The following is a 144,179-nucleotide window of genomic DNA, read 5'->3' as shown; positions in this document are numbered from 1 at the left end:
TACCTAACTTGTCCAAAGTCCCATTTTTAGTGGGTAGGAGCTGGGATTTGAACCCAGGCAGTCTCAGGCTTGAGGTGCCTCACTTCTCGGGCCCCTACAAAATTTGAGAGAGGAATCTGGGAGAGACTTGGAAGATTTTTTTTTTTTTCTTTTTCTGGTTTTGTTTTGTTTTAATTGCCTGGCTTGTTTCCTCTGAAATGTACAATTATTATATGACATAATTACATGCAAACACGATAGATATGACATATGATCATAGAGTAATCAGAGAACTGATCATGCCTCTGAAAATTGGAAGGGAATGTTCGGGGGGAAAAAGCCCAAACTGAGAAATGACACTAACAGCTGTTCTTTTTAGGAAATTAAATTGATTTGTTTTCTTCTCAAAGAGTTTCCACTTCCTGAAAAAATGTATCCTGTTTGCTGTGTGCCCAAAGGCAAAGTTTGTGCATGTGATGACACCCCCAGATAGGCCCGATGTCCTCAAAACAAAAGGCTAGGCCGTCAGGCGTCAGCAGGTTTTTTCTACCCACTGCACTCCTCCCCCCACCGCCACTTTGCCGTCCAGGATATCCAGATTTGTAACCCAAACCTGACATTTCCACTTACCCCTAAGTCATCCACCCTTCCCCGGTTCCCCCCACCAACATACCTTTCACCTCTTCTCCAGGAGCCCCTCCCCACTGTGCCCCTGGAGTGTTGTTGCAACAGCTTCCTCTAGGGGGTGCTCTCGCCCTGCTCTGGAGTCACACGGCCCAGGGTCGGCTTCATGGGTGTGCAACCTGTGTGGTCACACAGGGACCTGCGCTCAGGAGGGCCCCAGGCTTGGTTTAATGTCCTGCTGCTGCCATGGGGAAATGTAACCAGTTCTGAAGGAGGGCTCACAAACTATGTACCCGGTCCCAATTCTGACACTGAGAAACTATAGGACTGTAAGATACGGGTCATGGCCAAGGGCTTGGAACGGGTGGGATGCGTGGAAGTAATCAATAAATGGAAGCTATCAGGCTCCCCAGGTCATGTGTGAGGAAACAGGGGCCCAGTGACTTGATCAGCAGCACACAGCCGTCACATGACAGAAAGTGAGGCAACTCACTTTCACTTCCCGTGAGAATGTGAACTTTCCTACGTAGCCCCGGCTCTCAGCACGTGGTCACATCTGCTCCTAGCGTATTAACCCTGTGACACTCAGTACTCAAGGCTCGCCCATACCTCTCTCCATTCCTTTTTCACAAGCCTTGAAAAGTGAGCAGAGCACCGAGCTGGGACTTTTCACATTGGATCAATGAGGACAGAGTAAGCCAGTGCCTAGCCCGAAGGCCCAAATCCAACACGAGCGTTGCTGAGACAAAGACGGCGACATCAGAGACGGGCGCGCCATGAGCCCGTTCGTCACGCCTGTTTCTCTCCGGTCTTGAGCCACAACCCTCCTTCCTCTGCAAAAGAGGCTGACCCACGCCAGCTGGAGGAAAGGCTGCTTCTGTGGGGCCATGGGGAGAGGGGCGTTCTTGACCTTTCCTGTGGCTCCCGGATTGCACTACAGGGAGCGGGGGAGGTAGGTCCCGACGCTACCAAGAGCAGCTTTTCATGGTCCCGCAACAGTGAGAGTTCAGCGCCCCGATTTCTGGTGGCGGCAACGGGGCAGCGCTACTGCTGAGGTCAGAGTGGAGCACTCAGTCCCTTAAGCACACACTCACGCGTGTTGCACCGGCGCTGATGCCCTGCTCTTGGGGAAGAAGCTGGTGGAGGGCAAGCAGGAGGGGGAGAGAATGGTATCTTGCCCTTGGGGATTAGGCTGACTGATACAGAGCATTACCGCCGCAGGAAGTGCTAAAAGCCACGGATCATGACAACTCGGGGGAGAAAGAAAGCCCGGGCCTAGAAAGATCGAGGAAAAAAGAGGCCTCCCGCGCCCCCTCTCACCCCCCACCGGAGCTGGAATGTGCCCTGAGACTTGAAGGAGGAGGAGGCCTAATTGCCTGCTCAGCTCCTCGGCCACCGTCACAGTTGCCATACGTTTCTCAACTTAAGCAACACAAGTGTATTCTCTTACGGTTCCGGAGGTCACAAGTCCCACGCGGGTCTCACCGGGCCAAAGTCAAGGCACTGGAAGGCTGTGTCCCTCTCTGGAGGCTCCAGGGGGCATCTCCTTTCTTGCCTTTAGGCTTACAGAGCCTTCCTTTGTCCTCAAAGCCAGCAATGTTGCCTCTCTCCTGCCCTGTTACGTTTCCCTCCCGTCCTCCTGTTCTGCCTCCCTCTCGCCCGGCTCAGGACCCTTGTGAGAACACTGGCCCCACCTGGGTAATGGAGGCCGCTCCCTACTTCCAGGCCCGCTGACTAGCAGCCTTCGTTCCAGCTGCAACCTGAATTTCCGGTTGCCTGGTCGCCCAGACATTCACGCGTTCCGGGGACTAGGATGTGGACTTCTCTAGGGGGGGGGGGGACCGTTATTCTGCCCACTGTACCCATTTTATAGATTACTTACCCTGTGGCCTTCAGCAATTTGTTCCCGTCCCTCTGAGCCCGCGCCTTCTCGTCTGTACAACCAGTAAGGGCCACCCTGCCATTTCACAATGTTGCCCCGAGAATTTAATGAGAGGACCCGTAAAAATGTTTGAAAAATGGTAAAACCCTATGTCAGCACAGGGGCCCCTGTTGGGTGAAGACAGCGGGGATGTGATGGGTTGCGAGTGCCTGGTGCACCCTGGAAGGCTCCCTAAGATGGCCCGTCTCCGGTGGTGCACGTCTGTCCCAAGGCCGTATTCGCTGGTGTCAGGCTGGTAGCCTGAAATCAGCCATTGTGGGATGATTTACACCGCAGACACCTGCAAACCCCACACATCGCCCCTCCCCAAGAACCAGTCACCAGCGCGTCTGGGTCTATCCCTTTTAAGAAAAACGACCCGGGGCGGTGCCGGCCCCTGGGTGGTTCAGTCGCTTAAATGTCCCCGACTTCTGATTTCGGCTCAGGTCGTGATTTCAAGGGTGTGAGATTGAGCCCGAAGTCGGGCTCCACACTGTCAGTGCAGAGCCTACTTGGGCTTCCCTCCCTCACCCTCTCCCTCTGCCACTCCCCTGCTCACGCCCTCGTTCTCTCTCTCAAGACAAATAAGTAAACTTTAAAAGAAAAACTACCTGACATGGTTATTATTCCCTTAGAGTAGAGACGAGCAAAGTGAAGTTCGGGGACAGCGAAAAACCTGCCTGGTGTCACGCTGTCGGCGAGAGAGTGGCGAAGCCAGCTTGCCACATACTCCAGGCTTTAGTTCCTCCCGCCACACCCACCCCGCCACGCTACCCCTCCGACCCTGCCTGCCCTGGAGAGCACCGTTAGTCTGACTTCCCGAAGAGAATTATGGGACTTAACAGCATGTTCAAAAACGTAACTGGCACCCCATCCCCCCGAGATGACAGATGGCCATTTTGTGGATGGAGCTCACCCACTCACAGTCGTGGCCTCCGTGTAGTAACCTTTAAATGGACTTGACCTAAATTGTGTTTGGAGCCTCGTACTCCAGAGAATACAACAGCCTACAACGGTAATTCTCAGTTGGGGGGGTTTAAAGGGATTTGATACAAACTGCCAGGTAACTCAAAAGTCAAAGTGCCACATGGCTTCCTTTTAGACAACCCGGAAGTGTTTGAAGGTCAGCTAATACAAACGCTTCATTCAAAAATGAATAAAGTAAATAGCAGGCCGGTATTCTTTGGGAGCAGTTAATGGTGGCAATTTGGGAAAGAGAGAGACAGAGAACCTGACTCTGTTTTATGCTCAATTTTAATCAGGTTCCTATTCCTCTATCCTGTGTTTTTTCTTTTTCAAAAAAATTTCTTTTAATGTTTCTGTTTGAGAGAGAGAGAGAGACAAAGCGAGAGCCGGGGAGGGGCAGAGAGAGAGGGAGACAGAATCCCAAGCAGGCTCCAAGCTCCGAGCTGTCAGCGCAGATCCCGACGCGGAGCTTGAACCCACAAACCGTGAGTTCATGACCTGAACCGAAGTCCTTCACTCAACCGAGTAAGCCACCCAGGCGCCCCGAGTGCTAACTTTTTTCTTACCAAGTCTTGGGTGTTATTTTAAATGTGCTCGAGGCATAAGGAACCTAATCTAGTTAGTGGGTGTGAGGATCCCATTAACACGGGAGCAAACGTTGCACATCGAACAATGGCTCTCGGGCCTAGCTGTTCACTGGGAGCACCCGGGGATCTTTCCAAACTCCAGCCGCCCATGTGGTATCCAGACCAGTTGATCAGAACCTGGGGCGGGGCCCTGGCAACGGCACGAGCCCATTAAACTCCCAAGTGGCTTCCAGGCAGCAAAGGTAAGAGCCTCCTCCCCAGAGTTTACTTTCCTCACTCTCGCTTCGCATTGCCGCATTGCCGTTTCTTGGCTTTTCTGTTGTTTATTAGGAGCACTTGGGAAAAGCTTAGTATCTACTTACCACCAGAGGCCCTGGCTCCGAAGGAGGTGAAAGGCCTTAGGGCTTTTTTTTTTTTTTTTTTTCTAGACGGTTCAGGGATTAAGTTAAAGCCCCACACCTAGAAAACCTGTTCTCCCAGCCTCGTGTGACATCACCAGGAGCCAATAAAGAACTTCCACTTGAGTTGACCAATGTCTAAATGGATGAGACTTAGACACAGCTGGACAAACCTTGCAGGATTAGGACCCCCCCCCCCAAAAAAACTTGTGTGTTTTTTAATGAGACAGAGTCCACTGTCCGCTTTGCACTAGATGCAGCCTTTCATGAGCTTGGTTCCAACACGTTGGCCCCGAGGCTGTCGTCGTCGTGCCACTTGGAGGAAAATTGGAGTCCACAGGCAGGTGAGAAGCCGGGTTTCAGAGCAAACAATGAGCGCTCCACACCCTGAGCTCTCTGTGAAGGGAAACCCAAAGCTTTAGGCAGAGTGTTGCTGTCCCCTACCGGCCGTGAGTGGTGTTGACTCGCCAGAGAGAGTCGCATGCCCCCTGGTGGCGGTAAACCCCCCCCCCCCCCCAGGCTGGACCATCTCCTGCACTAGCCTGGCCTTAGCAGAAAGGGCTTTGCCCTCAAATGTATCAGATGGGGTAATGAGACCAGGGAGATGCGCTCCCCTGGTAGTTTATGGGATCTCTGGACCGTGTTCGTGTGAATCCTAAATGAGCCTTCCTTTAAAAAAAAATATTTATTTTTGAGAGAAAGAGAGAGGAAGAGAGAGCCCATGCGCACAGGCCGGGGAGGGGCAGAGAGGGAGGCAGACCCAGAATCCGGAGCACGCTCCAGGCTCCGAATTCTCAGCACAGAGCCCGACGCGGGGCTCGACCCCATGAACCCCGAGACCATGACCTGAGCCGAAGCCGGACGCTTCATCGACTGAGCAGCCCAGGCACCCCGCGAGCCTTCCCTTTGTACTGTTTTCCCTTCAACTTTGCTCGGAGGGACATCGTTAGAAACGCGCTCATTCGGTTTCAAGATGCTGCCCTCAGTTATCTCTGAAATCGCTGAAAAGGTTAATGTGCGCATCATTTATACAATAATGGTGTTATTGGGGATAATTCGTCATAGCGATGTTTACCAGATCACCTTCCAGAATTTTAGCCCCCATTTTTTTTTTTTTTTTTTTTTTAAACAACTGCGAGCTAAGATTTACCCTGTGCGACACTCTGGGTGACACTGTGGGTATGAATAAACTGTGGTCCGGGCCCTCAAGGGATTCACAGTCTTGTCGGGGAGGGAGGCGGAACGACCGTGACCCGGACAGAACGAGCAAGTGCCGCCATGCAAAGTGCTGTCGAATGTGGACATGGAGATCCTTGACTGTGGCTGTGGGACTTGGGCGATGTTTAGACCAGCGGTTCTCAGCGCCGGTCCCCGGCGGGCAGCCGCAACACCACCTGGGCACTAGTTAGAAATGCGGATTCTCGGGCTCGCCCCGGACGGTTTTAATCAGCCCTCCGGGCGGCGCCCAGGCCCAAGTTGAAGATTCAGTGCCTCAAAGAGAAGATGCTACGAGAGAGAAAGAGGGCCCCCAAACACGTAGTACTTTGATAATTAAGGGATGGCGGGAGGGCATTTATACTACTGATCCCTTACATTTGCGTTGTGATTTACCCCCCAGTATCTCATTTGGCCTTAACACCAATGGGACACGAGACAGAGAAGGGAGTGCAAGAAGGTTAGGTTTGGGGGCAAGAAGCGTTGGGTACGAATCCTCACTATTGGGGGGTTTAGACAGGAGACATCTAATTTGGTGGGTTGTTCCTCACCAAATGGCTATTATTTCTATATGTTATTTCTATGATCCCCTGTTGCCCATGAGAAAACCCACGCTTGACTGTGGATGGGAGGTTGCCGCTTGGGTTTCAGGAGACTCTCAGTCCTGGGCTGGTGTCCTCACCCCACATTTTTTTTTTTTAAGTTTTTAAATTTGTCTTTGAGAGAGACAGAGAGAGAGCACAAGCAGGGGAGGGGCAGAGAGATAGGGACAGAGGATCGAAAGCGGGCTCCGTGCTGTCAGCACAGAGCCGGATGTGGGGCTCCAACTCACAAACCATGAGGTCATGACTTGAGCCGAAGTTGGACGCTTAACTGACTGAGCCACAGTCACTTAAGGCGCCCCTTCACCCTACAGTTTCCACAACAGATGCCTTCTCGCTGTTTATAGATTGGTTAGCATTTCTGGGTTTTACCATATGTGGGACTGTGGGGGCCTCCATTGGTTTGGTATGAAAATGGCAGCCACTGAGGCAGAGCCGGAACAGATGGAACTGAAAATCAAGAAATATCAAGGGGCGCCTGGGTGGCTCAGTCGGTTGAGCATTCGACTCTTGAATCGGCTCAAGTCATGATCCCAGGGTCGTGGGATGGAGCCCCTCATTGGGTTTCATGCTGAGCGTGGAGCCTGCTTAAGATTCTTTCTCTCCCTCTGCCCCTCTCCCCTGCTGGTGCTCTCTCTCTCTCGAATTAAAAATAAAAATAAAAAATAAAATAGGTTCTCTCTCCACCCCTTCCCCCACTCACATGTTCTCTGTCTCCCTACAGCTAAATAAATAAATAAATAAACAAATAAAAGAGTTATTGAGAAAGCTAAGTCGCACGTAAACACTGGTGAACATCTTACTTTCTCCTCCAAACAAGTCACTTTTGGGGAACAGATGTACATAAACCCTCCCCTCTTTTTCCCAAGTTTAAGGACAAAAATGGGCAACTTTTGATAACCTATGGCTATTGGATAGAGACTTGGACTCTTTTAAGAATTTACTAGGGGCACCTGGGTGGCTCAGTTGGTTGAGTGTCCGACTTTGGCTCAGGTCATGATCTCACGGTTCAGGGGTTTGAGCCCCACGTCAGGCTCTGTGCTGACAGCTTGAAGCCCGGAGCCTGCTTCTGATTCTATGTCTCTTTCCTCCTCTCTCTCTCCCCCTCCCTCGCTCATGCTCTCTCTCAAAAATAAATAAGTGTTAAAAACAATTACAAAGCAAAAAAAGAATTTAGTATATTTTTTTCCTTATACGTGTAGCAAAAAAACTGGGAAAGGGGTCCCGGCATGGGGTGGGCAGACACCAGGGACCTGCTAAACCTCCTACAGTGGACAGGACACCCTCCCCCCCCCCAAAGAATTACCTAGTCCAAAATCCCTGGAGGGGCAAGGTTGGGAAACCCCACCCTACGGTATCTCACTGTCACCCCAAAGTCAACGTGTTGGAACACAAGACTGCTTCTCCCCAAGCTTGCCTGTTTCTACAATTGATTCCTCCCTGTCACCCCAACTTTGTCAGGCCAAAGGCTTTAGTGTTGCCTCGAAGCCTGCCTGAGTGTTGCTCCATAAATCCATTCAGTCTGCACAGTGTGCAGATTGTTGCCTTACAACGTGCGTCTGATTCACGCCTTCCCGTCCTCACCAGCCCTAGCCAGGCATCACTCCCCATTGCGATTTGTCCAGGGTCATCTCTGCTGGGTCTGTGCTTCCGGAATTCAGGAAGCCTCGTGTCCAGATGGTGCCCCATGGGTGGAATACTACGGAGAAAGAACTCTGGCTCAACACAAACACAAATTTCTAATTATTAAATGAAAACATATACATAAAATTTAAATGCATTGTTGGGGGCGCCTGGGTGGCTCGGTTGGTTAAGCATCAGGTTCTTGACTTTGGCTCAGGTCATGATCTCACAGTTCATGGGTTCAAACCCCACATCCGGCTCTGTACTGACAGGGCGGAGCCTGCTTTGGATTCTCTCTCTCCCACTCTCTCTGCCCTTCCCCCACTCACGCACATGCGGGCACGCACACAGACACACACACACACACACACACACACACACACACATTCTATCTCTTTCTCAAAATAAACCTAAAAATGTATTTTTGAACATGTATGTTACTATGGCAAATTTTATCTGAATTAAACGTGCTTCATGAAGGAAGGATCAATATACTGACATAAATTTTAAACTTTCTTTGGAAGTTCCACTCAAACATCTTTGTTATGTACTTCTTATCCCTTAATTCGTTCATATATCTGTCAAACAGTAAGTCCTATAAAGATCACAGGTGGTTTGTGGGTTATCACAGCCTGTGAGGTGGAGCTATTTTCTGCTCCTTCCCTCTACTGGTTTTTCCCTCTCACCCCAGCCTTGCTTCTTCTCTGACCTGCACACTCACCCCGTCCTCCCAGTTCTTTCTTCTCTTGTTCACCAGCTTACACAGCAGATACCTGTTCACCTTTAGCCACTTTTTAGTGTATGCGCTGAACCAGAAGAAGAAATACCTCTGAGGGCATCTTCAGGATTTTGTCTTTCTTTTTTGTTTTCATTTATTTATTTTATTTATTTATTTTTTGTGTGAGAGAGAGCGCACATGCACGCTCACAGGGTGGAGAGGGGTAGAGGGAGAGAATCCCAAGAAGGCTCCCTGCTCAGTGCAGAGCCCGACTCGGGGCTCCGTCCCAGGAACTGTGAGATCATGACCTGAGCTGAAACCAAGAGTCAGACGCTTAAATGACTGAACCGCCCAGGTGCTCCTGGGATTTTTGTCTTTTTTGTGTTTTCTTTTTGATGAGATGAGGCTTTTCAGTGACTCTGCTGTTATAAAATGGAGGGTAGAAAAAAACATTTAAAGGGAAATAGAGAAATTGCTGTGGCATGCCATTTCCTCAGAATTTCTTTATTTAAAATAAGTAAATGATTGTAAATAAACAAATTCTTCATTAAATAAAAATGAGATGTTGTGGCATCTCGTGTTCCTAATTTCTTTATTTTAAATTTCATTCAATTAGTATGTTCTTTTTAAGTTTATTTATTTTGTGTATGTGAGAGAGAGAGAGAGCTCAAGCACAAGCAGGGGAGGGGCAGAGAGAGAATCCCAAGAAGGCTCCTCACTGTCAGCAACGGGCCTGACTTAGGGCTTGAACTCACAAACCATGAGCTGAGATCAAGAGTTGGATGTTTAACAATATTAATTCTTCCAATCCATGGGCATGGAATGTTTTTCCATGTCCTTGTATCTTCTTCAATATCCTTCATAAGCTTTCTATAGTGATCAGCATACAGATCTTTGACATCTTTGGTTAGGTTTATTCCTAGGTATTTTATGATTCTTGGTGCAGTTGTGAATGGGATCACTTTCTTTATTTGTCTTTCTGTTGCTTCATTGTTAGTGTATAAGAATGCAACTGATTTCTGCACACTGATTTTGTATCCTGAGACTTTGCTGAATTCATGTATCAGTTCTAGCAGACTTTTGGTGGAGTCTATTGGGTTTTCCATGTATATTATCATGTCATCTGCAAAAAGTGAAAGCTTGACTTCTTCTTTGCCAATTTTGATGCCTTTGATTTCCTTTTGTTGTCTGATTGCTGGTGCTAAGACTTCCAATACTATGTTAAACAACAGCGGTGAGAGTGAACATCCCTGCCGTGTTCCTGATCTCAGGAGGAAAGCTCTCAGTTTTTCCCCATTGAGGATGATATTAGCTGTGGGCTTTTCATAAATGGCTTTTATGATGTTTAAGTATGTTCCTTCTATCCCAACTTTCAACAAAACTAAAAGGCAACTGATGGAATGGGAAAAGATATTTGCAGATGACATATCGAACAAAGGGTTATATCCAAAATCTATAAAGAACTCACCAGGGGCACCTGGGTGGCTCAGTCTGTTAAGCGTCTGACTTTGGCTCAGGTCATGATCTCACAGTTCGTGGGTTCGAGCCCCGCATTGGGCTCTGTGCTGACAGCTCGGAGCCTGGAGGCTGCTTTGGATTCTGTGTCTCCCTCTCTCTCTCTGCCCCTCCCCTGCTCACACTGTCTCTCTCTGTCTCTCAAAAATAAATAAATGTAAAAAAAATAACTAAAAAAAAAACCTCACCAAACTCCACACGAAAAGGCAAATAATCCAGTGAAGAAATGGGCAGAACACATGAATAGACACTTCTCTAAAGAAGACATCCAGATGGCCAACAGGCACATGAAAAAATGCTCAACGTCACTCCTCATCAGGGAAATAAAAATCAAAACCACACTGAGATATCACCTCATGCTGGTCAGAGTGGCTAAAATGAACAAATCAGGAGACTATAGATGTTGGCGAGGATGTGGAGAAACGGGAACCCTCTTGCACTGTCGGTGGGAATACAAACTGGTGCACTGGTGCAGCCGCTCTGGAAAACAGTGTGGAGGTTCCTCAAAAAAAATTAAAAATAGACCTACCCTATGACCCAGAAATAGCACTGCTAGGAATTTACCCAAGGGATACAGGAGTGCTGAGGCATAGGGGCACTTTACCCCAATGTTTATAGCAGCACTTTCAACAATAGCCAAATTATGGAAAGAGCCTAAATGTCCATCAACTGATGAATGGATAAAGAAGTTGTGGTTTATATATACAATAGAATACTACTTGGCATTGAGAAAGAATGAAATATGGCCCTTTGTAGTAACATGGATGGAACTGGAGAGTGTTATGCTAAGTGAAATAAGTCATACAGAGAAAGACAGATACCATATGTTTTCATTCTTATGTGGATCCTGAGAAACTTAACAGAAGACCATGGGGGAGGGGAAGGGGAAAAAAAAGTTACAGAGAGGGAAGGAGGCTCTTAAAAACTGAGAATAAACTCAACTGAGGGTTGATAGGGGGTGGGGGAGAGGGGAAAGTGGGTGATGGGCATTGAGGAGGGCACCTGTTGGGATGAGCACTGGGTGTTATATGGAAACCAATTTGACAATAAATTTCATATTAAAAAAAAAGAGTTGGATGTTTAACTGACTGAGCCACCCAGATGCCCCCTTAGTATCGTAATATCTACTGACCAGTCATTAATGACCATCTTTATCTATATATAGATACTTCTCCGCATGTATCTGTATGTATATATTTTACATACATGTACGCATATCATAGTGTTTCCAATGCAAGCAGTATCCCTAGAGTATCCAGTCTTGGTTGGATCTGGTTTGCTGATTTAATGGTGGAAATTCTTTCAAGATTAGAGACTAACCGCTTTAGTCATTCCCACTAGATTTAACATCTTCAAAACTACAATATTCCTTAAGTCACTAGAGAGCACGTTCAGCCACAGCAAAGATTAGTATCATGTCTCTTTTCAGTTCGAGTACTAAAATTATCCTTTATATGGCTAATAATGTTTTAGAAATGAATATTAACCACTTCATCCTATACTAGAGAATTTGGTGTGTTCTCATTTTTACAGTTTCATTATTTACTGCTTCTGAATTATAATCTGCTTTATTGTCACTTCTCTCTTTAGAAGCAATAATGTTCCTTCTGGAGACCTAGTGCGCCCAGTTCAAGGAGCTAATCAGGGGGCAATAAAGGCCTCAAGGCATGTGGCCTAAATTATTTTTTTTTCTGCTTTTAAAACACAAAAATCCAGGACACCCGAGTGGCTCAGTCTGTTAAGCATCCGACTTGATCTTGGCTCAGATCACGATCTCACAGTTGTGAGTTTGAGCCCTGAGTCAGGCTCCTCCCTGATAGCGTGGAGCCTGCTTGGGATTCTGTCTCTCCCTCTCTCTGCCCCTCCCCTGCTCTCTCTAAATAATAAATAAATAAACTTAAAAAAACACACACAATTCATATCAGAATAGTAACTGTCAACATATATCTGGAAACACTTCCATGGGCTCACTAGCGTGGCTGACTCTCTATCAGGCCTTCACATCAGCAGTTCCAAAGAGGAAGAGAGAACAGTAAATTCAACAGTTGCCTTGCAAAAAAAAAAAAAAAAAAAAAAAAAGGAATCCATGGTCTAATAAGTTGGGACACAGTGTAATATCGCTCCCTCTTGGAGATCACAATGCCTATTAGAAATACTATAATGGGGTCCCTGGGTGGCTCAGTTGGTTGAGCGTCCAGCTCTTGATTTTGGCTCAGGTCAAGATCCCAGGGTAGTATGATCAAACCCTGTGTCAGGCTCCACACTGAGGGTGGAACTTGCTTAAGATTCTCTCTCTCTCTCTCTCTCTCTCTCTCTCTCTCTCTCTCTCTCTCTCTCCTCTCTCTCTCTCACTCTGTCCCAGTCCCTTCTCTTTCTCTCTACAACAAAACCAACCAACCAACAAAGAAATAATATAATGACCAAGCAGCTCCCAAACTTATTTGACCTCAGGAACATTTTTGGTGGAGTACTTACTAACGTGGGATGGGGCTAACTTGGGGAGATTTTGCTCAGAATGCTGCCACAGCACCTGCAAACCTGCTGATACAGTCAGGAACCACCTTCTGGGGGCTTGATTTCAGACTTGCTGTATTTGTTTATGGACTATCACATGGTCTCTGTATACAGTTTGTAGTCAACTTACTTCTGTTTCATGATATCTTCCCTTGGTTCCTTCTTTGTCTATGCTTTACCTGCTTTGAACCACAGCCCAACATTCAGATAAGAATGCAAATAATTCTTGCCCAGGCTCAGAGCCTCATGGAGTCAGCATCATGGTCTCCGAGATTGTTGGCGCTGTATGGTACCCAAGACACAACTGGCATGCTTGCTCCTGGGAGTGGGAAGGTGGGAAATGGAGAGGGAAGAAGTCCTTCCCCCCTCCATAGATGCTGCAGTGTGACATTTGACAGTGTGACCTCCTACTCACACCACATCTGTCCTGGCGTGCAGCTCGACAAGTCTCTCTAAATATTCATTCATTCATTCATTCAATCACTTGAAAACTATTTCTTGAGAATGCTTATTGTGTATCAGGCATAGTAATGAATATTAAGGACAGAGTCATGGGCAAAAGGCACCTTCCCTCATCTCTGAAGCCTACAGTCCAAAGGAACACCCATGTGTTAATACCACTCCATCCATTTCACTATTATCTACCCAACAAAACTTGTGATAAATGCTAAGATGATATATAAGGGGGCAGCTAAGTGAAATTTGGAAATTAGGGGAAAGCCTCTCTAAGAGACATTTAACCACTTCCTGTAGGAGGAGCAGGAATTAGCTAAGTGAAGTCTGGAGGAAGTGGTGACTCAGGGCACTAGTGTGTGTATAATTGCTGAGGCAAGAGAATTTGGTGTGTTCTCAGTATGAACCAAAGGCTAGTGATGAGGGTACTTCGAGCAGAGGCTGGAGGGGCAGGCAAACGGGAGGTCACAGAGGCTCTTCTGCATCTTGTTCAGGAGTTAAGATTTCAAACTTAATTCAGAAGTCACACCTTTTACAAGAATCACTCTGGCGGTTGGAACTGAATTGGAGGGACCAGAACGGAGATCCAGAAGCCAATGGGAAATGCTGACTGGGACAAGGGGTGCCGATGATGGAAATGGAAGATGGATGGGAGAGAAATTTAGGAGGTCAAATCAAGAGTACTTGATAAATGGTTACATGTGACGGGTGCCAGGGTGGTCCAGTCGGTTCAGCATCCAGCTCTTGATTTCGGCTCAGGTTATGATCTCACGGTTTGTTGAGTTGGAGCCCTGCATCAGGCTCTGTGCTGACAGCGCAGAGCCTGCTTAGGATTCTCTCTCTCCCTGCCTCTCCCCTGCTCACACACACACTCTCTCACTCAAAATAAATAAGTAAAACTTAAAAAAAATAAACATACAAATGGCTGCCGGTGGGAGGGACATGGTAGAGTCAACGAGCCTCAGATTTTTGGCTTTTGGCAACTGCATTTGGGGCTTTTCCTGCAAAAGCCCAGACATTGCTCTTGATCGTCCGTGATCCTCTGGTGTTATCGTAACTAGGGACTTATCCCCAGAACAGTACAGGTATAATGTCAGAGGAGAAGAACACTGGGACAACATGACAGAGGGGTCTTTTCTCTCGACCCCCGGAAATGTATTTCCCACAGGAAAGAAGCAAAAAAACCTCCAACAGTTTCCCGATGACAATATTCTGCTATCATAATTGGCGTTTTGGTTTTTGTTTTTCTGTTAATATCTTACGTATTTGAAATCTAGTCTCTTCTCTTTGTGCACTGGAGGGACATTTATTTTTTATAATTATTTTTTTAAGTTTATTTATTTATTTTGAGAGAGAGTGTGTGAGTGGGGGAGTGGCAGAGTTGGGGGGAAAGAGAATCCCAAGCAGGTTCTGAGCTGCCAGCTCAGAGCCCCACACAGGGCTCAAAACCACAAAACTGTGAGATCATGACCTGAGTCATAACCAAGAATCAGACGCTTAACCGACCAAGCCACTCAGGCACCCCTGGGGGGACATTTATGAAGACCATTTTCCATTCGGGGTCATTGGCACAGGAAGTCCTGAGATGTCCACTTCAGGTTCAAAACAGTTATCTGTTGCCCTGTATCCTCTAAGACTACGTGATTGTTGAGTAAGACAAGGGGCTTCATCAAGTCCCCCATTCCCTAAAAGCACTCAAGGGCAGAGAGGAAGAGAACACAATTGTGTGACCTTCTTTTGTACTCATTGGAAATAATGGATACTATTATGGCTTTAAGTTCAAGGATAATGACAGTGGAAACCTGGCCATATCACCATAATAGCTTTATTAACAGCTGGAAGGGAAATTGCCTATTCTTTCAACCATCATAAAAGACTTTCCCATTCACAAGGACTTTTTTCAATTTTTATGAAATTCGAAGTCATTGCTAAAGAAGAAAAGCCATGGCTGTTATGGGTTGAGTTGTGTCCCCTGACCTGCCACAAATTTTATGTCTAAGCCCTAACCCTCAGTACCTCTGAATGTGATCTCTTTTGAAAATAGGGCTATTGTAGATGTTATTAGTTAGGATGAAGCCACATTGGAGTAGGGTGGAACCCTTAATCCAATATGACTGATGTCCATATAAGAAGAGGAGAGAGGAGCGCCTGGGTGGCTCAGTTGGCTGAGCATCCGACTTTGGCTCAGGTCATGATCTCACAGTTTGTGGGTTCGAGCCCCACACCTGGCTCTGTGCTGACAGTTCAGAGCCTGGAGCCTGCTTCGGATTCTGTGTCTCCCTCTCTCTCTGCCCCTGCCCTGCTCACACTGTCTCTCTCTCAATAAACATTATACATAAACATTAAAAATAAAAATATAAACATTAAAAAATTTTTTTAAAAAGAAGAGGAGGTGACATGGAAGGAAGAGAGCCATGTGACACTGGAGGCCGAGACTGGAGTGACGCATCTACAAACTAAACCACACCAAGGATTGCCAGCAAACACCAGAAGCTAGGAGAGGCAGGGTGGGACCCTCCCATAGAGGTTTCAGAGGAAGCTGAATTTCCGACTTCTAGCCTCTAGAGCTATGAGACAGTATACTTTTAATGTTTTAAGCCACCTAGTCTGTGGTACTCTGTTATGGTGGCCCTAGGAAACTAATACAGTAGTAATATTTGAAAATACCTTGGGGATCATTTAGGCCACTCTACAAATGAAGAATCATGCTCAGAAAGGTGGAGTGATTTTCCCCAGAGTCACCCAGTTCCTTCACTACGACCAGAACTGGGCATTCCAGTCTCTGTGGTTCAGGGTTCTTTACAGAGGCCAATAATCAGAGATCAGTGCCAAACAGGGATTTGGCAAATCTTTGCCAGCTCCGAGAAAAAAGCAGAGAACCAAAGAGAGCTGATAGGACTTCAAGAGTATAGGGTAGAATTGCTAGCAGCTTCTGACATGATGGGGCCATGCTAGTACTGCCACCCAAAATAAAAGAAGAGAAATAAGGCTGTCAGTAGAGTCAAGGTTGTGCGACCATCACTACACTCAGAACACGTGCATCATTCCAACAACAAATCCTGTGCCCATTAACCCTTTCTATCTTCTCTTAACCCCCAGGCCCAGGCAACCACTTTCCACCTCTATGGATTTGCCGCTTTTGGACATTTTTGTATAGGTGGACTCATAAAACTTGTGGTGTCTTGTGCCTGGCTTCTTTCCACTGTGTGGAGAGATCACATTTCATTCATCCATTGACCAGTTGGTGGATTTGGGCCATGTTTGAACCCACCTTAGGATTCAGTGCATATTAGTTGTTCAAAAGGCATTTGTTTATTAAGTATACATTTTAAATTGAAGAGGAAGATAAGTGCGATGTTATATGACATATTCCAGGCCTGATGATTTTATATTCTTACCAAAGCTGGTCATAGGGGAGGATGAGGCCTTTAAAAAGATAAAAGAAGTTTGGAATGTATGAGACCTATTGTTTCTTAATAGAAGGAGACAGAGGATCTAATTACAGCTGAAGTGTTAATGATTTACCTCTTGTTGTCTTTGTTTTTTAAATGTTTTTATTTTTGAGAGAGAGAGAGACAGAGAGAGGCAGAGTGTGAGCGGGGGAGGGGCAGAGAGAGAGGGAGACACAGAATCTGAAGCAGGTTCCAGACTCCGAGCTGTCAGCACAGAGCCCGATGCAGGGCTTGAACCCATGAACTGTGAGATCAGGACCTGAGCCAAAGTCGGATGCTTAACCAACTGAGCCACCCAGGTGCCCCTAGGTCTTGTTTTCTTTAGCACATAGGGATGAGCAACGTGTGGATGGTTTTAAGTATTATGGCAGGACCAAATGGAGCATGGAGGCCTGGTAGACCTTCCAGAAAGTCCTTCACACACATAGATGTTGACTGCTACAACATGGCTCCCCCTTCCCACAGGAGTTTTCCCTTCTTTTTCACCCCAAGGATACATGTTCACCTGAGGCCTGGTCTTGTAGAGAAGAGGGAAGACTGGTCACCATTGGTTCCATGACTCTCTGCAAGTGCACTTGGACGCAGTGACAACTGGTGTACATTGTAGACGCTCACTCAATTTTAGTTGCACGAACATCGTAAGAATGAGCTATATCAAAAGAGTGGATAGGGGCACCTGGGTGGCTCAGTGGGTTAAGCATCCGACTCTTAATTTTGCCTCAGGTCATAATCTCATGGTTCGTGGGCTTGAGCCCTGTGTGGGACAGTGTGGAGCCTACTTGGAATTCTTTCTCTCTCTCTCTCTCTCAAAATAAATAAATAAACATCTAAGAACCAACAACAAAACGGTAGAGAATTCCTCTGACAGAGTCTCCACTTGGTAGGAAAAGTTTCTGGAAGTGGGAAGGAGGATCTACCTGGGTCTGACTCCCCAGGTTGCTGGCAAAATGCCATCCTGACAGATTTCTCTCCCAGGAAAAGACTCTACCTTTCTTCTCACTCATGTGTCCTATGCTGAGGACAGTGGGAAGCACTTGGTTCGACTGGTAGTTCTAATATCTGGGTCGATTTCAAAGCAAACAAGCCCCAGCATTTCCCTGAGAAGATGTTAGATTTCTAACAGCATCAGGGAAGCCTATTTCTGGAGCTTTATGGAACCAGGTTCTACATCTATTCTTATTCCGAGCCAGAGATCATAAAAGGAAAAGCGAATGCATAAAGAAGCAACAAACTGAGTACCTGTCCTGGGCCACATGTCAGATCTTTGTTGCCTCAGGCTCCTCCTCCACTGTCATCATGTAACACTCCCTGTGTCCTTACTCAGTTGATTAGTCACATTAAACTGAGTAACCTTATCTCCGGGATCCTCAACCAATGTCTCCCCTCAGAGTTCCTCACTCCTCATTCCATGGATCACCATCAGTCAGTAATATGGTATGAAATTTTGCATGGTGTAGTTTCTATTATAAAGGCAAAGCACATGCTAAATAGGCTTTCCTAATGCCCTCTCCTCCTTCCCAATGGATTCCACACCTGCCAGGAAGGCTGTAGACTTTTATATCACACCTATGGTTACAGCATGTTTTAATTAAATCCATTTAAATCCATGCCAGATTTATCACTTCTAATTCCTCAGGAAGGAACCTTAAATTGGAAAAAGACAATCATCAACTTTTATTTGACCCTAATTCTATAACTCTTTCCATCAAAACTCTTGGTGGGGAGCTTGGCGAAGATGCCTACAAGCACCGTGACGGCCACCACCCCACGGATGATGTAAACGATCAGATGAAATCCCAGAGTCTAGGATGACTAATTTAAGAACCTCAAACAGTATGGAAGTTTTTTCGCGTCTCACATCCATGAAATATAGCCAGACCAACACTAAACCATCCTGCACACGTAGAAAACTGATTTGAGGATTAACACAACAATGGGCACAACCTGAACCACAGAACTCAGCAGGTACACAGTGCAGAGAGGTGAATTAGGGGAGAGAGAGAAGCCACATAGGGCATGGAGCTATTTTTGCTTGTGGAGAGAGGACAGAGACGGGGGGAGAATATGGGAAAAGAACCCCCCCCACAAAAGGGGCTGGAGAGAAGGAGGAAAAGTGGAAACAGCCACAGGGACTGAACTAAAAAGGGAGAAAGGAGAAAGGAAAGGGTTTAAATTCCATTAAGACTCTATAAACAGGGGGAGCACAGAGTCTGAAACTCTGCAGCTTGATATCTGGTGGTGCTCTGGTGGGAAGGGTGAATCCTCAGGAGCAGAGTGAAGTCCAGGGGTCTTGGAGCCACACGGGGAGAGACAGTTCCCCTGCTGGAAGGACATCTGGTAGAGGCTGTGTGGCCCCCCAAGAGGCAAAGGCCCCAGCGGACCCGGGTGAACAACCACATTCACTGGAACAGATCATTAAGGGTAAAGCCTGGTGCCAGATGTGTGTTGTGATTTTCCATAATCCCTGAAATGCTGCTGCTACATGATCGCGTGAACTATTTCTGGGGCGGGCTGGCACCCCGCCACAGTCTCTGGGCATTGGAAGCAGCACGGTCCCATGAACGTTCCTGGGTGCAGCTGGCACTCGGCCATTGCTTGGTGAGACCCTCCTGCAGAGGGGCAGAACAGGTCAAAGCCGCAGTCCCTCAGAAGTGAGGGGTCAGGAAAAACAGCTGCATCTGAGATAAAACTCAGGAGGGAGGTGCTGCTTGGGGCTTGGTCACGGACAGTGTAAAAGCAGGGAGTGGATGGAAGACGAAGACAAAGGACGGGTGCGTGATTGCTGATCCAGGAGAACAGAGTTCCCATCCTAGAGACCAGTTAGCTGGGTGATGCCATTTTCACTGCTCCCGCGCATGCGCATACACACCTACAAGCGCCACAACAATCCACCCCAGTAAGCTAAGCAGCGCCATCTAGTGGAGAATGGAGCTGTTACACTAAGCCCCGCCCAACTGGGCCAACCTTGCTCTTCAGGAACAACACAAGTCTCTCTGCCTGCTTAGTTTGTGGACTATAAAGTGCTTCAGTTTGACTTCTAGGGGAAAACAAAGTAATTTCAGTCATATTTCAGTCCGTTCGCTGGTCCATCTATTCGATTTTCTTTTTTTTCTCTTTTTAATTTTTCTTTTTTTTGAATAAAGAGAAAATTTATTTTTATTTTCAACTTTTATTAAAGATATTTTTCTTTAATTTTTCTTCTACTATATTTTTTACTTTTGTGTAAATTTTTTCAAATTCTATTTTACTTCCATCATTTCATTTTATTCTATTTCAGTGTATTCATTTTTTCAAATTTTCAAACGATTTCCTTTTTTTCTTTCCCCTTTTTTTCTCTAATCTATCAAGCCACTTTCAATACCCAGACCAAAACACACCTAGGATATAGCATCATTTATTTGATTTGTGTGTGTGTTGTTTTTAATTTTAACTTTTTTTTACCTCATTCACTCCTTTTCTCCCTTCAAAATGATGAAACGAAGGAATTCACCCCAAAAGAAAGAGCAGGAAGAAACAACAGCCAGGGACTTAACCAACACAGATACAAGCAAAATTTCTGAACCAGAATTTAGAATCATGATAATAAGAATACTAGCCGGAGTCAAAAATAGATTAGAATCCCTTTCTGTGGAGATAAAACACATAAAAGCTAGTCAGGATGAAATAAAAAATGCTATAACTGAGCTGCAATCTTGAATGGATGCCACAGCGGCAAGGATGGATGAGGCAGAACAGAGAACCAGCGATATAGAGGACAAACTTATAGAGAATAATGAAGCAGAAAAAAAGAGGGAGACTAAGGCAAAAGAGCACGATTTAAGAATTAGAGAAATCAGTGACTCATTAAAAAGGAATATCAGAATCATAGGGGTCCCAGAAGATGAAGAGAGAGAAAAAGGGGTAGAAAGGTTATGTGAGCAAATCATAGCGGAAAACTTTCCTAACCTGGGGAAAGACACAGACATCAAAATCCAGGAAGCACAGAGGACTCCCATAAGATTCAACAAAAACCAACCGTCAACAAGGCATATCACAGTCAAATTCACAAAATACTCAGGCAAGGAAAGAATCATGAAAACAACAAGGGAAAAAAGTTCTTAACCTACAAGGGAAGACGGATCAGATTTGCAGCAGACCTATCCACAGAAACTTGGCAGCCCAGAAAGGAGTGGCAGGATATATTCAATGTCCTGAATCATAAAAATATGCAGCCAAGAATTCTTTATCCAGCAAGGCTGTCATTCAAAACAGAAAGAGAGATTAAAAGTTTCCCAGACAGGGGCGCCTGGGTGGCTCAGTTGGTTGAGCGTCCGGCTTCGGTTCAGGTCATGATCTCGCAGTTTATGAGTTCGAGCCCTGCGTCGGGTTCTGTGCTGACAGCTCAGAGTCTGAAGCCTGCTTCAGATTCTGTGTCCCCCTCTGTCTCCGCCCCACCCCTGCTTGTGCTCTGTCTCTCTCTGTCTTTCAAAAATGAATAAACATAAAAAAAGTTTCCCAGGCAAATAAAAATTAAAGGAGTTCATGACCACTAAACCAGCCCTGCAAAACATTTTAAGGGGGACTCTCTGAGGGGAGAAAAGACGAAAATAACTAACTAACTAACTAAATAAATACCAAAAGCAACAAAGACCAGAAAGGACCAGAGAACACCACCAGAAACTCCAGCTCTACAAGCAACATAATGGCAATAAATTCATATCTTTCAGTACTCACTCTAAATGTCAATGGACTAAATGCTCCAATCAAAAGACATAGGGTAACAGAACGGATAAGAAAACAAGATCCATCAATATGCTGTTTACAAGAGACCAACTTTAGACCTAAAGACACTTTCAGATTGAAAGTAAGGGGATGGAGAACCATCTATCATGCTAATTGTTGACAAAAGAAAGCCAGAGTAGCTATACTTATATCAGACAATCTAGACTTTAAAATAAGGAATGTAACAAGAGATGAAGAAGGGCATTATATCATAATTAAGGGGTCTATCCACCAAGAAGACCTAACAATTGTAAACATTTATGTGCCAAATGTGGAAACACCCAAATATATAAATCAATTAATCACAAACATAAAGAAACTCATTGATAATAATACCATAATAGTAGGGGACTTCAACACCCTACTTACAGTAATGGACAGATTATCTAATCAGAAAATCAGCAAGGAAACAATGGCTTTGAATGACACACTGGACCAGACGGACTTAACAGATATATTCAGAACATTTCATCCTAAAGCAGCAGAATATACATTCTTCTCCAGTACACATGGAACATTCTCCAGAATAGACCACATACTGGGACACAAATCAGCCCTCAACAAATACAAAAAGATCGAGATCACACCGTGTATATTTTTAGACCACAATGCTATGAAACTTGAAATCAACCACAAGAAAAAATTTGGAAAGGTAACAAATACTTGGAGACTAAAGAACATCCTACTAAAGAATGAATGGGCTAACCAAGAAGTTAAAGAGGAAATTAAAAAGTGTATGGAAGCCAATGAAAATGATAACAACCACAGCCCAAAACCTCTGGGACACAGCAAAGGCAGTCATAAGAGGGAAGTATATAGCAACCCAGGCCTTCCTAAAGAAGGAAGAAAGATCTCAGATACACAACCTAACCTTACACCTTAAGAAGCTGGGAAAAGAACAGCAATAAAACCCCAAACCAGCAGAAGACAGGAAATAATAAAAATTAGAGCAGAAATTAATGCTATCGAAACAACAACAACAACAAAAAACCCCAGAAAAGATCAATGAAACCAGAAGCTTGTTGTTTGTTTGAAAGAATTAACAAAATTGATAAACCACTAGCCAGTTTGATAAAAAAGAAAAAGCAAAGGACCCAAATAAATAAAATCAAGAATGAAAGAGGAGAGATCACAACCAACACAGCAGAAATAAAAACAATAATAAGAGAATATTATGAGCAATTATACACCAATAAAATGGGCAATCTGGAAGAAATGGAAAAATTCCTAGAACATATAAACTACCAAAACTGAAACGGGAATAAATAGAAAATTTGAACAGACCCATAACCAGTAAAGAAATATAATTAGTAATCAAAAATCTCCCAAAAAACGAGTCCAGGGCCAGATGGCTTTCCAGGGGAATTCTACCAAACATTTAAGGAAGAGTTAACACCTATTCTCTTGAAGCTGTTCCCAAAAAATAAAAATAGAAGGGGAACTTCTAAACTCTTTATATGAAGCCAGTATTACCTTGATTCCAAAACCAAAGACCCCACTAAAAAGGAGAACTATAGACCAATTTCCCTGATGAACATGGATGCAAAATCCTCAACAAGATACTAGCCAATGGTATCCAACAATACATGAAAAGAATTATTCTCCACGACCAAGTGGGATTTACACCTGGGATGCAGGGCTGGTTCGATGTCCGCAGAGCAATCAATGTGATACATCACATTGATAAAAGAAAGGACAAGAGCCACATGATCCTTTCAATAGATGCAGAGAAAGCATTTGGCAAAACACAGCATCCTTTCTTGATAAAAAAAAAAACCCTCAAGAAAGTAGCAATAGAAGGATCATACCTCAAGATCATAAAAGCCATTATGAAAGACCCACTGCTAATATCATCCTCAATGGGGAAAAAACGAGAGCTTTCCCCCTAAGGTCAGGAACATGACAGGGATGTCCACTCTCGCCACTGTTATTCAACATAGTATTGGAAGTCTTAGCCTCAGCAATCAGACAACACAAAGGAATAAAAGGCATCCAAATCGACCAGGAGGAGGTCAAACTTTCATTGTTTGCAGATGACATGATACTCTATATGGAAAACCCAAAAGATTCCACCAACAAACTACTAGAACTGATCCATGAATTCAGCAAAGTCGCAGGATATAAAATCAATGCACAGAAATTGGTTGCATTCCTATACACCAACAATGAAGCAACAGAAAGAGAAATTAAGGAATCGATCCCATTTACAATTGCACCAAAACCCATAAAATACCTAGGAATAAATCTAACCAGAGAGGTAAAAAAATCTATACACTGAAAACTATAGAAAGCTTATGAAAGAAATTGAAGAAGACACACACACACACAAAAGGAAAAATATTCCATGCTCCTGGATAGGAAGAACAAATATTGTTAAAATGTCAATACTACCCAAAACAATCTACATATTCAATGCAATCCCTATCAAAATAACACCAGCATTCTTCACAGATCTAGAACAATCCTAAAATTTGTTTGGAGCCAGAAAAGACCCTCAATAGCCAAAACAATCTTGAAAAAGAAAACCAAAGCAGGAGGCATCACAATCCCAGACTTCAAGCTGTATTCCAAAGCTGTAATCATCAAGACAGTATGGTACTGGCACAAAAATAGACACTCAGATCAATGGAACAGAATATAGAACCCAGAAACGGACCCACAAATATATGTCCAACTAATCTTTGACGAAGCAAGAAAGAATATCCAATGAAATAAAGACAGTTCTCTTCAGCAAGTGGTGCTGGGAAAACTGGACAGCAACATGCAGAAAAATGAACCTGGACCACTTTCTTACCCCATACACAAAAATAAACTCAAAATGGATGAAAGACCTAAATGTAAAACAGGAAGCCATCAAAATCCTTGAGGAGAAAGCAGGCAAAAACCTCTTTGACCTTGGCCACAGCAACTTCTTACTCAACACGTCTCCAGAGGCAAGGGAAACAAAAGCAAAAATGAACTATTGGGACCTCATCAAAATAAAAAGCTTCCGCACAGTGAAGGAAACAATCAGAAAAACTAAAAGGCAGCCAACAGAATGGGAGAAGATATTTGCAAACAACATATCAGATAAAGGGGTAGTATCCAAAATCTATAAAGAATTTATCAAACTCAGCACCCCCCAAAAAAAATAATCCAGTGAAGAAATGGGAAGAAGACAGAACAGACACTTCTCCAAAGAAGACATCCAGATGGCCAACTGACACATGAAAAAATGCTCAACATCACTCATCATCCAGGAAATAAAAATCAAAACCACAATGAGATACCACCTCACACCTGTCAGAATGGGTAACAACAACTTAGGCAACAACAGATGTTGATGAGGATGTGGAGAAAGCGGATCTCTTTTGAACTGCTGGTGGGAATGCAAACTGGTGCAGCCACTCTGGAAAACAGGAGGTTCCTCAAAAAATTAAAAATAGAACGACCCTACGACCCAGCAGTTGCACTAAGTATTTATCCAAGGGATACAGGTGTGCTGTTTCGAAGGGACACATGCACCCCAATGTTTATAGCAGCGCTATCAACAATAGCCAAAGTATGAAAAGACCCCAAATGTCCATCGATGGACAAACAGATAAAGAAGTTGTGGTATATATATACAATGGAGTATTACTCGGCAATCAAAAAGAATGAAATCTTGCCACTTGCAACTACGTGGATGGAACCAGGGGTATTATGCTAAGCGAAATTAGTCAGAGAAAGACAAATACGACTCATATGAGGACTTTAAGACACAGAACAGATGAACATAAGGGAAGGGAAGCAAAAATAATATAAAAACAGGAGGGGGACAAAACACAAGAGACAAATACGGAGAACAAACTGAGGGTTACTGGAGGGGTTATGGGAGGGGGAATGGGCTGAATGGGTAAGGGGCATTAAGGAATCTACTCCTGAATCATTGTTGCACTAGGTGCTAACTACCTTGGATGTAAATTTAAAAAATAAAAGAAGTTGGGGCACCCGGGTGGCTCAGTCGGTTAAGCGTCTGACTTCAGCTCAGGTCATGATCTCACGGCTCATGAGTTCGAGCCCCGTCAGGCTCTGTGCTGATAGCTCGGAGCCTGGAGCCTGCTTCAGATTCTGTCTCTGTCTCTCTCTCCCCCTCCCCTGCTTGCACTCTGTCTCTCTCTCTCTCTCTCAAAAATATAAATAAACAGTAAACAAATTTAAAAAAAAAAATAAAAGAAGAAAAAAAACCCAACTCTTGGTGGGGATTCCACCTGAACAACCACTTTGCAGAACTGGGCTGTATCTATAAGCAAACATTAAAATGCATAAGCCCTTGGTAATTCCACTTCTAGACTAGTAGTCTCCCAACCATCTGTGAGAGAAGACCATGTTTTTAAAATGCCCAAATGTATCGATCTCTAAACATGTATCTCTTACTTATATTAAACTGATAAAACTCTCAATTTCTCTATCTCATCAAAACCAAGCAACATCTAGATCAGAGATCAGTACCAGTCTGCAGACTACTGTTTTAGTGCCACTGTTCTAAAAGAACTTATTTCATAAATACACCTCCATATAAGCATATTGACACAAGGGTTATAGACTCATTTATAATATCCAATGATTGGAAACAACCTACATGTTCAGCAGTAAAGTACTGGGAAAATACCTAACGGTATATTCACACATGGCAGTACTATTCAGCCATCAGAAAGAAAGATGGGACTCTGAGAAATATTAAGTGAAAAGGGTGAAACATAGAGCGGCATTGTACAACCTGCCCCTTCATCGTAAAAGAGCAGTTATGGGCTTAGATGTACAAACTGAAAATTAGAAGTCGTGGCCAAGAGTGCTTGCTAGCTGTCTACCAAATTTCTTCTCCCTTTCTCCCACAGTTGTAGACTTTCTGCCAGGCATATTGCCCAGCATACCGTGCAGTTATGAGGGGCCGGATAGGTCCTCCCTCTTAGAAGGCGAGGAGAAGGTGGGTGCCACTGTTGAGTCTCCGCCTTAAGATGCTGGTCTGAGTATTCTTCCTTCTTATTCCCCCCCTTGCCTCAGTTGGAACCCAACTGCAATGGCGCCCCAGTCTGGACCATGATGCTGATGCCAATTCCCTACAGGACAGCCTAGCAACACAAGAAAAGGAAGACGGGATCTTGGATGGCCATGTTGAGAGAGCTGCCTCGCCAAACTAAACTATTATCATTGAAAGGGCCACGTTTATAACAGCATCAGTCCACTCTTGTGGCCTAGTCACCTCCTGAAGGCCCCACTAGCTGACACCATCATCACCTTGGGGGTTAGATTTCAACATATGGATTTTGGGAGGACACAAACATTCAGGCCATAGCATATAGAATAGAGAAGTAAACTTCCATATTGTTGGGTCTTTTGGTTGAACTTTTACACTGACAATACAAAAGAATACACAAGAGGGACGCCTGGGTGGCTCAGTCGGTTGGGCAGCCGACTTCGGCTCAGGTCACGATCTCGCGGTCCGTGAGTTCGAGCCCCGCATCGGGCTCTGTGCTGACAGCTCGGAGCCTGGAGCCTGTTTCAGATTCTGTGTCTCCCTTTCTCTCTGACCCTCCCCCGCTCATGCTCTGTCTCTCTCTGTCTCAAAAATAAACGTTAAAAAAAATTAAAAAAAAAAAGAATACACAAGAATCTTTACGAGTGATGGTCTCTAGGAGGTAAAGTTGTATTGAGAGAGAGATTTAGGGGCATCTGGCTGATTCAATTGGTGGAGCATGCGACTCTTACTCTCGGGGTTGTGAGTTCGAGCCCACATTGGGTGTAGAGTTTACTTAAAAATTTTTAAGAAGAACTAAAAATTGAAAAAGAGAGGGATAAATTTCATTGTACATCCTTTTGTAAAATTTGAATTTTAAAAAACCTATATGTAGGTATTTGCATATATTCATTGTAAAATAATAACAGAACAATGTTTACCTTCTCTTTAAGAAATTATAGCTCCAGAGGTGCCTGGGTGACTCAGTCGGTTGAGCATCTGACTTCAGCTCAGGTCATGATCTCGTGGTTCACGAGTGCAAGCCCCACATCAGGCTCTGTGCTGACAGCTCAGAGCCTGGAGCCTTCTTGGGATTCTGTGTCTCCCTCTCTCTCAGCCCCTCCCGAGCTCGTGCTCTGTCTCTCTCTCTCTCTCTCAAAAATAAATAAAAACATTTTAAAAAGAAAAGAAATTACAGCTCCAATTTTCCCATACCAGTAGCTTAAATGAGAAAAGGTGAGTTTCAGAAACACGTTTTTATTAAGCACTAATTACACTATCATTTCTTTATGAAGATATTTGCTAAGAGGGGAAAACCGTGGCCTTCATAAGCTTTTGATTCTCAACAGAACACTACCAAAGTGTGTGAGCCTAACATAGATCTGTAATTGCTACTAAAAAAAACCCTACATTTTTATTTTACCAAAACAATCAGACAACAAACAAACGTGGCATTAACAGGAATGAGCTGTAACTGCCCCATACCTTCTTTTTAGAGTATACCTTCCTACAATTATCCTGCTTGTAGATACTTGTCCCCATGCCTCAACAAGCTCAAGCAAAAACATCTTCCTATAAACATCAAGGTCACAGAACAGGGTCCGAAGTGACAAAGATGAAGTTGTCCTTGGCCACCTTGTGCTGATTTCTACTTTGTCCTTATTAAACAACACTGTAACATACCATTTTGTTCAGTTCCTTAGAAACTCATAATTAAAGATAAATCATCCTGCAAGATTAACTAAGAGACTACTTAAGAAAGGATGGATGGTGCATTGGGGATTTTTCTTCTTTTCCTTAAAAAAAAATTTTTTTAATGTTTATTTATTCTTGAGAGTAAGAGAGAAACAGTGTGAGCAGAGGAGGGGCAGAGAGAGAGGGAGACACAGAATCTGATGTAGGTTCCAGGCGCTGAGCTGTCAGCACAGAGCCCGATGCGGGGCTCAAACTCATGAACCGTGAGATCATGACCTGAGCCAAAGTTGGACACTTCACTGACTAAGTCACCCAGGTGCCCCTTTCTTCTTTTCCTTCTGAAGGGGCTTTATTTATTTTTTTATGCTTGGAAAATTTCTAAAAATTTTTTTAACGTTTATTTTATTTTTGAGACAGACACAGAGTGCGAGAGGGGGAGGACAGAGACAGAGGGAGACACAGAATCCCAAGTAGGCTCTCGGCTCCAAGCTGTCAGCACAGAGCCCAACGCAGGGCCCGAACTCATGAACCGTGAGATCAGGACCTGAGCTGAAGTCGGCCGCTCAACTGACTGAGCCACCCAGGTGCCCCTATGTTTGGATAATTTCTAATTATTGTCAGGTAAATTTCATAAGGTACTTCTTCAAGATTCATACCTGTAGTGGAAGGAGGATGCTATGGACTGAAGCAGAGGAAGCACAGGGCTAGTAGGAGGGGTAGAGTGTCAACATTGTTTCATTTGGGAGAATTGAATAAAGGGCATGAATAGGTAGGCATTTCCGACTTTGTCCTCTGAGTAGGAAGTAAAGGTAGAATTAATTTTTCTATTAGTAATTACTTTAATGCATAAACTTCATCAAAACCGTTTCCCCTTTGATTTTTTAAGATGTTTATTTATCTATTTTGAGAGACAGAGAGAGAGAGAGAGAGAGAGAATGAGCACGAGTGGGGGGAAGGGCAGAGAGAGAATTCCAAGCAGGCTCTGCACTATGAGTGTAGAGGCCAACACTGGCCTCAGTCTCACCAACCTTGAGATCATGGCCTGAGCAGAAACCAAGAGTCGGACGCTTAAACCAGCAACCCCCGCCCCCGTCATTTTTACCAAAGATTTTTTTCAAAGTATTCTCAAAAACCTAGTGTAGATGGCAATTTCTTTTACATTACAGGTCCATTCCCCTAGCGTATATTTATCATATGTGCATCATGTGAAATGAAGCATTTTTAATCATTTGTTTCCAGATTTGTAGCAATGGCAATTGACAGATATTCCAAATGTTTCTAATTGGGCTGCAGAATTTTTGAAAAAATGGTGAAGAAATAAAAAACACTTAAAAATATCCATCTTGGGGCGCCTGGGTGGCGCAGTCGGTTAAGCGTCCGACTTCAGCCAGGTCACGATCTCGCGGTCCGTGAGTTCGAGCCCCGCGTCAGGCTCTGGGCTGATGGCTCAGAGCCTGGAGCCTGTTTCCGATTCTGTGTCTCCCTCTCTCTCTGCCCCTCCCCCGTTCATGCTCTGTCTCTCTCTGTCCCAAAAATAAATAAACGTTGAAAAAAAAAATTTTAAAAAAAAATATCCATCTTAGCCTTTAAATGCCATCTAAACTTTAGAGGTCAAGTTTCATAGCCAACATTTATATAAGTAATTGTAAAAGAGACTAATGCAGCCACAGCACAATATAACCATGTAGCCATGGATATAGGGTAAATCTAAATAGCAACCTAACATCAGAACCATGAGTTATAGTTACAAAAGTTCTTAGATATTTGAAAAGAAGGTATAGCAGTCAACTGTTAAGATGGCCCACGATAATTTCTGCCTCCTGGTATTCACAATCTATGACCAAGATGGCAGACCAACGAAGGCCATGACAACAGTCCATTTTGGACACAGACTAGTTTCTCTGAACTGAGGTGATCACTCGCATGGAGCAGGCAGGACCTGTGACTTACTTCTAACTAATAGAATATGGCCCAAATGATGGGCTGTCACTTCTGTGATTGGAGTACTAAACATGGCGACTTCCATCTTGTGAGCAACCTCTGTCTTTTGCTGGCTTTGATGAAGCTGCCGTGTGGGAGAGGTCCACGTGGCCAGAGACGGAGCACAGCCTTTGACTGACAGCACAGGAGGAACTGAATCCTGAAAACAACCACGTAGGCTTGAGCTTGGAAGTGGATCCTAACCCCGGGAGAGGCCTGCTCCCTCACTGACACCTTGCTGACAGCCTTTGAGAGATGCTGAGCAGGGGACCCAGCCAAGCCTCGCCTGGACTCCTGACCAAAGAGACGGTAAGATCACAAATCGTGTTATTTTAAGCCACTGGGTTTTGGGATAATTAATTTGTTACACAGCAATAAATACCTAAGACAGAGGGTAATTGCTTTCCATTTTTATTATGTTGGTGAACCATGACTTAACATCAGTTAGTATTGTTTGATGGAATCAACATACAGATTGTTATACCGTGAATCATTTTCAGTTAAGACCACGTTCTTCAGACTTTGCCAAAACAAGCCTTCCGCCTTGGGGTTGTCAGGCCATTGAAGGATGGAGCTCTTGCAGATCCTTTGGCGCAGCTTCAGATACTGAGAATTCTGTAGCACTGGCTCCAGCAGAATAAATATAATCACATCCATATTCTCATCCATTAGCCTCTGCAAGGCCAAGTAGAATGCCGTTTTAAAGTTCCAGTTTTTGGCATATTTTTTGGTTAAGACAAATATTGTTTTCTTGCTTTGGTTTACGCTCTGGATGAGGTTATCGATGATGGCTAAGCCCGGGTCCCAGTCCCTCTCCTCTAAACAGAGGAGCACATTTTTTTCTTCGCTCTCTTCTAGGTGGAAGCGTAGCTCATTTATCACCCAGTCGGTAACAGAGGCGTCTTTGGTGTCATAAGAAACGTAGGCATCATAGAAAGTTTGGGATGTGGAAAGAGACCTGTAGCCTTTTACCTTAGCTAAACACACATGATAGATAAACCAAACATCCCAGTAAAACCAATGGTGACCCAGGGCAGCCAACATAACCGTGATGGTGATAAAGAACGTGAAGAAACACAATATCGCCGCAATGGTGTCTGAAACACAAGTTGTTAGCTCTAGACTCACGATGCTCTTCCCTCTCTGATCCCCCGGGCTAGAGCAAATGACGTCTGCCAATCTAGGAATGGTGACGTCCAGATTTTCATCCATCCATCTTCGAAAATCTCCAATGTCACAGGTACAGTCAAAAGGGTTCCTACCTAGTTCCAAAATGGTTAGGTTGGTGGCGGTCTTAGTTTGAAGTGTGGATTTGTTGATCATCTTCAGCAGGTTGGAACTTAAATCGAGGTGTATCAGACTGCTGGCTTCAGAAAGAAAGTTGGAGGGCAGGTGGGAAATCCTGTTTCGACGCAGTAGCAGCGTGCGAAGAGAAGGCGTGAATTTAGAGAGGCTGTTGGTCAAAGAGGACAGCCTGTTTCCACTTAAGTCGAGCAACTGGAGATGAGGAAACAGCTGGAGCAGTGTCCAGTTAAAGGAATTTAATACATTATCTCTTATGTATAGTTTGGTGAGGCTCTGGGGCAAGTTAAGGAAAGCTTCATTCGGGATGTGCCTAAGGTTATTTGAGGACAAATCAAGCCATGTCAGATTCCCGAGATTTGTAAAAATTTTCCAGTACTTGTCACCTTCGGCGTTCCACAAAATGTCAAGGCGGTTTCCACTGAAAACTAACTCTTTCAGGGACATGCTTCTCAGGTCTTGCTCCGTTAAAGTATAAATGCTGTTGTGGCTCAAGTTTAAAACTTTTAGTTGTGTTAAATTTTGAATAAATCCTAAGCGGTGCGTTACCCCTGCTATTCGGAAATAGTGTGCGTTGTAGCTGAGATCTAGAACTTCTAACTCCGGCAGGTCACTGAGAGCATTATCATCATCAAAGTCCAGTCTATTGTTTGTCAAATCCAAATATTTGATGTGAGGTACAGCTGAAAATTCAGTCCCGTGTAACACTTGGCCATTGCCATTAGAAGACAGATTTAAGCAGGCAATGTCATGAAAAGCTTTGAATTGCTCTCGTCCAATAAAGAAAATACTGTTCAGGCTTAAATCTAAGGCTTTGCCATAAACTGTACACTGTGGCTTTATTAAAGGGTTGGTGTTATGATAAAAATTTGAATGTGGGTCAAACTCAGTATCTGCTGAGCGTAGCCTACGGATATGACTTTGAAAAGAGGAACCACTCATATCGTTTTGCTTGATATCATTTACCAAGGGTGATATTCTGTTTTCTGACAAGTAAATGATGCTCAGGTTGGAGAAATTTTGGAAAAGGGTAAAATTAATTTGCTTAATAAAGTTAATGCCCAAGTTGATAGTCTTTAAGTTTGAGAGATTCATGAGGGGCTGGAAATCTTCTGCTCTAAGTTCCTGGAAGACGTAACCTCTCAAGTGCAATGTCTGGAGCAACTTCAGATGAGAGAAGTTTTGAGAAATGTTAATATATCTTGGATATTTCGCCTTTACATAGTTGTAAGATAGGTCAAGAATTTCTAAGGAGGGCAGTTTCGTTAAAAATTCCCCAGAGGCTATTTCATCAACTAAATAGTTGAATTCCAGATGTAGCACCTTCAGATTATGCATACTTTGAAACCACATTGCAGGAATCTTCTGGAGGGAAGTGCTAGAGAGGTTTAGGTAGCGAAGTTCCGTCAGGGTTTGGAAAGCAAGAGGATGGATCTGAATTGAAGAGCCTCCTTCACAAGGTGTACAGGGAAATGGCGCGTTGAAACACCTTGGACAGTTCCCGCTTAAGTCTAGCACTGTTAAGTTTGTCAATCCCTTGAAGTCTTCCTGACTGATGACTTTAATCTTGGCATTGCTAAGGTAAAGTTCTGTTAGGGAATTCGGCAGTTTAGGTGGCACATGGACAAGTTTATTAAAAGACAGTGACAGCACCTTCAAATTTGTAAGACTTTCAAACGTCCCATCTTCTATGTCGAAAGTTTTGTTATTACAATTATTGCCAAAATAGCAGTTCCAGCTCAAATAGAGTCTTTCCAGATTCGTAAGTCCAGAAGTATTCTTTTTAGCTACCCAAATTATGTTGTTTTGAATTAGACTAAGTTCCCTCAAAGACCCCGGCAAACCAGCAGGTATTTGGTCTAACTGGTTGTCTTCAAGCAGTAGCTGGTTTAGATTTTGTAGGTTGAGGAATGCCCCATCTGTAATATTCATGCCACTTCTGTTTATATCAGGGTTTTCATTCAGGTGCTGTTGATTGGCATTGTGGTTTAGATTTATGCTAGTAAGATTTTGCAGCCCTTGAAATGATTCGTTTGTTATGTGTGTGATGAAATTATAAGACAGGTCTAGTGCTGTCACATATTTGCTCACTGTTTGGGGAACTTCTCGCAGTCGACGGTCATCGCACTGTGCAATAATAGAGCCATTTTGTCTTTTCTCGTCGCAAGGATAGCTTCTAGAATAATTTGCTTCAGTGAAGAACTCATGGGAATCAGAGATCAGCAGGAAAAGGCAGGTCAGAAGCAAAGACTGAAGGGTCATGTTTTCCTAGGGAAAATCAAAAGTGGAGGCACAATGTTAGAGAAGCAGTAGTTACCAGGCATTTTATGATGAAATTAACAGTGTTTCATCACACTGTGCATGTGTTTTCAAGTGTGAGTTTCCTTAACAACTAAGCAAATTGCATGAAGTCAGGTTCAGAATATTTTTTTTTAAATTGTTTCTTCTTTTGATGTTTATTCACTTTTTGAGAGAGAGAGAGAGAGACAGAGCATGAGCAGGGGAGGGATGGAGAGAAGAAGGAGACACAGAATCCAAAACAGGCTCCAGGCTCGGAGCTGACACAGAGCCTGACGTGGGGCTCGAACCCACGAACCATGAGATCATGACCTAACCTAAGGTCAGTCACTTAACCAACTCAGCCACCCAGGAGCCCCCAAGTTCAGAACAATTTGAATGGCTCACTGCATTCAGCTTCATGGTGCTAAAAGAAGTTGGAGAAGAAGCTATCTGAGATGATGATGATGAGAAAGCCTGGGAACCTTTTGCGGAGGCATTCATCAAGATGCCCCATCAGCGTAAGACGTCTGATGCTGGCCCATAGCTATGGTTCATGCTAGAGCTGTAGCACAGCAAGTTATATATTCATAGCTTCAGCCTATTAGCATAACTCTTGAGGAAAGTTGGCCCATCCCAAGGAGATTTCAGATCCAGGTTTCATTATGGTATCACCTAAGATCTCCAAGCCAGAGTCACCTCTACCTTATCTCCACAGCCATCTCTCTACACAACCATATCTCTTACTGGCATTTCCTGCAATTTTTCCATACCTCTCTGGTGGCACGTATCAAGATCCCTTATGTTCCCGCATGACAAGAAAGTGGACACCTTCTGTTGATAAGCAGAACAAAGTGTCAGGTATTGTGCTAACCATAAACATTTTCTTATCCACATTAATGCTCGTCCCAACACAATGAGATAGGTCCTATATTATCCACGTTTTGTGGATGAAGAAACGAACTCAGAGACTTCTGTGGCTTTCAGAAGGACGACATGTCATAGAGCTGGATTCCAGTCATTCTGATTCCAACATCATGTTTTAACCAGTAGCCATCATGCTACGCAATCTCATTCTGAAGTCTTCGTGCCAGAACAGTACCTCACATGCAGACAGCACTCAAAAAACAAAATGTTGTGGACTGGCTACTAGAACTCATATGCTCCTTATCATATGAACATTGGCATTAATGGCTATTCGTGGGCTAACGTTGTAAACTTCGGTAGGGAAGACATCCTCTGGAACACTTAGTAGACTGCCTCACTTTCTGCGACTCTCTCTTACTAGAGGGCTGGGTATCTTGCTTTTGGTAATTATACAATGCAATAAACAGATTCATGTGATTGGTCTGATGAGGGCTGTGATCAAAAGAACCCTCAAAATCTTATTTCACGGAGTATGGAGACCAACCTTCGCAAAATTACATTTTTCGTTAACGCCCAACTCATGCCCTTATTGTGAGTTAAGCCAGGTAAGAGCTCCCTTTTTGAATTCTTCTAAAATTTAGGGTTAATGAATAGTCACTGCCACACCCTTATTCTGCCATGAAAGATTTTTATGTGGATGGTGATTATTCAGAGGATCAATCATGGTTGCCAGTTTATAGCAGTCGGGGAAGAGCCAGCTCCTTATGAGATGAACAGTAGAGTGAAACAGGACTCCCAGGGCATTTGCAGTTACTTTTGGCTATTTTCCAAACACAGCACTATCTAGATGCTGCTGGCTAGTGTTCTACTTTTACCAGAAGAAATCCCTGCTTTATCTGGTTTCATCAGCAGGATTTCAAGATGGCCCCTCTCACCTTTGCCCCTCGTATTACTGCTGTAATTATGCTATGTCATGTGGCAAAAGGGAGATCATCTAGATGGGCCTAATTTAATTGCATGTGCCTTTAAAAAAATTCTTTTTTAATGTTTTTATTTCCTTTTGAGACAGAGAGAGACAGAGCATGATCAGGGGAGGGGCAGAGAGAGAGGGGGAGACACAGAATCCGAAGCAGACTCCAGGCTCTGAGCTGTTAGCACAGAGCCCCACATGGGGCTCAAACCCACAGACTGTGAGATCATGACCTGAGCTGAAGTCGGACACTCAACCAACTGAGCCACCCAGGCACCCCTCGCATGTGCCTTTTAAAAGCGTAGTTTTCTCTGGCTAGCAGCAGAAAGGAGAATCAGAGAGAGTAGAAGCTGGAGAATATTTGACGCACTATTGCTGACTTAAAAGCAGAGGGGGCCACCGACGAGGAATGCAGGCAGGCTTTAGAAGATGAGAGTGGTTCTCTGCTGACAGTTGGCAAGGAAAGGCCCTCTCCCCCATCCTACAGCCACAGAGAACTAAAACAGACTGACAACCAGAATGAACTTAGAAATGGATCCTTATTTAGAGCCTGGAGATCAGAATCCAGCCACATCTTAACCTACAGAAATTTGAGCTAATAAATGGGTATTGTTGGAAGCCTCTAATAATATTAATTTGACATGTTAAATTTGAGTTTGTGATCTCCCAGTGACGTCCAGGAGGCAGTTACATACATGCCCCTTTGGCTCAGAGGAGAGTTCTCATCGAAGGATGAACTTGGGAGTTGTGGCAAGTATAGCCACGTATGAACTTGTACAAGTACGCATGTATGAATCAGATCATCCAGGGAAGTGAACGCCATAAAGGATATTCTACACTTCAGTTTCTATCAACAATTTTTTCATCTTTTCTTTTAGTAGTTTTATGATTTCATTTTCTCACATGGAGATATCTTATCCTACTGGGATTGTTTTACCATACAACGTGAGGGGCAGACCCACATTATTTTTTTTCTACACGGAGATCTGGTTGCCCCAACATCATTTTTGTATTTACTTATTTATTTACTTTCATTGAATATAGTTGACACACAATGTCACATTAGTTTCAGGCATACAGCATAGTGATTCCACAATTCTATACGGTATGTGCTCGCCACAAGGTAGCCACCATCTGTCACCATGCAGCGCTATGACGCTACCAGTGACTATTCCCCACGTTGTACCTTTCCTTCTCATCAGTTATTAACTGGAAGCCTGTAGCTCCCACTTCCCTTTGCTCCTTTTGTTCATGCCCCAACCTCCACCCTCTCCTCTGGCAACTACTACTTTGTTCTCTGCATTTATGGGTCTGTTTCTTTTATTTGTTGGTTTGTTTTGTTTCTTAGATTCCACATATACGTGAAATTTGTCTTTGACTTATTTCATTTAGCATAATACCCGCTAGGTCCATCCATGTTGTCGCAAATGGCAAGAGGTCATTCTTTTTTTTTTTTTTGCTGTGGGTGTACACGACATCATCTTCTTTATTCACTCATCTATCAATGGACACTTGGGTTGCTTCCACATCTCGGCTATTATAAATAATGCTGTAATGCACATAGAGGTGTATTTTTTTTTTTAAATTAGTGTTTTCATTTTCTTTGGGTTGAGACCCAGTAGTGAAATTCCTGGATCATATAGCATTTCTATTTTTCATTTTCCGAGAAACCTCATTACTATTTTTCACATCGGTTGCACCAATTTACATCCCCACCAACAGTGCATGAGGGTTCCCTGTTTTCCGCATCCCCATCAACGTGTTTTTTTCGTGTGTGTGTGTGTGTGTGTGTGTGTGTTTTATTTTAGCCACTTTGACAGATGTGAGGTGATATCTCATGGCGGCTTTGATTTGCATCGCCCTGATGAGTGATGTCGGCCATCCAGATGTCTTCTTTGGGAAAATGTCTATTCAGGTCCTCTGCCCATTTTTAATCAAATTATTTATTTATTTTTTTTGGTGTTGAGTTGCGTAAGTCCTTTATATATTTTGGATATCATCCCTTTATTGAACATACCCTTTTGCAAATACCTTCTCCCGTTCAGTTGGTTGCTTTTTTGTTTCATTGAGGTGCAACATCGTGTGTTGAATACTGCTGTTCTCACCAACTTGATATGTTCCTTTTATCATATATTAACTTTCCTGCGTATTTGGATCTATTTCTAGACTCTCTGCTTCATCCATCTGGTCATCACTGATGTGCTAGAACCACATGTTTTTAAGAATGACAGTTTGAGGGGATGTTAGTAGCCGATAGGGCAAGTCCTACTCACTATTCTCCTTTTGTGAATGGATCACTTCGTTTTACCTTTGAATAGGTCCTTGCTGGTATCCATTAGCACTACTGATTTCTATAACTTAATTTTATGCCAGATCACTATACTAAGTTCTCTGATTATTTCGAATAGTTGTTTCCCCATGTGACTTTCTTGGGTAAGCAATTAACCTATCTGCAAATAATGATTATATTCCTAACACCCTTTATGCAGTCGAATGTATTTTCATTGTCTAATTGCGCTATCTACTCCAGAACAACAAAAAAGAGAACAGAGGCCAAAAAAGGAAAAAAAAAACTGACCGATCCAACCACACGCAAATTAAGAGTTTCGCCTCACAGAAAACCTGGTAAACGATGCCAAAAGCGAAACAGTAAATTGGGAGGAAATATTTGCAGTTTATATCACAGATAAGGAAGTAAGATATTTGATACGTAGACATTTCATGCATAAGTGAGAAGACAAATAACCCAAGAGAAAAATGGACGAAGATATATTCAAAGACAGCTCACAGAAAAAAGAAACACAAACAGCTCATAAGGATAGGAAGAGATATTCGACTTCACTCAAAAACGTACCCTGACATACCATTTTTTACCAATTCTACTGTGTAGATGAGGATGTGGAGAAACAGGTGCTCTCATATTTTGCTGGTAGGAATCTAAATTAGTGCCACCTCTAAGACAGAAAGAAATTTGTGATAGTTATCAAAAGTGTCAATCAATGTAAACTCAGCAATTCCTAGAAGCCGGTCCTAACGATAGACCCTCACGGCGGTAACTTAAGAGTGCGATAGATGGTGGGAGTTACTATGGAGGCCAATAAAAACAAGCAACGGGACGGTTATGCAGACTGTCCCTCCATTGGAATTTGTTGTTTCTCTCCTGATGCAACTGGGGCGATGGGTCTTGGGGACGAAGACCACACAAGCCACGTGCCACTCTGGTCCCATCACACCAAAGGCACATACGAGCAGCACCTGGCTGAGGCAGTGCCTGTCAGGTTTCTGCTGTCATTTTTCATGATAAATTCACAACAATTTCAAAATTAATGTTTACATGCGGCCCACGAGGAACAGAGGGTAGACTCTTCCCTTAGCACGATGGGAGGAGAGGTGGTTACTTGGGCAGGCCCGGCGGCCAGGGCTGACCCGTGCGGCCTCAAGTTAAGGCCTCCGCGTCTAATTCCAGGTGCTAGGGTCTCCCTCATACAAGGAACAAGTGAGCTGAAAAGCCTCTCGGAGGCACTGAAGATGAGGAGGTGAGCTTTTTGAAATGCATCCTTCTTTTCGGGGTGAAAAAGGCCTCCCAGAAAGCTGGGCCATAGAAGGGATCAGAATATTCGGGGGATTTGTGAGCGAGGAGCTTGAGGTTCCTAACCCCACCCTTCCAAGGGTCCTGAGGGAAGAACAGGGAGTTGATAGGTTCCACATAACCTCAATCGGAAGAGACGCACTTGGGGCGGGAGAGCAGGAAGTGGTGAGCAGCCAACCAGCCCGGGAGCTGAGGACAAATCCCCAACCGGCCAAGCCTCCCCATCCACGGGAGGGGCGAACGGACGGTGAAGGCCCATCATCTCCCCGGGGTGCTGGGCTGAGGCCCGTGGGCAGGCCACTGGGCAAGGGCGGACAGAGTGAACCTGAGCTCACTCGTCCAGCTGGAGCTGAGGAGGCCCTCGAGACCCGCCCCGCCTCCTCTTGGCCACACCCCTGTCTTGGGGTACCCAGAGTCGTGCTTCCGGAAGAACTTCAGAGGGAACCGGATCCCAGGTGGAGTGAGAAGGGCGCCAGGGAGAATTCGCCTCATTAAGGTGTTGCCAACGAGCAAAACACCATCCCGCCAACGAGCAGCAAACCATCCCGCCCAGCAGAAGAGAAACGGCAACTCTGCAGATACGATTGAGGGGAAAGGGGGTAATCGCGCAAGTAAGATAGAAAGTGCAACTATGCAAATAAAAGCGAACCTGAGGCAGAGAGAAGAAAGGACACTTACTTCTGCTGTCCACCCCACCCCCCTCCGGCCCGGTCCTCCCTCCCTGACACTGACTCAAAAGGTTGAATCCGGAGCCCCGGGTTCAAGACTCTGGGCACAAGTGAAGGCAGGGGCGAACCGCCAAGGAGAAAGGACAGCCCGCATCTAGAGCAGGGAGCCCCATCCCCTGCTTCCCCAGCCCTGCGGACTCGGACAGCACCCCGACAGGAGACGGGGGCGTCCCCCTGGGAAAATGGACAAGCACTGCAGCTGGGCTGTGGGTGCGAAATTAAAGGGGGCACCCCAAAACTTAGTCATCAAGACGAACGGGGGTTTCACAGCTTAAAATCCCGGGTGGGCTAAATAGTCAACACTTGACATAAGGGCAGAACGCAAGCCTGCATTCGCAAGGCGCCCTGTGCTCGCCTCACCCTGATCCCAGCCCTGGTGCCGATAAAACTTTATTGATAAAACAGGCAACTGGTCTGCAGGCTGGAGTCGGCCAGTTTGACTTTTTAAATAGAACCTTAAAATATTACGTGTCTTCATTACTGAGCTTTTCGATCTCCTCTCCTCCTTAAATTTTGCACCCAAACGTGTGTCTCACTCTACTCACCCTGGTCTCAGCCCTGCACCACAGAAAACATCTACGATCACATTGGCACGCTCTGACCAAAAGCGACTCGCAGGCGTTCATCTTGGGCTGAGACGCATCTGTTGGGAAGCCCCGTCCTTGAGCCTGGAGCTGCCAGTCAGCTATGTGGTGCCCCAGCCGTGAGTATGAAATAATAGCCGGTACCAATCACCTAAGGGAATCACCTACCATGAGAGCTATCGACACAAGGACAAAGGAAAAAAAAAAATCAGACACAGGGATTGATAGAATCGTGCCTTCTGGCACCCAAGTCAGTGGTTTATGGTTTCTCTCCTTTCCTTTTTTTTTTTTTTTTTTAAGTTTATTTACTTTTGAAGGAGAGAGACACAGAGCACGAGCAGGGGAGGGGCAGAGAGAGAGAGGGAGACGCAGGACCCCAAGCAGGCTCCAGCCTCCGAGCTGTCAGCACAGAGCCCGGTGGGGGCTCGAACCCACGAGCTTTGAGATCATGATCTGAGCCAAAATCAGACGCTCAACTGACGGAACCACCCAGGCGCCCCTGGTTTATTTTCTCAGTGCAGGTCCTCCCTTGCCCAGATCCTCAGTACCCCCCCCCCTCTGCGAGTCTGAAATCCTAAAAAAAAAAATCTGAGCATCGGAAGACTTCGTTTGTTTTTTTGTAACTTATTTGGTAGCAAAACCTGATCGGAACTGACCTAAGGCTCCTGTAATCTCTATCTATCTACTTAGCGGGACCATTCTTGTTTCAGGGCAGAAATAGCCATGCACGTGACCTGGGCCCGTCAGAAGGGTTTTGTAAGGTATCATCTATGCACCGTCTTGCTAAAATACACATTCTGAACTCTGACACCATGCTGGCCCACAGGTTTCAGATCAGGGATTGTGGATCCATACTTAAATCTCCTTCACTGGGGACACACTGGCAATTCCTGAAGTTTCCTTGGCATATCTGGTAAGTCGGAAAGCAGAGTGTGCTTGTCAATGGGGCCAAGTGACGATTTTCATGGGCCCAAAGCACTTTGGCCCTTGGGGGCCCCTTCCTCCAGCCAAAAAAAAATCATTAAAAAATGGTATTTTAGGGGCGCCTGGGTGGCGCAGTCGGTTAAGCGTCCGACTTCAGCCAGGTCACGATCTCGCGCTCAGTGAGTTCGAGCCCCGCGTCGGGCTCTGGGCTGATGGCTCAGAGCCTGGAGCCTGCTTCGGATTCTGTGTCTCCCTCTCTCTCTGCCCCTCCCTGTTCATGCTCTGTCTCTCTCTGTCCCGAAAATAAATAAACGTTGAAAAAAAAAATTAAAAAAAAAAAATGGTATTTTATGGGGCGCCTGGGTGGCGCAGTCGGTTAAGCGTCCGACTTCAGCCAGGTCACGATCTCGCGGTCCATGAGTTCGAGCCCCGCGTCAGGCTCTGGGCTGATGGCTCAGAGCCTGGAGCCTGCTTCCGATTCTGTGTCTCCCTCTCTCTCTGCCCCTCCCCCGTTCACGCTCTGTCTCTCTCTGTCCCAAAAATAAATAAACGTTGAAAAAAAAATGGTATTTTATGACCGCGTTGGTATAAAGACAAACATAAGCTAGGCTGGATTCTGTTATTTTCCCGATTTTAAAGAAAACAAAACCTTTCTTTAAAGTTTCACCGGGCCGAGGCCCCGTGCGTTCTGAAAAGACAAGACAAGGTCTCTAAAAAGAAGTCAGCCCTGGTTGTCTATGATGTTGTCCTGGGGCTCGGACCCAGGGCTGGGGGAGCTGGGGACACACCTGCCTGGGACTTCTCCCTCTGAGCCCCCCAGGAAGGAACCAATCGTGCCGGTAACACCTTGATTTTGGACTTGTGGCCTCCAGAACTGAGAGACGCCCTGCTGAAGGTGACTGGGTCTGCGCGATCTGGGTTGCTAACTGGGTGCTGCCTTGGAACACTTAGAACAAGCCAGGACCTGTTACAGAAAGCACGTGAATCACACACACACACACACACACACACACACACACACACACACACACGCCTGCTTCACTTCCCCTTCCCTGACAAATACAGCTACCGAGGAAGCCACTATTTCACAACCGCTTTCCTCTTTTCCGTGCATAATCAGTTCTTTGGTTGGGTCCACGGGCACACCACAGGCCAGTTCTCTCCTTCGCGCTCTGAAGGAACCGAATCCCACAACGAAAACAAAGCCATCTCAGTGCCCCCCTCAAACCTTCCTTCTCCGCTCGGACCCCAACGGACACCAAAAGCGCAGTTTTAGAAGACCAGTGCGGTGTGCGGGACGGCTCAGAAAAGTCTGCCTTGGCTGAGGAGAGGCAGGCAGAGGTGAGGGGCCACCCCCAGGGACCCAGCCCCCTGGGGTGAGGGCTGTAGGCAGGACAGCAAGAGAACGTGCTGGATGCAAAGGGAGTGTCCCCGCCGGGTGATGCTAAAATCAATCCCGCAGGCTATCCCACACAATTTCACAACCTAGGGCGAAAATAGTGTGCGAGGGTTGGGGAGGGGCGCTAAAGCTGCCGTCCTGGAATCAACAGCCTTTTATTTTTCCACAGCCCCTTCCTAGGCTGCAAAGGGCCATTTTGCAATGATGCCTCCCCCCCCACCCCGTCTCCCTCTTCAGAGGCTTCCTTTGCCTCAGACCATCTCCTGAGCTGTGCCCCTTTCTCAGGATGGGACCTGCTGATATCCCCTAGTGGTCAAGTGTCCAGAGAACCTATTGATTATAAAACATGATCAATCCCCCCCGTTGAATCGCTTAGCTGTGTAGGTACGATGTGGGATTCAACCAGAACTGAATTTGTGCCAAACGGGACAGATTTCTAATTTTTCGTGGGTTCTGATTCATCTGCAGGGGACTCTGTTGCCCACGGAGACATTATGCAAGTAAGTGAATAAAGAAATGGTTGGCAGATAGGGCTTGTCACTTTCGATGAAATTGACAAGCAATCAAAAGATGTTTTGTTTGATCCATCCCTGATCTGATGGGTTCACCAACAGCGTTGGAAGCCAAAAGAAGTCACAGCCACATGAGATGCACATATCAGTGAAGAGACGGGTCCTGATTTCCTGTGCATACAAATATGAAAAATCATACGCTATGTGAATCCCTGGAAATACAGTCGGGAGCGCCTGTGAAGTGCTTTGTCACGAAGCAACCACCGGGACCCGTGTGAGTCACACATTTTTGTATTTCGTCCTCATAAAACTCGGAGCGGCGGGTGCTGTCTGAAGCCTCCATTTTACAGATGGGGAGCCCGAGGCCCAGAGAGGCTAATTTACCCAAGATCACGCCAACGGTAGGTGGCAGAGCTGAAATTGAGCCTAGAGATCCCCGAGTAGTTAGCAAATCGGTAGGGCTGGCAGCAAGCAGCTGGTCGGCAAGGATCTGGTTTCAATTATCACCAGAGACCTCGGAGCCATACCTGGAACCTTCCGGATCCAAACGCCTGGGGCGGATCATCCGCCTTGCCTTTCTGCAAAGTGGCAGTGCCCCTGGGCTCTTCCAGCGTCTCTGTATCCAGAGAACAACTGGAACCCAGTGACGGTAGACGCGTGCACCCACCAGGAGCTACGCGTAACCGTCCGAGAAGTCAACACAGCCTGTACTTGCTAAGGTCGATCCACAACCAACAGGCTGTACGTTCCGATTTACTTTGCGTTTATTGCCCCGAATAGGCATAAACTAGAGATCAGAGTTTAAAACCTAACAAATTCCTCAGCTCCGCTGAGTAACTCAGCTGAACTCCAGACATTCCGTGGGAATGAAGGCCCCCTCAACGGACTCTGGAGGTGACCCTAAGACACTCACAAGTAATAGCCAACTGAGTTTCAAAGACCACCCGTGAGTAGCAACATCCTCCCCCTCGACACTCGCCTCGATCCCCCCTGAGCCTGGGTTTGCCACCTGCCTGCCTCCCCCTCACACACGCCGTGCAGATTTTAGGATTCGTACATGACAGGATGAGAGGGGGCCACCAGGGGAGAACGAGAGGCCTCCCCTGCCCTCCCCCTGAGCCACAGCCTCGGCTTTTCGGGTCAGGCGTACTTGGAGCTTTGTTTTTGCTTTCTGAAATCAAACCTAGGCACTGATGGATAACCTTCAGGTCTTCCTGGGGCCTCCTCGCCCTCTGAAAAAGGACTGTGCTCTTGAAGGAAAGGACCAAAGAGCCATCCAGTGCTGCCGCAAGGCCGTGGCTCTCCTCTTGGGCATCTGCTGAGATACCCTTCACCCACGGGAGGGAGGCAGGGCATTTGAACAAGCTTAGTCTGATTTTATTACTATTCTATTTTCACTCTCTTTGTTGTTGTTGTTGTTAATTTTTTGTATGTTTTTATTTATTTTTGAGAGAGAAAGCACGAGCTGGGGAGGGGCAGAGAGAGAGGGAGACAGGAACCGAAGCAGGCTCCGCGCTGACTGCAGAGAGCCCGACACGGGGCTCCAGCCCACGAGCAGCGAGATCGTGACCTGAGCTGAAGTCAGACGCCTAACCGACTGGGCCACCCAGGCGCCCCTATTTTCACTTTCTTATAATACAATTATATCGGTGGCGGCTCCCACGGCGGCTTACAAGTATCAGGTAGCGGTTGGATAACTTCGTTTGCATTTCCATATCGATCACTGGCTGTGTCGGCCACTGTAGTCATCTTATAAAGCACCATAAAATTTCGGTACAGACTTAATTTACTTTCAAGATCTAAAAGGGGCATTAAATACGGGGCACCTGGGTGGCTCAGTCAATTGCGCGTCCGACTCTTGATTTCGGATCAGGGCATGATCTCATGGTTCGTGAGTTCGAGCCCCCCGTCAGGCTCCGTGCTGACAGTACAGTCTGCTTGGGATTCTCTCTCTCTCCCTCTCTCCCTCTCTCCCTTCCTTTCTCTCTCTCTCTCTCTCTCTCTCTCTCTCTCTCTCTCTCTCTCTCTCTCCTCCCCTGCTCATGCTCGTGCTCTCTCTCTCAAAATAAATAAATAAATAAATAAGCTTAAAATGGGCATTACATGGATTGAAAAATTAACTTCACACGGCCATAAAAAAGAATGAAAGCTTGCCGTTTGTAATGGCACGTATGGATCGAGAGGGCATGATGCTAAGTGAAATAAGTCAGAGAGAAACAAATATATGATTTCACGCGTATGAAGTTTAAGAGAGCAAACATATGAGCAAAGGCGGGGTGGGGGGGAGAGAAACAGAGAGATAAGCCAAGAAACGGGGCGCCTGGGTGGCTCAGTGGGCTAAGCATCGGGCTTCGGCTCAGGTCATGATCTCGCCGTTCGTGGGTTCGAGCCCCGCGTAGGGCTCTGCCGTGACAGCTCAGAGCCCGGAGCCTGCTTCGGATTCTGTGTCTCCCTCTCTCTCTCTCTGCCCCTGCCCAGCTTGTTCTCTCTCTCTCAAAAATAAATAAATAAACTTTAAAAAAGAAGAAAACACATCACTTCTTCAAACTGTAAAGTCTGATTTTCAATCTGACAGTTCTCAACAATAACAAAAACTGAGCACCTGCTAGATCTAAACGCTGTAGAATACAGTAGAACACAATCGTAGAAGTGGTAATGTGTTTGCCTCAACATACTGAACAAGCAAAGTAGCAAGCGATTTTGAACACTAAGCTTCTAGGAGTATATTAATTCCAGGCTTTGCCTAGGCCCTACGAAGTGACTCATGCATGTGAGATCACACAGCTTGCCCTTCTCTGCGGAGGTAGCAAAGGAAAAACACTTCTCCACCCACTTGACTTCCAACCCTTCAGTTCTAGAAGAGGACATCGTTTCTGGCAGGACCAGAGAGTGATCGTCAACTCCGAACTTGGAACATGCTTGTTGTCCTGTGCAAATTAATAAGACCCCTGCATTTGATTTTCGAAACTGACTGCCTATCAGGCCACATTGCCTACCTTTAGAATTGTTTCGATTCTTCACCTTTTTTATACCTCTCGGCCCCATTCATCACTTTTCTCGGTTCACACCATTCGCCACCGAACCACATTCCGGAGTCAGAAACCATGTATTCTGTTGGAAACACTTGCCAAGAGTGGAAGTGGCTTACCGCTGTTCTGTCGTCGTCTTAATTTCTCATTCCGTCACCTGCAGCACGGCGGACGGTACCCTGTGTGCAGTCGGCACACTCTGGGGAAAGAAACTGACCAACTTCCTGAACTTGGCTGCTTTACCATCAGCGGAACCTCTCACGTGGTTTGCAGAAGTTGATGTGGGAAGAAGGGAACTTGCGATTTCTTAACTGTTGCCAAATCATTTATTGACTGTGCTTTAAAATTTCAAAACTGAAATTCAGGGTGGAAAAGTCATTTGTAAAATGATTTACATAACTGGTACAAAGTTTTTAATTGTTAAAATTCCAAATATAATAATTGGGGGCACTTCTTTGTCCTGTAGGTCTAATAATGACAAGAATGGTATTCTTTCAGGGGATGAGAACATTCCGTCTAACTGGAGCGTAAAGTCAGTGGTCTTTATCAGATTGATAAGAGAATTGGATTTGGGGCTCTCAGAAGGCCTCAGAAGGTTTAAGCGCAGGGGTCAGCAACTATAGCATGTGGGCCAAAGCCAGCCTGGGATGTGGGGTGGGGGTAAAGAATAGCTTTTACAAATCAACATTTGCAATCAATCTGATAAAGGCCACTAGCTTTACGCTCCGGTTAGACAGAATGTTCTCATCTCGTGAGAATTGCGAGCTCACGACCTGAGCTGAAGTCGGACGCTCAACCGACTGAGCCACCCACGCGCCCCTTCAACGTGCCTCTTGGCCCGCAAAGCCTGAAATCTTTACCTCACAGAAAACATTTGCTGACTCCTTGGCCAAAAGAACCATTTGGAATGGGGTAGGGTGTTTTATCGTGGCCTGTACTCCTTGAATTGGAAGAAACCACACTGGGAGCAGGGTGGGGAGGGGGTGACATTTACACACACACACACTATTATTCTGTCCCCTCTTTGCTGTCCCTTCCTTGTCTAACCTCTCCATCTGGCGGTTCAAGGCCTTCCCAGAAGCCTTCATCATAGTGAGCCCAGAGATCAGGAACCATTTGCTCAGAAATCAAGTTTTAAAAAGTAAGGGCACGTGACTACTCGTAGTGGGCTGAACTTCAGGCTGAAGAGCGGGTCCGCCTTTCTAGAAAAGCCAGACACACACGTGCCCTGGCTTCCGGGCCACGAAATGCCAGCGAATGACAGACCAGCTGGGATCTCGCAAAGCGGGGCGCCTGGTTGGGTCTAGTCCTTACAGGTTTATCCGCACAACCAGTAACCATGAAAGATGAAAACGAAATCGACACCAGGCCAGGACGGTCACCGCGAACCAGAAGTTTAGTCCCACGTGGAAAGTTGCTCTCCCTGCCCTGCCCCGTGAGGGTGCAAAGTCTTGGCCACCACCTTCTTGTTCTTCCCCTTGCCACACATGCTGACACAGGTCTTTATGTCAAAATGGAGACGATCTGCCATTAAGCACTCCAGTGAGGCAACGTACACACCCCAGATGAGCGTCTCTGAGCCTCGGTTTTCCCGTCTCTCAAACGGGGATAAAAATAACGGCAACTTCCTCATACGGTGGCTTTGAAGATTAAGTGACGCTTGTGGAGCCCTGAGAACAGTAGCCGGCCCAGAGTAAACACTCACCGAGTAGGGATAGTATGATCAGGACTCTCTCGTCGTGGACTTCGCTCACCTCTGGGCCGTGACCTTCTCCTCTGTTGTCAGCGAGCACCAGAGCGTTCGCAGGGCAGTGGATGGCTCTGCCATGTCAAGGCCACAGCAAAGTGCCACATACAGAAACACCGTGGAACCCTACAGAAGGCTCAAGACCTAGGACAGCACCGGGTACCTGGCATCCGTTGTTTGTCAAAAACCAACCAACCAACCAAAGAAAATCAACATGAGCTCTAGAAAAGCCTACCGTGGAAGGAGTCACGTAAAAGGAACATGTCTTCAGGAAGGGATTCGGATGAAGAAATGCACAAGAGGATTCCTCTACACAAAGGCCGGATCTGATGTGAGCCCGTCCTGGTTGGGCATCGAGGCGCGGAGACCCTGAGCGCGTGGGTGCCGTGGCCGCGACTGGGAGTCCCGGTGAAGCTTCCCGTGGTGGCCCCAAGCAGGCGGCCCTTCCCGGTCGGCGCAGACACAGGCAGGAAGGGCCACAGGACTCCGTCGCAGGTAGCAGCCACTGCCCATCTCATGGTCCTCCCACACCTGTTCCCAACAGTTCCGTAGCTTTTTCCTGACTCCTCCTTCCTCCCTGACTCCCGACTCCCTTGGCCCACCCTTCCAGAGCACGCGGTATTCGCACTCGTAATTACACCTGCCCAGTCATGCTCATTCCCAACCACCGTTCTCCATTTGTACTATTATTTCTCATTTCAAACAAAAGCTTAAGGTGTAGTCTATACAATATCTCGAGGCGCCTGGGTGGCTCAGTCGGTTCAGTGTCTGACTCTTGATTTTGGCTCAGGTCATGATCTCACAGTTCATGGGTTTGGGCCCAAGCACAGATCCTGCTTGAGATTCTCTCTCTCTCTCTCTCTCTCTCTCTCTCTCTTCCCCTCCCCTGCTCACTCTGTCTCTCCAAGAAATAAATGAGCTTAAAAAAAAAAAAAAAAAGAAAATGACAGCCCTCTGGATGAAAAATTTAGCTAAAGGCACTCTCCCTGTGGCTTATCAGAGCCCCAGATCAGGGCACAGAGCTAGGTAAGAAGAGGGAGGGCTGGATTACCGCCTCGTCTGCCCATATGGCCAACCAGTCTTGAGCAGTGAACAACCTGTGCAACTGTACATGGTGGCTCGGCTAAACCAAATGGAAGCTGGTTTCAGCCTGATGAATAGGACTATCCCCTTTCAACAGAATGTCTGACTGCACAAGCAGGGGCAGGGCAAGGTCTCAGCAGTCCCCTGCAATCTCCCTTCTTGAAACAGTCCCAGGTTATAAACCAATGATCTGAAAACCTGTCTTTCCATCAGCGGGAACCCATTCCTGTGTTTCCTGAAGTCAGTGTCTCAAGTAACGGGCCAACACAGCACAAGAAGCCATAGCACTTTAGAGCTGCGAGGTCACCTTCTTGCAGGGACGTGGGAACTGAAGGCAAAGGTCAAGAGAGCAGTGACAGTAGAGAGGAACATCAGAACTCAGCACTAGGCTTCTGCTCTGCACGCTTTTGACTCGTCCCTTCACGAAGGCCCACAGCGAAAAGCCCAACGGGATCAAGCCTCCCATCACCGTTTTGACAAGAGCAGGAGGGGGAGTTTTCTGGCTCCCACCAACTCCGCGTCCCTCCTCCACACCCCTTCTGTTCACATGTCCTCATCATCCGGTTTCTCTCTTCGGCGACCGGGCGTCACTCACCCAGCCTGAAGAGGACGGGATGGTCAGGGAACAGCACGACAGAGAGGGAGGCCAGTTGGGTCTCAGACAAGGCTTGGCCTGTGGTAAGTTCAGGAGAGGCTCCGGAGCCACAGGTAAGATTTCGGAATCGGGAGTAGGGGCAGCCTCCTCCTCACAGCCCATCTGGAGTCGTAGGAAGAGGCTGTGTCTGGAATTTTCCTCACCACGCTGTAGCCGACAGCGGTGCGGAGTTCTGGGGCAAAGAAGGCCTGACGCAGCTGCCCGGGTTTGCCCCAAACCCCACAGTGGCGCGGAGGGAACTGCTTCCGGGAAGAGAGTGAGGCTGGCGGACACACCGATGGGGGGCGGGGATCAAGGTCGGATCGTGGGGCCAGGGCACTGGGGGGCAGTGTGCACCGATGGCCGCATAGCTGAGTGAGTTGGTTGATGAAACAAGACCATCCTGTGCGACTGTCCCGTTGGGCCTGCAGTGGGACGGAGAGGATATTCTAGCTCGTAAAGCCTTAAGCGTTAGCCATTGGGCAGGGGCGAGTCTTTATAAAGTTCAACTAGAAGGGACCACGCGCCACTGGGTTGGTTGGAGATCTCAGTGTGAACCCGTATGTAGCTTAACACGTACTTGTATTTAATAAATTAAATAAATAACTGTAAAAAAAAAAAAAAAAAGGGAAAGACAAACCCACGTTGAGGGGTAATCTACGAAATACCGGACCGGTAATCCTCAAACCTGGCAAGGTGATCAAAAAGGAGGAAAATCTGAGCGGCTGTCGCAGCTGTCGCAGCTCGTAGGAGCCCAAGGAGACGCCACGACTAAATGTCATGTGGTGTTCCGGACGTCAGGGGAAAACTAGTGAGACCCGAACGCAGTACGGGCTTTAACTGATAATAACGTATCGATATTGGTTCATTGATGGTGACAAACGTACCCAGTAACGGAAGATGCTAACGGCAGCGCAAACGGGGTGTGGGCTGCATAGCAACTGCCTGTACGATCTTGGCGACTCTTTCCTAAATCTAAAGCCAGCCTGCAATAAAAGGTTTGCTTAAATAGTAAAAAGAAACCAAATGACTATCCGAGCTAGGTTAAGATTCTCTGTAGATGCATATGTATGTAAATATATATAAAATAAGGGCGCCTGGCTGGCTCAGTCGGTTAAGCGTCCGACTCTTGGCTTCGGCTCAGGTCACGATCTCGCGGTCCGTGGGTTCGAGCCCCATGTTGGGCTCTGTGCTCACGGCTCGGAGCCTGGAGCCTGTTTTGTATTCTGTGTCTCCCTCTCTCTCTGCCCTTCCTCTGCTCACACTCGGTCTCTCTCTCAAAAATACATAAACATTAAAAAAATTTTTAAATATATATAAAATAAAAGGTGAATGTTCCTGCTTAAAATGATAGAAGGAGAGAGACAAAACAAACCTTTTTCCAAAGAGAAGCACAAGGCAGAAGGTGTGGACATTCATGAGGTGTTGTTTCCCCTCCAAAGGTGTTTGTTGTGACACTACTTGTAATTTAGGTTAAAAATTAGGACAAAGCCAAATGTCAATCAATAGGAGATTTGTTAAGTCAAATGTTACATCCATACAATGTGTACAGCAGAGCCAGGTGGAGGAGGAGGGGGAGGATGAGGGGGAGGGGGAGGATGATGAAGAAGGAAGGAGGGGAGGCAGGGTAGAAGGGGAAGATAAGAAACAGGGGAGGAGGCAAAGGAGGGAGGAGGAAGGGGGAATGCGGTAGGAGGAGGAAGAGGAGGAGGAGGGCGAGGGGGTAAGGGGAGGAGGAGGGGAGGGGGTAAGGGGAGGGGGAGGAGGGGGAGGAGGGGAGGGGGAGGGGGAGAAGGAAGAGGGGTGGGGAGAAGGGGGAGGAGGAGGAGCAAGGGGGAGGAGGAGGGGTAGGACGGAGAGGAGGAGGAGGGGGAGGAGGAACAGGGGGGAGAAGGAGGAGGGGGAGGGGGAGGGGGGAGAGGGAGGGGGAGGAGGGGGAGGGGGAGGAGGGGGAGAAGGCACAGGGGGAGGGGGAGAAGGAGGAGGGGGAGGGGGAGGAGGGGAGGGGGAGAAGGCACAGGGGGAGGGGGAGGAGGAGGGGGAGGAGGAGGAGGAAGGGAAAGGGGGAAGGGAGGAGGGGAAGAGGAGGAGGGCCACGGAAGAAGAGGGGGAAGGAGGAGAAGGGCAGGTCTACAGATCCAAAACAGAGGACTGTTGCCACCAGCTCTGTCCCTTCCAGCTCCCCAAGGGCAAGGCCCCTGCCTCTGACCCACTCTTCCACCTCCCCTCCCCAGTCCCACTCTGCCCCCACGTCACTCCTCCGCCCAAACCTGGCTCCCTTCTGAGACTCCTCCGGGACTCCGCTTGGACTTCACCGGTGGGCCGGCCTGGTCTAGACCGCCTCCCACACAGCCGGCGGCCCGTGCTCCACACTCCGGAAGGGCCGAGCCACCTCTGCTCTCCTTTCATCAAACTCTTAGCATTTGGGCATTGATTCGTGTGTGCCCGCTCGGGACTGGGAGCCCCCAAGGGCAGGGACTTTATCACTGCGTCCCCATGCACCCGACCCAGTGGCTGTGGGATAGTGCCAGTTCCGTAGATGTTTCTGGAATAAAGGGAGGAGGGGATGGAGAGAGAAGCGAGGAGAGTCGGAGAAGAAAGGAAGGGTTCGGGAGCCGTGGCTGAGCCTGGGGGAGAGCTGCCCTCTGTCCTTTCCCGACTCACCTCTGCCAGGAACCCCCCGAGGTGGAGGGGACTGGCTGCTCTCACGTCATAGATGTGGAACTAAAGCCCGCAGAGGTTAAAAAAGTCAGGTGACTCTGGCTGCAGCAACGTGCTTTTGACCGCCCTCAGATATCCCAGCTGCAGAAAAGATCGCGGGGTCTAGAAAAAGTCGCCTCATTTGGCAAACGGAGGATTACCGGTGACGTTCGACCAAGTCGTTTTGAGTGGAAGAATCAAAAGCCAGGTTATGAGGGATTTCACGCTACGGGGGAGGGGATCGCGCGGTCACCGGTCCCGCTCAGCGGCTAGCCGGGCCGCACACCGCGGAACCTTCCAGAATGAGTCAACTCGGCCCCAGCCACCGTAGGAAGCCTGGGCCCGGCAGCCGGTAGACCCTCTCCTTTGCCTTCCAGATCCTGCCTCTTCCCTACTTCCCCTCTCGGCACTCCTGGACCTCGCTCCCACTCCCCAGAGGGAGGCCCCAAGTTAGTCCCGACCCTGAGGCCTTCTCCGCCTGCCCGCCCTTCACCCCACTTTTGAAAGTCACGGGAGCGCCCGGTGATCTGCCGGGGCCTTTCAGTCGGGAGCCCCTGGTGCCCTGCCCGGCTCCACCGGCCCCCTGCTCGCGCGGGCCTCGACCCCGCGTCCTCAGTCCCCAGGCCCCTCCTCTCCTGGCATCCCGGTGGCGATCACAGTACCCATTCTTAGAGGACGAAGCAGGCTCGCAAAAGTTCTGCCACCTTGCCCACCTAAACCGACAGCGTCCCCTTTGAGTCCGAGGGCCGTTTTATTCATCCAGCTCAGCCCTGGGCACGTATCAGTTGATAAATGTGGGTAAAAATGGAAGGGAGACCCAGCGGATTATAGCGGTAAAATTAAGGGAAGTTTTCTTGTATCTAAATCTCTCCCGATTAGAGGATTCCTACGTAGTTCTAAACATTCAAATTCGGGAATGTAGAACACAGAAGATGAAAGTCCTCCAAATCGCACTCCTTAAAGAAAATCATTATTAACACTGTGGTTCATGACCCTCGAGGTCTTTCCTCGGTAGATACGGACATAGAATTACGGACAATTCTTTGGCAAAAACGGGATATGAGGAGCACTGCTCTGTACCGATTTTTCCAGCTATAGCCCCGTTTTGAATTTTTTTCTAAATGTTTCTTTTTGAGAGGGAGAGAGAGAGAATCCCAAGCAGGTTCCACGTTGTCATCGCAGAACCTGCCTCAGGGCTCGAACTCGCGAACCCGTGAGATCACCACCTGAGGCGAAATCAAGGGTCGGACGCTTAACCGCCTGAGCCCCCCCAGGTCCCCCTTATTATTATTATTTTTAGTGGCTAATCTGTACACGTTGTGCGGATGTAACATTTTACTTAATGAACCCCTATTGACTGACATTTGGGTTTGTCCTTATTATTATTATTTTTTTTAATCACAAACAATGCCACAACGAACAACCCTGGAAGAAACGACTTTGAAAGACCCCCCGGTCAGGTGAGGAGAAGCGCCCGCAGGATGGCAAAGCGCGGTTCCACAAGATGGAGTATACCTGATCGGGCACCTGTTCCAAGCCGGCCTAAGGAAGGGAGCCAGGAGCAGGCTGGGTGGGGTTTTCACTTCCCAAGGGGAACGGACCCCAAAGGGAGGGCCCCCTCTCCTTGAGGAATAGGATAGGCATCTCGGTGGACAGGCTCTTTGGGGGAAGAATCTGGTTATTCTGAGATGGTGAAGACGGTGCACGTCAGGGGGCCCCCAGTTTCTCTGTGATGTAGGAGGTGAGGTGCCGAGGGGAAGGGGTCGATATACCACAGCCTGAAAACGTGCAGGCAGGGTTGGGGAACAGGCATTTAATTCAAATACGAGGGCACTCTGAAAGCAGGAGAAGGGTCTGTGTAGGGTGGAGGCCCAGGGCTCCAGTGGAGAGGAAGACTCCAGAAAGTCTTGATTTGATTCCTCACAATGCCAAGTACCTCTTCCCTTTCCCTTCTCCCTCCCCTAATAGGTTTTCTTGTCCCTTGTCTTCTAATTTGCTTTTTCTGATCTCCATCCCTCTCGCGGTGGTGTTTCTAGAGTTGGAGAAAACCATCCTTTCTGCATCTACACCTGCAGAAACACCTTCAAGGGGGCAGAAATTACCTCGAAGATCCAGCCCAGGGCAAAGGCGTTCAGAACCATCCTGCCACCAGGTGGCGCTCCAAGCCCAATATTTTGGCCTTCCTGACCCTGCGGGGGGGGGGGGGAGTCATTTTGGTAGGATAACGTACAAAGGAGTATGAAATGTTAACTATCTGTAAAAGTTAATAAAAATCGGGGGGCATGTGGGAGGTTCAGTCGGTTAAACGTCCGACTCTTGGTTTTGGCTCAGGTCATGATCTCAAGGTCGTGAGATCTAGCCCCGCGTTGGGCTCTGCACTGGAAAAGTGGAGCCTACTGGGGATTCTCTCTCTCTCTCTCTCTCTCTCTGCCTCTCCCCTGTTCGTGCTTACTCTCTCTCTCTCGCTCTCTCAAAATAAATAAATAAACTTAAAAATGAAGTCAGTAAAAATCTGCACACGTATAAAAAAAAGCTTTATTCCTAGTTCCGGGGGCAGTTTCAGGGACAGCAACGCAAATTTCTAAGTAAAAAGAATTTTTATTCGTCATGTGGCCTATGGGTCTCAAAAGGGTTTGTGAGTGAAGAACAAACACCGTGAAACAAGCTTTTGCTTCCCCGTTTGGGAAGAGGTGGAGAATGTCGACTAAGCAATGACCTAGAGAAGGCTATGAAATCCATAAATCCCGAATGATCGGCGACAAAGCTAACACGTCCCAGTATTCATTCTAAATCCACTTACTAAGTGAGATTTTCAGAAAACGAAACCAGGTTATGTAGGAAATGTAGCCAGCTGGCAAATGTTCAAGCAGTTGAACGGATGGCTCATGTGTCTGGAGGGAATCTCCGCCTCCCCACTGCAGCGTGCAGAAAGAGAACTTGATTTTCTAGGACTCTTTTTCTTTGTACGTTTATTTATTTATTTTGAGAGACAGCATGAGCAGGGGAGGGGCAGAGAGAGAAAGAGAGAGAGAGAGAATCCCAAGCAGGTTCCGTGCTCTCAGCACAGAGCCCGACGTGGGGCTAGAACTCACAAACTCTGAGATCATGACCCGAGCCGAAATCAAGGGTCAGACGCCCAACGAGCTAAGCCATCCGGGCGCCCCTCTAGCGCTGTTTTCTTTTCGTCTCTGAGCTTTCGTCCCACTGACTCTCCCAAAACTTAACTCACACTTTCAGAATCCATGGGCCTCCCCGGCCCTCCTACCCCCTTCCCTCCCTTCCCTCTTCAAACCAGGTGAGAAGCAGCCTTCTCCCCTCGCCCTTCCGGGAGACCCAGATGTCCTTCTGTAGCTTTACCTCCACAAACGCCCCTAAGACATTGGGCCTTTAGAAGACAAAATCCAAATAACTTACCCCACACGTGTCCGCAGGGCAACGAGCACAGAGCTGAAGGTCGGCTTGGATGGGAGCAAAGGAAAAGTTGTAATAAACTGTGTCCAGCGCGTGGTTTTGCACAGATTTGCCTTTAGATCACTTGTTTGGGGACCACCTGGCTCCTATTTAACATGCAGCTGTCGGGACTCAAATATACTGACCCAGGGGCTCCAGGGCAGGGCCACCGAAGCCAATGACGTTTGGGAATCACTTAGCAGAGCCCTCATGCTCAAAGCGCGGTTCCCGGCCCAGCAGCAACAGCATCCGTGGGCCCAGCTTGTTCGAGATGCAAATTCCTGGGCTCTAGGTCCAGACCTACTGAATCAGAAACTGGTGCGGGACTGAGCAATCTGAGGTCTCGGCAGTCCCCCAGGTGACTCTGAGGCATGCTGGAGTCTAAGAACCAATTGCAATTGAGCAGTTACTCGAAAGTGGTGGTTCTCGACTTGGCCCGAGCAGTGGAATCACCTGTGTGCTTTCAAACCCCAAAGTCCTGGCTGAACCCCAGACCCATTGAGTCACAGTCTGCATAAGTGAGGCCCAGGCACGGGGATTTTTAAGGTTCCCTAGTTAATTTCAAGGTGCAACCAAGATGAAGAACCTACTACGGCGGGTGGGGGTGGGGAGGCCTAAATCTCTGGGACCATCTCACAATAAACATGTCCTCCCTGCGGAGATATCCTGGTATCCGCAGCCTGAGAATCTCGGGCCCTTGCAACCATTGTTATTCATGGGCCAGAGTCATCTCCCACCTGTGGGCCTGCATGGATTAAAGACTTAAATGGAGGAACCGAGACCCTAAAACTCCTTAAAGAAAACATAGGGGGAAAGCTCCTTGACATTGGTCTTGGCAATGATTTTTTTTTTTTTTTTTAGCGATGATACCAGAATTACAGGCAACAAAGTCAAATGTGAACCAGCAGGGGTCCATCAAACTAAAAACTGCTGCGCAGCGAAGGGAGCAACGAAGCGAAAAGGCAGTCCCTACAGAATGGGAGAAAACATTTGCAAGCTGTATATCTGATCAGGGGTTAATATTTAAAACACACCGGAACTCCTATAGCTCAACAGCAAAACAACAACAAAACCCAACGCAACAAAACAAGCAAACCAAAAAAACAATTTAAAAATGGGCACGGGTACTGAACTGGTATTTTTTCCGCAGAAGCTATAGAAACAGCCAACGTATATATGGAAAGGTGTTCGACAGCACTAATCATCAGGGAAGTGCAAATCAAAATCACAGTGAAGGGTGGGAACTCGTCCTGCTTGTCCTTGACCCCTCCCTCTGCTTGTCACGGCAGACAGAGCGATTTGTCAGGTTGGCCACAGTGGGGGAATGGTCACAGCTCGTGTTTGCTCCAGTCTCCCAGCTCTTGGTCTCGTGGGACGCTGCTGAGACCCTGTCTTTGCTTCTGCTGCCCTCCGGTGAGCTCTGGGTGGCAGGGAGCCCTCACTCTGGACCAAAGGCTCGCACTTCTGTTTTTCCACCTGCGCCTGCGCGGGCCAACTCACCTGAGTCGGGGAATTGGAGCGTCGCAATACAAGTCCAAGCGATGGACTTGACAAATTTGACAAGTTTGACAAATGCTGGATCTTAACCCCACCTGGCACCAGGGCGTGTTGCTCAGCTGCAGAGAAATGCGAGTGGCCTGGTCCCCCAGGCCCCAGCAATTCTGTAACCTGCGGACTTCCTGAGGGGAATTCTACACCTCCAAGGGGAGCTTCACCAAGGTTGCGTGTCGTTCAACTTGGGCGACCAGCGCCTCTTCGGGAGAGATTAAACCCTGCACGTCACATTCTCGGAAGAAAGCACTTTATTTAGACTTTCGGATTTAAGCCTGGATGTGGTCTCTCTCAAGAAGGCTTTGTGAATGAAGTTTCACGAAAACAGATTCTATCAGGAAAAATGTCGAGTCCCGCACGACAATGGAGAAGACCAGTTACACCCAGAGTCTGGGCAAATATCAGAACTCGATTCTGATTCTTAACAGTGAAGAACCATCACAGGGCTTCATGCAAACCAACATGTGGCACCACCCCATACTTTTGGGTTTTCTTTTTTTTCTTCTTGCAGGATCATGGGAAAAAGCAGAACTGGGGAAATATCGGAACTTGGGTCAACAAAAAGGGACTTTCCTCAAATAAATTTCAAGCAGGAAGTGGTCAGCATTCTCGTGGTTAGAAAGAATATTATGGAAAATGAGAAATTACATGTTTTAAAAAGCCTACAGAAATGAGCTCTGGGTGTCTGAGGCATTTCTGGAAAGTTTGATGGATTCATAGCCAAGGAAAACAAGAGTAGACCAAACAGTGATTGAGAATAGGTAATGAATGGAAGAGCTAACAAACTGAATGTTGTTCCTTACGTGAAAAAAAATTTTAAATGCTGTATGAATACAGTACATGAAATGTTGAGCATAAACCTTATTGTACAGCAGAAATGGTTAGTACAAGAAAATTCTCAGATACTGTGTGTGCAAAGGATTAAAAATATTCATATGAGGAACATAGAGTTAGTCTTTCAAGCATATAAAATTGATCATATATCTAACATAATAAAATAAAAAAAAATAATATAAGCTAATATTTATGGAGCACTTGGTAGATATCAGACCCCATGCTGAGTACTTTTCATGGATTATATCACTTCGTTTTACAACTAACCTATGTACAAGTTAGACTTAGCAATTCTAAAACACACACATACATACACATAAACACAAATATACACACCCATGCATATATATGCATATACACATAAAGGCACATATTATATATGAATGGATATATATACGTGTGTGTATATATATACATACATATGTATATATATATATATATATATGTATAAGCCATATATGTATAAGCAAATGAGCGTTCCATCATCTTTGACTTTGACACCCCAGTGTCATGCCCCCCCAGTGACAGTTTTCATGAACTCACAGTTCAGTAGGATGAAAAAGACAACAAACCCTCAAACTATGAAATCTCAGCAGGCTTCAAAGACGCCATTTATGGGCTGGTGGGGTAGGAGCAGTGGCAAAAGAGAACAGTTAGTGGTTAGATGATTCAGAAATATGAGTGGGGGCACTCAGCGAGAGAGGTTGAGAGTGAGAGAGCGGGAGACATACTAAGAGGGATTCCATCTTTGCTTAAACCACAGCGTAACATTGGGGGCAATGGAAATAAATGGTCAAAACCAAGATTCGATCATCTACGGTCTTCAACATTTTTTATACTGTCTTCTCATCGATGGACAACAGTGAACACACACCCCTATATATTTCTGTATTGATACAATGGGTATATGATAAAATAGCCCCAAACACACTTTGGAAAAGATGATTGTATCTATTTTTATATTTTCTTCCTACACCTCGCTTTGAAGACCCAGCCAAGGGTCTCAGGAAATGAACATCAACAGCCATGAGTTTCTGCTAGGTGGCACTTTTCGCCATATGCATAGAACCACTAATTCAGTCAGATGCTAGGAAAATTGGACTAAAGACACCTTTAAATTGCGAACGTAAGCAGCACCTCTATTTGTCAGGACTTCAGGGACTGCGAATCAGTTGGCCACTTACTTGTCTCTGCCTAAATCTGTCCAGTGTACTTGTCCAAATTGTCTTCGCATTTTAGCCTTGAACAGAACTTCCAATCCAATGTAAATTATACCCCTCCAAAACAGGTGCCTGGGGGGAACAATTTAAGTGCAGCTCCGATCCCTAGCAGTGGGTTAAGAGCACCGAGGGTTCTGTAGAGAAGGAGACACTGAGCATACCTGGGGCAACTCAGGCTTTCCTTGCTGAAGTGAGCCCTCTATTAACAGTCTGTGGTACTTCCTAAACTGGGCTCTGTGGACCAGCTGTGTCAGAAGCACGCGGGCTAGTTGTAGAAGTGTAGATTCCTGGGTCCCAGAGATCAGGCTCTCTGGTGTGGTTTCCAAGCTCTGGAGACTGATTCTGGTCCCGGGTAAAATTGGAGAACCAATTGAACTGCTTGGACAGAGCTGGGTCAGTTTTGGGGGGAACCACTTACCTCCTCTGTGACCCTGGGTAGTTGACCTAACCCCTCTGATCTCACCTATATCTCTGAGTTACCCCATCATCTTCAAGATCGAGCTCCTAATACCAGCCTCGTAGAGGCGATGTGAAGATTTAATGGAATGAATGAAGCATTAGTTTGCATTTGCTGCTTAAGAAATGTGACTTCCTTCCCTCCTCCCCCTCTTCCTCCTCCACACTCCATTCCATAACACTGTCTGGGTCTCAGTAACTTCATCTTACACTGTTCTTCTTAAGATCCTCCTCACTCTCTCCTTGCCCTATCATCCCCTTTGGGGACCTGCCCTCACGAATAGGAGCCAAACTTGTGATTATTTCAGATTCGTGTGCTCTCCGTTCAGAACACATTTCCTGTGTTCTGTTTACTTAGGTGGCCTGCTCTGGAAAGTTGATTATCTCGCAAATGAATCCATCATGATGTGTTAATGGAGAAGAGTAATGTGTTAACATAATCCCTGGTAACAGAGTCCTGCTTGGTGGGCTTCCATTTGGACCTGGCCCTGGGGTGTTCCCCACGGTCCCAGGGGTGACTACAGGACAGCAGACTGGTTCTAATTTCCAAAACAGCCCAAGTACTGTTCTTAGCAGTGTGGACCCCTAGACAATGAGCCTCGTTTGTGGGGTGCATGCAGGTATTACTACACTTTTGCTCAAGATGTCAACTCATGCAATTCGCCGTTGTAAAAACCCCTGGAATCTACGACCCACCGCATCGCCTTGGCCAGTGAGACGTGAAGCAGTCATGTGTATCATACAAGACAAATGTGGCATCCTACTTGGCTGTGCCTGTCTGGCCTTGGCCCTCGGGCCTTGCCACACGAAGAACCGTTTGCCGTGTGTGGAAGCAGCTGCCGACCTCAGCCTGCCCACTGGTGGGCTCTAGGGATGTCAGAAAACTGCCACGGGGCCACCAGGACTTCCTCTTTCCTTCTAGATCCTACCAGACTGCTGTTTCTAGACGAAGCTCCTTGTAAGACACTAGAACTCCAACCTCCTCAGTCAGTTTAAGTGTGGGCTCCCCCCAAACATTTAATTAATATAAATCTCCAAGAGGGACAAGGGAGATATATACATATCTCCCTTCTCCCCCCCCCATAGATATCTATCTATCTAGAGAGAGAGAGAGAGAAAGAGGGAGAAATAAAACCATTGAACTGTATAACAAACATGTTAGAAATTGACTACAACCTGGGGCACCTGGGTGGCTCAGTCAGTTAAGCATCCCACTTCGGCTCAGGTCATGATCTCATGGTTCAATCTCATGGGCCCAAGTTCAAGCCCCATGTCGGGCTCTGCTGTCATTGCGAAGCCTGCTTCTGATCTTCTGTCCCCTCTCTCTCTGCCCTACACACACACACACACACTCTCTCTCTCTCTCTCTCTCAAAAATAAATAAATATTAAAAAAAAAAAAGAAATTGGTTACGACCCAAGATGAAGGTAATCTGAAAGGCAGAGTACCGGATCTTATCCCATTTCTTAACTCATGTGGCTAAAATGTGACAGAAGTAGAAAGAATATGAATTTGAAGGTGGCAAAGAGCAGAGTCCGGCCAGTGTGACCCAGGGAAGGTCTTGCCGAGCTGATCGTGGAAGGCCGTGCTCACTGAGACAGATGGGGATTGACTCCGGGTGTGTGGGGGAAAGAGATCGGTTTTAAGCCAGTAGCACACACAAAACCACTGCTTCCAAACCGAAGATCCCCACCTGCAACCACTGCTCTTTCTCTTTGTTCTTGTGCACTCCACGAGGCTTGCCGTGGGCGTCTAAAGCCAAAAAGGAAACTGAGAGGGGGGGGGGGGGAAGCAAAAGCAGAAAGATGAGAGAGACGTAAAACCTAAAACAGCGTGAGCCTACCCTGTGGTCATCACTCTGTCGCCAGCACGGTGCACGCGTGACCCCCGTGTCAGCCGGCCACTGCGTACCGTCACGTCATGACTTTTTCTTTTCCACTTTCCCCTTCACTTGGTTGGTTGGTTGGTCAGCCCCCTGTTCTCCCTCATCACATGAACTCAGTCAGATGGGTTAATTTTCGGGCCTGGTGTTCTCCAAAGTGGTTCCCAGTGTTCTTTAGGGTCAAGAGCTCCATCTTCTAGCGGATGCGACTGGTGGTGTGTCCCATGTACCAACTGCTCTTGAGTACTGACGCCCAAAGCTCCAAGGAGGGACGCACCCCAAAGCCTGTCTGGTAAATATGCCTTTACCACGTGCAGAAGAGACAGAGGACAAATCGAACCTTATCCCCACCCCTGTGTTAAAATTGAGCCATAGGGGTGCCTGGGCGGCTCGGTGGGTTAGGTTTCTGACTCCTGATTTCAGCTCAGGTCATGATCTCACGGTTCGTGAGATCGACTGCCGAGCTGGGCTCTGCGCTGACAGCGTAGAGCCTGCTTGGGATTGTCTCTCTCTCCCTCTCTCTCTGCCCCCACCCCTGCTTGTGCTCTCTCTCAAAATAAATAAATTAATAAGCATTACTACACGTATTAACATTATTAAGAAATAAATAAAATACCTCGCAGGATGTGCAACCTGTTTCTTGCTAGGCCCATTAGTTTCCTGTGAGCCTGGGGAGCAACACGCCCAGGTTCTCAAGTTACCATCCTCCTCATGTACCCTATGTTTTCTGACTACGTTTAAGAGACCATCTACGCAGGCCTAAGAGTGTCCAAATAGAGCTGGAAATAGACGTGAGGATGGGGCCAGGAGACCTGACGCAGACACAGAGCTATGGTCACACTGATCCTCTCTCTCCTCTAGAGACCACAGACACTTGCTTTGCCTTCTGTCAGCCATAATATTTGCCCTGCCAAATGCTCCCCCTTGGCTTGGATCCCGCCAATGCCCAAGTCTTGCTGAGGCACGGGATGTGTCTGAGGAGGAAGGACACAACCTCGCAAGTCCAGAGGTGAAAGGAACCGGGGGCCAAGCCTTGACAGTGGTGTGGGATCTATGGAGAGTCCAGAGTCCCTTCCAGAATGGAGCCAACCAGACGGGTGTCAGCCGAGAAGCAGGACATTCAGAGCTTTGGAGGGCACCTGGCAGTACAGAACTCCACACAGAGCTCTCAGAAGGTTAAGAGTGATTAACCAAGATTACAAAGAATGTAACTGATGTCCTTGCAGTTGTTTTCTACAATAAACCCTGTACATAGCTTCATGTCAAAATATGCTGTGGTTTCCGAGATGCATGATTTTCAGTTTCCCTTCCTCTTAATCCATTTCAGAAGATGTTTAAGTTGTCTCCAAGTGCTTTATGGTTTATAAATCACCAAAATAACCTCAACATTATGTGTAGATGTGTTGTGATAGAAGAAACTTTATGATGGCCAAGAGCCGATTGTTATGATATTACCTTTGTTTTCACTGAAGAAGAAAGGCATCTGTTAAGTACAATAAAGCTTAAAGACATTGGCAAATAGTCGGTTCTTGCAGCTTATGTCTTTATTCATCTCATCCAGAGATTAATTTGGGAATTTGTGACCCTTATTGATTACAAGTCCTTTGGAAATAATTCATATACTGTGTATTTACAGCTATACTTACAACCCTTGGCATTTTGATACATGAGGAAAATACAATATCTCCCAACTAATGCTCTGAGATTTGAACCCATGCACACTATTTTCCAAAGGGCACAGACACCTCGGTAGGTCACTGTTTTCCTGAAATAAAGCAAAGTGATCAGGTTTCAAACTTTGAGCTCATGTGGCTTTATACCCAGTTGAAAGTATGTGTGTCTTCAGAATGTCTTGGTCCTTTCTATTGCTGCCATTGAGGGCGAAAGCTGGGGTTCAAGACTGAAGCTTTCTGAGTGCTGAGGTCTGTAAACCTTGGCTTCTCCTCCCCCATGCAATTTAAAGGAATCCAAAGAATTGTCATCCCTGCCTGATAACTATAAATAAATAAATGTTCTTGGGGGTCCTCCTTCAGAGTTTACCATCAAAACCATCCAATGTTAAAAATAACAATAATAATAAAAACCACCTAATGTTGATGGCTCAAGTTGGCAGATAATTACAGATATACGATATTAGTTAGCAAAGCAGTTTCAAAGACCATTGGATGAGGCAATTTTACTTTGGCTATAGTCCTTTTGCAATGCAGATAAAAATCTTTGTTTGAGTCCGCTCAGGATGCTGTATAACAAAATATCATCAACTGGATGACTTAACACTTTTTTCTCACAGTTCCAAAGGACAGACATCCAGGGTCAGAGTGCCTGTGCCGCCTGGTTCTGGAGAGGGCAACAGTCGATCTGTGCAGAAGGGGGCGCTAGGTGATGCAGAAGCAATCAGTTGCGTTCCCTGTGTTTTCATTTCACTAACTCTAGTACATTGTGATGTCATACACGTAGGCCCTGAGCATCTTTTACCCAACTTCCATACATAGCGGCACTTCTTAGGAGTAGAAGCACGATTCCTCTGAATTTCGTGATTGCGTGTGTATTTAATAATCACAAGAGAATTACAGGAGAATCAGAGCCTTATGTCCTCTCCTTGCCGCCCTTCTCCCAGTCGTGTCTTATACAGAAACAGAAAGGGGAGACTCAAGTGCCAATGGGGTCACAGAGAGATCGGAAAGATGATGTGATGCATTATAGAAATTCCATTTTTCCAATTCCTTTGTCATATATTGTGACTCTCCTCTCTGATGTGGACAATCCCAGGTCTTGGAGACTTTAACAACACCCTTTTAGTGAGGCATTCATGGGACAATCTAGACAGCCAAGCTTTTCCTTGGTAGGTCAGGCAGTCACGCTTGGCCAACAAGGGCTAGACCGTCTCTTTGAACACCTGACTATAGGTCACGTGATTGTCTGTGGCCAGGGCATTTTTCAGACACTGCCAGAAGTACGGGTGGGCCTGTGGGTTTGTCGGCCACTCAAGGACGGAACTCTTACACAGCCTCTTCCGGAGCTGGAGGAACTTGGATTTCTGAAGGGGCTTCTCAAGGAATATCAAGATAATTACGTCTACTTTTTCATCCATGAGCCTCTGATGGGATAAGTAAAATGCGATCTTAAAGTTCTCAGTCTTTGCATACTTGTTTGTCATCACAAACACCGTCTTTTTGCTAAGCTGGATGCTCTGGGAAAGGTTTTCCAGAACTGGCTGCCCTGGTAGCCAATCCCTTTCCTCAAGACACAGGTTAAAATGTTTCTCTCTTGGGTCTTCCAACTTGGCCACCAGCTCATCCAAAACCCACTCTGTCACTGCTGGGTCTTTAGTGTCATACACAACAAAGGCATCGTAGCAAGAATCCAGTGATGTCAGACGCTGATACCCCTTTATTTTGGCCTTACAGAAATGGTAACTATACCACACATCCCAGAAATAGAGGTGGTTTGCTGTTGTAATCACCATCAGAGAAAGAGCCACCGATACGGAAAGTGAAAACAGGATCAGGTTAGTCAGGTCTACCTCACAGGTATACAGATCCAGAGAGACCACACTCTGGCCCCTGTGTGCTCCTGGCCCCACACAAGTCACATCTGTGGCCAAGTAAGGAATAGTCACCTCTGTATGGTTAACCCACCAGACAAACCACACAGCATCACAGGTGCACAGAAACCGATTATGATGCAAAAGTAACATCTCCAGATTGTTGAGGACATTTTCTGGAAAGCTAGTCTTCTGGATAATCTGGATTTTATTTGAGCTGAGGTCCAGGTATCGCAACTGGAAAGCATCTTGTAGAAAATGCTTTGTCAGATGCCTGATTTGATTGTACTTGAGAATCAGTTTCTTGAGACTTCTGGAACAGTTGTATAATCTCTCAGGGACACTCTTCAGCTCATTGTAGCTGAGGTCCAAAGTTTCTAGATTCTTCAGATACTGGAGTCTTCCCCAGTTGAAGGACTTGAGCCCATTTTTGACCAAGGAGAGAGTCTTTAGTTTTGGAGGCATGCCATCAAAAACGCCAGAAGGCAAGAAACTCAGGGAATTTTCAGAGATGTCTAACTCCTCTAAGTTCAGCAGATTCTTGAAGAATTTTAAGTACCTGTTATCACCATCTCTCCATAAAACATCCAAATGATTTCCTCTGAATTCCAGAATTCTAAGAGACTCACTCTCCATGGTCCTGCTGGTGGACATAGAGATGTCATTGTTGTTCATCATGAGTTTCTTCAGAACTTTTAGGTTCTTGGTGAAGTTTAGCATGTGAGTAATGCCTTCTGATTGAAAGTAATGGCTATTACTACTTATATCTAGAATTTCCAGGTTGCGTAGCTCCTCAAACGCTGTTGAGTAGAGTAAATCAAGCCGGTTGTTAGAGAAGTCCAAATACTTCAACTCCACTAAAGGCTGAAATTCACTGCCATTGAGAGTTTGGCCAATGGTATTTCCTGACAAGTTTAGGCATTTGAGGAAAGACAGATGCTGAAAATCAGAGGACTTGACAAAAAATATATTATTTCTACTTAGGTCCAAGGCCTGCCCATACACATAACAATCTTTATTAAAAGGCAAGAAAGAGGGAGTCTCTTTGTTTTTGAACCTGCAACTCCTTGCATACTCATCATATCTGAAATAATGTAATGTTTCAAGGACCTGAGGTGCATTACCATCTACCGAAGTTCTGGTGTTAGAGCAGAAGCCAACTTCACTTGAATCTCCTGAAGGTGATATTTTATTCATTGAAAGATCTATGACTTTCAATGTTTTAAATTGTTCGAATATGCTGAGGTCAGCGATTTTTATGAAGTTAGTGCCAAGATCAAGAACTTCAAGATTGGAGAGACTACGTAACGGGGAGAGGTTATGGCTGCTCAGCTCCTTAAAGACGTATCCTTTGATCCGTAAAACTTTCAGGTTTTTCAGTGAAGAAAATGCATCCGATAGATTCAGAGTTGCACGATAGACCTGAAGTTCATAATTGAAAGACAGATCCAGTTGGACAAGGTTTTGAAGAAGAAGCAAAAATTTGGCATCCCCAATTTCTTTGGCCAAGAAGTTTTGTGAAAGATCTAGCTCCTTAAGTTTTTTAATGTTTTTAAACCATCTTTGGGGCACATGCTGAAGAGAGTTACTGTATAGACGTAAAACTTGTAATTCTGTCAATGCATCAAAAGCCTTCATGTGGATCTGTAGGGGAGAATTATTCTCACAGGGTGTACAAGGAAATGGGACATTGTAACAACGAGGGCAGTTTCCACCTAGGTCAAGAATTTGCAGTTGATTGAGGTTATGAAAATCATCTTCTTGGATTTTTGCAATGGCGTTGTTATAAAGATGGAGTTCTGTTAAAGTGGACGGCAATGTAGTGGGGACATATGTGATATTGTTATCTTTTAGGGAGAGCAATTTTAGATTTTTCAGACTCAGGAAAGCATCTTTTTCTATGAAAAATGAAACGTTGCAAGGATTGCGAAAATAACAGTTTTGGCCCAAGTAGAGTTTTTCTATGTTGGTCAGTTCTGTTAGGTTATTTTTCATGATACAAAAGATACTGTTGGCCTCAAGGCTCAGCAGCTGCAAGTTGGGGGGAAGACCCTCAGGTATTTCTAGAAGCTGGTTTCCATCCAGATAAAGGGATTTTAAGTAAGTGAGTCTACTAAAGCTTCTGGGTTTAATCTGCAGCCTCCTGGGACACATATTGTCTTTTGGCCCAAGTCGAATAGGTATACAGTTGCATCTGAAATCGATCTCTACCAGGTAGTCCAGCTGGTGGAAGGAAGCTGGAGAGATACCAGGTATGTGGTTGATGGTGAGGGTGAGGTTGGTGGCATTGGTAGGAATACCTTCGGGAATTTCTGTCAAATGCTTGTCTGTGCAGTCCACAATCACGTGGGCCTTTGGAGCATCTAGAGTGACATCACAGGGCAGAGTTTTGGGAAACCATCTAGCTCCAAGGAGTTTGGAAATTAGGATTATGTTAAAAAGGATAAGGGACTGTCTCTTCAATGTCCACACTGGAAACACCTGAAAGTATAAGAAAGAACAAATCACCATCATTCTAAATCGTTCTAAAATATACCAAGAATCAGATTTGAAAATTCCTATTTGCTGCCTCTCTTTTGCTACAGTTTAAAATAAACACATCAAGTCTTATTCTCCATTGCCTGGACGACATCTCCCACTCCGTGACTGTGTTTGTCCACTACTAAGGTTCATAATAATTTAGTTACATTTTTAGCTTTTAGCATCTTAGCCTTTCAGTTACATAGCTTTCAAAGTGATAGACGCACACTTTCCTATTCACTATTATTTAAAAATAGTGCAGTGGAAGAGCTATCAACTAGCTGCCAAAGTCTGAAATTTGGGGACGAAAGAATATTAAAATGAAAATACATTGGGACAAATAACACATTAAGACTTTAGTGCACTTACTGTTTGCGTGCTAAGCCTGCTCTGGTACACATTGCACATTACACCTCACAATATTCAAGGCTCTCAATATCCTAAGTAGCACTGCCATTCTATGAGCTGGCTTTCCTCTTGGATTGTTTTTGGAAATCCAAGATGATTTGGGCATGGACAGAGCACAAGTGAGGAAGGGGCAGAGAGAGGGAGATACACAGAATCCCATACACATTGGGTTTACATTACAGAAATGTGGAAAGGAGAGAGCAGAGCAGACAGTCAGGGAACCGTCCGGGTGACTCCTGATTGATCAAAGAGGATACTTATGGGGACGCCTGGGTGGCTCGGTCAGTTAAGCTTCTGACTTCAGCTCAGGTCACAATCTCATGGTTCATGAGTTGGAGCTCTGCATCGGGCTCTGTCCTGACAGCTCAGGGCCTGGAGCTTGCTTCGGACTCTGTGTATCTCCCTTTCTCTGCCCCTTCCTCACTTGCGCTCTGCCTCTCTCTCCGTTTCAAAAATAAATAAAACATTTTTAAAAATTTTTAAAAAGAGGATACTTATGAGAGTGAAAGGAAGGCAGACCTATTAAGAATTATGCTAAGACTAGGGGTACCTGGGTGGCTTAGTTAGTTAAGCATCCCAGTCTCCATGAAATTGAGCCCTGCGTTGGGCTCCGTGGTGACAATGCAGAGCCTGCTTGGGATTCTCTCTCTCTCCCTCTCTCTCTGCCCTTCTCCCACTCATGTGCTTGCTCTCTCTCCCTCTCTCTCTCTCTCTAAAAATAAATAAATGTTAAGAAAAAAATATATAATTACGCTAAGACTATTGACAGAAAACCAAGACTCTCTTAGGCAAACTGGGACATATGGCAAACTGCCCATAATGCTGATTCTTGGGCATCCAGATTTATCAGGGGAGAAACTGGGACCCAGGGGAGAAAGACCTTAAAAGGTAGTATGGGAAGTACTAAAGAGCTTTGCTAATCACCATATTAACTTGAACTTGCCCTGCCTGAGAGGGTGGTTTAACCAGGGACTTGCCCTCAAGTTTCAGGATCTCTATCACTATTTTACTCCAGAACACTGGTTTTAGTTTAACAGGTGCTTATCTATGGAATGATGTAGCCTGTGTCTCTACAACAAGCTTCTAGATCAATTAATGCTTTTGTCTTCCCCATTGACTGAATCAACCAAATATGGTGATATCTAATAAACCAAATGCCTACTTCCCTTAATTCCTCTAATACAAGGTAAATAAGCAAATTTCCCCCCAGCTTTCTTTTTTCTCTAATGAAAGATGGTTCAGAAGGATCTCAAAGAGCTTCTTCATGCACCTTGAGATGCCTAGAGTTGAAGTTAGAGGTACAACATTGTCTCTCTTTTTCTCTTTCACCACCCTGTCTCCTCCTCTTCCTCATTAAAACCATTCACTGAGTCCAGTTGACGTTCTTCATTGACCTCCTTGACATCCTCCTTGCTTTGCCATTTTAGCTAAAACTTCATCCTTGATCTCAGGCTCTTGCTCTTCCAATCCACCCAAACTATTAAGCTTCCCTAAGATTAATCAGATTACATTACTCTAAAGTCTTTCAAATTATTTTCTTTTTTCCCCCTTTTTTACAGAATGAGCCCTAACTTTGTGTCATGGCATCCAAAGTCTTCCAGTAATTGGCTTTATTTATACCTACTTGTCCAGGCTCAGCTGATACAACGCCCCTCTCAGCTTCTCTAGTCGCTAACCCCCAAGCCCAATGTGTAGCTCCCTGACTTGCAAGTCTTTTCACCTGGACTAGTCTGTTCTACCATTTCCACCCATCAAAATTCTAGTTATCCTTTCAGGCTATACTCCCCAACGTGGAGCACTCAGATCCCTGGGGAGATATGGCAATAGGCCAGGGGTTATAGGAAGCTCATAGATAAACGTGGTATATCTCCCTTGAGCATCGATCTTACTCAAAGATTTAGGAGAAATGTTCATCACTCAGGGAGGAGGGGTTGAGTCAAGATGGGAAAAGGAGAGATGCAGAGGGAGCTATTTTTATGGTCCCTGATTATGGGATCCCAGACCCTGGACCCCATCTCCAGCCACGCTTCTGCCAGAAGACATGATGAGTTCGTGAACCCCACTATTGGAAGGTAATAAGTAACGCTGCAAAGGGTGTTACTGTTGACCTGGGAGGTGAGTTGTGTTCTAAATGGGGCCAAATGAATAAAGGACAAATTATGAACCAGGTACCCTCTTATGAGCCCACTCCCACGAACCTAGATGAGATCCTGGGAAGAACTGGGGGGATCCCTAAATTAGCGAGTTAAAAACATGAAGTGATAGCCATCAACTGAGTTCTCCGGAATATGCCTAGTTTAAGTATTTCTATGATGGGGGGGGAAACGAATGCTCTAAGATGAAGGCAGTTGAGGTATAGGCATAATAAGAGTGGTTTAACAACCGCTGTCCTTCCCCCGCCCACATCTCTGATTTGTTAAGTCCTGATCTGCAGCATTTGCAAATTCCCATAATGTAAAGACTCCCACCATGGCCAATTTGCAACTGCCAGTGTGATGCCGTTCAGTGCAGAGTTGGGGAGGGATGTGCAGAATTGCTCTGGCAAGCCTGTATGAGCTGGGTCCAGCAAACCCTGACCTTAACATACCTGAGACAACGACCGTGAAATGACTCTACATATGGACATAGTATAAACTAGAATGGAAAATTAATCAGAAAGTCTCTTATCCTTCCATATTTCTAAACTTTTTCTTGCACTCGTCCACTTTTCTCCATGTCTACTGCCACCTCCTTACCCCCATTAGCCATTAGGTCTTACCCAGACTACCACAAGAGGCTCCAAAATGGTCCCCCAATTCTCTGTCTCCTCTACAAGCCATTCATCAAACAGCATGAAAGCATTCATTATAAATATGAGTCACATCAACTACAGTGACTTCCTATTACACTTTGAATCCTTATTATTGCTTATATCATGCATGCTCTGACTCCCACCCTACTTCCATGACCTTGAACCATCCTTCCCCTGTTTTGACCACACACCAGACATCTGGCCTATTTTCTGTTCCGCATTCGAACCAGTCTTGGCACCTGCTGTTCCCTCTTCCTGAAATTATTGTTCCCTTCCTCTTCCCACAGCCAGGTCATTCTCATCCCTCAGGTGTCTACATAAATAACACACACTCAGTCAGGCTTTCTCTAGTAAGCAGCACTTGCTATATTCTGAGCATCATTTTCAATGTTTCGATATATTAACTCATAAGAACCACATGTGAGTGGTACTACAGACCCTCAATCCTTACCCAAAACCTCTGGGGCTAGATGTGTTTTGGAACTAAGAATTTTTCAGATCTTAGAAGGTAATAGGATATACGGATCCACATGTTATGTAATGTTCCTACTGGGGCCTGGGGCAGTATCCCATCACCAAACACTTAAAATTTTGTGCAGTGAAACAAAGAATTATCCACACTAAGTGGGAAAGGAAGGAAGGAAGGAAGGCAGGGAGGGAGGGAGGAAGAAAAATCAAGGGAAGGAAGGAAGGAAGGAAGGAAGGAAGGAAGGAAGGAAGGAAGGAAACTAACTTACTCAAGTTCAGATCAAGATTCACATCCAAATGAATTCAAGTCGTATGTTTGCCGTTGACTGAGTGAGGACAAAGCTTTCAGTTTGGAGATTTTGGAATTACAGACCTCTATTATTATTTCCATTTTTCAGATGAGTCCATTGAGGCACAGAGAGGTATATATACTCTGTACTAGACTACTCTGCTTTATTTCCTTCATGGCCCTTAACACAATCAGCAATTATCTTGCTGATAATTTATGCGCTTATCTGTTTAATGTCTATCTTGCATGAGAATATAAGCACCAAGAGAGCAGGGCTTTGTGTGCCCTTGTGTAAAACAATGCCTGGCACTTAATTTGTGTTGCAGTATGTTTGATAAGCACATGAATAAAAGAGTGAATGCATGCATGAATGAAATAAAGCAAAATATTTCAAAGAAATTTCCCTTTGGAGTCAACTGCTTTAGGCTACAGCCCCAGACTCCCCAGGGGATAACATTCTATCTCTTCTATTTGCCCGGGGATTCCTTGGGGAGAAAGGTTTAAGAAGCTCCAACCCACGTTCTTGAGGACACTCTCTGGGATCAACCCAGACAGAAGTACCAACTCTGGCCAGATCAACCCAGCTCTGGATCGACGGTTGGAAGAACTGTGTGATCTACCTTGTCACTTCACCACCCTTGGCACGTTGTCTGCCTTTGCATCATTCAAGATAGGTGGCTACAACATCCATGTTACAAGAAGCCAGATGGAAGCAGATAGGAAGAAGGGGAACAGCCCCACCATTTAAGGATACACCCCCCAAATTGCCTATTTCACTTTCTCTCACATCACATTAGCTTTAACTTAGTCACACGCCATGTTTAGCTGCAAAGGAGGCTGGGAAATACAATCTTTTTTTCTGAGTGGTATATGCCCAATTATAAATGGCGATTCTATCAGTATGAGATGAAAGAAAGGGAAGGGGTCCCCAGGGTTGTTAGTCTGCTGAGATTCCGACTCCCGATTTCAGCCCAGGTCATGATTTCACGGTTGAGCCTCACATTGGGTTCTGCACTGGGCATGGAGCCTGCTTAAGAGTCTCTCTCTCTCTCTCTCTCTCTCTCTCTCTCTCTCTCTCTCTTTTCCTCCCTCCAACCCTCTGCCCCTCCCTAGCTCATGCTCTCTCTCCATCAAAACAAAAAAGAAGAAAAATATATTGGGAGATATAGAACAATCTCTGGACTTGATGAGGATGATAAAAATAATTAATTGCAAGTATCAAAAAATAGCCCATGGAATGAGAACATATAATTAAACTACACATATAGAAGTGTCAGCATCTTGTCTGGAAAGAACTAATGGTATTTCCAAATTGTATTGTATTGTATTGTATTGTATTGTATTGTATTTATTTTTAAAGATTTTTAAATTTTTTTTAATGTTTATTCATTTTTCAGAGATGGAAAGAGACAGAGCATGAGCAGGGGAGGGGCAGAGAGAGAGAGGAAGACACAGAATCCGAAGCAGGCTCCAGGCTCTGAGCTGTTCAGCATAGAGCCTGATGTGGGGCTCGAACCCACAGACCGTGAGATCATGACCTGAGCTGAAGTCAGAATGGTTAACCAACTGAGCCACCCAGGCGCCCCAGCTTTTATTATTTTTTTTAAACTTCTGTTTTTAATGTTTATTTTTGAGAGCGAGGAAGCAAGCGAGCAGGGGAAGGGCAGAGAGAGAGAGAGATGGAGGATTCAGAGAGGGCTCCGCACTGACAACAGAGAGCTCAATGCAGGGCTCGAACTCGTGAACCAAGAGGTCATGACCTGAGCTGAAGTCGATGCCTAACTGACTGAGCCACCCGGTCACCCCTGATTTTATTTTATTTTTTGAGTAATCTCCATGGACAACGTGACGGGGGTGGTGAAGCAACAGGGTAGGTGATCTCGAGTCGCCAGATCCTTGCATGACCTCCCAGAGCATAGTACAAATCAGGACGCTGAGCTACTAACCTCTAGGAGCTTCTGAGAAATCACAAAATTGTTATACTAAGCCCGTGTTCATTGGCTTTTCTACTCTACCAATGTAAACCCACTGTTAGCCACTGTGGAATTCAGAACTTGGCAGTAAATTGCTGCTCGTGGGAGAACCTAAAATATGGGATGTTGGTATCGGGCTATGAGCAAGATATATGTGTATATTGTAAAATGATCACAACAAGTCTAGTGAACATCCATCACCTCATATCGTGACAGCTGTTTTTCTTGTGATGGCAACGTTTAAGACCTATTCCCTTAGCAACTTTCCAAAATACAATTCAGTATTGTGAACTACAGTCACCATGAACGCCAACTGTTGACTTGTGGCTTTACTCTTAGGGGAAACGGTTTGGCAATATTCATGATGCGTGTTGATGGCTTCTTACTGTTTTTAGCAGTCTTAGGAGAGGCATGAGCTATGGCTGAAGTTAGCATCTGCGAGCAGTGATGGAAGGAAGTGAGGTTTTCTCTGCCGGCAGACTGAACTCTAAAGTTGATTAAGCCTTCCTTAATTTGGGGCCGGGCAGGGTTGAAAAAGCCCACTGCTTTACCGCAAATGAAGGCAGATGAATGGACAGAATCAAGAGCAGCCCTAAGAGAGCGCGAGTGCTCACATGCATTTTTCCAGCACTTTCCATTAAGTATTTTCTAGCAGACAATGAAAGTCAGTCCAGGGCAAGAATCTGACTAGCAGTGCTGCCTTGCCCTTGACTCCTACAGCCTCTGGGGAGTTGATGAAATTGAGAATGAGGAACATTGACAGAATACAGAATCTTTTCACTTAAAATGGTCTAGGGGAGCTGGGTGGCTCAGTCGGTTAAGCGTCCAACTCTTGGTTTCAGCTCGGGTCATGATCTCACGGTTTGTGAGTGGTTTGTGAGTTCGAGCCCCACATCAGGCTCTGCGCTGACAGCATAGAGCCTGCCTGGGTTTCTCTCTCTCCCTCTCATCTGTTCTCTCTGTCTCTCAAAATAAATAAACTTAAAAGAAATTAAAAAAACTAATAAATAAAATGGTCTAGAGCTGCTCGGTCTGATATGATAGCCACAAGTCATGTGTGGCCATTTGAATTTAAATTAATTAAAATTAAATGCAATTTTAAAATTCAGTGTCTCAGCTACACTAACTGTATTTCAGGTGCTCAAAAGGCACAGTAGGCTCGAGGTTACAGTATTCGAGTGTGCAGGCATACTGTAGAAAATTCTATTAGAGAGCACTGGTCTAGACCACGGGATGGCAAGCTTTTTCCAGAAGGGGCTAGAGAGTATATATTTTAGGCAAAATTGAGGCGATCATGTGGGTACTTCAATTACCATTAAGAATGTGACTCATTAAAGTTATAAAAACCCTCCTTAGCTCACGAACAATACAAAACAGGTGGTCAGAGTTGGCCCAAAGGCCGTAGTTTGCAAACCCCTGGCCTAGACAAAATCTTAGGCTGTACGAAACTCACGCATAGAATTAACTCTAAGCAAATTTAACCCAAGCCTGCCAAATATTAAAAGAAATTATACTGCTTTGAAAGCCTGTTAAGCGCCTTCACACACCGCTAATTTCCACCAGTGGCATTTAGCGAATGATTTCCTCGTCATTCCAATGCTAAGAACTAGGTTTGTTTACGAAGAGAGTGTAAAGCAGAGGGCACGACTCAGAGCTTGTGCTCTTGGCTGCTTTGTTATACTACTTTTCCAGAAGGCTCCATGTCAAGGCACGCAATCCTCCCTCTGGGTGGTGAACACTCTTATGTCCGGAACCTTGCTTGTCTTTACATGTACTCTATCGTTACGATGGCCTGCCACATGGTGAGCATGACATAAGTATTTGCTGAATAAATCAAGGCTTTGAACTTTCTTAAAATCCCATGGAAGACACACATTGAATGATCATAAATGGTAAAGTATTCCAAAGGTCAGACTGTTGACAAGGAAGCGAGGAGACACCAGGAGGGCTTGGCACCTCTAAAAAGAAGGGGTGAAGTGGGAAAGTACCCCAGAAGGAAAGGGGACAGTGTCAGAGGAAGGCATGGGAAGTGAAACTGCAGAAGGCCCCTTCCTTGGTCCTTTCTCAGTTCTGTCGCCTTGAACCTGAAACCCCAGTAAGAATGGCGAGCTCATTTGTCTCTCCTGGGAACAGGCATATCCGGAACGGGACTGTCCCTGTCCTATGCTCAGTAGTTGAGCCTCAGCCCAGCTAGCCCTTGGAATGTTCTATGGCAGACGGGCCGTCTCCTGGCTCTCTGTGCCGGCTGTACCAGGAGCTTGGAACTCAGAGATAGCAGATAGACAGTGACAGGCTGGGTTCTGAAGAAGCAAAGGAGGGGGAAAAATTGACTCAAGGAAGAAAACCTTCCCAAATGTGTTAAAGAGAAATAAGGAGCACCTGGGCGGCTCCGTCGGTTAAGCGTCCGACCTCGGTGAGGTCATGATCTCACAGTTTCTGAGTTTGAGCCCCGCATCGGACTCTCCGCTGTCAGCGCAGAGCCTGCCTCAGATCCTCTGTTTCCCTCTTTCTCTGCTCCTACCCTGCTCATGCTCTCTCTCTCTCAAAAATAAAATAAGTATTTTTTAAAACGATAAAGAGAAATAATACCTTTTGAGGCTTCCAAATTTAAAAAATATTCTTGAGAAGATGATTGAAAGATGTGAAGTTTTCCTTTATTCCTTAAGTGGAAATGTCCCCTTTCAAACCACTGGGAACTACCTGCTTAACAGTAAAGTGGGGACCTTAGCTTCAACAAAATTCAATATAAGAGTTTGCTCAGTGCCAAAGGGGCTCCTGGGTGGCTCAGCCCGTAGAGCATCCAACTCTTGATCTCAGGGTCATTGAGTTCAAGCCCTACATTGGGTGTAGAGATTACTTAAAATAAATAAGTAAGTAAGTAAAAGTCTTCAAACAGAGCTCACTCAGTGTTGAGCCGGCCCTATATTTTCATCTGCTACAAATAATTCACGTTATTTTGTTTTGTTTTGGTTTTTTGGGCCACGATTGCCTAAAGACATGTGCCTTTCAGTAACGTGATTTGTAAACTAACGTAATACACCATGACATACACCAGGCTCAGCTTCGGCTGCAAATCCCAGCTAACTACACATGCAAATCCACTGGGTAAATCCAGATGCTCAATTAGCGAGCTAACTGGTCAAGAAGGGAATGTTTGATTTTGTATGCACAGGTGTTCTATTCTCTCAGTAAATCGCCTCTTCTTGTGAAAATGGAAAATGTCGAATTCACACTGAACGGTCACCAGACGGCCATTTGCTTTTTTTTTTTTTTAAACAATGGTGTGGCCTTTTCTCGTGTGCTTATTACGTGCCAGATGCTGAAGGAGACACAGTGTTGCTAGGACATCACTAAGCCCTGACAATAAAGTTGAAAGGACATATAAATATTCCCATCTCACTGATGGAGAGGCAGAGATCAGAGAAGCAACTTCGAACCAAGCGTCCAAGTGCATATGCTGAGCAATCATCTTCAAGGTGCTTCACACAGTTACAGCAAACACACTTGGCCTGTGTCTGTATCGCAGTGTATTTCTCTTTCGGTTCAAGGATTCTTAGCACTGTGATGTGTCCATATTGTGCTACTTAGAGTTTTCATAAGGAAATCTGCCAAATACCAAAAGGAGGGATTTACAATTTGAGTGGGACCAACTTGAGGGAAAAAGAGAGACTTTTCGGATGATACACTTCTGATGGATTCCATCTGCTGTCCAGCAATGCTAGGTCAGGGTAGTTCATGAATCTGTAAACTTACAGGCATGCTCAGGTTTACATTCACAAAAGAATTATATGCTCACACAGCTATCCAACACACATATTGAGTATGTAACCTACACAAAAGACTGTGCTAGGCCAAGGAGGGGAATACTGGGGAGTCAGACACCATTCCTGCCCAGCTAGGAACCAAATCCCTCTACTACTGCCGCTCAGAGGCCACGTGTGTCTCCTGAGCTGGGAGATCTCTGCTGTTGGGGCAATCCAGGTGGGGCAAACAATGTTGCAGACAAAGGCTAGTCAGGCCGAAAGGTAATGCTGCCTGCCTCCCCTTCAAACAGAAGCTTCAAGAAACCCTTCAAAGTGCCAAAACACATCCTTGTGGCTGCATCCGTTTCCTGGCAGGACTTGAACTTGCATTCAGAACCGAGTTCTCCTGATCCGAGACCCACATTTGCTTCCCACCCACAGGTCTAAGGCTGGAGGCTAGGATGGCGAATAGGGAAACATGCTGTCCAGGAAGCTGGGAACGGAGTCAGCCTCTCAATCTGCTGCAGGGCTACTGACTAAACGCTCGTAAACCTTGACTTTCTCATCCACAAACTGTGTGGGTTGAGCCAACGGACCTCCACGCTCCTTTTCTATTGTGCTTACTCGATGCTTCTGAGCCTTGGCCTGGAGCCCCCTGAAACTTATCTGCCTGTGTCTGACCTCAGCTGTGAGTCTTCCTAGATCCCCAGAAGCTCAGGCTGCTGCCGTTTCAAAATGATCTAAGCAAGGCTTCCAACCACCATGAGCCTCCTAAGGATTCCACAGAGATGAGAAAACAACAACTAGCACATCTTTTTATAATAAGCCTTATATGTCTTCAAGTGACACTGTTTTGTGAGTTTTATTCAGCTTTCTGAAACAGTAAGGCTGGGAAGAACTGGATGAGGATCTATCAACTGGAGGAAATGGTTAAAACTGAGAAACCACCCATAGCGGAACACCAAACATCTCTTTAAAAAGAATGTGGGGGCGCCTGGGGGGCTCAGTCACTTAAGAATCCAGCTCTTGATTTTGGCTCAGGTCCTGATCTCAGAGTCCCTGAGTTCGAGCCCCGGGTCAGGCTCTGTGCTGACAGTGGGGAGCCTCTTGGGATTCTCTCTCTCTCCCTCTCTCTCAGCGCCTCCCGTGCTCTCTCTCTCTCTCTCTCTAAATAAAATAAACTTTAAAAACTAAAAATAAAAAGAATGTGGTAGACCTATAGGTATTGACATGAAAAGCTGCACAAGATATGTTATTCAGTTATAAACAAAATGAATTTTTAAGGCAGCATGAAAATAACATAGCATATGAACCCTTTATGATGAATAAAGATACAAATATTTGATTTGTACTTGCAGCGAAAAATACAGAAGGACACATTAGAAACTCAACAGTGATTTTTTCTGGGAAGGGGTAAGAAAGGGAGCCTCTGCGGGGTAGGAAAGAACATGCTATATCCTCTGTTCTTTGAGTTTTTAAATAAAGAACAGGTATTCCTTTTATTTTTAAAAACATCTTAGGGGCGCCTGGGTGGCGCAGTCGGTTAAGCGTCCGACTTCAGCCAGGTCACGATCTCGTGGTCCGTGAGTTCGAGCCCCGCGTCAGGCTCTGGGCTGATGGCTCGGAGCCTGGAGCCTGTTTCGGATTCTGTGTCTCCCTCTCTCTCTGTCCCTCCCCCGTTCATGCTCTGTCTCTCTCTGTCCCAAAATAAATAAAAAACGTTGAAAAAAAAATAAAAAAATAAAAACATCTTAAAATTTGCATAGCAGGGGCGCCTGTATGGCTCAGTTGGTTAAGCGTCTGACTTCGACTCAGGTCATGATCTCACAGTTCGTGAATTTGGGCCCCGCATTGGGCTCTGTGCTGACAGCATGGAGCCTGCTTCAGATTCTGTGTCTCCCTCTCTCTGCCCCTCCTAGGCTCACGCTCTGTCTCTCTCTCTCTCTCAAAAATAAATACACATTTAAAAAAATTAAAGATTGCAGAGCATGTAATAAAACCTTATTATAATAATGTGAAAGTAAATTGTGAAAAATGAAAATTTCAACAAGTATCTATTGATACCTGCTATGTGCCAGGTACCCACTTCTAAGCGTTGGGTCACATCAGTGGACCAAATAGAAAAGATTCCTGCTCTTCTGAAGCTTACATTCTCCAAATAATAAACAAAAAATATAGAACTATAATCATCACATCAATGTTAGGTGACAAGGTTATAGAAAAAGGAAGAGCAGGGTGGGCTTGTGGCCATAAATACAGTGGTTTGGGGGGACATCATTGAGAAGTTGACATTTGAGCCTAGATCTCAAGGAAAGGAGGAAGTTGACCATGCAGCTCTATTAAGGGGGTTAGGGGTGGAGGGGGGGGGAAGCATTCCAGGCAGAGGGACAAGCCTAATGCAAAGGCCCCCAAGGTGGAAACATGCTGGAATATTCAAAAGATGATGACAAGACTGGTGTGCCCTGAGCAAGGGGAGTTGAAGAATGATAGGAGATGAGGTCAAAGAGGGAGGGCCCCCAGCCTCTCGCCAAGCACGCAGGGCCTTGCCAACCATTCCAAGGATGATGGTTTTCCTCTGAGTGGAATGCGGTTCCGTGTCAAGCTTACGAGCTGAAGAGTGATGTGGCCTGACTTACATTTTAGAAGATCCGTGCTGTTGTGCTGTGTTGAGAAGAGACCGTGAGGAGGTGAAGGTGGAAGGACTGAGACCAGTCAAGACGCTATGACAGCAATTGAAGCAAAAGGCCCAGTTGGCAAGGGTGGAGGTGGTAAGAACGTGCCAGATACTGGATTACATTTTGAAGGTGAAGCCAAAGAAAATACGACTTCAAAGTTCTTAGAAGGATGATGGATTGGAAACAGCAAACATTTCTGGGAAATTTCCTGCAAAGGGGAACAAAAACACTGGCAGGTGTTCCCAGGGCCAGGAGGGTCAAGAGGATTTATTTTAGGACAAGAGAAATAATAGCACGTTGTGATGCTGGTGAAAATGAAAAAACAAACAAAAAAAAAACACCAAAAAGCATTGATGATGATGATGATGATGATGAGTACTCAAACATTGATCCTGAGCAGGAGAGCAGGGAGGACACCTAGCACACCAGCATGGAGACTGGTCTTAGCTAGGAACAGAAAAAATTCTCATCCTCAGTAGAAGAGTCCACACATTTGTTGACAAATCTCCTATCCTCCTTTGAGGTTTTTGTGAGAATTTGCACAGAGAGCAGCAGAAGTGATGCCACAGGACTTCCAAGGCTAGGACAGAAAAAAGGTGATAGGGTTTCCCCCTCACCTAGTGCTCGTTCTCTCTTGATCTCTCTGTCTCTCTCCCCACTTTCTTTAAAGCCCTGAGCCACCAGCCTTGTAAGAAACCTGGCTACACTGCAGCCGCCATATTGGTGAGACTACCTGGAGACAGAGACCCCCCCTGAGCAGCCCCAGCTGGCAGCCGTTGAGTCTCCCTGCCTGGGCACAGACCTGTGAGGGAGCGAGTTTTCAGGTGAGTCCAGCCCTGGGCACTGACTGTAACGGTGTGAAAGACCCAGCATCAGAGCCACCTAACTGAGCTCAGTTGGCCCTTGAGCCCACCACACATAAGAGTATATGATTGTGGGATGCCTGGGTGGCTCAGTTGGTTAAGCATCCAATTCTTGATTTTGGCTCAGGTCATGATCTCATGGTTCATAGGATCGAGCCCCAAATCAGGCTCTTTGCTGACATCGCAGAGCCTGCTTGGGATTCTCTCTCACCCTCTCTCTCTCTGCTCCTCCCCTGCTCATTGACTCTCTAAATAAATAAGTAAATAAACTTAAAAAAAAAAGTATATGATTGTGGTTGTTTTACACCAATGCATTTTGGGGTGATGTGTTAGGCAGCGACGGGGAACTGGATAGGTGGTCTGGCAGGACATCCAGGTACAGAAGCTCTAGGTAGGCGCACAAGGAGGAGGGAACATGTGGATATCCTCTTCCAATGGCTGCAGTGTTCTCGGTGAAGTGGGAAGCAAGCTTAGCAGCTATGAGTGAGAAGACAGCAGATGTGGAAGACAGAGGAGAAGGAGGACAGGACCCTCCTGGAGGCCCAGGCAGACACTGCACGAGGAAATCAGTGTGATTACCTGCTGGCAACAAGGAACCACCCCCAACCCCCTCATCTTTTTGCAGGTAATTTGCCTTCCCCTTGGGGTCTTTCTCACACACTCTGCATGGCTACACTCTGCTTAGATTTAATTCCTCTCAGCAAAATTCCTCTCAGAAGGAAATCCACCTTGAGATGGGAATATTGGAAGCCTGGGAACAGTTACTGTTCTGCTCACCGCCACGCCTTTACCAGCCAACCCATCTGAAGGCCAACATACTGAGTGCCCCTGGGGGCTACTAGGTGCCAGGCTTCGGGGGCAACAGCTCCATGGGTTCACCTGCTCCTCCAGTCTATCTGCAAGATCACACGGGCAGGAAAAGAGCCAAGTGGCCCAAGTTGGAAAGGAATTATTGGAATATGCATTTCTGGTGGTGGGGGTGCTGAAGGCAAGCTGGGGAAGCGAAGGATTTCATATTACAGCGGGAATCCTGCGAGTGGCCAGGCTGGGTTGAACCAGAGCTGATGGCCAGCTGGAAAATAATGGGAAAGGGACACAGGAGAGGCAAGGAATGAGTAGAAGAGCAGTCGTTGGACACCCATGAATTTGAAGTCACAAACCTATTGCCCTGTCGATACTGAAACCGCGCTGTGGGATTAGAAGTACCAGAAAGTCTAAAGCTTGTTTTCAGACAATTGTTTTTTCCTCAAGGTCAACTGATGTGGTTCTAGCCGGTGAACCAGCAAGGCCCTGTATTCCTTGCTGGAGATCAGGAGCCCAAGACCCTGCTCAGTTTACACCCGCAACTTCTACAGCCCTTTCCCCGTGTCCGACAGTTACCCCTGCTTCCTTAAAGTGTTAAAGTCTCCGTCCCAGGAGGAGCACACGCTTAACATAAGATGCTCCTGTACGTCTGTTTTCTAAGTACACCTGTTTTGCAACCTTGTGCCCACCTTGACCTGTGATGACAAAGCTCCCCTTTCTGAATATTCATCCTAACCCTAAGTAAAAGGAACCCACTCACATCTGCTTAGGGGCTTTGAAAGTCATTCTCCGTGGTCTCCTTATTTGCTGCAAATAAAGTTTTCTTAGTGTGACCACACCACCTGGTGTAGTCTATCTGTAACTCACCAAGGAGGGAACGCCCATTAACTGGGTAGGGCACTGAATTGTTTGATAACTGGAGAGTGATATGGACATCACCATGGGTGCTAACCAAACACCATGAGCAAGGAAGTTACTTCACTTTGGTGAATCATTTTATTTCAGGAGCCTCTGATTTCCTTGTTTTTCTATTTGTTTGGTAGACTGAGCCTCCACTTGGAATTTCCCTAATAAATTTATGACAAAATAGCTCCCCCTTCCCCCCCCTTTTTTTTTTGCAAATTTCAAAAACATTTCTCATTGTAGGCTAATCTCTGGAAAGTGTAATTATCTTAAATACCAAAGTCTCATTATGTAACCAAAAACAAAACAAAAGTAAGTGTAAGGATATAACCCACATACTTTAAAAATAGACTTTTCATCATTTACTTCCTATCATTTTTAGCCCAACAGACTTAGTTTTCAAAATAAAAGAATAAAATGCTATATAGTAGTCTTACATAAATTAGGTACTCAACAGCTATTACACGTTACAACAGGCACTAAAGACCATGAGATATTAAGTCTTATTTGATCATATACTCTATCCGCTTGTTTTCCAGAATCCGCCACGGTACGCTTTTCCTCTATGGGGCCAGTTAGCAAGTATTTTCTGTTTTGCAGGCTGTATGGTCTCTGTCACAACCACTCAACCAACGAGTAGGTTGCCATTGTAGCGTGAAAGCCGTTATAGACAATATCTGAACAAACAAGAAAACTATTTGTGGGCACCGAAGTTTGAATTTAATGTACTTAGGATGGGTCATAAAATACTATTCTTCCTTTGACTTTTTCAATCACTTAAAAACATCAAAATTTTCAGGGCGCCTGGGTGGCTCAGTCGGTTGAGCGTCCGTGGTCACCATCTCACGGTTCGTGGGTTCGAATCCCGAGTCGGGCTCTGTGCTGACAGCTCAGAGCCTGGAACCTGCTTCAGATCCCCTGTCTCTGTCTCCCTCTCTCTCTGCCCCTCCCCTGCTCACGCTCTCGTTCTCGTTCTCTGTCTCAAAAGTAAAAATAAACATTAAAAAAACAACAACATAAAAGCTTTCTTAGCTTGTAGGCTGTACAGACATAGGCGGCAAGCTGGGGACCGGCCATGGCGCACCGCCCAGCCCTAAGATTTGGCAAGCTTCTGAGACAGAAGCGAGCTGTTCTTGGGGTGTGAAGACACTGGTTGGTTAATCTGTAATGATTGCTTTTAATTTTAGCACAATCTTTCAAATTTCTAAATGATGAGATTTCTTTAATTTAGTAAATAAATTTCTGGTTACCTCTTTGCTTGGGCACAAAGAAATTTGCTACAGTGAAGAGTGGAATAATGTTTTTACTTGTAAAACTGCCAGACTACGGTTACATATCAGCATATGTCTTTCTAATACTGCTCTCCATGTCCTGTGTCTATTACACAGAGTGAGGAGCATTCCAGCCTTAGCTAGAGCTTTTTTGGTGGAAAGATTGCATTGAAAATTTTTAAATATTTTATTATTTACTTTTGAGAGAGAGAGAGAGAGAGAGAGAGACAGAGCATGAGCAGGGGAGGGGCAGAGAGAGAGAGGGAGACACAGAATCCGAAGCAGGCTCCAGGCTCTGAGCTGTCAGCACAGAGCCCGGCACGGGGCTCGAACTCACAAACCAGGAGATCATGACCTGAGCTGAAGTCAGATGCTTAACTGACTGAGCGCCCCATGAGCTCCTGAAAGGTTGGATTTTAAATTCTTATTCAGCCACATGAGAGCCCTCTCACTTTGGTGGATCGGTTTACCTCAAGAGCCTCTTGATTTCTCAACTGTAAAATGGTTAGAATGCTCTTTTGTGAAACTATTAAGACAAATAGGTAACACATGTGTTCATGTAAACCATCTTCACAGATTAACCAACAGTGAGGAAGCATCTAGTGTGCACAGATTAAAAACATCAGGAAGGGGTGCCTGGGGGTGCTCAATTGGTTAAGCGTCCAACTCTTGGTTTTGGCTCAGGTCATGATCCTGGGGTTGTGGGATCAAGCCCTGCATTGGGCTCCGAGCTGAGTACTGAGCATGGAACCTACTTGAGATTCTCTCTCTCTCTCTCTCTCTCTGCCCTCTGCCCCTACCCTGCTCTCTCTAAAATTGAAAAAAATCACATGAGAAATATATGCTACTTATCAATTTCTAGTTTGCTGTTTTCATTTGCCACTATTATAAGTACTTTCTTAGGTCTTTCAGTGTTCTTTTAAAAAACATGATTTGGTGGTTACACAACATTCCATTTAATGGGTGACCACGATTAAGTAACCCCTCCTCAACATCCGGCATGACATATTCTCTTTGCCATGCTGCATAGACTATCTTCATAAATTATTTGCCACCTCCTTGATCATGTCTTTAAGAAGGGTTTCTAGAAGTGGAGTTTCCAGATCAAAGGATAGGACATATAACTATTAATAAGGTTGAATAAATTTCCCCGGGGCTTTCTGGCCTTTTGTATGTCTTCTTTTGCAAATTGTTTCCACTTCTTTTCTTACAAAAGATATACCAGTTTCTCTCTTTCTCTTCAGTGGTAAGGTATCATAATGGAAGTTCACATTTATGGGGCTACAGCGTGGCTCCCGGAATCAGGCCATCCAGCCAAGACCACTCAAGCTCTCGAACCTCCCGAAGCCCCAGTTCCCTCATCTGTGCCTCACAAGGCTGCTCTGAAGCTGAAACAGATCCACAGACATCAAGCCCTTAGCATGACGCTGGATGTCTAGTAAGTGGTCAGTAAATGCGAACGGTCTTTATTATCACCAGTCCCCTTATTCCATCCCTCAAGGGGCAAAGGCAGATGTGGGCAGGGGTTTGCATAAAAACAGACCTCTGAGTTTCTAGGAAATGAAACTATAAGCAGCGGTTTCCTTTGTAACATAGTTCCCCTCCCCTCGCACCGTGGTTAACTCTTCATTAGACCGTAGACACAAAATGAGCCTTGACGCCAACATGGAGATCTAGAAACCAGAGTGGGCTCCCACTGAATGCACGCCATCATATCTACTTTGGGTGACAAAATCATTTCGGCAAAAGGCCACTGATGTCCTTTTCTGATTAATTTTTGGCATCCCTAATAGCTCACACTGCCCACGAAGAACTCAAACACGTAGCCTGTTACTTGAGCCTCACAACAGCCCTGGAAGGCACCTCTCAGTCACTAGGCCTTGACTTTTGTGTTTCTGGGTCCATCTGCCCAGTTTTAGCATGAATCCTCTCAGGTCCATTTAACGAGAATCCCTCACCATTGATCTCTGATCATCCCGGGTATCTGACACAGTCCCTCATCCCCTAACATCCTCCAGGTGACAGCCAATCTCCCTGGCCTGCCTTCCGCAAGAATCCTGGTAAGCCCACTTATCCAGAAGCCACCCCCACCCCTGATGTTTTGTCTTAGTCATTTTCTACCCACAGACCGCCACTCTGCTCCTTGGCTATAAATCCCCACATGGCCGTGCTATGCTGGCAACGGAGTCCAGTTCTGTACCGAGGCCTCTTTTCCCCCAATTCCATTTGTTCCTGAACAAAACCCGTGGTTGCAAGCCGTAACGGCTGTCCAGTAACTTCAGTGATTTGTACGGTTTCAAAGCCAACGACGTAGGATGCACAAATTAGACCCACAGAAGTGATTTCCCCAATTCAAACATCTGTTCGTCCTCACTACAGCCCGCCTGAATGCTTACAGGAAGTTGGACAGACCTAGCCTTGATTAATCTGCAATTATGAAATGCTCCCATGGTTAATCCTGATTATGAAACACCACGAAGAAGTTTCCTCCGCCAATAACCAAAATACAAATTCTTAAACATCTCTCTTGCCAGCTGGTTTCAGTACTTCCCCCAAGGATTACAGATAACACTTCTTTAGGGAATCTCTTGACTGTTCTTACCATGTTCAGTCTTCCTCCACGATGAAATCTACAAGTCCGGTTGGAGAGAGCAGAGCATGAAAGGTGTCACGATCGGCCTGAGATGGACCCAAGAGCATCAACTAAGATAAAGAGAAAATACCAAATTGTGCATTTCAAAGATGGTAACATACTGTAGCTCCAAAATATGCTGGGGACATCACTCTAAAACGTGCTGTCGCAAACAGCCATCAATGGTGTTTCCTTCCTCCGAGTTATGTAAACTAGAGATACGCTCCAGAAAACCATTTCTATTATTATTAAACATCTGGCTTTATCTTCAAGGAACTGACATTTTAGACTACCAAAATTTTTCTTTAGATTTACAGAGGATTTTTTTTTTTTTGGCATATGATTTGGGTTCCCTCCCCTCCCTTCCCCACTGAGAATGGCTCATACACCTAATTAGTTACATTATCCAAATTTGTCCCTATGCTCAAAATACCTTTTTTTTGGTTGCATGGAGTGATCTATGTCTGGAGGCTTCTGAGATGAAGAGATGGTCTTCAGGAAGCATGGAGTCCCAGAGGCTCCAGGCTGCCAGCCCTAGAGTTTCCAAGTGCAAAGACAAAGTTGGGGGTGTTAGGGGAGGAGCATAACTATTTAAACCACCCGAGACATGAAGTTTGCAGAAGCACCAGGTTCCTCTTACTTCTCCCACCATACCCAGGGCAATGCCTTGTCTAAATCCAAACAACCCGGTTGACCAACCTTCCTTCCTTTTTTGTAGGTGACTTTCTCAGCCTCACCACTGTCGACCTTTTCGGTGAGAGAATTCTTTGTTGCGTTGGAAGATGTTGACCAGCATCCCTGACCTATACTCACCAGATGCCAGTGGCGCTGCCCTTCCAGTTGTGACAACCACAGATGTCTCCAGACGTTGCGAAATATCCCCTGGGGATCTAAGGCACCCAGGTTGAGAACCACTGTTCTGTAGATAGATATCTGAGAGACAGGTCTAAATTTACCTTGCTCTGTCTTAGGCCCCCCTGAGAGACAGATCTGCCAGCTGGTTGACTCACTTCAAGAGAAAAGGTCAGCTGCATTTGGAGTCTAGTGTCATATAAAGCCCTGTTTCTGGAACTGGGGTCCTCGCGAGAACGGTTCCTTTCTTAATGGATTATTGGGTCCTTTTGTGGGGACAGTCAAAACATCCGTAGTTATGTTTAAAGTTCTTCGGTCCACCTCATCGACCCGGAGAGAATTGGAAAACTGCAGGTTGGCGTGGGGGAAATCAGCTGAGAGTGATCAGGGTTAATATACTGTAAAGTCCCTGGTACCCCGGATCAGCTGATAAACCTATTAGAGAGAATAAAAACGGAGATCTTTCCGAGGGGGTTGTTAGGAGCCAAACACTGTTTTTACTACTTTGTATGTGTTATCTCATTAAGTACCAAAAAAAAAACAAAAAAGAAAAAAAAAACAAGGAAAACGGTATTATTTCTTTACAAGTAATGGAATTAACGCACATACCACGTAAGTGATAGCTACACAGGCAGTAAACGTCAAATACTTTCTTATCCAGCCAATTTGCTATGCAATTGGTATGGATCAATAGCTTTCTCACGTATAGATGACAACTGACACAGTGGTGATAGGAAGGGGGATCCTATAGAAAACAGCAACACAAATAGGAACTACCTGGGAAGGAAACCGGCGGAGAACGCTTAGGAACGAAGGAGATAGTAGAAAGGCAGGAGATTCTAACGCTCTACCCTGCCCGCTGCTGTGGGCTTTCCACTTGACCCCAGGTCCGCCCTGCAAGCTTTTGCATTCCACTCCGTGTCCCAGGAGGCGGAGCTGTATGAACTTGACCAACTGGTTGGTGCCAAAGGCTGCCGGTTGGGTTTGGCCCATGTGGAGAGGGGTCAGGGTATTTACGCCCCTGGCTCCCGCCCCTTGCAAGGCTGTGGGTTGGCTGCAAGCCTCTGATGAGGCCCTTGTTAGGTGCCACTCTCCTCAGGAACACTCTTGCTGAATTTCACTGACTGCCCCTTCCCCTTGCTGTCGTAGGCCTGGGGTTGCGAAGATGCATGAGAAGAAGTAAATAAATGAAGAGAAAAACATCGTTGCCTGGGCTAGAGTCCACAACATTGTAAAAGATGGAAACTGTGCTTAAGTTGATTTGTAAGTGCCGTGCAATCCCAACCACATACCGACAGGATTTCAAGGGGCGCTTGCCAGATCGACTCTAAACCGGGAGGCAATCTGGAAATCAGTCGGGCATTTTTGTTCATCTCAAAGATTAGGGTTAGCTCCTAAAATAAGGATGATGCCTAGGAGGATGAACAGTAATCCCTGTTGATTTTGTATTCAAATTTCCCCAATTTGTCCCCAATGTCATCTCCTTTCATTTAGTAAACATTTGTTCCGGAAATGAGGCATTGGAGCTGACCGGGGTGAGACCACATATGGGAATAGCCAGGTAATTTCTAAATGGAAAAGTAACACAGGGGGGATTTCGCTTCCCGATGTGTCAATGCAGTAAAACGCCCATCACCTGTGACATGGTACCAGCACGTCAACGAAAGAGAGGGGACATCAGAATTGAGTAAAGGCACATATGGGACATTAGTTTAACGTTTTATTTATTTTTGAGACAGGGAGAGACAGAGCATGAACAGGGGAGGGTCAGAGAGAGGGAGACACAGAATCCGAAACAGGGTCCAGGCTCTGAGCTGTCAGCACAGAGCCGACGCGGGGCTCGAACTCACGGACCGAGAGATCATAACCTGAGCTGAAGTCGGCCGCTTAACCGACTGAGCCACCCAGGCGCCCCAGGGACATTAGTTTAAAGTCACATCAATAGCAGGGCGCCTGGGTGGCTCAGTCAATTAAGCGTCTGACTCTTGGTTTCAGCTCAGGTCATGATCCCATGGCTCGTGAGTTTGAGCTGACAGCACAGAGCCTGCCTGTGATTCTCTCTCTCTCCCTCTCCCTCTGCCTCTCCCTTGTTGGTGCTTACTGTCTCTGTCTCTCTCTCAAAATAAATAAACTTAAAAAATTAAAAGTATGTTTAAAAATAAATAAAATCATATCAGTGGCAAACGAAATTATTAAAATAATGTTGGGCAGCTGGCTTAAAGTTCAGAAAAAAATAAGCTATTCTACCTCATTTCTTATAGCTGTCCTACCTTGCTTCTTACATCAAAATTAATTTCAGATGGTCCAAATATTTAATTTTTTTTCAATGTTTATTTTTGAGAGAGACAGAAAGAGACAGAGAATGAGTGGGGGGGGGGGTGGGGAGGGGGTAGAGAGAGAGGGAGACCCAGAATCCGAAGCAGGCTCCAGGCTCTGAGCTGTCAGCATAGAGCCCAACACAGGGCTCAAACCCACAAACTGTGAGATCATGATCTGAGCCAATGTCGGACACTTAACCTACAGAGCCACCCAGGTGCCCCCAGATGGTTCAAAAATTTAAGTATAAGACACTGAACATTGAAAGTATTAGAAGAAACCATAGAGAAATCTATAATCCTAAAATGAGAAACTTGTTCTACATATGATGATGGCAACGAGAAAATACCCCACAGCAACAACCCCAGTGTCTTAAAGGAAACATTAAAAACTCTGACTACATAAAATTCAATCTACTCTCTCATCTGTAACGGAGGGGTGAGGCTTTGTGATCAGTGAACACTGACCAGGCTTCATACGGTGAGATCCTGAGAAATGATACTCTGTATTGAGCATATTGATTACGCTGTCTTATATTGACCTTTGATTTGTATCTCGTAGCTCCCCAGTGATACTACAGACCCCACAGTTAGGAATGTGTTGTCCCCAGTGTCCTGTCCATAGCAGGGGCTGAAGAATTCACCTTAGGTTAATTTTGAGAGGAAGGTGGTTAAACAGATTAATCAATTGAAGCGACCAGTCATCTGATTCGTTTCACTAGCTGTTTAATCAGTTCAAATGCCACTTGTCCAGTAGTCAAGTGTAAAGAGAGTCCATGGTTTTTTGGGGTTTTTTTACTCAAAAAGATACCAAGTCCTCCCTTAATCAATGTGGTGAATTCAGTAGCAGAGTGGTTATTGATTTTCTAATAATGGATATGATACCATTCTACTTTAACTTCAATTATATCAACAGCCTGTTTGTTTAAATAAAATCTTTCTTTTTTCTGCCCAACTTTATCTTGAAAACCTTCAGCTCTACAGAAGAGTGGGAAGAATTGTCCCATGCAGCCTGTATGTCTGCTGCCTGAGTGAGAGTGAGCCCCATCGGTTTTCGGTCTTCGTATGTGGATATTTACGTACACATTTGTTTTCATAATCACTTGTAAGTTGCAAACAACATGACATTTTAGCTCCAAGCACATAAGCCTGTATCTTCTAAAATAAGGATGACCCCTAAAAGAATTTACAATAATCCCGTAACACCATCTCATGTTGATTCTACATTTAAATTTCCCCAATTTGTCCCCAGGCCATCCTTTATAGATGTTTTTGTTTTTTCTGATTCAGGAGTCACTCAGTGTTCACACAGTGAGTTTGCTTATATCTCTGTAATCTTTTTACACCCTTTCTTTGTATAAAAGCTTTTTTTCTTTTTAATGTGTGGTACCACCCCCAAAGGTGACTTTAAGCTCTGTGACAAAAATGTACTCCTGAATGACAGAGCCCTATTTCCAGCTATGGGCTGGACTGTTTTATATATATAAAGATGGACAAATGTTTCCAGAACAACGCCCTAAGATTTTGAAACATGAATGTGTAAAAGCTGAAAAAGCTTTTTTATGAAACAAAAAATAACTAACACTGCCCCATTTAAAAACTACAAGAATTTTCTGTCCCCTTAGAGATCGAGGCAGCAAAATTTGTTGTATTCTTTTCTTTTGGGTTTCTTCTCTCTTCCCCACCCTGCCCCCCGCCACGTTCCCCTCTCTGAAAATATTTTGGCTGGGGCTTTTAGTTGGGTAAATATAAGGCAAGGCAATAGACTTTAACCTTTTCTTTAATTTTAATGGAAAATACATACTCATGAGGCAAGATCTAATGCATAGAAAACAGAAGAAGAAAGAAAAAAAGAAAGGAAGGAAGGGAGATAGATTGAATGGGGCTTTTAGGCAAATATAAAGGACTTTCATTTTTTAAAAATTTTCCTAGGTAATATATGTATGTGGTTTGGAACTTTTGTAGATAGAGAGAGGGACAGAAATTGGGTTGGGGTCTCCAAGGCCACCCCCAGGTGCAATGATTCGTAAGGAGGAGTCACAGCTATGATTCCATTTTTTTTTCTCTTTTAAAGTTTATTTATTTATTTATTTAGAGAAAGAGAGAGAAAGAGAGAGGAGGGAGAGAGAGAGAGAGAGAGAGAGAGAGAGAGAGAGAGAGAGAATTCCAAGCAGGGTCTACACTATTAGCACAGAGCCCCATATGGGGCTCGACCTCACAAACTGTGAGATCATGGCCTGAGCCAAAACCAAGAGTCGGACACTTAACCGACTGAGCCACCCAGGCACCCCCCCCCCCAGCTATGACACAAACCAAAATCAGTATAGAGAAAAGGCCCATGGGGTAATGACTGGCACAAGCCAGGCACAAGCTTCCTACAGGAAGCACTTAATTCCCCCCACAACCAGTCGACAAGGCACATGTAAAATATTGTCTACCAGGGGAACTCATTAGAGACGCAGCAACGAGGGTTTTTACTGGGGACTGGTCACGGAGGCACCCTCTGCCTAGCACGGGCCAAAATTCCAGACTCCCAGACCGATAGCAGGTGTTGGACGTAAATCGTATCGTTTACAAAAACAGTTCAGTTGCAGTGAGGCACCCTTATCCGTTCTGGGAACGGTGAGAACCCACTAGAAATCCAAGTTGCCAGAATACAGGCCTTTCTGATGCCAGCAGTCTCCAGCCTGCTGTGTTAACTCTTCCGCAGAGATAACCTACACACATCCATTCGCACATAAGATACAAGAAGCCATTATTTGTGGTTTACCCTTATGGGTCCTGCCAAAGTTTCTTTACATTCTAATCCCCCTCCTTTAAAAAAAATTTTTTTTGGGGCGCCTGGGTGGCGCAGTCGGTTAAGCGTCCGACTTCAGCCAGGTCACGATCTCGCAGTCCGGGAGTTTGAGCCCTGCGTCAGGCTCTGGGCTGATGGCTCGGAGCCTGGAGCCTGTTTCCGATTCTGTGTCTCCCTCTCTCTCTGCCCCTCCCCCGTTCATGCTCTGTCTCTCTCTGTCCCAAAAAGAAATAAACGTTGGAAAAAAAAAAATTTTTTTTAAATAAAAAAAAAAAAAAAAAAATTTTTTTTTACGCTGTAGTTTTTTTTTTTTGAGAGAGAGAGAGAGAGAGAGAGAGACAGAGCACAAGTGGGGGGAGGGGCAGAGAGAGAGAGAGAGAGAGACAGAATCTGAAGCAGGCTCCAGGCTCTGAGCTGTCAGCACAGAGCCCGATGCGGGGCTCGAACTCACAAACCGTGAGATCATGACCTGAGCCAAAGTCGGACGCTTAACCGACTGAGCCACCCAGGTGCCCCTGCCCCCTCCTTTTTTACCCACAGGTATTGTAACCACACTCCGAGCAGTCTTAAGGGTTAACTTGCTTTAAGGTAACACACACCTTATTTGCTGACCTCAGGCCCTTGATCTGTAACACAACTAATTTAATTTCTTGGAGACTTACAGACCACTGGTCTTGGGGAGTGAAGGACCAGAACGTTCCCGGGCCACAGAAGCCAGCAAGTCTGTCGGAGGCGGCCTCGGCTTTCTGATTAGCCTCGCTACTTTTTTAGCACAATGTTTTTTCCTTGTTTTCGGTCACACAGATGATTTTACCAACCTCCCTTTGTGTATCTGTAGACCTTGCCCCCCTTTGCAGAAAGAACATCACGAAACAGGAACAGGACATCCCTCGCTCACCCCCGAGCTCTGAGATAAGGTTTGTAGTTGGCACCATTGAGTCCGCACGAAATCAAGGAATGTTGCAGGCCAGTGCACTCCCTCTGCTGATTAACTGCCCTAAACCCCTTTCAAAACCTCTGAGCTGGGCAGAAACCTCAGAGTTGGCCTTCGGACAAGAGTCCGCCTTCTCCCCAAGGTACCAGCCTCCTGAATAAAGCTCCTATTCCTTTCCAGGCAAAACTTGTCTCTTGAGTGATGGCCTTTTGGGCAACGGCCAGCCGAACTTGGGTTCGGCTACGGGATGCTTTGTTAACAGTTACTTTCCACCCCTTCCGCAGCGGCTAACCTTGAACTATGAATGATGCTCTGCACAAGAGTTCGCTTCTAGCTGGCCCGTGAGATCAGGCCTCTCACTGGCTGGATTCCTCGCACTTGGGTTTCTCAGTCTAACTGCATTTCTTTTGCTCCTTTTTGGTGGAAATAAAGAGGATCGGGAATGGCCCTCGGTGGCTTGTTAGGGTTTAGGAAGCTGGGACGGGCATGTGCTAAACATGTGCTTCTGGAAAAATTCTTTCTGAAGAAAACAATTTATCTGAAATTCAAATTTAATCGGGTATCCTGTATTTTATCTGGCAGCCCCAGTTTAGGGTCATATTTTAATCTAGCGATTTAAACATTGCAGAACTCCCGGGATCGAGCCTCTGAAGTTCAAAGGAAGTGCAGACGTAAGCCGGCGTCCAGGGTGGCGCCTGCCCAGGCAGACAGCCGGGGACAGAAGCCCCAGGTTTGGGTCCTAGTGCCACCATTTGACTCTGACACGGACATCAAAGTAATTCTGCAGAAACTTAGCATCATACACACCCTCCTAAGGCTTATGGGAACCTAAATAAGCCCGTTAAACTGCTCCTGTCTGCCCAATGCTGTGTTCCCAGCGCAGGGAAGTCAAATGTCTTGTTTCTGTAGGCGAGTTGCTTGATTTGGGTGAGCATGTGAGCGAGAGGAAGGTATTCACCCCACTGCTTCCCCAATTTTTGCCGTCTCCCCTCTCAGATGCTGAAAGTCAGGGTCTGCTTGATAGAACGAACAGCAGGCTTTCGTGGCAAGCATCATGGTATTTTTGCAACAAGTCTGAAGTTCTAACCCCTCCAGTCAGATACAACCATGACCGTTTCGAAATAATATTCTCTGTTAGAAAGTTGTGGACACCGTGAGCCTGCTCTACGTAAGTGAGACGTGGAAACAGAACACAGCCTACATCATTCCTTTGTCTACCGTGTATTTTTAGCATCGTAAAGCCCCAGTATCATAATGAACCTTGTTTTTTTGTTTCTCACTGCCGCCCCCCCCCCAAAAAACACTAAAATATGTAGTGCCTCTCTGCTTAGTCCTGTAAGTTTCATTTCACCTGGAAATGAAAGTGTTCTGAAGACGTCCTTGACAGGATATGCAAATTCATATAACAAAACCCTTCTTTCGTTTTTGAACTCTAATCCCCATGTATGTATTAGAGTTCGCCAGACGAGTCCAAAGGGGCGGGTGCTTTGAAAAAAGGCCCCGGATGCAAATAATGGAGGAGATGATGTGGTTAAAAAGAGAAAAGGCTATTTATGGAAGTTCTGTCCGCTGCCTTGGAAAATCAGCCCTAGTGGATTCGTTAGTAGCGAGGGACAGCAGAAAGACACTCGCTTGGGATTGGAGGGACAGCGCTAGCTCATAAAAATGCCAAGTCCCATCTGTATGTTCCTTCATCCTACTGATGATTCTGTTGGGTTAGAAGCACCGTCATTCACAACGCTTGAGAATAAAACCCCTGCGAGGTATGATTTGCCCACAAGGAAACTGATACCCAGGGGACGCGTACGTCTAGTAAGATGCGAAACTGGGTTACAATTCACGTTTTGTGACTCTGCTGCCCATGTTCTGTCATCTCATCAGCCAGCATCTCGTCAATTTAACCCAGATAACAACAAAACGTCCTTTTGGAGTCTGTGATTCTAAAGATTTGTTTTGCGTATCGATGATGATATTCATATCGATATTCATAGGAGATGCTGTCCCGTTTCGATTCTCTATTCCTGATAACAAACCGCTCCATAACGTGTTGGCTTACAAGAGCAACCGTTTCATTTGTTTACAGGTCTGTGCATTGGATGGGGCTTTGCTGGGCTATTCTGTCGGTCTCTATTGGGTCTCCCATGAGGTTGCAGTCAGATGGCTTTGTTCACATGTCTGGTGTCCCAGTGGGGAAGGTCGGGAGGCTGTGACCTTTGTCTCTCTCTCTCTCTCTCTCTCTCTCTCTCTCTCTTTTTTTCCACGTAGCTAGCTAGCATGGGCTTCTATTCATAGGGTTAGATCCTAAGAGTAGCATTTCAATAGAGCCAAGCTCTATTTTGGGGACGCCTGGGTGGCTCAGTCGGTTAAGTGTCCAACTCTTGAGTTGGGCTCAGATCATGATCTCACAATTTTGTGGGTTTGAGCCCCACATCGGGGTCTGTGCTGACAGTGCGGAGCCTGCTTGGGATTCCCTCTCTCTCCGCCCCTCCCTGGTCTCTCTCCCTCTCTCTCTGCCCTTTCCCCACTTGCGCCATCTCTGGCTGTCTCAAAAATAAATAAATCGACTTTAAAACAAAAACAAAAAAACACACCCCATGCCCCATTCTAAGGCTGGAACTGTAAGAGGAAACTGACAAAGCCAATAACTTAGCGACTTACCCAAATCTCACCCAGCTCATGGCAGATGTAGGGGATCAGTGTTAATTTCATGTCCTACCAAAACACTGCTGCTCAATTTTGGTGATTGCCATTGCCTTGTTCCCCTTGTTCCAGAACGCTTTTCTACTTGAAATTGGTCCAGAAGTCAGGAAAGAGGGTGAAGGAAGAAGGTCCTGGTTAGAATCAATCAGCGGTTCTCAACCAGGGATGACTTTCCCCCCAGGGACTATGTGGCAATGTTTGGAGACCCTTTTATGATCGTTACAACACGTGCACAACACAGCCCCCGCCACAAAGAATGATCCAGCCCAAAATATCAATAGTGCTGAGGTCGAGAAACCCTGACATCGGTTCTCCTGGGGGAGCAAAAGAAAATGGCCAGAGGGACAAAAAGGAGGGAGCAGAGGGGATGTGTCCCTGGGGCGAGGTGTGCGAGCCCAGGGACAGGCTGGTCCTCGATAGCTCAGAGAGCTTCCCTCCCCTTCCCTCGGCAACCCCCACCCTCTCCCTGCTTTCCTTCCTCACCTGTGGCCTTCCGTGCCCCATTCCAAAATGCCTCCATCAGGGACCTTGAGACACTTCTTGGGGATAAAACTGGCTCTGAGGAAAATATGTGATAAACAGAAGAAGCTAGTCATTGTAGGGAAAAAAGATTGCTTAACAGCAGAAGCACACCAGAAATGGCTACTAAAACAATCAAGTACATATTTTTAAGTTTATTTATTTTGAGAGAGAGTGAGCAGGGGAGGGGCAGAGAGAGGAAGACAGAATCCCAAGCAGGGTCCACACTGCCAGTGCAGAGCCCTACACCAGGCTCAAACCCACGAACCATGAGATCATGACCTAAGCTGAAATCAAGAGTCAGACACTCAACCGACTGAGCCACTCGAATGTCCCTAAAACAATAAAGTATCCTGACACCTTCAGAGACTGCTCAGCAGCCCTGGTCCTAAACAGAGGCTATTCTGGGGCTTAAAGAAACTTAGGGTTTGTTCCTTGGTCACTCAGATGAGTGAGTACCTATTGGTGGTACTTCCTGAGTTCATTCTATAGCAAATATACATCAAAATCTGCCCCCGACATCAGGGTAAGAGCATTTGACTGCAAAATGTGCCCCCAACGAATCACCCTGATGATTTTAAAGAGGAACACAAATTCAGTTTCAGTCCTTAATTTTTTTTTTTTTCTGTGATTCATAGTCTTGGTGTCAGTACAAGAAGATACTGAATCTAGGGGCGCCTGGGTGGCTCAGACGGTTAGGCGTCCAACTTCAGCTCAGGTCGTGATCTCATGGTTCATGAGTTCGAGCCCCGTGTTGGGCTCTGTGCTGACAGCTCGGAGCCTGGAGCCTGCTTTGGAATCTTGTGACTCCCCTTCTCTCTGTCCCCTCTCCAGCTCATGCTCTGTCTCTGTTTCTCAAAAAATAAATAAATGTTAAAAAAAAAAAGATACTGAATCTATCGCTCCCTTGTCTAGGGACAATCAGAGAAGACTATCTTCAGACACGGCCAAGCGCTTACAGATCTCTGACCACCTCCTCAATGATCAGAAGGGCAATGTCCATCAACGAATGCTCAGGACACTCTGTCTTCTGCTTGGACTGTGCCCTGGGGTCTCTAAAGACCACTTAAAACAGCATTGAGGGCAGCTGTGCTAAAGGACTGGCCGTCAAGCCAGGTCTCGAATGCATTTTCTCAAAATGTCTCCCTATTTCCTCCTACAAGCCTTCAGCTTCTACAGTTCAGTGACAGCGTATTTAATAAGAACCATGATGCCACAGGTCACTCACTGGCACGTTGTTGGGCTTGTCACATAGCCTGCTTTCTGTTGCAGCACGAAATCAGAGCCATGCCCATGGGATACCTTAGCTAAGGCAGTGCTGGGGATCCAGAACCATCTACCTTAGAAGATACAACGAGGGTGACCCAGCATCCTGGTCTGCTCAGGACTTGAGGGGCTTTCTGGAATGTAGGGCTTTCAGTGCTAAAATGGAGAAACTTCCCGGCAAGCCAAAACAAGTGGTTCACCTGATGGGGCTGTAAACATCTTTGCCTCTTTGGAAGCACAACCTTCGGTTACTAGCTATTCCAACTAGATCTAGAAGGGATAGCATAGCCTATTAAAACTTCTGGGGACTTCAGCAATCAGCCACCCTCTCATTTTTGCAGAGATACTCAGACCCAGAGTGGTGTAGACATTTTCCCAAGGTCACACAGCTTGCTAGTGGCATGTCAGGAACCAGACTCTAGGTTGCCACACTCCCGATTTAGGATTCTGTCCACTGCATGCCATCGTTTGCTTTCCCAGTCTCTTTTTATCACCCCTTTAAAGTGCAAAATGGCGTGAATCAGTCTCAGCAGCAGGAGCATCGGGCTTCACGTACCCACACTCCAGGTTTCGCAACCGACATCTCTTCAAGGACGAGGTGGCGCTGGACGTGGGCTCGGGCACAGGGACAAGTGGCTGGCATCTGACGGTCTCATCTTCCCGCACCGAGCCACACCGTACGTGAAGACCACCGAAGATCGGCAGTACAAAGACTACAAGACCCACCGGTGGAAGAACGTATGCGGCTTTCACATGCTCGCATCAAAGACACGGCCATCAAGGAGCCCCTGGTGGAGGTGGTCATCCACACCGTCAAAGTGGCAGACTTGGCCTTCACCCCTCCCTTCTGCCTGCAAGTGAAGCGGAATGACCACGTGCACACCCTGGTGGCCTACTTCCATAGTGGCTCCCTCTCTGGCACAAGAGGACGGGCTTCTCCACCAGCCCCGAGTCCCAGTACCTGCTGAAGGGGCACCTGCCTCCTCCCACCTGGGCCAAACCGGCCCTGCACGGACCCAGGGGCTGCGGTGTCCTTGGGCACTGTTGGGGCTCTCCCTTCTCCTCCTTCCCCCACTCAGAAGGGGGTCTTAGGGCCTGGGTTGGGGATGGCATTTACACCAATAAATCCTTAGCTGGGGGGAAAAAGTGTAGACGGCCCTTACGGTTTTGTTGTCGTTGTTGTTGTTGTTTTTGCTGGGGAGGGGAGGGGAGAATCTTAAGCAGGCCCCACGCTCAGCACAGAGCCAGACCCAGGGCTCAATCTTGCGACTCTGGGATCATGACCTGAGCTGCAATCAAGAGTCAGACCCTCAACCGACTGAGCCACCCAGGGGCCCCGTGCCCTTACTGCTCGTATCGGGCACCACTTTTGGTTGTCGTTATGCTGAGGCGGTGAATCGAATCGGGTTGTTGTGAATGGCCTCGGCTGAACCCTGTCTCCGTTATTGTATGGCATTCTTCCCCATCACCTCTACAGCCATTGGAAGTACTTTCAACATGCAACCATTTGTTACCACCAAATGCTACCACTGACAGAGACAGACACATGCCAGGACACTGTGCCTTGGGTGAGGGGATCATGCTTATGACCAGATCACAGGCACGTGGCTTTACAGCTAGAAAATGCGTGACAATCTTGCTTCTTCCCATCTACTTATATTCTTTCAAAGGGAACATGCAAGATGCCTGCTCTAAAAGTTGAAATTAATGTACAAAACAATCACTTCTTTTTAATTTTTTTTTTAGTGTTTGTTTATTTTTGAGAGAGAGACAGAGCATGAGCGGGGGAGGAGCAGAGAGAGGGAGACACAGAATCCGAAGCAAGCTCCAGGCTCCGAGCTGTCAGCACAGAGCCCGACGTGGGGCTCGAACTCATGAACCATGAGATCATGACCTGAGCCGAAGTCAGACACTTAAGTGACTGAGCCACCCAGGTGCCCCGAAAACAATCAGTTCTAAGCATGTCAGAGGCCTCATTTAATCCTCATCCCATACCTACGAGAGGCACTATTGTCCCATTTCGTGTCTGTGGAAACTGAGGCACAAGGGAGGCGAAGCAACCCTCCCAAAGAGCTTTTGTTGTTTTAACTCTACTAAGTGGTGAAGTCTGTTTCTGAGCATCACACGCTTTCAGGGGAGAAAATACAGATCAGAGACTGTGGTACAGCCAACCAATTTACAATGCATCTCTGGGAAGCAAGGGCAAGGAGAAGGTGGAGGGATGTATTCCCAAGATACAGGGAAATAAATCATAAGGTGAAGATCTGTAGTGAAAAGGAGGGTTCTGTTGACTTCTCTGTGCAATATACGTGACGGATATGGGGATACGTTTCAGCCCTCAGCTTCCCATCTTCGTTGGCCATCTTCACTCCAACATATGGTGTACCAAATGCCCGATGCTGTCCTGCTTCAGCCCCTGCTGAAATACAGCCATCTGGTTCTGGAAAATTCCGCCATGAATTATCATCTATCATGGCAGTCCGTTCACAAAGCCCTTTCCGGCCTCCCTAGCCTGATTCGATCTTCCAAACCCCTTAAGTATTTCCTCTTTCCCTTTGACACTTAGCCTCTCCTCCCTGTAGCCCAGCTGGTGGATTTTGAAGGTCTGCCACACGAACTGAAGAGGTGTGGCAGCATTATTAGGTGTAATTGTAAAGTTGAAGAGTTTTTGGAGTGTCCACCTCTCCTTCATGTTCTTCCTCCTTTCCAGTATATTCCACCGTGTTGTGCCTTAAACTATGATCTTCTCCCGCAGACTTGGTTTTAGCGCTTCATATTTTATCGAGACTTTGAAGACAAAATGTCACCACTCTCGGCATTATCCACACTTCGAGGCTCAGCTTTAGCCAGAGAACATAATTATACATTTGCTTTGCCCCATGCAAGTAACTTAAAGCATCACTGAGTAGGTAGTTGCTTTATGGGAGCAGGAAACTCTTTTTGGTGCTACTCAAACCACAGCCCATGAAAAACCTCTGTGGGGCCTACATGTAAGATTGGTCTGCTCCAATCTATGGACACTGAACATGACTACTTTAACATGTAAGCACACTGTGCAATCTCCAATTTTACAGGCAACATCTAGAATTATCAACTTGGATGCCTTACGTGGCACAGCTGTTAAACTTTGGGACAAGGAGACTGCTGGCCAGCCCTGAAAGAAATACCTTCAACAGGGAGACAAGCTGAACTCCACCCAACTTCTGGCTTTACTGTAATTTTAGACGCCAGGCTATCATCGTGAAGTAGCAAACACGTTGAGGTACTCCCATCAAAACACATCCCTCCTTCGAAACACAGCACTCCGCAGTGACAATACAAACTACGGCAGAAAGTAGTAGCATGATTTTATTGATGTGGTTTAGTACAGTGTTGGGACAATCTTAAAACCCTATATTCTAAAAAAATACAAGAACTGCAAATTATATTTTCTTGAATCTAGTTGACATCTAACAGAGGCAAGTTCTAATACGAGCATCCGTAAGCTGATTAATATAATTTAAGTTGGAAGATGAGCAGCTTTGGTATTTCTGTATTTCTCTGACTCCCCTTTTGGCTGGATACATGGGAGTCCAGCCCCGTTCAGCAGAGTTGGACAGAACCAATCTACTGGGCTCATTCATTCATCACTTCAATTCATCCATCACTTCAATTCATCATCACTTCAATTCATCATCACTTCAATTCATCATCACTTCAATGTTTCCAGGCAAGCACCAGGGGATACCCAAGTTCTGGGATCGGGCCACTCCTGAGGTCACCTTCGTCATCCTTCTTGAAGTGAAACCATCAAACAGTTAAGGACTACATTGCCACTGTGTGTGGCCAAGTCTAGCCTAATCAGTTAATGTACCAGAAGTACTTGAAAACAAAAAGTGAGGCTAAATGAGAGAAACAATCAGTTCATGATAATGACCATGCAGATTTTTTTTATGTGAAGATTTTAAAACTAGCTCTAGATCTTAGAGTCCATCTTAAGATGAAATGATTACCTTTAAATCAACTTTCTGCAGTCACGTCAACACGTCTACACTAGTATCCCAAGGCCGTCTACCCACGTGCACTCGTGGCTACATTTTCAGTTGCCTGTGCGTAGAAATTCCCAGAAAGAGATAGCACTCATTTATTGAAACTAAAAATCACATACATCGAAATAGGCTCTTTCCAGATCTCCAGTCAACTCTTCCTAGATAGAGCCAGTCCATATCGTAGGGCTGATGCTAACAGGCTGTAATACCACTGTTTTCTCAGAAGCCATTTTAAGGTACAGCACAATGCAATGACCGAAATGATCCTTTTAAATCTCGACCTCTGCTGCAGTGAAGTCCGAAAGCTTAAAGACTGTGGTTCAAGCCTCTTAATGACTTAAAGATTGGATTTTCTCACCTGCAGAATTTAGAGCAGAGGGTCTCCTCTCTTTGAGTTTTGAGATTGAGCAGAGGGAGAGACTGTTACTATAACCAGGGCTTTGTCTCTGAGGCAGGCTCTCCTCTTTCGGGGCTGAAAAATTCAGGTGGTTGTGCACCAAGGTGCATCTAACAAAAGTCACAACATACTCTGCGAGGCATCTGCCACCGTGTTGACATGATCTTAATAGAGCAATTAATGCTTACTTATTTGTGCTTTTTGTCGTCAGCCTTACCCACATTTTTCATTTAACAGTTTTAGTTAAAATAATCAGTTGACTAGGAGACTTGCTACTTTTGAGGCAAAGGCATATGAAATTCAAATGAAGGATGGAATGTTCAATTACTCATTTGGTGGCTGTCACAAAAATTCACCTTTTTATTATGTTAAAAACAAAATAACAATCAGATTAGTGCGTTTGAGGGGGCTTAGGGGAGGCTGTGCTTTGGTGGAACCCCACAACATGAAATTCTCGCAAAAAAGGCAACGTGAAAGCTAGAGCTAAAAACAGGCCGTAAAATAAGACGGCGGGACAGGAGCCGCTCAAAGAGCTGTCCCCCTGGGATGGCCAGAGCACAGCGTGAGGGCCACCAGTCAGCCTACAGGGTCTATCTCGACACTTTCTCAATCAGATCTGTTGCCAAACACAAATTTTGCAATTTCAGAACGTGACACTGCAGGTAAGTGATAGTTACACCATGTTTTTCAGAAGTGGCAATAACAAAAAAGACACCAAACTACATTGCCTCTGATACGGCTAACGTTTATCAGAAGGTAAACGTGTCCATGGCCATCTTAAGCCACATAAAATTTGGTCAAATTAAGCACAATAACCACAATGGTTCATTTGACATCTGGTTACTTAAAAAAAAAAAAAATCAAAATTCAGGGTATTATAAATTTTCTAAGATTCACTCCGAAGTAAAAGGCTAATTCTGTATACAGGGTTTTACCCAAATGTCCATAGGCATTATCATTATTTACACAGAAGGCTTTAATCTGAAGTCACCTTTGGCAACCTCAAAATATATAAACTATGAACTTACACAGTGGAATTATATATATTTTGAGTTGTGGCCTCAAAATACTGAAGAAAAAAAAAAAACCAAAAACAAAGAAAAAGGTCACCTACTAGAACAAGTCGGGATGACAAAACGTAGCTCATTAACGACAGTTCACTTAACAAGATGAAATAACCACCACCCTCACCCCAAACTGGAAATAAATGGTCTTGAGCTTGAGGAGGAGAAAACCCATGGCTCCTGCGGTTTACAAAGATCGAATGCTTTTTGCATTACCCTCTAATTGCTGAGTCCTAAAACTAAGAAGAGACAAATGCACACAAGCCGGCAGCCAGAACAGGTCTGCTCCGTACCCCGCGTCCGGGATCTATAGCGGGACGTGGCTGAACAGGTAGGACACAGATTCACCGTTGTGTGTTCTTCGGATCGCCTCTGCCAAGATCATCGAGATATCAATAACCTAAACGCCAACAGAAAAGGGGAGAGGACAGTGGGACATCTCAGTCATATTTAATTAAAAACTTAAAAGCCAGAGAGCTGAGAAACGACTTCTCCAGGCCACCAAGACGTGCTACCGTCAGTCTTCCACACCCATTTCTTCTGAGAGACAGTTCGGGTCTATCTTCAACTTACAGACACATATGGGATCCCGGAAGTGAGATTTTCAGTACAGATACTCAGAGGCTTTTCAGAGTCGCTGTAAATCAGAGACATCCTTTTCTTGGGGTGTTGGTTGTTTTTAGATTCATTTTACTCAATCGTTACATGGATGGTTCTTTTGTCCCTTGGTTTCCAAAAACACAGTGACTGTGTCCCTTAACAGCACGGCTGGGATCACCTAACTCAGGGCTCAGCGATCGGTAAAGGGCCCAGTAGTAAGTATTTTCAGCTTTGCGGGCCACACTGAATTCAGTCACTGTAGCGTGACGACAGCCACAGACCATCCACAGATGGATAAGTGTGAGTGTGTCCCAAAACGGGGACCCAAATCCTTTCAACTTCGCTCAGGGCAGTTGGTAGAACATGATTATCACCGATTCTCTAATGGCCTCCCAAGTCAGGAAGGACAGGAAGGAGGAAAGCTCTAAAGATCCTTAGCGCTGCGTGTTTTTTCCCTCCATTTTTAAAAACTGTGGGTGGGGGCACCTGGGTGGCTCAGTCGGTTAAGTGCCCGACTTCAGCTCGGGTCACGATCTCACGGTTCGTGGGTTCGAGCCCCGCCTCGGGCTCTGTGCTGACAGCTCGGAGCCTGGAGCCGGCTTCGGATTCTGTGTCTCCCTCTCTCTCTCTGCCCCTCCCCTGCTCGCACTCTGTCTTTCTCTCTCTCAATAATAAATACACATTAAAAAAAGTTGTGGTAAAATATATATAACCTAGAAATTGCCATTTTAACCACAGTGGCTTTAAGTGCATTCTCAATGTTGTGTAGCCATGGCTATTACCCATTTCCAAGCTGTTTTCATCATCCCCAACAGAAACCGTCCCCAGTAAACACTGTATCCCCAGTCCCACCCCCCAGTCCTTGGCACCCACCACCCTAGTTTCTGCCTCCACACTGGACTGCTCTAGGTCCCTCAGAGAGGCGGGATCACACGACGTGTGTCCTGGTGAGTCTGCTCGCTTTCACTTAGCATAACGTCTTCCAAGTTCATCCACGTTGTCCCAACATGTCAGAATGTCCCTCCTTTTTAAGGGAGAATACTATTCCACTGGACGGATGGACCTCGCCTCGGTTGTCCATTCACCCGCGGATGGACATTTATTTGGCTGCTTCTAGCTTTTGGCTATTGCAAATAGTGTGGTTTATGAACGTGTGTGCACGTGTTTCTGGATGCACGTCCATTTTCAAGTTTGGGGCTCCGGAGCCAGAGGCAGACTTACTGGGTCAGATGGTCATTCTGCTTAGCTTTGGCACGGCCCGTTTTTTACTGCCTTTCCAGGGCGGTCTGGCTGTCTGCCTACTTCTGACTTTGACCCCCGCCGACCCCAGCCTTTCCCAGACCTCGCGTGAATCGCGCCCTGTGTTACAGGCAGCCGTGACCTCTGCCGGCTCTCCCTGCGCTCGCCGTCAGACGCAGAAGGACTCAAAGCTATCTTGGGGGATCGGATACAGGTTCCTTGCGGCTTCGCTCTGCCTACACTGTAGAAGTACCTGAATCTTGGGACAGTGTCTCATTTTGTCCTCTTGCGGAATGGTGTTTGTGACCACAACAGCTTCAAAGGCGGCATTATTTATTCTGGAAATAGCTGGCCCAGAGAAGATCCCGTGCGTCAGGATAGCATAAACTTTGGTGGCTCCAGCTGAGAGTAGCCTGTAGAACAGGAAACAGAAAAATTAAGGGTGCACACATATTCTTGAAACATCCTCCCCTTAGGGTGAGTTAAGAAGCAAGAAGTGTGGGGCGCCTGGGTGGCTCAGTCAGTTAAGCGTCTGACTTTGGCTCAGGTCATGATCTCACGGTTCCTGAGTTCGAGCCCCCCCATCAGGCTCTCTGGTGTCAGCACGGAGCCTGCTTCGGATCCTCTGGCCCCCGTCTCTCTCTGCCCCTTCCCCGCTTGCGCTCTCTCGCTCTCAAAAATAAACAAACATTAAACAAACAAACAAACAAAAAGCAAAAAGCATGGGGGGTACCTGTGTAGCTCAGTCGGTTACATATCTGACTCTTGATTTCGGCTCAGGTCATGATCTCACGGTGGTGGGATCGAGCTGCATCGGGTTCCATGCTGGGTGCGGAGCCTGCTTGAGATTCTCTCTCTCCCTCTCTCTCCCTGCCCCTCCCCTGCTTCCTCAAGCTCACTCACTCTCTCTCTCTCTCTCTCTCTCTCAAAAAAAAAAAAAGCAAAAAGTGCGTTCCACAAAAACCAAAAATGAATTTCACTCACGTGTATTAGTCTAAAAAAGAATCTTTTAAGCTGTGTACTGGCAAGACACTTTGTATTCCATTAAATGAGGGATTATCAACCTTGGCCTTGGGCCCACACAATTCTTCACTGAGCAGCATCCCCGGCCTCACCCCACTAGCCACGCCCTCCCCTCAGTTGTGACAACCAAAAAAGTCTGCCGACACCGTCGAATGTCCCCCAGAGAGCACAGATGCCCTTGGTTGAGAACCACAGGTTTAACCTAATCAAGCCAGAATCCCATCATTTTGACACACGTCACTATAAAATGATCACTGCGACAGTCTGCATTCTTTGTTTCGTGCTGTCTTTGAAACCTGGTGTGCACGCTGGCCGCACCCCAAGTGTTCCAGGGCCACAGGTGGCTGGGGGGTGGGGTGGCCCCCACTCCCCACAGCGCCGCTCTCAATCCTTCCGGAGCCAGCAGCTGAGGCAGCTGGAACGAAGGCGGAACAGAAGGGGCCAAGGCCCAGAGACGCCCGCAACACGGTCTCTTTTCTTCTGTGCTCGGTTTCAGGGGCAGCGCCCTCTCTGACCCTTTTTCAAATCCACTGAAAGCGCATCCTTAAAAGTGAAAACCGGGCCATAAAGGCCTGTACTTTTTTTTTTTTTCCACCAAGAAACAAAATAATAAATGGGCCTAGAACATCCTTTGGTCTGAAAGAATTAGTAGAAACAGGCCCCCTTTTATTTTTTTTAAAGCTGCCACTTGGGGCGCCTGGGTGGCGCAGTCGGTTAAGCGTCCGACTTCAACCAGGTCACGATCTCGTGGTCCGGGAGTTTGAGCCCCGCATCAGGCTCTGGGCTGATGGCTCAGAGCCTGGAGCCTGCTTCCGATTCTGTGTCTCCCTCTCTCTCTGCCCCTCCCCCGTTCACGCTCTATCTCTCTCTGTCTCAAAAATAAATAAACGTTAAAAAAAAAAATTAATTAAAAAAAAAAATAAAGCTGCCACTTTTCCTTTCTTAATGACACGTTCTCCCGTTTGCCCAAACCGTCCACGTACTTGTCCGCGGCGTGGCAGATGGTGCCACACGTGTCCGCCATGTCGTCCACGAGGATGGCCACGCGGTCCTTCACGTCGCCCACCAGAACCATCCGGTCCACTTCGTTTGCTTTCTTCCTCTCTTTGTGAATCAGGGCAAATTCCACATTCAGCCTGTCCGCAATCGAGGTGACCCTGCTCCGAGACACCGAGACGCCAACAGAGGACAGACGAGTTAAACACTGTCAGTGTTAACAAAAGCTCTTAAGGTTTCAAGCTGTAGTTTAGGAACGCGGTAACCAACCACACCCAAGATCCGGAGATAATCAGCTCTCACTAGAAAAGCCAGGCCCGGCCTGGGATGCACAGTAGGCAAACCACGGGGACAAGTGGGCCCTGTGTTTGTGGCAGCTGGGGATGAATGCCAGGTGCCTGGACCACTGGATAAAAGTACCAGATGAGAAAGCGGTGTGCCATTTGTTAGCGTTTGTGCGTACTTTTTAAAAATCACGCACACAAGACTCTTCTGCCTTTTTTTTTCTTTTAAAAAAAATTTTTTTTAACATTTATTTATTTTTGAGACAGAGAGAGAGACAGCATGAACAGGGGAGGGTCAGAGAGAGAGGGAGACACAGAATCCGAAGCAGGCTCCAGGCTCCAAGCTGTCAGCACAGAGCCTGACGCGGGGCTCGAACCCACGGACCGCGAGATCATGACCTGAGCCGAAGTCGGACGCTTAACCGACTGAGCCACCCAGGCGCCCCTCTTCCGCCTTTTAAAAATCAGCGTCCGACTCTTATTAATCTCGGTCCAGGTCAGGATCTCCTGGGTCCGGAGTTCGAGCCCCACATCAAGCTCTGTGCTGATGGTGTGGAGCCTGCTTGGGGTTCTGCCTCTCCTTCTGACCCTCCCCCACTTGTGCTCTCTCTCTCGCTCTCTCTCAAAATAAGTCAATAAACCTTAAAAAAGAAAAAAAGAGATCACGGGCATGTGTTGAATTACAAGGCTGTACACCTGAAACTAACATGACACTGTATGTTAACTAACTGGAATTCAAATAACAACTTCAAAAAAAAAAAGGCCTAAGACAACAGCCGTGTGTTTACCAGCATGAAAACACAGTGTATGTGAAAACAAAAAATTACGGGCACAACGAAAATGCAGTTATTCAGAAACTGCCGTTTGCTCAGTCTGGGGTGCAGCCAGGGGGCTCACAAATCCATGTTAACATGTCAGCTTATGCAAATGGCTTTCACTACACTCGGGGCCTTGAGATTTGTAAACCAGGAGTTTCTCTGCTCATCTATGGCAAATGCTCCAAAGTCATCCCCTCAGAAAGGGCAGAGCGGGCAAGAGAACGGCAAGGTGGCAGGCCAGGCTTATCGGTGAGGCACTTGGCATACAACTCTTCTTTTCCTTGTATACGAGAGTTAAGACTTACTCCTAACAAATGATGTGGAGACAATGTAACACGCAGAAATCTTAGGCAGAAAAAGCTAGAACAAAAATAACATACATATTTTCATTTCCACTTCTAAACCCGTCTTTCCATTCTTTCCCCCCAAATCTCAATTATTTCGTTTCACCAACGTCCCACAGCAGTGTCAGGTGAACGCAGACTATCTCAGTGGTGGTGTCACCTTCTAAGGTTTCTTTTTCCTTAGCTATCCGCCCAATCGAGCTTCAAAGACAATCCAAGAGTGACCTCTTGTGGCAATATTAAGTTTTACCTGCAGCAAGTCAGGCTTTAAAGCTTTTACTAAGGCATTAAGTTCTAATTGATCAGATAATCAATTAGATTATTTTCTTTCATGAAATGGCTTTTTTGCATCACGCAAAGATGGCGCCAATAATGTCAAGTGCATGTACCCTGCGTTACCTGTGTGGTTGTCCTGCCAGGTGGGGAACAGCTTAGTCCAGAATAGGAAGAAGAAAAGGAGAGGAGGTGGCAAAAAACATCTACAATGTGTGCCCCCCAAAAGCTGGACTTTTCCTGGCAGAGGTAATAGGGGTGGTTTAAAGGGGATCTGAAAAAAACAGCTGGCCATGAACTCTGGTTAGTTGATTCTGCATTTTGAAAAGCAAGGGTTGGAAAGTGGATGGGGGGATTTGGTATATAAGATGGTGTCTCAAATCAACAGGGATTCTTCTTCACTCTTAGTTCCAAAACAAATACCAGATGGAAGAAAAACTGGAACGTTAAAAAGGAAAAGGGCAATTTACTTTCAAATATATGAATTCGTGGGAGAAGAAAGATCGACAGAAGGGTGAATTCTTCCTAAACCCAGAAGCCATAACGTGAAAAGGAGATAAATGAGTACAGAAGAATGTTCTAAAAGTGCTGCGGGGAATAAAAATGCACCAAGGCAAGAAATCCTGCCTCCACAAAACTCCTCATGAGTCAAAGGAAAAGGCCTCCAGCCAATAAGACAACACAGGAAGGTACGAATAGGCCAAATAGGCCATCTTGGAAAATAAACATGCGAGAAAGGGTGCGTGACCTTATCCACAGCAACCAGAATTAACAGGAAAAGAGACCATATTATCACTATCTGGTTAATAAAGTCACCGGCATTCATACTTGGGACTGTCGACCGGTCTATCTTTTGTGAAAGACTTGGCAACTGCCCTCGGAATGTATCCTGCTTGCAAATGCGTACCCAAGGTAGGAAGTTCGTGCGGTAGGAGCGCGCGTCAGAGTACAAAACACAGTCCCTACGAGTGCGGGGTGGGGGGGGGGGGTGATGTGAAAGGAATTAGGACACATGCACACAAAGGACGTACCCCTCAGCTATAAAGAACGATGAAGCATTTGGGGCGCCTGGGTGGCTCATCGGTTAGGTATCTGACTTTGGCTCAGGTCATGGTCTCATGTTCGCAAGTTCGAACCCCGCGTCAGGCTCTGTGCTGGCAGCTCGGAGCCTGGAACCTGCTTCCGATTCTGTGTCTCCCTCTCTCTCTGCCCCTCCCCCCTTTATGCTCTGTCTCTCTCTCTCAAAAATAAACAAACACTAAAAAAAAAAAAAAAAAAAAAAAAAGAACGATGAAATACTGCTCAGACCGAACAAGGAAGTGGAGTGGAGACTGGAGACTGAAGAACTGTGCACAGCACATCACCCTTTGTGTCAAATAAAAAGGGAGACGTGTGCAAACAACAGAATTCTGAAACTGGGAAGAACTGAGGTCTCTAAAGAAGGAAATGGGGGACGTTACCCAATTTGAAGTTTTGCTAACAGCACGTGTATTTTTAGACTCTATAAAAAACAGCATTGGGATAGGAAAGGCCACACAAATGTATGGAATCTATTCTTTTGGTTGATCAGCTGCCAAAGTCTTTTTTTTTCTGCTTAAGGAAAAGGAATACGCCAGACACAAAGACCACGTATTACACGATCCGTCCATACGAAATGTCCAGACAGGCAACACAGGAAGGCAAGACAGAAAGTAGATCAGGGGTGGCTGGGGGGAGCGGGAACACGGAGTCACTGGCTGTGGGTACAGGTTTCTTTTTGGGGTGGTGAAAATGTTCTGGAATGTGACAGTAGTGAGGGATACACTGAATACGATGAAAACCACTGAGCTGTGCACTTTAAATAGGTGGATTCTGGGGCACCTGGGGGGCTCAGTCGGTGAAGCGTCTGACTTCGGTTCAGGTCATGATCTCGCGGTCCGTGAGTTCGAGCCCCACATCGGCCTCTGTGCTGATAGCTCAGCGCCTGGAGCCTGCTTCGGATTCTGTGTCTCCCTCTGTCTCTGCCCTCCCCTGCTCATGCTGTCTCTCTGTCTCTCAAAAACAAATAAACATAAAAAAAAATTTAAAAAAGCGGCCACTTGTTCAGCTCTGTAACCCTGTATCAGGCTGGAGGAGTCCCTGTATATGAATGCAGATTCCACGGCGGCACTTAATGGAAGTTTCCAAGTAAACCACAAGCGTTTCCAGCACGAGGAACTGCACAATGTCACTCCCGTTCCCCGGTGTTCTTAAGCAGACAACACACGCTGTGCTTTGACCCGGAGGTCCCGGCTGAGGGCCCTGCTGCTGCCCGGCTGGGGTCTTTGCAAGATAACTTTCTGTTTCTGGCTTTTATGTATTTGTATCTCCTTCCTGTCAACGGCCACTTCCTGCTGCTGTCGGAGGCCCAGCCCCACCTGGTCGTCCCCTTCTCCAGAGCGGGGAACCGAACTGTCAAGACAGCAGCTCGGCGCTCATCGAGGCTCTTCTGAGAATTAGGACCTTCGCTTCCCTGCGTGGCCTTTAGGACAGCTTCCTGGGCTCCTCATAAGCTTTTAAGTTTTATTCTAGGCCCCTCACTGGGCTGCAGGTGGACGAGGGAGCCAAATGAGGCATCTGCATTTTAAAGACGTCCTGAAGGTCAACCGTCACAGGTCACTCTCCCGGCACATGTAGCAGCTGGTTGGCTTTTGCACTGGACTGATGGACAGAGCTCTTCTGCTCCTCTCCCTTCCTGATGGAGACCCCTACCTGGGCACTCAACCCCATGCCACCCTGTCTTCCTCTCCCAGTTGGCCGCCGCACACTTCTACAAGGTCAGCAAGCCTCAGGCCGCAGTAAAGCACCCCGTACCGAATCAACGTTCTATCATCGTCACCCTTCATCGTGAACTCGGTACCGACTGCTCCTTAACTCCCGGAGTCTGCAAAGCCCGCGAGATTTGCAGCTCCATACCGTGCTTTTAGCACCACGTCAATTTCTGTCCAACTCAGTAATTTTACAGTCCAGTAATCGTTCCGTCACCCCCACGGTGCTGGCGGCCCGCCGCCGTGTTATCTGCACACGCTGGCTCTGGGTGGGCTGCACCCTCCCGGTTTTTGAACTTGGATCATCAGGCATGAGGTTGTCTTCAGTGCGGAGTGCTTACTGAGCAGCTGGGCTGGTGGGATTCTCCCACTGCAGGAGCTCTGTAGCCTGGGATCAATTTTTGTGTAAATTTTCTCAGCGTAGGGACTCTCCTGCCCCACATTGTGCGGGTGTGGGGCGGGCACAGGGGCAGGATGCAGAGTTTGACGTGTATCTGCACACAGCACAGGCTCTCAGTTTGATTTCTCACGGGTGGCTAATTTGTCCCCCCCTACCCCCAAAGGCCTGAATGAAGACTGTCTCCCTCCCTTCTCTCTGGAGACCTCTATGGGGACAGCTAACACTTAAATTACCAGCCTCTTCCTGGATCTGATACCCAAACCCCCAGGCCACTCGAGCATGGTTTTCAGCCCTTCTTCACTTCCTGGTCCCGGATACTTCCTTTGTCCTCGGTGCTCGATAGACACAGTTTTCTTTCTCAATCAGAAAAACGTAACTCAGGGCGCCTGGGGGGCTCAGTCGGTTAAGCCTCCGACCTCAGCTCAGGTCATGATCTCACGGTCCCGGAGTTCGAGCCCCGCATGGGGCTCTGTGCTGCCGGCTCGGAGCCTGGAGCCCGCCTGGGATTCTGTGTCTCCCTCTCTCTGCCCTTCCCCCGCTCATGCTCTGCCTCTCTCCGTCTCTCTCAACAATAAACCTTAAAAAGAAATTTGTTTAGGAAAACATAACTGAAAAAATACCTCAAGTAAAACATGTTCTTTGCTGGAAACAAATGTGTGTGCGTGCTTCTCTCATGAAGGAGGAAATGTTAAAGTTGACGGCACCCTTCTCTGCAAGACTGTAGACCCCTTACTCATTCATTTACGAAAATAGAGCGTTAAGTAATTTAAAACACGTGCTTCCTTACCTAACACGTTAAAAAAAAAAAAAAAAAGGAAAAGAAAAACGACGCGCACTTGGCTACCTTTTGGCTCCCCCGGCGTCAGGTGAAACTATGATACAGTTCTTCCACTCGGCGATGTTCTCCCGGATCCACTGCAGGACCGCGGGCTCCGCGTACAAATTATCCACGGGGATGTCAAAGAATCCCTACGGAGAGCAGTAAAACTTGAATTTTGCATTCAAAAGAAGCCTTTTCAGCAGACTCCCTTCTCTGAATTTTAACAGAATTAAATCAAAAGACAGATATGTTCCAGGAGCCTACTTCAGTCCCATCCATTATGTTTGGAGACACATTCTATTATATTATGACTGCCTGTATTCTTTTTTTTTTTTAACGTTTATTTATTTTTGAGACAGAGAGAGACAGAGCATGAATGGGGGAGGGTCAGAGAGAGAGGGAGACACAGAATCTGAAGCAGGCTCCAGGCTCTGAGCTGTTAGCACAGAGCCCCACGCGGGGCTCGAACTCACAAGCCGTGAGATCATGACCTGAGCCGAAGTCGGACGCTTAACCGACTGAGCCACCCAGGCGCCCCCTGCCTGTATTCTAAGCAATAGGAGAATGGCTTTGCAAGGAAGTGAAGAGATTTGTTGTGTCTCAAGCACCTTATTATAACCTAATGTTTCACGTTCGCTGTATTACAGAGTAGGTACGGTACAATTCGGCCTGTTTCATAGATAAAGGAACTCAGTTATGAAGAGGTTAAAAAACATACATTACAACTCTGCCATTCTCATGATTGTCGAGAAGCTGAGATGGAATTATACAGTTTACTACCAAGAAGCCATTCCCACCGCCCCAAAACTGTTTGGACAGAGGTTGGTGGCAGAGTCAGGTGATAACTACATTGAACTATAGTCCCAAGTTCAGTAAAGACGAAAATCCCAGAGAGCCACCGTATACAAACTCGACCACGAGTAACGTTACCTCCCTCGAAAACAGTTGAACAGAATCAGGATTTAACCACTTGCACTAAGCCCCGATCACAACCGAGGGCAAGAAAGAAAAGGCGGGAACCTGGATCTGAGAAGCGTGCAGGTCCATGGTGATGATGTGATCTGCCCCAGCCACTGACAGCATATTGGCCACAAGTTTCGCAGAAATCGGAGCACGGCTCTAAAAAATAAAGGCATAGGTTTTATAACAGCAGAAGAGAAGGGAAGAGATATGTGAACAAAATCAGCATTAACCACTTAAAGTCATTTAAGACTTTAATCATTTACATTAATTAATTCTTAATAACAAGGAAGAAATTTACATCATAACAACAAAAGTTCTTCATTCCATTTATTTCACCCAATGTTACCAGCTTGATTGACACTGTGCAGCGAGAACAAATATCAAAGAAGCAAACAATGAAACAGTCGGTTAAGCATCCAACCTTGATTTCACCTCAGGTCATGATCTCATGAACCGTGGGATCGAGCCCCATGTCAGGCTCTGCACTGACCACGTGGAGCCTGCTTGGGATTTTTGCTGTACTTCTGTCTCTGCCTCTCTTCTCGCTTCCCTCTCTCTTCTCTTTGTGCTCTCTTTCTCTCTCTCAAAATAAACAAACATTCAAAAAAAGGAGAGAGAGAGACTGGTTATCATCAGAGGCCCCTTGGAGGAAACTGCTTTTAAGGTGTGGCCAGCAGAAGGGAGAAACCAGTGTTCCAGAAAGAGCAGCACGTGTGACGGCACCGAGGCCAGGAGGTCACATCTGGGGACTAAAAGCTGGGTGGCCACAGGCACTGGTCCAAGAGGGAGTGTAAGGGAATGCTGGCAAGGGAGGCAGGGGCCAGCTGAAAGCCAAGGTCAGGTCTTCAAGAAGACTTGATATACTGCAGCTGGAAGCCGAATGCTGTCACAATTTACTACACGAAAACCAGACTGAAGAAAGAACAACTTCAGGTGATTAAAACTTTGGTTTTTCAAGAAGGAATGCAAGGTGATTTATTGACACTGTATCCTCTTTAAAGTTACCTAACTTCTCCATAGCTGTAGTTCCGCCATCATAAATCCTGGCCAATAACTGTCTACATCAAAAATTATATAAAAGACTACACAGAGACTGAAGCTAGGAAAAGAGGTCAGCATTTTACTGTAAACAGGAATATGCTCATATACCAACCCATATACCAACTCACATAGGCTTAAAAGATTTCATTCAGACTCACCCAATGTTATGTCAATTACACCTCAAACTGGCAACAAGAAAACATTTCAATCACAATAGTAACAAATGAACCGTCCCTACAAAATACACAGAGTATAGAGTAGATTCATGTAAAAGCATACACGGGAAGGAATTACATCATAATGTCAACAGATCATGTGTACTTTCTCTGACACACCATACTCTTTTAAAAAGCAAACAAACGTTACTTTATAATAACATACTGTGGACATTCGTAACGGGAATCCCCACAAAAATGGAGTCAGGAGATTTGGGAGGGGGAGCTTTCCCACCCTCCCACTCCTAGTCAATTGCAGACACAACCAAAGGGGCGGATGTGACCTTGCACAGACTTGACCTTGCACATGGATACTGCTCTGCTACTCCAGAAGGAAGAGGTGCTTTTCCCGTGCCCAGGAAACAGTTCAGAAAATGAGAAGCCACCACTCTTTGAACCCCCAGTTTCCTCCAATGGACTTTTAGTTCCTAAGAGCCCCCCAACTCCCCCCTTGTCTCCTTCAAAAGCCTACCTTTCCTTTATGTCCCGGACTTGCCTACAATCTTGTCACAGCTTTTTTGTTCGCAATTCTCTTTTATTCCTGAAAAAACCCATCTGTTGCTGGTAAAATAACTAGCAGTGTCTATTTTTTTTATATTTATTTATTTTTGAGAGAGCACAAGTGGGGGAGGAGAAGCCAGAGAGAGACACAGAATCTGAAGGAGGCTCCAAGCTCTGAGCTGTCAGCACAGGGCCCGACATGGGACTCGAACCCATGAGCCGTGAGATCATGACCTGAGCCGAAGTCGGATGCTCAACCGACTGAGCCACCCAGGAGTCCCTGGCAGTGTCTATTTTTAAGGTTAAATGTTACTTGGTGATCAGAGGGGAGATCCAGAGAGGACCCCCGACAGCTGCGGGGCGGGTGAGCAAACAGGTGCACTACCCACGGAGCAGGTTCGGCCACTGGCCACTGACAAAATCCAAAGGCAGAGGGACGAGCGGTAGTGAAACAAGAAAGGGATTTAGTTGAGCGAAGTCACCACCGGGAAGACAGCGGACCGGCATCTCGGAGACTGTCTGCAAAGTGCCAGGAACACTTCTAGGTTTAAGTAAGGAAAATGCGGGGCAAAGGTGGGGGGTACGTGCAGGTGGGTAGTGAAGGTCAGGGCAACCAATCGTTTGTCTTGGGGTCCATCACGGGGGTCTTGCTGACACAGGGAGGTCCTTACTGCTTGAGCGGTAAGTTTGGGTTCCCATCAGGGGATGCTGTGCCCTCAGGGTGTTCTGCCCGAGTTAAGAGAGAAGCTGGAGGGGCGCCTGGGTGGATCAGTTGGTTGAGCGTCAGACTTGGGCTCAGGTCACGATCTCCCGGTTTGTGAGTTCGAGCCCCGCGTCCGGCTTGCTGCTGCCAGCGCAGAGCCCGCTTTGGATCCTCTGTCTCCCCGCTTCTCGCTGCCCCTCCCCCACTGATGCCCTCTCAAAACTAAATAAAACATTACAAAAATAATAAAACAAAAGAGATAAGCTGGAGAGGAGAACTTAATTAGAAAGTAGACTGAGGACAGAATGCAGACGGCTGAAGTCCTCTTTCAGAACCAGGCTGGCCCTCGGTCTGATTTCATTTTCAAAATCAGACTTTCCACTGGAACTGCGCCTCCCAGAGCTGTGCGGGACTTTCATCCGATTCCTTCTGGAACCAGGCTGGCTCCCGAAAACCCTCTAAGAAATGGGATCCCAGTCACCGAAATGTTTTGAGCGCTTTGAGGACACCCACCGCCCCGCCACCCACTGGGACTCTGGCCGGTTTTATGTTTAAGCACTATGGGCCCTCCACACGCACATTTATAAATAAATGGACTGACTTAACCAGAAGTGATTTAGAACTTCAATGGCCACTATGGGGAACTTTCAATCTCCCCAAACTTAATTTTCTCAAAGCTGAATTGGACAACAACCATGGTTCGAAAATGACAAAACTGAATGGGATTTCTATTTTAATTGGTATTTTGAAGCTTCCAAACACTCTCGGGAATCTAAAATTGCCTCTCTCCAAGATACAATTTATAAACTGAAGGAGGCAAACAATTAAAAAGAAAAAAAGGCTTCTGAGGCCTCTTCTCCACCCCGCACCCTCCCACCACCAAATATTCAAACTTAGTTTCGTTGGGCGAAACTAGCCCAGTGGGAAGATCCTGAGCGGGATTTAGAGAAACAGACCCCTACCCTTTGGCAAGATGCTAGAAAACTTGCTGGAAATCGCCAGTAAGCAATTATAATGGCTTTTCCTAAGCCTGTTGACTGGAACAAAATTCAGGCTTATACACAGAAGCTTGATGAATCCATTCACGATTATTATAATCGACCCCAAACTATCTTTAAAGAAAATTCTGGTCTTCCTTTAGGTGCTGAATCCATCGGGGTAACATTTAAGTCCATGTTTATGAATCACTGCTCCAGGCTCTTTCCCCTTTCGTTAAGATGACCAGGACGGAATGGGCAACTGACCACTTCAGATTCGACTAACCTGGCAAACTAGCTTGCCTAGGTGAGTCACCTAGAAGAAAGAGGGCTAAAATTTTCAGTGTTCAGCTCCAACAAATGAAGGCTCCTAAACAAAACCAGAGGCGTAGTTTCTGCTACCGTTTCCTTTCCAACGTCCTAATTCCCCATGATGGGTGTAGACAGCAAGATGGAGTCACTCATGTCAAGCAGGAGCCTGTGTCCAGCAACGATGCCAACAGTTAAGGGCACTGCAGCTACAAGATTATCACCGAGACCAGCACCAGCTGACACCCCAAAGCCCCTAACCCGCAGAAGCAGAGTCTGGTTTGATAATCACCCCCCTAGGGGTCATCATGGTCTCCTGGGTCCTCAAGATGGGGGTCCCAGGGTCCCAAGGGTGTTTCGTCCTTGAAACTTAAACTATTCATGGCTTTGTCCTTCCTTATTAGTCTATTAGCTAGCTCTTCACCCCTTTGCTGTTCCTAGTCTAACTGTGGGATGGTTCTCATCAGTAAGGTAGGTACCCGTGCAATGGGCGCCCGGGACACGAAGGGCTTTGCCCTTTTCACCATCCTTTTTAGGTAGTTACCGAGTGCCCGGATCTTTCTTTCTTTCTTTTTTGCAACCTACTGGCTGCTATTCACAACTTCTGAACCGTGTGCGGCTCTATTTCCCACTTATACCTCGCATGTGTATACAGGTTTTTCCACATTTTCTGTTCGCGTCTTTCTGCCAAGTTCTAGACTAACTTGGCCAGTAGTGGCATTTATCTTTGCAACGTCCCCAAACGGTTTAATCCTTCTTAACCCTCCAAGTGCCTTTCTGAGGCAATCTCCCCTGGTCTCGGCTGTGACTCAGTTCCCTGCCGACCACGCCAACTGTCGCGAGCACGCCGTGAAGGCGCAGGCACGAGTTGGGTCTTTGCGCAGCGCCAGCTGTGCTCGGTCCTAAAGCAAGGTGAACGTAATGAGAAAGCGGGTTCGGGATTCCAGACCCAGTGACATTGGAGCCCGTGATTAACTTGGCCTCTTCCCCGCACACAGCGCAGGACCTAGGACGAGGCACGCGACGATCGAGATAACACAGGCGGTAGGAAGTGAACGAGGCCGCCGCCAAGTCCGTGTGCGGGCGCGCAGCTGAGAGGAGGCCCCGGGCCGGTTCCGCGCTCGGCCCTCCCGCTCCTTCTGTTCAAGCGGTGGAGGCTCTCCGTTCTCTTTGGCCGGAGCCTTCGGCGACAGCTGCCTTTTCAGGCGCTCAGACGCAGAGGGTCACGTCTGCGGGGCCCGACCGCTGCAAAAGCCCTCCCCCTTTTAAAGGGATTTGGTCAGTCCTGGGCGCCTGCACCCCTCCCCTGCTTCTGCTGCTCATCGGTTCTGGGGCGTCGTCAGCCGGTGCCGGTCTCGGGGAGAGCCCATCGTTGTTAGTACCCTCAGCCGCTCGTATCATTGCTCGACGCAGGCCCCTGCCGGACAGGAGTGACCCCGTCTTGCTGTCTACAGTGGGGCTGCCAGGAGCTCCAGGCGTTCTTCCCAATCATCCCTCTTGATCAGCTCGCAGCAACGACTATCCAGATTGGGAAGAAGTCTGTCTCTGTCGTTCCCGACACCGCCGTAAAGCGGCCCCTGCCCCGGAGCGCCAAAACACTTCCAACAGTGGGGGTCTCTGGTCAACCTCAACAGGCTCCCATCTCCGAACAGGCTCCCTTTTGTCGAGGCCCTTTTAGAGATATACACCCTTTCTTCCCTGGTTCCTCTACCCTCCCTACTCATTCACTGGGCCCAGATTTCTTAGAAAAATAGGCCGGAATTTCTCTCTCCCAAAAGAGGAAAATAATTCTAGAATTTGAGAGTAGTAACCAAAACAGCCAACAGGGGGAAATCGATGACCCGTTGGCATCTTTTCCTATGCTCTGTCTCTGATGGCACTGTGGCAGAGGCTGGGGGTACTGATCGCTGATCATTTATTCCTACTGGCTCAGCTACCGTCCTCTTTATGGGCAAAGTCTTCAACAGACACCAGCAGAATCCACAGGGTACCTCCCATCAAGATGCAAACTGATCCCTAGAATTAATAGCCTACACACAAAGAAGCCTTTCAAGGCATCATGCCCACCGCAGAGGATTACAAGGCTCAGGGCCTCATTATCCCCTGCACTGGTCCCTGTAACACCCCAATTCTACCTGTGAGAAAACCCAATGGCCAAGGACAGAACTCTATCCAGGACCTCCGAGCACTGAACAGCACCGGGGTCCCGTGGCACCCCACTGTTCCCAACCCTCACGGGCTACTGACATCCATTCCCACGGATCTGTTCCCATACGCCAGTTGATAAGGATAGCGAGTATCTTTTTACCTTCATTTGGGAAGGATGGAAAGACACCCGGAAAGTAATGCCCCAGGGTTACACAGAGTCCTTAACCCTTCACAAACCGTAAAAAATGATTTGGATGACACAAAGTTTTCTGCCGGCTCTATCTTGTCACAATACACAGGCCCTTTGCTTCTGTCCCCGTTCTCAAACCTCTACATGGGAAGACAACATCCACCTGTTAAAACCTTTGGCCTTAAAGGGACATGAAAGTCTCCGCAGACAAAACTGACAGTTTGTTCAAACTCAGGTTTGATATTTAGGGGACACGATCTCAGAACACAGACCAGATTTGGGTCCAGGTAGACTCTAAGGCATCCTCAATTTCTCCAAACCTAAAACTAAGTGCCAATCACAAGGCTTTCTTGCACTGGCTGGCTATTGTCGAAACTGGATTCCGAACGTCCCTCGCACGGCTCAGCCTCTGTGCGCTTTACTAAAAAATAACAAACCTAACCCTACTATTTGCAAAGAGGGGGATGACACAGCCCCTTGAGACTTGAAAGCGAAGTCTACCAAAAGCCCCTGCCCTCAGACATCCTAATTAGCAACCTGCCTTTTTGTGAGCAAGACGTGAGGGGATGCCCTTGAGTCCTCCCCCAACATCATCCCAAAGGGTATTACAGCCAACCAGCCCCTCTGGCTGGGGGACAGTCCCCTTGCCCCAGGGTCATTCCCGCCACTGTCCTCTTAGTCCAGGCCACTGATGAAATAGAAAGAGCAAACCTAATAGACACCCCTGCTAACTACTCCTCATCCAAGTAACTCTCACTGCGAGAGCCTTACCGGGGCCACCTTCTCCCCCCCTCCCCTGATGAAGCCCCTCCCAAGTGCCTAAGGCTGACAGATCACCTTTGGACTCCCGGTGACAACTTACAGGAAACACCTCTCACGATACACACTTTTCCCAGCTTACTAAGGGTTCTTAAAGAATAAAAATGGGAGGGGCACCTGGGTGGCTCAGCCAGTTAAGTGTCTGACTCTTGGTTTCGGCTCAGGTCGTGATCTCACAAGCCATGGGTTCAAGCCCTGCATCGGGCTCTTTGCTCTCAGCACACAGCCTGCTTGGGATTCTCTGCCTCCCTCTCTCTCTCTCTCTCTGCCCTTTCCCTGCTCATGCTCTGTCTCAAAAATAAACAAACATTAAAAAAAAAAAAAAAAAGAGTAAAAATGGTAAATACCATGCTGGACATGCTACTACAACTCCCTTTGAAGTCCCTGAGGCCTATCACCTTTATCTTCAGCTACTTCGGCCATCAAGGCTCACTTATATGCTCTTACTCAAGCCTGTATTTTAGCCGAGGGCAAAACCACAAACATTTATCCTGATAGTATGCCTTTGGGGTAGCTCATTATTCTGGAATGTGACTGCGGCAACAAGGTTTCCTTACCCCCAGCGGGGATGAGATTAAAAATGGCCCCTACATCCAACATCTATTGGGTACCATACTTTTGCTGGCCGCTCTGGCTACGAAGGTTCCCAGGGGTTCCAGACGCGACCCCCTGGGGGCCAAGGGATACCACCTTGTTGGTATTTCCACGTGCTGCTCTCAAGGAGACTGACACCCAGACCTCTGGCATGTTCCAAAGGGACGTTCTTTCAAATGACAAATGAGAAAAATTGACCGGAGATGCCCAACAATTAGCCCCAGAGGAGGAGAGTCAATATCTGGAAATCTAACAACTATCTAGGGTTGAATAAAGAAAGCAAGCTCGGGTTTGGACCAAATCACGATCTGGTCCTCCCGGAAATTCTAAAGCTCCCTCTATGTCCCACCACGCACACATTCAACCATCGGCGTACTGACAGAATGATAGCATTCATGAACCCATATCGATGGGAACATATGAGGAAGGCCGCAAAAAGGGTCTAGTTTACTTGGCTTGTCTCAGTGGACCAACTGAGGTTTGGCAAATGGATTTCATGCAGCTCCCCCCATCTCATGGATAGAAGTATGTTTCAGTCATGGTTTGTATGTTTCCTCACTGGACCGAAGCGTCCCCTGTAGACAGGCCAGTGCCTCTTCTGCGGCTAAAGTTTGGTGAGAAAAAATGACTGTGTCTCAGATCCTCCCCCTTTTGGAACTCATACATTGTCACCCTTGGAGATAGAGGAACGACCGTGCATTCTGGCCCCTCCCTCTTTGACCCACAGTTGATAAAAGGAGACATCTTCAGCACTGTAAAGGTCTGGCTGCTTCTATTAAACATACCCATGCTCTGCTAGAGCAATCTTTTCCTGGCGCACAGGAGACAACGATCTTAACTGCTCACACTTTGCCACCTGGAGGATCTGTCTGTTGGGAAAGACACCACCTCCGTGAAGAGTCTTCAAACTCGTTGGAAAGGCCCTTATCAGGATCTGTTCACCAACCCCTGTGCCGACGCTTAGATCCACGTGACACATCTAAAGAAAGCCCCAAACCCTGACGGGACCTGCACACCATCTGGTGACATGATTTCCTGGAATCGAAGCCGACAACATCTGGGGAGACTGCTTTCCCAAGCCGTCCGGCCCAGGCCTGCGTACTTTTTTCTCACTGTCGCTTCTTTTGAAGAAAGAAAATGCCCTTTATCAGCATTTCCCAATCTCTTACAAAGGGGGAAACCTCTTTTGATGATGACCTTTCCAGCAACCGCCTCATTACGGTCTTGTGAGCGTTTCCGAAGGGTTAGGAAGCTCAGAACCCACAAAAGCCTTTCTTTTGTCTAAACTAGGAACGGACTCTGGATTCTTATCCAGATTCACAGTTTCTGAATCCACAACTTTATGGGCTGTTACTGACAACACACATGGCTCTAAACAGCTCTTCTGAGAGAACAATAGGGTTTTAAAATGTCCTTAAAGTGTTGCTATTCTCGCAAAAGGGCTCATTAACTACTGCTTCATGGTTACACGTGGGCCCTAGGTTCCCAAATGCACTCGGTTCCGCGTGCTCTTACAGTAGTTCACGATTTTGGTGCATAGCCACCTCAGGAGATGACTTTCGGGAGGCAACATGACCCCGGGATGGCCTTCACAGCGAGAAACCTTTCTTCCCTAAGTCCAAACAGGGCCTGTAAATATCTTCAGACCCAGGGTTCTGGTTTAGAACCAACATACACTTTGGAACGGTCACGTTGCTTCTGACCGTGCACTTGCTGTCTATCAATCCCCCGCAGAAAGGATGTGCCCCCTAAGCTGATGCTGGCTCAGTGCTCACCGTCTTGAGAAGATACAGACTTCAGATGGGAAAACGCCTGAGGGCTGTCCCTCCTAACCCTCCCTGTTGCTCAATGTGGCTTAAGTGGTTTCCAACTGCTGTGTACTCGCCCTCCGAGGTGAGAACGTGACCACCAGAGAAGGTCCTTCCTGGCACGGAGAGATAAAACCACTAAATGCAGAGAACCTGACTGCTGATCTGCGATGCTTCCAAGGAAAGATCCTGACCAAAAGGGGGGAATGTGAACAGCAGTAATGGGAACCCTCACGAAAATGGACTCGGGAGGTTTCGGGAGGGGGAGCTCTCACACCTTTCCATATGCCTTGCCCATTGCAGACTCAACGGGAAGAGGCAGACTCGACCTTGCACATGGACACTGACTATTCCACTACTCCAGCAGGAGGGAGAAATGTTTTCCTCATCCCTGACAACAGCTCCGCCGATGAAGAGCCACCATACTTCAAACCCCCAGTTTTCTCCAACTGACTTGAAGTTGTTAACTCATCACAACCCAACTACCCCCCTTTGCTCCTTCAAAAGCGTACCTTTCCTGTGTCCTCCAGAATTGCCTACTTTTGTTTGTTTAGTTGTTTAACGTTTATTTATTTTCGAGAGACAGAGAGAGACAGCGCATGAGCAGGGGAGGGGCAGAGAGAGAGGAAGACACAGAATCTGAAGCAGGCTCCGGGCTCCGAGCTGTCAGCACGGAGCCCGACGCGGGGCTAGAACTCACAAACCATGAGATCGTGACCTGGGCTGAAGTCAGACGCTTAACCGACTGAGCCACCCAGGCGCCCTGCCTACGTTTTTTTTTGGTTTGTTTTTTAATTCTTGAATAAACCCACCTTTTGCAGTAAGATAACTGGCAGTTTTACTTTTAAGGTCAGCAATACATATATAACATGCACATACATTCTTTCCAGCCTCAAAATGTGAACAGTGGAGGTTTCCAGAAAGTGAAAACATCTAATAACACAAACTCTACCACGTCGAGTTTTCAAGGCTTAGTTATCTGCCTCAATGACTGTGAGAATGATTTAGCTTAACACAATTTCAGGATCATTAGAAGAACAAATTGATCACCGGGACTTCTCTGTAATACAATCTGATTCTCGACGCTAATCAAAGTGGGGCTCTTCCTACAATTCTATAATGGGCAAAAACATGCCTCCGTGGTATCTCGCATTTGCTCCTTCTGAGATCCAAACCACAGGTCATTTCTAAACTCATACTTTCTGATTTCCTTCTCCAGACCTTGTTTACAAATTTGGGTTTTGTCCTCTGAGTTTGGCTCAAGAGCCGACTAAACCTTGCAGGAAAGATTTGCGAGTTAACCGACTTTACAGCCACTATAACAATCAGCATGGCATTTCAACAAAGGTAGCGTTAAGGAACAGCAACCAAAAGTAAAACGTTCAACTCCCCTGATGAAAAATGCTCCAGATCTTAATCAACGTATCAGACGCTGCCCTGCTAAAAGCATACATTTGACAAGCGGTAGAAATTTACAAGATTACAGAAACTAACATCAGGATAACTGTGCTCACTTGTTCCAGGTAAAAAATCGAAACAATTTGATAATTGAAAAGAGAACATAACCTTGAAAATGATTTTGAAAAAAGCCTCAAGTCCTCTATCCTCTCAGATACTACACTTGATCTTAGCCAAAAGGCCAAGAAGCAATCTTCTGCCCTCTCAGATGTAATGATTTCCAGCTTTGCCCACGTCATACTGTTTTTACCAGGGAAGGAAACTAGCAATTATTGAGTGTCCACCACAGCAGGCGTCGGCCAAGTGCAGCCCAGGAGACAAACCCAGGCTGTGGTCTGTTTCTGCACAACCTATGAGCTGAGAATGGGTTTTACGTTCTTAACAGGTTGAAAAACAATCCAACGAAGAACACTTTGTGATGTCTGAAAGACACATGAAACTCATAGAGCAATGTCCAGCAATAAAATCTTATTGGAACACGGACACATAGCCCTTCATCTACATATCATATACGGCTGCTTTCATGCCAAAATGGTGGAGCTCATCAAGAGATCTGGTGGTCCACAGAGTGTAAAAAGTTGACACCCGGCTCTTTTTGGAAAAAGTCTGTCTACCCACATGTTTATTATACGCTAAGTACTTCAGAAAAAGTAGCCAGTACTATCCTTAATATACAGGTGAGCTAAAAACTGAGAGTTTAAGCTACTGTTACAAAGGACGAAAGGAGTCAATGGTGGTACTGAAATTCAAACCTGAGTCCACTTGATTCCAAGGTTGTGACCCCAGAGCTCAGACTACAATACACCAGGCATTTTCCAATTACTACATCAGCTTCCTTTCTCCGTGTTAGCAGCTCATTGGGCTGATGTGTAATGGCTTACGAAACCATAAGTTTTCCTTCACTGTCCGAGCTAGTCCCTGGCTTTTTGCACATACAGATGAAACCAAAAATAAAATTTTACAGGTGTGTGGGCCTTGCTTCAAAAGAAGGAGGAAGATTAAACATCATGAAGCAGGTTTTGAATTAGGGTGAAAGGCTGGGGCGGGGCGCCTGGGTGGCTCAGTCGGTTAAGCGTCCGACTTTGGCTCAGGTCATGATCTCACGGTTCGCGAGTTCGAGCCCCATGTCGGGCTCTGTGCTGACAGCTCAGAGCCTGGAGCCTACTTCGAATTTTGTGTCTCTTTCTCTCTCTGCCCCTGACCTGCTTGCTCTCTGTCTCTGTTTCTCAAAAAGTGAATAAACGTTTAAAATATATATATATAGGGGCGCCTGGGTGGCGCAGTCGGTTAAGCGTCCGACTTCAGCCAGGTCACGATCTCGCGGTCCGGGAGTTCGAGCCCCGCGTCAGGCTCTGGGCTGATGGCTCAGAGCCTGGAGCCTGTTTCCGATTCTGTGTCTCCCTCTCTCTCTGCCCCTCCCCCGTTCATGCTGTCTCTCTCTGTCCCAAAAATAAACGTTGAAAAAAAAAAATTTAAAAAAAATAAAATAAAATAAAATATATATATATGTGTGTGTGTGTGTGTGTGTGTATACACACACATATATATATATAAAGCTACAGCCTATATATATATATATATATATACATATATGGGCTTCTTTGCACATAACTCTGAATAGGTCAATTACACAGAATTTCATCGTGTCTCAGACATCATGGGTAGCACAGTCCTATGGGAAGGAAAAGGACGAGAGAAACCCAGTGGGCTGGATGCAGCCCAGGGATCCCCCCGTGGCTGAGGAGAATTTTCTTTCTGAGCCCAGAGAGCAAGGGTGGCCCATGACTTCCTGTCACATTCAAACACTGTAGGGCCTCTAGCCGATCTAAGCAAAGTGAAAAGTGGGGAGAAGGGTTTTCCCCACATTCGGGGTGTCATCGCTCAGCCCAGTTCCTGGTAAATGAAGTTTGCTCACGGGCTCAGGCCACTTCTCTCAGGCACTTCTGAATCCCTTGGTACGCTCCTTCCAAGGAGGTTTCATGGAGATCAGAGAAGCCAAGAGAAGACAGAGCAGAGGTTGGAGGGATGTGGCCTTGAGCCAAGGAGCGAGGCCACCCCCAGAAGCTGGAAGAGGCAGGCAGGATCCTTCCCTGGAGCCTGCAGCCGGCACAGCTCTGTCACACCTCGGTTCTCGACCTCCGGCCTCCAGGACGGCAGGAGAGAACATTTGGGTTGTTTTAAGCCCCCCAGTTTATAGTAATTTATTACAGCAGCGAAAGAAACCGGACGCCAACAACCGTCCGCGAGTCCTTCTTTTCTAGTAAGTTATCTCTAACAATAAGCCACACAATTTCTGAACTCAGGCCTCCCTCCCTCCGCTGCTCTCCCTGTGCAGTCTCTCAATGGCTATCCACATCGGTGCCTGTGCGTTGTTGACAATGAACGTCTTATCTCTTCCATCAGCAGTTAAGCTTAGCCAAGGGTGGAACTGTCCGATGGGGTTAAAAACTAAACACAGCTTTTATAAAAACCTAAAAAAAAAAAGGGCGCCTGGCTGGTTCAGTCAGAAGAGCACGCGACTCTAGACCTCAGGGTCGTGAGTTCGAGTCCCACATGGGGTGCAAGATTACTTTAAAAATAAATTAAAAAAACACAAGGAAACACTAAAAATAGGTACCACGTTGTTTCAAGACACACACTTACAACCATGTGATGCAGACGGCATGAAAGGAAACAGGTGTGCAAAATGGCCCCAAACGGAACACGCACCGAAGTGTCCGACACCAGGAGAGAGGGTAAAGAGTGAGGCAGGTGCCACAGAAGAGGTAAACCCGCTAGTGTCTGAGCAACTCTGTAGGGCTCTCCTCGTCAGCACGGTGGGGGGATGGGGGGCACCACTGGCAGAGGCCGGAGGCCAGAAGTGTGGTCACACCCCCCGGAAAGCAGGAGACGGGCGCACACAAAGGACCAGGGCCAAGCAGTGCCACTCTGTCTACACGACAAAGAGTTCATTATGAATGAACGTGAGCAACACAGTCTGAAAAACACAACCTTGGAAACAGAAGTAACGGCAAACTGGATGCTCGCAGGCAAAACATGCAGCAGTCTCGACTGGTATCAGTGAAGGAAAAGTTAGGGCTATGTGCATGCGGGACAGGGGCCGCGTAACAATGAAAGGAATCATTTACCCAAGAAGATACAATGCACTGCTTATCTTAGCACTGAATGCCAAAGCAAAAGGAGAACCCGACTGCAAATCACAGAATACCGAATTTACTAAACTTCTTGCTACACAGACGAGAAACAGCAGAATATCATTGGCTCCTTTGTGATATGGACAAAAGTGAAGATGCTAACAGTCCCATGGAAATGCACAAATGGGAGGAATACCTAAGACAAGAGATCATACTTAGGGGATAAAAATGAATGGAAGTTTAGTAGCTAAAGATGCAGAGAAAACTTCACAGCAGCACATGCGACTTAAGGTTCTCGTTGCCCTCAGCTAAAGGTACATCACAAAGTGATACAGACACATGGTCACGACGTCACACACACCCACTCTCATGACCAGCCACTTGTTTTTGTGCTGCTTGTGAGGTAGTAATGGTTTTTACAGGACTAAATAGCTGGATGAAAAGAAAAAAAAAAAAACATAAGAAGAACGTTTTATGGCAAGTGACAATTACATGAAATTCACATTTCAGTCTCCATAAATAAAGGTTGCACTGGAAACCAGCCACACCCGCCATTTACAACCCAAGTTCAGCTGCTGCCACAGAGACCAGACACCCCTTTACAGAAAAACGATGCTGACCCCTTCTAATCGATACAGGGTAAATCATATCTCAACTGCAGAATCGAGTTCTGGAGATCAAATTTCTAGTGAGAAATTAACAGACAGCTGTATTCGGCATGGGGCCTGGGAACCACATCTGAAGAGGCATTATAATTTAGGGGGACCTCAGTATGGGAATTCAAATTTATAAAGGAATTTTGGGGGCACCTGGATGGCTCAGCCGGGTAAGCCTCAGACCCTCGATTTCAGCTCAGGTCACGATCTCATGGTTCGTGGGATCAAGTCCCATGTCGTGTTCCACGCTGACAGTGCTGAGCCTGCTTGGGATTCATTCATTCATTCATTCTCTCCCTCTCTCTCTCTCTCGCAAAATAAATACATAAACATGAAAAAAAACTTTATAAAGGGATTTTTTTCATATATGAGGGAATCTTGTATGCTGTTTGGAAATCTGTGTTGTTTCAGAAAATAAATTAGGGTGATAAATGGAGGTGTATCGGAGGGAACCCTTCTCGTGATTAGTCACCATATCACAGAACAGCCGTGTGTCTTGCAAAATGGAAGGGTTCACACGGAACCCGACTGAACAGCTACCTATTTGTAAGATATAAAGCAGATAAAAGCTTAGGGGTTGATCCCTATCGTGGTTTGAGTGATATCCCCCTAAAACTCGTCCACCCAGAGCCTCAGAATGTGACCTCATTTAAAAATAGGGTGTTTGCAGGGGTGCCTGGCTGGCTCAGTCAGAAGAGATTGAGACTCTTGAGCTCGGGGTCGTGAGTTCGAGCCCCACCTTGGGTGTAGAGGTGACTTAAAGAGAATTTAAAAATAACAATAAAAAAAATAAAAATAAAAATAGGGTGTTTGCAGATAGAAGTAAGGCAAAGATCAAAATGAGATCACTCTGGATCAGGACGGGTTCTAACCCAACGACTGTCCTTTTATAAAAGAAAAGTACACACGGACACAGGGAAGAAGGCCATGTGAAGAAAGAGGCAGAGGTGAGAGTGACGCTTCCAGAAGCCGAGGAATGCCAGGAGCCACCGGAAACCGGAAGAGGCAAAGAAGGCTTCCCGCACGGAGTATCCAGAAGGAGCGTGGCCTTGCCGACACCTTGTTCTCTGACGCTTGGCCTCCAGAATGGTGAGAGAACATGTTTCTGTTGTTTTAGGCCACCCAGCGTGTGGTGATGTGTTACAGCAGCCGTGGGAAACTAATACAATCCCTTCTAAAGCTCCCCAGAAATTCCAACTTCTCTCATTGTCCTCAAAGGCAAGGTCTAGATCTTTAATTTCTTCTAGAAACCCACACAGCCTCCTCTAGTGCTACTGTTGCTAAAAGAAACATTCAACGATGTCAACCTCCGTTCTTCTTGAACGGTTACAAAGAGGTAACGGTGTATCTTTTTCAATTACATGTTTTATCTTGAGAGAGCTGTAGACTCACCTCAATTCAAAGGTCCCGTTGTGCCCTTTACCCAGTTTGGGCTCATGGGAACATCTTGCAAAACTATAGTATAGAATCACAACCGAGATACTGGCGTTGATATGCTCCAGCGATGTGATTCCCGTTCCCCAGTTTTCTGTACTCAGCGGGTGGCATTATTTAGTTCTACCCACCACCATCGAGATAGACAACAATTTTGTCACCAGGGCTATATAGTATTGTAATACATGCAAAAATATGCCTTATCTGTATGTAGATCTGTAAATATTAACATAATGGCTGGTTCAAAGACAAACCTTTGAAAAGCCACGATGAGATACCGTATTTACACAGTCCTTAAAATAGAAAGCAAATGTTTCCCAGATACTCTGAGTTACTACGGGAGGGGAGGAAAAAAGGCTGATGTTCACCCAGAGCGGGTTCCTCCAACAGGACCCAAATCTCCTACCTTGTCCTTTTTGTCTTGTCGAGCATACGGAAAACACGGGATCACGGCAGTCACCCTGGAAGATGACGCGATCTTACAGGCGTTGATCATGATGAGAAGCTCCATGAGGTTGTCGTTGATTTCTCCACAGCCACTCTGGATGATGTAGACATCTTCGCCCCTCACGCTCTCACCGATCTCGACGCTGGGAAAAAAAAAATGCCATCTGTTAATAGTCAAGTATATTTGCTGTCTTCGAGGTCCCCTGGAGCACCGTTAGGTATGATAAGTGGCCAGGATTCACCATACGCATCGGTGTCCAGGGTACGATCGGGGGGCTGGTCACATGGGCTCCATCTGCCCGGCACGTACCCAAATTCCGGACCCCCAGGTGTTCCGCACTAACCACACTGTTCACACAGGTTAGTAGGGTGAGCTGTTCGTATCTGGGAATGGGGGGAGCCGTTTCCAAAACGAAGTTCCCAAACGCTAGCTGAGGACCACCTTGTGAGCAGAACTTTTCATGTAGGAGAGGGTCCACTATGCTCGTTAGAAATAGGACTCAGTCCTGTTACATTGACTTCTTTCTGCTAAACAGTATATTGAGTTTTTACTTTTATTAAAGTTACATATACACACTGCTTAAAAAATTCAAGTCATTCTGGGGGCGCCTGGGGGGCTCAGTCAGTTAAGCGTCTGACTCTTGATTTCAGCTCAGGTCATGAGCTCAGGGTTCATGACGTTGAGCCCCACATCGGGCTCCACGCTGAGAGTGCGGAGACTGCTTGGGATTCTCTCTCTGTCTCTCTCTCTCAAAATAAATTAAAACAACAACAACAACAACAACAACAACAACAACAACAACAAAACAAAGCGAAGTCATTCTGTAAGCCTTGTAACAAACATTCCAGAGGCAACCAACTGGGACTCTTGGTATGGTTTTTAGGCATTTCCCTTCAAGCCTCCGACTAGTAAGTTTGTATAGCTTCATCTTGATGTTTCATTTTAGGCATCACGTGTGGTCATTGTGCTATGAAGACGAGGACATAAGTCTATCCCCCCCCCAACCCCCCACCCCCCATTGCCTGTACCACCTGCAGCCTTCTGGTCCCACCATCCCAACGGAGATCAATACTCCAACCAAATACGACAGCTACCGTTAACTGTGTAAATGCTACTCAGAGCCGAGCCACAAAGTAAACTTCAATCCAAGTTTGCATTTCCCTTTTACACACAACTTTCGGTGCTTTGTTCTCCCTGGAGTGTACTGTCCTACCTTTTCACCTGCTAAGTTTTCTGAGTAGTGATTCCAAATTCTGGCCTAAACGCTTGGCTGACAGTCTACATTCCCACCGTGTCAGAGGCCCCAAGGGTGACATCCATGTCACTGGCCCACCCGTGTTTGTCCCGTCGCCGGCTGAGCCACGTTCTCTCTGCCTGTGCACAGATGCCATCCCCCCCGGGGGGGGGGGGGAATCCCACCACCCCTCTCCCACACATCATTGCCCACTTTCTGTATCCTCTTTCTTGCTGCACTTCTTTGTTTTGCTGGTTGGCATCCTCCAGTAGCTTCTGGAGAAAGAGTGAAGAGGGGTTTCAAAAGTCTTTGAAAGTTGCATTTGGACAATTTCTGTTTTGTGGGCGGAGAATCCTGAGCGCTCAACACGCCCGCAGGCCAGCCCGTCCCTGGCACGTGCTGGGGCACGTCCTTCACAGCACTGCCAGGCGCCCGGGAGACCTTCAGCTCTGCTACGATGCTGGGTTTGAAAAGCCTAATCTTCTTCCAAGTGATACCTCAGGAACAATGCGAGCCGAACGAGAAGGCCGCGTTGGCTTACCCACCGTCTTTCATCCCGAGATAAGACTGCAGCAAACTGGACGGCGCCCAGCTGGATGGAGAAGCCGCTCAGAAATCCTCCCCTGATCCCGCCGCCGCCCCCCTCCCCGGGACAACGGCCACACCCGCCCGCATCTGGTATCACCACTCGACATACCACTTCAGACTCCCTCCATCGCCTCACGAGAACCCCAAAGCTACAGCCCGCCCCCCCCCCCGGACTCATTTCCCCAAGGAAAGGGCCATACTTACGACAGCGCTTACGCGTTCTAAGCCTGTAACGTGTACAAAGTGCTTTACCATTTCTATGACATTCACGTCTTTTTAAAACGTTGCTGAAGTTTTGATCACTGCACCCCCAACCAACCCCATTTCCCCCATAAGCCCCGTGGTCTTTATTGTAGGACTCTGCACAGCATGATGATTTTTAGGAAAGCATTCCAGTAAGACCAGCTGCAAAGGGGCTCCCTCTAAAAAGAAATATGGTGAATCTTATTTTAAATGACAACTAGACCCAATCATATTGTTTTCTCTAAAGAGCCGATTCTTTCTTAAAAATAAAAAAAAAATTTAAAGGCGTCTGTATTTGGAATCCATGCAGCAGTCTATTGAGTCAACAGAAGCTTCTACCCAACCTCAACTAGAATAATCGGAACACAGGGGCGCCTGGGTGGCTCAGTCGTTTGAGCGTCCGACTTCGGCTCAGGCCATGATCTCACGGTCCGTGAGTTCGAGTCCCGCGTCAGGCTCTCGAAACACAAAAATGAAGGCTTTCAAGTTGAGCCGATCTGAAAATGACTTTTGGTAACAGTGGAAAATGATGACCCACTTCAAGTTGAACCAGTCTGACACCACCCCCAGGGTGAGAGAGACACAATTCTATGTGCTCCCTCCTATTTCGAGTTCTAAGGGGCTAAATGTAATTCCTTTGTGAGCATCCTCTCAACTGTGGAATCAAGTCAATTTGGAAATCAGCGTGGTAGGCAGAATGGCCCTGCAAAGAGGTCTATGTCCTAAGCCCCAGAACCCCTGAAAATGTTAGTTCCATGGCAAAGGGGAAACAAGTCGGCAGATGGAATTATGGTTACTCATCAGCGGACCTGAAAATAGGGGGATTTTCCTGGAGTATTCCAGTTGGCCCAATGCAATCACAAGGGTCCTTGAAGATGGGAGAGGGAGACATACGAGGACTGAAGCAGCGTCAGAGAGATGCTACGTTGCTGGCTTTGGAAGATGGAAGAAGGAATCAAGGGCCACAGGCAGCCTCTAGAAGCTGAGAAAGGCAAGGGAACGGCTTCTCCCCTCGAGCCTCCAGAAAGGACTGCAGTGACCCGTGACAGACCTCTACCCCACACAACCGGAAGATGTGGCAGTGACCCAGAGGGCACGGGCCTGCAAAGCCTAAACCACTTACCGTCTGGCCTGTTACAGAAAAAACTTGCTACCCTCGTTATGCCGCTTTATCCCAAAAGAACTGCTTCTTGGCCTATTTTTCTTGGGGAACCTCAGGGCCCGCATGACCAGCAGTCCGGCAGAGGCTGAAAAAAATCCTATCACCATGGCAACTTTTCTTCCTGCTTCTACTCCTAAAGATGATCACGACCAATCTTTAGGGGAGGGGCTTAATTTCAAACACTTGTGGCCAGAAGGCAGCATCCATTTGCCATTCAGATGGAGAATCTTCACCGATCCGCCAATAAGAAGGCAGATGAGTTTATCTGACTCAACAATGAGTGAGTGTGCTCATTGGTGAAAAGGGGGCTGCAGAGATGCTTTGAAACTCTTCCCATCAAGAAGGGGATTGGCGCCTGGGTGGCTCAGTCGGTTAGGCAGCCGACTTCAGCTCAGGTCAGGATCTCACGGTCTGTGGGTTCGAGCCCCGCATCAGGCTCCGTGCCGACAGCTCGGAGCCTGGGGCCTGCTTCTGATTCTGTGTCTCCCTCTTTCTCTGCCCCTCCCCCCCCCCACTTGCTCTCTGTCTCTTTCTCAAATAATAAACATTAAAAAAAATTCTAAAAAAAAAAAGGGGGGGACTGGATTTGGGAGGACTCTGCCCGACAACCGATTGTGACAGAGGCGACAATGCACTGACTTCAGGGTCCAGACCTTAAGAGACTGGCTGCGGCCACTTCCTGCCTCCCATGCCATGGGAAAGCTCAAGCAGCCGCGTGGAGAGGGACTGAGCTTTCGGCCCAAGCTCCCAGGCAAAAGCTAGCACCAAATCACCAGCCGTGTGAGCGAGCCGTCTTCAAAGTGGACCCGCCACCCCCAGTTAACTGCCCCAGATGCCAGCACACGGGGCGCTGCCCGGGCTGTGGGTGTGGGAGTGAAATAAACAATTGCTGTCTTAAGCTGTTGAATTCCGGGTGACTTGTGACACAGCAATAGATAACCAGAATGTCGGGTGTCTCGGTATCAGCCAACGACCCCGTGGGCAGGTTAAGTGAACGGGGCTAAAATGTGAGAACAGACCTGCAGACACCTTCACGGTGGGACTTCAGTGGTCTATAGCGAAGCTGGGGCGGGCATCTCTCTGCTGTACCTCAAATGATTCAGAGATGAGAAGGGAAAATCAGGAGGCCCTGTGTGTCCGATGAGGTGGGGGATGGGGGTGGGCATGCCCGGCTGGCTCGGTTGGTGGAGTGGGCAACTCCTGATCTCAGGGTTGTGAGTTCGAGCCCCATGTAGAGACTCCTTACAAAAAAAAAAAAAAAAAAAAAAAAAGTGGGGAACGGAAGGAGTGATAAGCAGGACATCAAAGCAGATTTCTGGTCCCAGCTGAGGGGAGACGTTCAGGAAGGGGCATCTTAGGTGAGCTGAATCATTTTTCTCTTCCTTTTACCCTGTGTCTCATCCCTGGGACCACACAGTAAAAACCAGATCACTAGTACAACACCTAGTATAGACAGGACTGTTTGTACAAATCAACCCCTGGGCCTAGACAGTTTATGGGAAGGAGAAAAGTCAGGAAGCTAACGTTTTATATTCTGAGTACTAAAAACATATAATGTTGGGGCACCTGGGTGGCTCAGTCGGTAGAGCGGGAGACTCTTGATCTCCGGGTCATGGGTCTGAGCCCCACCTTGGACGTAGAGATTACTTAAAAAACAAAACAAAACAAAAAACATATAATCTGACTGTAGAAGCAATTCCCAGAGTTCCTGTTTCGTGGTTTTCCAGACCTCACGATTTCTACTTATCAGGTGGTGGTGATAAAATACTGGAAAGCAAATAAAACTGAGTTAAAACAAACAAACAATCATACTTCAATGCCTGAATGAGTTGCACCCAACAGTACATCCAGTATTTGGAACAGAAATCCAACAATGACTTCACGACGGACTTCCGAGCTAGATTTGCTGCTCTTCGGCAGCACAGGATCGCGTTGCCCGGAGATAACACAGGAGGGCAACAAATTTGCTTTCAAAATCTACTTCGCCCAGACATTTCTCCCCTACTTACACGACGCCACCTCTTGAACAGAAACTATCAGCCCATTCTTCTTAGAGCTCCTGAGACCTAAATAGGACTGGCCAGACATCACAACATTCAAACCTAGCTACGCTCTCCTTTTCCAGAGCCCTCCAGGGCTTCTGTATGAAACTCCACAAAGCGGAAATCTTTGGCTGAAGGACTCCTGGCATTTATGCCACCTGTTACCCATTCCCAAACGTTTCTTCACTTACAGAATCAACAGGACTATGTGTTGCGATTTCCCACCCGGAAGAAGGGGCTTCATATAGCCTAAAAAGTTGACTCGACAGACACCATTTTCCCCATATGTATTAACAGAACTCCCCAGGAGCTCAGAAATTTTGGACTAAGCCAAAGGCCATCAAGGTTTTCTCCCATGCTTTCTTCTAGAAATGCTTAGTTCCAGGTTTTACATTTTAAGTCTGCAATCCCTCTCAGGGTCATTTTTGACATGGTGGGAAGTATAGATGGAGGACTGTTGTTGGGTTTTTTTTGCTTTTGTTTTTTGTTTGTTTGTTTGTTTTTGGCAGCCTGCATCAATTGTTCCAGAATCGCTTGCCGAAAGTGTTGGTTGAACTGGATCTTTGCCAAAGATACACACATGATTAGTGTGTACAGGGCTAAGCATTTAAGGGGGAGAAGAAAAACAGGAGAGCAATTTGAAATTGTTCAAAGAGCTGGGTGGACTCAGGCAGGTGGAAAACGGGGCCCGTGTCGCGCTTCCGAGGGTGGCCACCAGCCTGACGTCACTGAACAGAGGTGACCGCATCTCCTGGACCTGAGACACAGGTGGCAGTTACGCCCGAACCATGCGTGGCCTTGCTGCTGGAGACAGCAGAGTCCCAGGCCTATGAAGAGGATGAAAGTGTGTGTCGTGTTTGGGGCAGAAAACTGAAGAGGACGCTCAGGGGCACCAGCACGTGCCCTCTGGAGCTCTCGCGCTCTTCAAGCCCTCCGCACAGACACCCCCTCTGGCTAACCCAGACTTCTGCACCCCGGCTGCTCCGGAGGGTCACCCGGGAGCTTTTAAAACACCCACGCCCCCCCCCCCGCCCCGCCCGCCGCGGGGATCAGAGCTCCCGGGCAGGGAGGGGACGCGGCTTTCGGACGGGCCCCAGGTGAATGCAGGGCACAGGCGGGCAGAGGGCGTGGGCGGAGCCGGGTAGAGGACCCGCCAGGCGCGGATCCGGGAGCACCGGGCGAGCACACCCAGAGGCGTCCGTCGCCGCGTGCCCTGCACCCAGGCGGTTCCCGCCGGCTGCGCCCACCTCTCCTCGACGCTGGTGACCGCCCCGAGGTCGCCCTTCCGGGCCCCGGGCCGCCCTCCTCCGCGTCTCCTGGGCGCCGCAGCGGTGGCGCGGAGGCCGCGTCGTGGCCGTCCCGCCCCGGAAGGGGGAGCGGGCGGCCGCGGAGTGGTCCGGGGTGGGGAGCGGGGGGGGGGGGGGGGGGCGGCGACCGGCCCGGCCCGGCCCCGCAGCCGCGCGCCCGGCGCCCTCCCCGGCCCGGCCCGGCCCGGCCCGGCCGCCGGCGCGGCCCCCACCTGGTCTCCTGGTTGCTGAACTTCTTAGTGACCACCTTGCCCAGCTCCAGGCCCAGGCGGTCGGCCACGCGCTGGGACAGGTCCTGGTGCGAGCTGCCGCTGAAGAGCACGATGTTGGGCATGGCGGCGGCGGCGGTGGCACCGGAGGCTGCGACGCGAGCGGGAAAGCGCGGCTGTCGACCAAGGGAGGAGCGGAGTGGAAAGTAGCTGGAGGGGGCGGAGCTGCAGGGGCGGAGTCGGAGCCGGGCTCGAGGGGGCGGGGCTTGGTGGACCCGGAGCGGGGCGGCGGAGCCGGAACGCGCCGCGGCGGGACCCGGGGGGAGGAGGAGGAGCTGGGGCAGCTGGAGGGAGCGGAGCTGGGGAGGAGGGGCTGTAGAGGGCGAGCTCTCGGCCCCGTTCTAGACCTTCCCGTCCAGCCTCGAGAGGGAGGGCCAATGAGCCCGATTAACTGGGCACCGCGGGAGGGTGCGGGAAGAGGCTGTGGACGTACCTAGCAACCGGGAGCGAGCCCCCCAACACGGAATACCCCCAAACCCATTGCAGACGACTGGTGTTCAGCTCCAGGGATCTGTAAAACTCTGACCCGCGGGGCCGGAACCGCAGCGCTGCCTATTTCTACCGGAGCGCTAAACATGAGCATTTGCAATCTGTGTGATCGTACCTGTCCTGCCATCGCACCCCAGTTAAGAAAAATAGTATCCCCTTAATAAATAAGTAAATAAATAAATAAATAAATAAATAAATAAATAAATAAATAAATAAATCCTTTCCTCTCTTTAGTAGGTGCGTACTGCAAAAAGCTGTACTAAATTATTTTTATGTTTTGTATTTTGTCCATAAAACCACTGTGAAAATTTGTTGTCTCTCTTGTTATGGGAGTACCTACGTAATAACCTCTCCCATTTTGCCTCGTGGCCCGCAAAGCCTAAATTATGTACTATCTAGTCCTTAGTCAAAATTCGCTGGTGCCTCAACTGCTACAAAATTGCCCGCTGCCCTTGAAAAAAGCCGCCAATGCCAGTGGCCATCTGAGTCCTGACCACACATGGAGAGGGGCACGGTTGCTCTCCATGCTGATGGTGAATGGGAGCAAACCGAGGCCCCTCTAGATTCCTCGTCTTTAGGTAGTCCTCAGGCCAGTTTTGCAACGTCCAGCCAGTCGGTTCTCCTGGCCTGACCCCAGGAACCTCACCCTGCCCCCTGCCCACTCCCGCCAGGTGGTCCCCAGCCACCGCTCTCCATAGCCCCTGAGCCTGCCCCTTCCCCTCTCCCCCTGCAGAAGGGAGCCAGAAAGGTTTTCCCAAGCAAATGCCAACCTCTGTGCACAAATCAAATGTAGAGGAAAGGAATGTATTACATGAGAATGTGGGCCCCACGTGCTAGTCCTGCTGGCCAATTTAATGCTTCTCAATGACAACAGATTAAACAGGTCGGATAAATGGCTGGGTTTTCCGCTGCCAACAATTGGCCCTCCGTCCACACAGAAGGCAGCTTGTAGCCCGCTGTAAACTGACCTCATATTATTGGGATTTGGGGGATTCTTGGGATTATTCATGTAATTGGGATGTTTCATCTGGGTCCATGTACTTTTCTTTAAACTCCTGAATCCGCCTGTTTACCCAAAAGTTGTCCAAAGCACCCATTCTGGCAGCATTTTCCATTCTTCCTGGGGACGTGTATGTGCTCTATTATTAAAAAAGAAAAGAACAACCCAGCCCTCCTTGCAGTGAGTTGTTATCTCTGCGTTTTACAGTTAATTACCATGGCAATGAGATTTATGCTCATACTCAACCATATGTCTAAAATTTTTACTGAATGAGTCTGCTAATGTAATTATTTTTAAACTCTCCTAATAACATTTTCTACTAACAATATTGCTGTAATTTTTAGGTCCTTAAACTTTTTTTCTCAGAGACAAGCTATATACATGTTCTTTTCAGTGGGAAAGTGGCCTCTTGTCAGCAGGGCAGGACCATGGTTCTTTGGTAACAAAACTGATGCACTCTCGAACGCAGCAGAAGTGAGTGAAAGCCCCTGGTCTCTGAGTATGTTAGTGGTCAGGGGTTTGGAAGCTAGGGTGGAATCCTCACAAACTATGACTTCAGTGCTGCCAGGGAGAAACAATATGTAGGCTGGGGCAACCACCAAAATCGTGGTTGGCTCAGCCCTTTGATGAGTTACTAGGCTTAGATGCTGAGGGGAAACAAGGAGAAATGTAACATGGGGACCATGGAAAATCATCCTGAGTCGCAGACTGCCCGGAAAGCTGTCACTGGTAAATGTACAGGCTTCAAAGATCAGCTATAGACGATTTTATTGAAGTGCGAACACTTTCTCTCCCAAGCCCCTTTGTCCTTGACCCAAAGGACCCAGGGTGTTGTGAGGAAACCTTGGTGTTTTGCAGGTTTCTCAACCTTGGCACTCCTGCCACGCGGGCTGGGTAAGCCTTTGTGACGGTGCTGTCCTGTTCACCGTAGGACGTTTAGCAACCTCCCAGGCCTCTACCCACTAGATGCCAATAGCACCTATTCGCCAGTCGTGACAACCAAGTGTCTCCAGTCATTGCCAAGTGTCCCCTAAGGCGTAAAATCACACCAGACTGAGAACGGCTTGTCTGAACAAACCCCCGTTCCTTTCCTCTATGTGGGCCTCTCCTCAGGGCTTTTCCGGCTTCCTCACAGAATGGCTGTACAGTTCCAAGAAGGAGTGTTCCAAGAAGATAAGCCTCAATGAGCAAGACCTTCACAAGCCTCTGGTATTATCTTATCTGCTAATGTCCCATTGGCCAAAGCAAGTCACGTGGCCAAACTAGCATCAGTAGGGTATGGGACAACATACAGGCATCAATACTAGGTCCAATGGTCCACCAGTTCTCAACCACAGTGCACTGCTTGGACAGAATGTGAAGTTGAGAGAGACTTCAGGAAAATGGGACACATATACAAAGACTCAAGACTCAGGATGAAGAGAACATATGCCATGTGTATATGTGGTCTCAGACTTGGCGCAGTTGGACGATATTCATTATTCTAACATAAAATATTAGCGGAGAATATAAGAATGATAAGGGATTTCCATTGTTGGCTTCTACCTTCACTGACTCATCAGTAGGGCTGATGCGAGCAAACACCGATTTGACTTTGCGCACCGTTTTCACATCCTGTATTCCACACATCATTTTGCCAAGATCTCTGAATATAGAAAGAGCTCTAAATATTTGCAGACATGAACAGACACTTCTCCAAGGAAGACATCCCGATGGCCAACCGACACATGAAAAAATGCTCCACATCACCCATCATCAGGAAAATACAAATCAAAACCACAATGAGACACCACCTTACACCTGTCAGAATGGCTAACATTCACAACTCAGGCAACAACAGATGTTGGCGAGGATGCGGAGAAAGAGGATCTCTTTTGCATTGTTGGTGGCAATGCAAGCTGGTGCAGCCACTCTGGAAAACAGCATGGAGGTTCCTCAAAAAGCTAAATATAGAACGACCCTACAACCCAGCAATGGCACTACTAGGCATTTATCCACGGGATACAGGTGTGCTGTTTCGAAAGGACACAGGCACCCCCATGTTTATAGCAGTGGTATCGACAATAGCCAAAGTATGGAAAGAGCCCAAATGTCCATCGATGGATGAATGGATAAAGAAGATGTGGTATATATATACAATGGAGTATTACTCAGCAGTCAAAAAGAATGAAATCTTGCCATTTGCAACTACGTGGATGGAACTGGAGGGTATTATGTTAAGTGAAATTAGAGAAAGACAAAAATCATATGACTTCAGTCATATGAGGACTTTAAGAAACAAAACAGATGAACATAAGGGAAGGGAAACAATATAAAAACAGGGAGGGTGACAAAACAGAAGAGACTCATAAATATGGAGAACAAACTGAGGGTTGCTGAAAGGGGGAGGGGGGATGGGCTTAATGGGTCAGGGGCATTAAGGATAGCTACTCCTGGGGCGCCTGGGTGGCGCAGTCGGTTAAGCGTCCGACTTCAGCCAGGTCACGATCTCGCAGTCCATGAGTTCGAGCCCTGCGTCGGGCTCTGGGCTGATGGCTCGGAGCCTGGAGCCTGTTTCCGATTCTGTGTCTCCCTCTCTCTCTGCCCCTCCCCCGTTCATGCTCTGTCTCTCTCTGTCCCAAAAATAAATAAACGTTGAAAAAAAATTAAAAAAAAAAAAAAAAGATAGCTACTCCTGAAATCATTGTTTCACTATGTGCTAAATAATTTGGATGTAAATTTTAAAAAATAAAAAATAAAGTTAAAAAAAAGAAAAAATATATACATATATGTTTTTTCCATCTATTACCTATTTATGACCTTTGATTTTTTTCTATTAAATTATTGCATTTTAAATATATAAGCCTTCTTTGTATGTAAGGGCCAATTATCTCTTACCCATCATATAAGCTATGAATACATAATCTTTGTCATTTAAAAAATTAGTTATGAAAAGAAAAGATAAGACAAATGTTGATGAAGATGTAGAGAAACTAGAACCTTCACACAATGCTGGCGGGAATTTAAAATGGCGCCTCTGCTTTGGAAAACCATCTGGCAGTTCCTAAAACAGTTAATCATAGAATTACCATGTGACCCAGCAACTTGACTCCTAGGGGCAGAGCCCAGAATCGAAAACAGGTACTCAAGTAAATAGTCTGCATGAACGTTCATAGAGTACAATTCACAATAGTCAAAAGAAACAAACAACACCGATGTCCAAGAACCGATGAGTGGCCAAACAAAATGTGACCTGCCCACACAATAGAATATCACTCAGCCATGAGGTTCTACTACAATGCTATGACATGGGTGAACCTTAAAAACAGTACGCTGAGTGAAAGAGGCCGGTTACCACAAAGGACCACATGTTGCGTGATTCCGTTTTGGGAACAGGCAATACACTAAAAGCCGTTGAGTTTTACACTTTAAATGGGTGAACTGAACAGTATATAAGTGATATCACAGTAAGAGCTGCTACATAAAAAAGATAAGGACATTTTTCTTCATGATTCCAACACTGTGATCATATCTACCATATTAACATGTCAGACATTGTCTAACAAATTAATATGTCTAAGACATATTGAGATCGATCACTGCTTTAAGGTGGTGACAGCCTGATTTCTCCATAATAAGGCTTTCCACTCTGCAAAATGCCAGTTTTCTAGTTCTATCATCCCTTACTGTCTACAAACATTAGCTGGAGCTCCTCAGCAAAGAAAAGCTAAAAAAACGAAAAATAAATAAATAGTTAAAAAACAAAAAAGAGCTTTCTTTCACCCTCTGGGGATGCTTTGTTATCCCCAAATACAGTTTGTACTGGAGAAGCAAGATAAAAGTTTCATTTTCTTCCCTTTATCAATTTGCAACCATTCGTGGAATGATAATTGCCTAAAATGTACCAAATACATAAAAATCAGTGAGTCTATGATGGTAGTCAATTAAATGAAAACCAGAACAAAACAAACAAAAGTAAATTGCCCTTGAATCCAGTGGTCATTAAGGAGTAAGCTTTCTGTTTTTTATTTTTATTTTTATTTTTGAGAGGGTGGAGAGAGGGGCAGAAAGAGAGAGAGAGAGAAAGAGAGAATCTTAAGCAGGCCCTACCCTCAGCGCGGAGCTAGACGCGGGGCTCGATCTCACGATTGACAGAGATGAAATCAAGAGTTGGATGCTTACCTGACTGAGCCACCCAGGCGGCCCAAGAGTAAGTTTTCTTTAGAGGCAAGGTGAAGGTGGAATTAGCTGATTTCTTGAGTAATTGCATGGCATTTGATGCCTTCCAGAGGAATGCCCTTTCCATGTAGGTCGGATCCGTCACTTCTGGAAATTCGATCAAAGATAAAGACTCTGGTGCCCTCAGTGAGCTTAAGAGAGCTAGATCCAGCATACATTATTCAAGCAGCCAGGGTGGAGCTGGGAGTGTGAGGGAGTTTTACAACAGTGGAGCTAGAAGTTTCTTAAATGGGACACGGCATTTGCAATGTTGTGAGAAGGTGGGCTAATGTTCTGATGATAGGAGTAACATAAAGTAAGTTAAGTTAAACTGAGCTTCGTATCAGCATGAGCCAAAGTGACAGAGAAGTGGGGGGTCTAAATTAAGTAGGGCCCGGTAAGAGCACGTTGTTGCAAATCCTTTCTAGAATCAGGGAGCCACTGAGAGAAGGACTAATGATATTGTACCTGTCTGTAACACCACATGGCAGGCCTTCAAACTAAGGAACAGAGAGGTTAGGGAACTTGCCCAAGGCCACACAGCTACACAGTAGAGCCGGGCAGCTTTTCCTATTTATTGCCTCTTAAGTCACTCCATTGTGTAAGTGGGAGCAGTTGAAGAAGGCTTCCCATTTTAGATCACTCGGTGCACAAAAAGAGTACTTCTTCTCCATGACCATGTTTTCCGCTCCTAAGCAATCTCAGTAACACCATTTTGATAAGGATTGTGCCACCCACCCAACATTTTTTGGAATGTTGTCGGAATGCCTTCCAAGCACGATCCTGGGCTTTCTTGTCCTCTTTGTCCTTTTTATAAGCTCTCCTTACGGTCATCTAGGTCCATGACCGAATCCTGATGATGACTTAACGTGTTTATATCCCCAGCTCCGACCCCTCTCTCCAGGGCTAGACTTGAACATCCAACTCCACGGCACGGGTTGGCAAACTAATCCTGTTCATGGCCTGTTTTGTAAATAACGTTTTGCACATTCACCCACTTACCCGTTGTCTACGGCCGCTCTGTGCCCCCAGGACAGAGTTGAGGAGTTGGCCAGAAATCACGTGGCTCTAAAGGGTAAATATTTACTACTTGGTTCTTTACAGAAGAAGCTGGGCCTCTCCAATGAGAAGCATTTTTTTCCTCCAGTGCCACTGAGATATAATTGACCTAGAACTTCTGTATGTTTAAGGCGCA

At 46.5% G+C, this 144,179-nt stretch overlaps 3 protein-coding genes and 1 pseudogene across 5 annotated transcripts; all 4 read right to left on the bottom strand.

Moving 5' to 3' along the window:
• Positions 1–30,372: 30,372 nt before the first annotated feature.
• Positions 30,373–68,309, bottom strand: TLR8 (toll like receptor 8). 3 transcript variants are annotated; one of them, XM_030305203.1, is made up of 4 exons: positions 68,299–68,309; positions 50,889–50,893; positions 46,279–46,356; positions 30,373–33,548 (listed from the first exon to the last, which is right to left on the bottom strand). In XM_030305203.1, the coding sequence occupies exon 4, from the start codon at positions 33,540–33,542 to the stop codon at positions 30,423–30,425; it is 3,120 nt and encodes a 1,039-aa protein (XP_030161063.1). In that variant the 5' UTR covers positions 33,543–33,548; positions 46,279–46,356; positions 50,889–50,893; positions 68,299–68,309; the 3' UTR covers positions 30,373–30,422. The 3 variants fall into 3 exon arrangements, with proteins under 3 accessions (XP_030161063.1, XP_030161064.1, XP_030161065.1); XM_030305204.1 differs by lacking the exons at positions 50,889–50,893; positions 68,299–68,309 and having other exon boundaries at positions 46,127–46,356; XM_030305205.1 differs by lacking the exons at positions 46,279–46,356; positions 50,889–50,893; positions 68,299–68,309 and adding an exon at positions 34,331–34,372.
• On the bottom strand, positions 63,241–86,668 carry TLR7 (toll like receptor 7). The gene is made up of 2 exons (XM_030305202.1): positions 86,571–86,668; positions 63,241–67,741 (listed from the first exon to the last, which is right to left on the bottom strand). The coding sequence occupies exons 1-2, from the start codon at positions 86,571–86,573 to the stop codon at positions 64,592–64,594; spliced, it is 3,153 nt and encodes a 1,050-aa protein (XP_030161062.1). The 5' UTR covers positions 86,574–86,668; the 3' UTR covers positions 63,241–64,591.
• Positions 86,669–101,313: 14,645 nt separating this feature from the next.
• On the bottom strand, positions 101,314–137,413 carry PRPS2 (phosphoribosyl pyrophosphate synthetase 2). Its single transcript, XM_030305207.1, has 8 exons — positions 137,242–137,413; positions 130,412–130,595; positions 114,076–114,174; positions 113,080–113,204; positions 107,318–107,491; positions 105,565–105,724; positions 103,766–103,872; positions 101,314–101,757 (listed from the first exon to the last, which is right to left on the bottom strand). The coding sequence occupies exons 1-7, from the start codon at positions 137,361–137,363 to the stop codon at positions 103,780–103,782; spliced, it is 957 nt and encodes a 318-aa protein (XP_030161067.1). The 5' UTR covers positions 137,364–137,413; the 3' UTR covers positions 101,314–101,757; positions 103,766–103,779.
• LOC115507999 lies at positions 124,818–124,974 on the bottom strand (annotated as a pseudogene).
• Positions 137,414–144,179: the final 6,766 nt, after the last annotated feature.

Source organism: Lynx canadensis, chromosome X (genome assembly GCF_007474595.2).
Source record: "Lynx canadensis isolate LIC74 chromosome X, mLynCan4.pri.v2, whole genome shotgun sequence".
Lineage (NCBI taxonomy): Eukaryota > Metazoa > Chordata > Mammalia > Carnivora > Felidae > Lynx > Lynx canadensis.
The sequence above is the reverse complement of the archived record's forward strand: the minus strand, read 5'-3'. Positions and strand labels throughout refer to the sequence as shown.

Coding starts and splice junctions, on each gene's coding strand:
- TLR8 (XM_030305203.1), bottom strand. CDS start 33,542: ATGACCCTTCAGTCTTTGCTTCTGACCTGCCTTTTCCTGCTGATCTCT.
- PRPS2 (XM_030305207.1), bottom strand. CDS start 137,363: ATGCCCAACATCGTGCTCTTCAGCGGCAGCTCGCACCAGGACCTGTCC. Junction 114,175..130,411: donor GACAAGACAAAAAGGACAAG/GTAGGAGATTTG, acceptor TTTATTTTTTAG/AGCCGTGCTCCGATTTCTGC. Junction 107,492..113,079: donor GACGCCGGGGGAGCCAAAAG/GTAGCCAAGTGC, acceptor GTCTCGGAGCAG/GGTCACCTCGATTGCGGACA.